Source organism: Periplaneta americana, chromosome 3 (genome assembly GCF_040183065.1).
Source record: "Periplaneta americana isolate PAMFEO1 chromosome 3, P.americana_PAMFEO1_priV1, whole genome shotgun sequence".
NCBI classification, from domain to species: domain Eukaryota; kingdom Metazoa; phylum Arthropoda; class Insecta; order Blattodea; family Blattidae; genus Periplaneta; species Periplaneta americana.
The window spans coordinates 68406342-68547501 of record NC_091119.1 but is presented as its reverse complement, the minus strand read 5'-3'; the positions used below and the strand labels follow the sequence as shown (position 1 = coordinate 68547501).

Sequence of the window (141160 nt, the reverse complement as noted above, 5' to 3'; positions counted from 1 at the left end):
GTTCTGAGTGTTGGTTGCAAAATATAATAAATTATGGTGATTTTTTTAAATTAAGAACAATTTCTAATTAATAAAAATTCTAAATTTCCCTTCTATCGGCAGTTTGAAAGTTTCTCTACTCATTGTCAGGTCGGGGTATTCGTGACGAATTTATTTTATTACACATGAAGGTATGACTTTTCTGTTTCCTATTCCGAGGGGATTCCAATAATTAATCCAGTAAACAGTTTGTAAGCTACATATCGTATGTTCCTGTTATTTACCTCCCGTAAATCTTCCCTTTCAAAATTAAGACTTCGTCCTCACCATCATAACATGCCTAGTAGTATTCAACGTGTCTCTGTTTAGTACAACAGCGTGAAATGCATTATGAAAATTATGTACTCATAATACTCGTACACTCAACACTTTCCTTTACATACCTTACCATTGCACTTCCACAGCAACAGAAACACTCTCGATGAGTTGCTGAAGAAACACCAGTCCGCTCCATATTCTCACTGCTTTCTTTCCATATTCTTACAATTTTATATTTCCTGGGCTCAAATTGATATGGCCTGATTCCAGCCGTGATTCATGGAAATAACTATTTCATGTAAGACATGACACCAGACACCAGAAATTTACACTAATAATAGGAAGAGACTGATGCGGGAAGAAGCTTACAATTACCGTTTGCTGCTACTCAGGGCCTGGCATACTCGGCATAGTGGAGTTGTGACGTCACTTCTGTAACTCCGGGGTTTTAACTGTGGATTGTCGCTGTACTATTAATAGTACGACGCTCGGGTTTTCACAGAAACTAATCTCTACACCTACTCTGTTAGAATAATTTTCTACCTAAAAGTGCATTTTTTTTAAGTTGACAAGGCCTTTAAGAGTAACTATTTTAATACTTTCATTAATAATAATTCAGTTTAAGTAATGAACAGTTTGCAACGCTGTTACAAGATGCGTACTTCACCCTAAGCCAGAGTACCGCGGGGACAGAGTGTAATGGCAGTCTCCTCATCACTGCCATCAATGCTGCAGGGAAGATTGTTTCCGTCTAGTGGCAAGTGCTACTGAATTCACTGCCATGTAGCAGTTTTTTCTATAAACCAGTGGCTGCTGATTAACTGAGGCAAGTGAGGCCAGGCCTCAGTCAATTGGCTTAACTGAAATGAAATTTTGTGTTTTTATATAATATTCTGTATTAGTCATTTGAATGAAGCATATATTGCTGCAGAAGTATTTGAAAACTTTGTGATGTATATAGACCTGTTTTGCAGTAAAAATTTGTTCCTGCGGCCAGAATCGCTCGTGTCGACTCTGACTTCTGCATTTCATAAGTTTTCGCGGGCTTTGTGGTTGAAATTGAAACGTTGTATCTGAGAAACAATTCGTCTGGCCTCGTGGCCTGGTCAGCTTTCCCTCCTCCCATCCATGGACTGTCTCAAGGGTGGAATGGATTGGGTATAGCAGTGACGACTTGTCTTCCTAAATAGGCCATAAAGAACATAAAAATTTCCGCTTTTTAGCAGGCAGAGACCCACATTGTTCTCACCCGTTATGTCTTAGTTTATGACTTAAGCGAGAGTGTTGTACTATTGTATTTCATAGTACAGTAGTGAGGTGGTTCAATGTTGTTATGTGTTTCGGAAAATATAAACAGAAATAGACGCTAGGAATAATGATGATGTATTTAATCCATTGTTAGAGTGTCCTTTTTCGATAAGAAATTATATTGAAAGAAAGGAAGTTTTAAATAAAGATATAGCTTACCGAGATACCTACAGCATCGCTGACAATTTTCTTGACAGATAATCTTAAAATGCGAGTTTCTATTGCATCCTGATATGTGCAACATAAATGCTTAAGTAGTAATGTGGTGCAAAACAAATTTAAATAAAAATAAACCTTGTTTGTTGTTGTTGAAGGAAAAAGATAAAAAGGAAAGAAAGGAAGAATACTGCTAGAAACAAAATCGATTTCGTAGTAAATAAAAAAAGAACACATATTGGCGAAGGAAGATCCTATTCCTCTTATCTTAAGGAATTACTGTGAGAAGTTACTGTTATTGAACACCTTCCACTCTGCATGAATTTTCGTACCACCATTCACAGAAGAGATGCAGCTCTTTGCTTGTTTCATTCTCTTGAACTGAAACAACCCAGAACTCACCACGTGGAGGTGGCTGCATGTCGAGTCCCGCCCTGCCCATCCCAACCTCCCTACCATGTGGGCAAGTGCACTCCATCATTCCTTCTTTGTCATTTTCAATTAATGTTCGACTTGAATCAGTATTTAGGTTTCCATTTCATATCTTTTTTGTTTCAATTTATAAAAGTCACATGATTAAGGTACTATAATCAAGCACTGCATGTCAGTACAACGAAAAATATGAAGAAATGCTTGATGTCATGCTTTTAGTCTGTCATATATTTGTTTCCCTTCTGTAGGACCGTGCATATAAATGTATACACCATAATTAAATGTAAGGTAACTTTCGGTACGATGGACAATATTTTTTACATGAATTTAGGTAAGTTTAATTCCTTTTATTACTGATCCAGGTTGTCGTACTGTACAAGATGGTCCTAATCACAATACCATCAGGAGTTACTTTCAGAGTATGTTATATTGAGACGATGAAGATGTTTTCCATGTAGTTCACACTATATTTTGTCATTATGAATAAAACGACGAAGTCTCTCCTTGTTTTACAACAATCTTTCATCCAGAGTTCATTTGTTCTCTTTCGTAAGTCACATTTCCGTTGAACATTATAGCAGTTCAGTCCAAATTCAGAATTAGTTACACGTTTAATAAATTCTTGTGATTTTTCTGTTTCAGCAGAAGAATCGTAATTTTCGATTGCAAGTATAAAATTTCGAACAAATCTTCAATGTTAGATATTCTAACTTTCTTGATGATGCAAATGATACTGATTAAAAAAATTAATATTCTTAAATCCATAGGCATTTTACATAATCATTTATATAATATTTAATTTTTAAACTTTCTAAATTGCATATTGTGGGCTACTATGATAACCACCTATTGTACTGATATATCCCTTATTTGTCTCCATTCCATATATGTATTTTTCTGGCATTGTTTTCCGGACCTATATGGTCATCTATCATGGTAGACGGATGTATTAATAATAATTATTTGTATCTAAAATTTCTGCATTCTTGTAGCATAAAAGATTATTGATTATTGCAGACAATAGTAAAATTTATTGTAATTTTAGAAATTACGATTATGTCCTTTATTATGGTGTTGCAATATCAAAGTTTAAAGTTTGCATTGCGATGGTGTAGGTCGATAAATGATCAACTGTTTAATATTTCAAGTTGTATACACTGTGAATTGTATGTCTCTGTTGGGTACAATTTTAGTTCTGTTTCTTATTCCAATTTCCGTTATTACGTCCATATATTTCTTCAGTAAAATAAGTGTTCTCGAATACAAGATTAATACATTTGTATAACATGTAATGAGATTTCTTGAAGTCATTCCTCAAAATTTAGGTAAACAAATTTTTTTGTTACAAAATTGCAGTGACAGTGACTATTCAGTGAATACTCGATGAAATAATTTAGAGAGCGGAATTGTAAACCATTATCTGAAGTTAACTCTGCAGTTTACTATTACTCGTCCATGTGAAAACAAAAGCATTACACTCTTTCCTTTATCGATCGTACAGTCGTATCCAAAGAAACTAGACACTATAAAAGAGTCAGTTTAATTTATTAACAGCTTACCATCAAGTACATATTGTAAACTTAAATAGTACATACTTCAACTGAAGTATTGTAGCTAATGTAGATGTAAATGTAACGCATTCGCAGTAGGTACCAACCACTTTCACTATAACGATCGCTATCGATCAACATATTTGAAGAGAATTATACCAGGTGTCCCATCTGCGCCGTTTTGAAAACGGTTATAGAAAACCTATCAACAAGAGAGCACAAAGGATTTTCTAAATTTCAGGGACAATGCTTTCATTAAATCAATGTGATAGCGATTGTTGCTGGTTTAGATCCATGGCTAAATATACCGAAAAAGAATTGTAGTTTGTAATTATTATTATTATTATTATTATTATTATTAATATTATTATTATGTTTATTATTATAATCATTATTATTATTGTTATTATTATCACTATTATTATTATTATTATTATTATTATTATTATTATTATTATTATTATTTATTAACATCACTTTCAAGCTACTGCCGGTAAAGCCTTCGAGTTGCAGTTGCATTTTGCTTTGTTTCACCGTAGAGCAGAACAAAGTCAGTGTCCTCATCATTCGTAAACGCACCAGGATCTTCGTTTTTATCATTTATTAGTAACAAAACAGGAACAAAGTAAATGGACCGGGCTCATAATCCTGTTACTAGTTGTACTTGACATTTCAACCAGTAGGACAGTCGAGTCAATCCGTTCCCTAAGCCTCAGAACTAGGCAGCTATTTAGCGTTTTATGTACGAAAGGAAGTCACGTTCAACAAAAGAGGACGCAGATGGGCCACCTGGTAGCTATGCTCTACATTAGGGTTGCAGTAAACAATGGTGTCTGTACAAATGAAAATAGCCGAAATTTAAATGAAGTGATCACTTAAATAGTGCTTACACTGCAAGGAACTTCTTTGAATGTCGAAAAATGTGGTAGATGCGTAAGAATAACATGAAATATCACTGATTATTTTTCATGACGAAATCATCGTGTCACAAAGTGGATGGCCATTGTATGTTTTAATTTCAAATAAGAATTGATTTATTCTTGATAAAAATTGTGTCGTGTGTATCATTTTGGGGTAAATTGACTGGGCAACAAAATATTCAGCTGACGCTTCATAAACCGAAGATTCCTTACAATAATTATTTTTAAGGAGCTATTACTATTAAACTGTTACAGAAAATAAACGACACATTTTTTTTAAGAATTTGAAATATAATTTATTTCACTTCAATGTAATTAGTGTCAGCGAGATGATATTTGGCGAAGTTGATTCTGAGATTTGTCATTTTATTACCTGACAATCGTTTTATAGTTAGTATAAACCTCTGGAAAATAGTAAACAGATAATCAACTCAAGTGGTAATCGAACCCACGCCTGAGCACACCTCCGATTTTCAAATTTAGTTTATCAAAACATTCAATTAATATGATGTAATTTTTGTTACTTACATAATCTTACTTCATGAGCTGCGTAATATTAATATGAATTGGCGATATCTGATTATCACAGTTACACGTCCAGTAAAAGCTCTCTGCACTTTTGTCCACTCAGTAATCACTGTAGTAAAGTCAACTTCAACTTGAAGAACTTAGAACAGATGCAGCCCAGTACCTTTGCTGCCACAACTTGAAATGTTTACAATTTTATTAAAGGAAACGTGCAGTGGAATAAAAATATCTCATAAAGATCCAGTTATTGAAAAGACTACAATTTATTTTTAAATCGACAAAACTGATTGTGTAATGATACATTACTGGATTGTAGAAATTTAAAATTAATATAGGGCAGATCAGATCAGATCAGATCAGACACTAAGGTTTTGGTGCAAAAATAAGGTTCAGATTAAAATAAAGGGTGTATTTAATGTACGTAAATTATTAGATATCACGAAGTTACATGTCAGCATTTTTACCACAAATAAATTTATACAGAAGTTACAAACAAGCAATACATAAAAACAAACAAATAGAAAAAAAGACAGATATAGAAATGAAGCTCAGATTAAGAGTAGGGGAAGGCCAGAAATCTGCGATAACTAAGGATTTGGATATTAAAATTGCAAAGGATGCGATAAAAGAAATGTAGGGATGTGATCAAGAAATGCAACTAAAGTGGAACTGTATAAAGATCGATAAGTTTGAGAGAGAGAGAGAGAGAGAGAGAGAGAGAGGAAGTGTAGAATCAAATGAATAGAGAAAAAATATAAGTAGGCCTATTTATTGGAAGTGAGAATAATGAGAAAGAAAACTTATGTGTAGGTGGAGTAGTGAAAAACTGAAAATGAGCGCAAATAGCAAGAGTGAATAATAATAGCGAAAAAGTGTTAAGAGAATTGAATAAGTGACAACAAGAAAGTGGTGCTAAAATTTGAACTTTGTAACAGTAAAATAATATAAAAGAAAAATAGGAGAAAAGGTCAATGAAAAAAATAGGGTAAATGACACAATATGATAATGTATAGACAAAGTGAAATTAAGATTTTAGTGAATATTAGAGAAAAAGGGGGGTTGAAAGAAGTAGCCTATGTATTATCTCTGGTCCTGGTCCTGGTCCTTGTCCGGGTCCGGGTCCTGGTCCTGGTCCTGGTCCGGGTCCTGGTCCTGGTCCGAGTCCTGGTCCTGGTCCTGGTCCTGGTCCGGGTCCTGGTCCTGGTCCCGGTCCGGGTCCTGGTCCTGGTCCTGGTCCGGGTCCGGATCCTGGTTCTGGCCCTGGTCCTGGCCCTGGTCCTGGTCCTGGTCCTGGTCCTGGTCCTGGTCCTGGTCCGGGTCCGGGTCCTGGTCCTGATCCTGGTCCGAGTCCTGGTCCTGGTCCCGGTCCGGGTCCTGGTCCTGGTCCTGGTCCTGGTCCGGGTCCGGGTCCTAGTCCGGGTCCTGGTCCTGGTTCTGGTCCTGCTTCTGGTCCTGGTCCTGGTCCGGGTCCTGGTCCGGATCCTGGTCCTGGTCCTGGTCCTGGTCCTGGTCCTGGTCCGGGTCCGGATCCTGGTTCTGGTCCTGGTCCGGGTCCTGGTCCTGGTCCTGGTCCGGGTCCTGGTCCTGGTCCTGGTCCGGGTCCGGGTCCTGGTCCTGGTCCGGCGGGCCCGGGTCCTGGTCCTGGTCCTGATCCGGGTCCTGGTCCTGGTCCTGGTCCGGGTCCTGGTCCTGGTCCTGGTTCTGGTCCTGGTCCTGGTCCTGGTCCTGGTCCTGGTCCTGGATACAGCAGTTTTCCTTTGTTCAAACATATTAAATTGCCCTTTCATATCATTTTTGTTGTATTTCTTTCTACGTTTTACCCTGATTACCTGTAATTTGTAAGTACGTTTCATGCAGTTTTTATTTCTTCCACCAGACAGTATTGTTATACCATAAAGAAATTTAAAGAAAAAAAATGGTCTTGTGGAATGAGAAAAACGCTAAGAAAATAACATCCCAAGATAATACTGCTACATAATCAGTGCATTGATAAGCATATATTTTTCACGAAGAAGTATACAATGGTAATACTTATCATTTAAAATTATTTGGACCACAAAAAGCAGCAAATATTCTTCATTTAACAAAGGAAATCGGATGTTGTATTCACTCACAAATTCAAAGCTACAAATCTCTTGAAGTAATTTCCAAAAGAACCGCTCATGTTATTGCAAGAGCGCAGTGAACAAAATCTATTTTATAGTACAACTTCTGTCACTTATATATGTCACCAAAGTTACACTTATTTCTAGTTTAATTTCATGGTAAATTTAAAAATAAATACCAGGAAATTATCCGTGTATCGAAATTAGCCGAGTTTTCCCTATTGATTAGGAATTATATAGCAATAAGTTTTTCGAGAAATAATACTAAGAGATTAATTATCAAGGAAGTACAGTAATTTAGAGTAAGGTAAATAAAAATTACAAATTTTACTGAATAGAAGCTTGTGTGGAATTGAGGGCAATTTTAGCTACAGAACTACGACGGCACGAGAAGGCAATAGCAGAATGCAGTTAATTCTCAGTTAGCAAGATGCAGTGTTCACAACAGTAATTCAGAAAACGGGAAACTTCTATAACACTATGATATGCCAAAGCATTTAATATTATCTGGAAAATGAAATTATGATTTAACAACATTCAAACATTATACTAATTTTATAATATTATAAAACTAGTTTATCTTCCTGTATTTAAGGTGCGATTACAATTGTAGCTGTAGATTTAATTTTTCTAGAATTTGTCTTTATTAAATTGGTCTTTTCAAAATTATTTCACACATATGTACAATACATATGCACTCATGTAGGCCTAATGGATACGAATAGGAAACTACATTGTGTAGCTGATAATAATTTATTTAACTGTTCTAATGTTGTTATGTTAATGCCGATTATTGTATATTATTTCAGGCACTACCATCTGCCCAAAGCCATTTCGTATGTTTTTTTTTAAATTGCAAGAAAACTCAATATTTTGTGTACAATGTAAATTTAATATCGGTAACATTAAGTAACATCCAGTGTTATACTTAAAATATTGGTACAGTAACCATTTAGATTATATAAACGCAAATAATTTAATTTTATTAGCGTTTCTCGAAAGGATACATGCTTCAGTTGCCTTTGATATAACATTGTTAGTCCGAAATTACATTTATGACTATTAATCGCTCTTTAATTGTTCCCTTTAATTTACATTTCCAAAAAAAAAAAAAAAAAAAAAAAAAAAAGAACATGACAAAGAGATTTATCAACTTACTTTAAATGATTTTTAATCCAAATAGGCCTAATATTCAAAGAAAATTCTGGACGCTGTTTTCTTCTCATAATTATGTAAATAATTTATATTTAACTATATATCTAATTGTTTTTGTAACGGCTGCTCAGAGTTCGCTGTGGTGCTCCATGGATGGGTAATTTTTTAAAACATTGATCTGCGAGTATTGCATGATATTTCGTAAATTATAAAATATTACGGAACTCATGTTCAATAAAAATGATTTGTAAGTTTTCTGAAACTAGTTATGATAGTAAAGGGAAGTTGACAGAGTCCCTTTTCTTTATTCTTTGTAACTTATTTAATTTGCAAAAATAAACTGTACGAACTGTATGCTTTCAACGGTTTCACTACATCTAATACAGTTACTTAACCTTTATTTTAAAAAACATCTTTGTAGAGTGGAATGGATTGTACAACTAATTTCATCTTCGGAATATGTATGATAAGAACTTCCTTGTGTTAAATATTAACGTACCTTGTTAACATGTTTCGACCTATTTTCAGTAATCTTCGGAACTGGTCGTTGTTGGTCTTGGCGCCTCTTGTTTCCTGTGTTGGTGCGTTCGTAGTGTAGAGTCAAAGAGTGTATGTGTTTTGAAATTGAGTTGTGTGTTGACTCTACACTACGAACGCACCAACACAGGAAACAAGAGGCGCCAAGACCAACAACGACCAGTTCCGAAGATTGCTGAAAATAGGTCGAAACATGTTAACAAGGTACGTTAATATTTAACACAAAGTTCTTATCATACATATTCCGAAGTGATACAGTGTTAAAAGTTGTGTAATCAAGATGTACAACTAATTTCAGTTGGCTCTAAATACATTGATACAAATGGTGCGAACTTGAGAAAGAGCCTAAACTATGTTTTTCCTTGGTATCACTAAATTTAAATGTACTTATTATCTGTTTCTATGTAGAACGGGAACATTGGGATATTTTCTTAGAAATCGTCCTTTTACTTTTCAAAAATCCCTGTTTTTCAGATGTCATTCATTAAAATCCTTTGCTCTAATATAAATTTCAGTGGTGTAATTTGAGCGAGCTAATCTAGAGAACTGAAATGTGAGGATTCGATCGTTAAGTGTAACTGAAGTGGAGCTGAGGAAAAGATCTAGGAATAATTAGTTAAGTGTTAAGGAGAAGACGCATAGAATAAACCAGTGAAAGGGAAATTAGTAAAGAGAGTTAAAATAAGTCATAAATGGTAAATAACCAACACTGAGTGTTTTATGTAGTCCAGAGAGGAAGAATCTGGGAAGTGCAGTAGACAATAAATGAAAGTGAGTGCAAGTAGGGAGAAGATATACCAATGAAACAGAAAGAGATATAAGTGAATTGAAGAAGACTACTAAGGAAGTTACTACAAACATTCGAATTTTGTAACATTGAATGAATGCAAGAGTAAAATTCTGAGAAAATGTCAGTGAAAAATAGGGAAAATAATGTAGTACAGTAAAACGTAGAATATAGATACGTAAAAATTAGTGAATTTTAGTCAGAGATAAATATGCTTGAAGATAAAAAATTAGGGATAATAGTAATAGAAGATAGCAATGACAGTAGAAGAGGATTAGTTGGATTGTAGCCGAGAGTGTTTCTAAACAAGAATAATGTACACAAGTATTGCATAGTTATCAGGAATAGGATAGACAGAAGATAAAGAGTATTACAACTACTACTACTACTACTGCTGCTGCTGCTGCTGCTGCTACTACTACTACTATTGCAACTACTACTGCTATTGCTGCTAATATAAATTGTTGTTTTCTATTTGTTTTTACAATGAAACGACTTAAGAGCCATAATCAGATAGTTCACCCTTTTCAATGTACCAAAATAAAAAGAAAATAATTGTTATTAAAAATGAATTTTGCTGCACTCATCTCAAAGTTTAAGTGTGCTGTGATTTCCGAAAACGGTTAACAGCTACTCACTAACGTGTGCTTAATAGTAATATATTTTTTAATTTCTGTAGTGACTCTTGTCTTCGTCTCCCTCTGGAACTGAATTGATATTCTCACTGAATCAGTTATACTGGTTTAAATATTTAATACTGGGTTGCAAGGGACAGTGAAGTGCATTCCATAACCTCTCCTATCCAAAACCCAACCTCAACCTGCTCGTGGTGCAACCTGCTTTTACAGATGAGGCTCTGGGGACCGAGTATTGGCGGTATAACCACACCATCAGGAATAGAGGAAATGCTATTTCATCTCTTACGCTGGCCTGCCACTGCGTAGAAATGTTCCACAAGTGGTACTTGTGAGAAAGGTCGGTGGACTCTAAAACTCCTCCCGGCCAGGTCCGATGGACCCATTAACCAACGACAGGTGTGGCCTTCCAGTCATACTGGGGGTTTACGTGAGTGGGTGATGTAACCACCATTACAAACAAAAAATTGGTGCCCACTTAAAAAACGGTTACACTTATGCTAATCTGTGAAGTTCTACCTGATGGATCCACCACAGAGAAATATTGGAGAGCAAGAACGCTAATGGCTTCGTTGCCAAAGCCCGGCATTAGATAACAACAACAACAACAACATATTTAATACTTTAATTTAGACGTGTAGTTGCAAAATCAGATACATCACTTTTTTTCCGAAATGAGTTAATGTTGTATTTCATATCTTCATATGATTCTACAACTGTTATAGCACTGTTATGCTCCAAAGCCAGATACATAACATGGATTTGTATAATGAAAAAGAGAATTGGTTGCAAATCCTTAGTTCCTTGCAAACGTTTTTCCTTCGTACTGAAAAATTATGTTTTGATTTTGCAACTATACGCCTCAATTCACTAATGGAACGGGTTTTATAATCTTCACATAACCGATACACACTCTTACCCACCCATGCACACGACAGACACAAGCTGTCACTGGCCTTCATAGATAATTTCCGATACATGTAAATCTTATTTTTAAGGGGAGATGTTGTATAAATTGAATTCTTACCTATTTTATGATAATTTCTTCATTTTTGTATATATAAATATCATTGCTGCAACAATTTAAATTTGAGATTACTTACTTACTTATGACTTTTAAGGAACCCAGAGATTCATGGCCGCCGTCACATACGCTCATCATCGGCCTCTATCCTCATCAAGATAATCCAATTTCTACCATCATATCCCACATCACTCAAGTCCATTTTAATATTATCCTCTAATCTATGTCTCGGCCTTCCCAAAGGTCTATTTCTCTCAAGCCTCTCAACTAACAATCTATATTCATTTTGGAGTCGCCCATTTGAGTTTAGTAAAAATAATTGGGGCAGAAATGTTGGGGGGGGGGAGTATCAAGGCACTGTAGGTCACGATAGTGAATATATCTGAGCCATTTTTAAGATAAGTTCAAAACCTCTTTGTCATTTTACTCCTAAAAGAACATTCTTTAAAATGGTTGTATCATAAATTTGATATTCGTTTTCAAAATGTGAAAATAAAGAATACATCTTAAGAATCAATTTTGGAGATACCATTAGAGAAACATGTGAGGATATTATTTTATCAAATGCAACAAAATAACAAATCTCTGTTACACAGAAAGTTTCCTAATTATCTAAGAATGTGTGTTTCAAATAAAATCCATGTATTAATAGTTCGAAGATATAAAAATATTCACTCTTTGTATGAGAATGAAGCAAAAAATTAAAGTTACCAGAAATTGCAATTAAAATTTAGTGTAATTTAAAAACTCTGTGCTTTAAAAATGACAGCCTAAAGGGTTATATAAATGTGCATTAAATTTTGTGCGATGAAATTTTGAAATTTCAAAGATTATTTTAAACAAAGAATTTTTCTTTTTAAAAATTCACTCGTTTTCCACCACATTTTAACCATTCTTGTTCTTTGAAAACCCTATGCATCATAGTTTTAAAGATAGCGCTGCAGTAGTTGACAAGGGCATATATCCTCATTAAATTTCATGCCATATATATTTCTCACATATTAAAGTGTATTTTACAGCAAAAACATTATTTTTCATTCAATGGTTTTCCACCATATTAAAGCCATCCTCCTTCCTCAACATCGCAAGTAGCATTTGCAATGAATTTTCATATTGCTTTTCTTTTTGTATTAAAGTTTTATTTTCTCATTGCTTATCTATTTTTATTTAATTAACATTAAGCAGGAATCTGAATGTTTATAGAATAATCCATTAACTGTACGTAAAAAAAAGAAAATATGACGCCCGAAGTTAATTTCACCTCTGTCCATTTCAAGTGGTGGATAGTGGTGAGAGTTGCTGGGAAATATACCAATATATTCCCGCATTATTGGCAATTAGTTCGGTTTGGTTAAGTGGTCATAATTTTACCTTAAAACATTGGCGATGAAAGAGTAATGGAACAGAGGAAAAATTCTCTCCGGCGCCGGGTTTTCAGCTCTTGTGGATAAAGCATCAGCACGTAGAGCTGAAAACCCGGGTTTAAATCCAGGCGCCGGAGAGAATTTTTCTCCATTCCCTTACTCTTTCATCGTATTATGATGCAGAATATCTGCATGGAAATATCATATGTACTTCGGTACATTAGAATAATATATATGATATGCGTAAATCACTTCGTGATTTAAGACGGCGATTATTCCGTCGGATCCCTACCAACTAGTCACTCATAACGAGTGCACCTCAGCATATGTGTGGACTTCAGTCCTACGTTCAGAGACGTCTATGACGTAGTGCAGAGGGCGGCCACTAGAGGGAACCCAAGAGTTGGAACTTAAACTGAGACGATTCTGTCCAACGCCGGGTTGGGTATCCGGTGTGGCTTAGCGGATAAAGCATCAGCACGTAGAGCTGAAAACCCGGGTTCAAATCCCGGCGCTAGAGAGAATCTTTCTCCATTCCATTACTCTTTCATCGTATGATGACGCAGAATATCTGCATGGAAATATCATATGTACTTCGGTACATTAAAATAATATATATTAAAACATTGAGTTTAGAAAAAAATATTTCAAAATTTTTACCATGTTTCCTTATTAAACTGAAAGCTAGGATGGAGTTTTTAATGTTGCTGTTGTTTTCTAATACCAGGCGTTTGACAATAAAATCACTTGACCTCCTGCACTCCAATATTTTTCAAAGATATTGTCATGGTCAGCCACTGAAGCACAGATTTTGAGGGAGTTGTTAATGTAGTTTCAGACAAAATATCACATAATTTTAAAAACTGCTAGCCATTCATAATTACTAACTACATTCAAGAAAACAAAGCAAATGTATGAACTTACCTTACAGTAAGTCCATTGCCATCCAAACATTAATTTCAGTGCACTCTAGTGACAGCAAGAGAAAAAAGGATTTCTTAGGACTGAGGTTAAAAAAAAAGAACTAAGAAAAAACGTAAATCTCTTTCCTATTGTATGGCCATAAAGATATAATTAATTCATAATGTACAGGTCCAAACGTTTCTAAGCGTGAAGTGCCTATCGGGAAACAAAATATTTAAATGGAAAATGCGACCACAAGTGTCTATTTATCGCTATATTGAGTGGAACCAAGGGACGGAGCGTGATATTCAGACATATTGTTAGAACATAAAGAAACAGGTCGCCAAATAAAATGAAAGGTTTGATGATAGGTAACATTAAGGAGTGTATATAAATTACTATTACTCTAACAGAAGCGTTACTATGAACAAGTGGGGAGAGAAACATGGGAACACTCAGAGGGCAATCTATCTGAAAATGGCTCTTAGAAGTACAATATTTATACTACTTACGCCTCAAACAACAACAAAGCAAACAAAATATATACCTTAAACAAGACCAACACGTCGTTGTTGTTTCCTCATCTTCATCTTCCGTTGCTAAGTGCTCCAATGATGGTCCAGGCATGGAACCTGGCAAGGATTCAGGCATGGGATCTTCCATCGATGATGCAAGCAGAGGAGTTATCAAGGGATCTCGCATAGGCGCTGGTAAAGGATTTTGGATGGGATCTAGCATGGGCGTTAACAAGGCATTTGACATGGGATCTAGCTTGGTTTCTGGCATGGGAACTGGCAAGGAATCTTGTATCGGAGTTGGCATGGGTGTTACCATTGGAGCTAATATTGGTAATGGCAAGGAATCTGACATGGAAGCAGGCATGGAATCTAATATGGATGCTGGTATGGGATGTTGCTTGGTTGGTGACATGGGAGCCGGCACGGGATATGGCCTGGGTGATGGCAAGGCATCTGACATGGGTGATGACAAGGAATCTTGCATGAAAGTAAGCATGGAAAATGATGTGGATGTTGGTATGCGATCTGGCTTAGTTGGTGGTATAGGAGATGGCATGGGTTCTAGCAAAGAATCTCGCATGAGTGATGACAAGGAATCCGGCATGGAAGCAGGCATGGGATCTGGTATGGGGTCTGGCTTGGTTGGTGGCATGGAATCTGACAAGGCATCTAGCATGGGTGATGGCAAGGAATCCGGCATGGGATCTGGTATGGGGTCTGGCTTGGTTGGTGGCATGGAATCTGACAAGGCACATAGCATGGGTGATGGCAAGGAATCCGGCATGGAAGTAGGCATGGGATCTGGTATGGGGTCTGGCTTGGTTGGTGGCATGGAATCTGACAAGGCATCTAGCATGGGTGATTCCAAGGAATCCGGCATGGAAGCAGGCATGGGATCCGGTATGGTGTCTGGCTTAGTTGGTGGCATGGAATCTGACAAGGCATCTAGCATGGGTGATGGCAAGGAATCCGGCATGGAAGTAGGCATGGAATCTGGTATGGGGTCTGGCTTGGTTGGCGAGATGGAATCTGACAAGGCATCTATCATGGGTGATGGCAAGGAATCCGACATGGGAGCCGGCATGGCATCAGACACTGGAGCTAGCATGCGTTCTCGCAAGGAATCTGGAATGGGTGATGGCATGGAAGCTTGTATAGGATCTGGCAGGAGTGCTGTTATTGAACCTGATATAGGTGTTGCCATTGGAGCTAGAATGGGGTATGGCAAGGAATCTGACATGGGATCTAATATAGGTGCTTGTATGGGGTCTGGCTTGGTTGGTGGCATGGAAGCTGGCATAGGGACTTCTATGGGTACTGGCATGGGATCTGAATAGGTTGCTGACAAGGAATTCGCCATGGAATCAGACATGGGAACCAGCATGGGGTCTAGCATGGATCCTGGCATAGGCGTTGACATGGAATCTTGCACTGGTAGTGGTATTGGATCTGGCATGGGAGCTGTCATGGGTCCTGACATATCATCTGGAATGGCTGCTGGTCTGGGTACTGGCACGGGATCTGGCAAGGATGATGTCACAGAAGTTGGCATAGGTGCCGGCGTGTAATATGTCTCGTCATCTAGTACGGGACGTGGCCCAAAAAATATATATCTTAAACAAGACCACCAGGCATTCCTTCTTCGGTGCCTACCTTCTGCTGGCATGGAAGCTGGCATCGGTAGTGGCATAGGACCTGGCATAGGCACTGATATGGAATCTTGCACTGGTAGTGGTATTGGATCTGGCATGGGAGCTGTCATGGGTCCTGGCACATCATCTGGAATTGGTGCTGGTCTGGGTACTGTCATGGGATCTGGCAAGGATGCTGTCACAGAAGTTGGTATAGGTGCCGGCGTGTAATATGTCTCGTCATCTAGTACGGGACGTGGCCCAAAAAATATATATCTTAAACAAGACCACCAAGCATTCCTTATTCGGTGCCTACCTTCTGCTGGCATGGAAGCTGGCATGGGTAATGGCATAGGACCTGGCATAGGCGCTGACATGGAATCTTGCACTGGTAGTGGTATTGGATCTGGCATGGGAGCTGTCATGGGTCCTGGCATATCATATGGAATTGGTGCTGGTCTGGGTACTGGCATGGGATCTGGCAAGGATGCTGTCACAGAAGTTGGCATAGGTGCCGGCGTGTAATATGTCTCGTCATCTAGTACGGGACGTGGCCCAAAAAATATATATCTGAAACAAGACCACCAGGCATTCCTTCTTCGGTGCCTACTTTCTGCTGGCATGGGTAATGGCATAGGACCTGGCATAGGCGCTGATATGGAATCTTGCTCTGGTAGTGGTATTGGATCTGGCATGGGAGCTGTCATGGGTCCTGGCATATCATATGGAATTGGTGCTGGTCTGGGTACTGGCATGGGATCTGGCAAGGATGCTGTCACAGAAGTTGGCATAGGTGCCGGCGTGTAATATGTCTCGTCATCTAGTACGGGACGTGGCCCAAAAAATATATATCTTAAACAAGACCACCAGGCATTCCTTATTCGGTGCCTACCTTCTGCTGGCATGGAAGCTGGCATGGAAGCTGGCATGGGTAATGGCATAGGACCTGGCATAGGCGCTGACATGGAATCTTGCTCTGGTAGTGGTATTGGATCTGGCATGGGAGCTGTCATGGGTCCTGGCATATCATATGGAATTGGTCCTGGTCTGGGTACTGGTATGGGATCTGGCAAGGATGCTGTCACAGTTGGCATAGGTGCCGGCGTGTAATATGTCTCGTCATCTAGTACGGGACGTGGCCCAAAAAATATATATCTTAAACAAGACCACCAGGCTTTCCCTCTTCGGTGCCTATCTTCTGCTGGCATTGAAGCTGGCATGGGTAATGGCATAGGACCTGGCATAGGCGCTGACATGGAATCTTGCACTGGTAGTGGTATTGGATCTGGCATGGGAGCTGTCATGGGTCCTGGCACATCATCTGGAATTGGTGCTGGTCTGGGTACTGTCATGGGATCTGGCAAGGATGCTGTCACAGAAGTTGGCATAGGTGCCGGCGTGTAATATGTCTCGTCATCTAGTACGGGACGTGGCCCAAAAAATATATATCTTAAACAAGACCACCAGGCATTCCTTCTTCGGTGCCCATCTTCTGCTGGCATGGAAGCTGGCATGGGTAATGGCATAGGACCTGGCATAGGCACTGATATGGAATCTTGCTCTGGTAGTGGTATTGGATCTGGCATGGGAGCTGTCATGGATCCTGGCATATCATATGGAATTGGTGCTGGTCTGGGTACTGGCATGGGATCTGGCAAGGATGCTGTCACAGAAGTTGGCATAGGTGCCGGCGTGTAATATGTCTCGTCATCTAGTACGGGACGTGGCCCAAAAAATATATATCTTAAACAAGACCACCAGGCATTCCTTCTTCGGTGCCTATCTTCTGCTGGCATGGAAGCTGGCATGGGTAATGGCATAGGACCTGGCATAGGCACTGATATGGAATCTTGCACTGGTAGTGGTATTGGATCTGGCATGGGAGCTGACATGGTTTCTGGAATAGGTACTGATATGGTATCTTGCATGGGAGCTGGCATTGAATCTATCATGGGAGATGACATAGGCGCTGGCATGGATGCTGGCCTGCGATTCGACATGGGAAGTAGCCCACAAAATAAATACCTTAAACAACGCCAGCAGCAACTCTTCGTTCTATTGTCATCTTCTTCTTCTGGTGGGTTCTGTAATGATGGTGCTGGCACGGGTGATGGCACGTGTGGTGGCACGGGAGGAGGCACGGGTGGTGGCACGGAATGTGGCACGGGTGGTGGCATGGGATCTAACATGTGAGCTGGGATTGGTTCTGCCATGGTAGCTGGCGTGGTTTGGGGTATTGTACCTGGCTTGTCTTCCATGTATCCTGGTAAGTCTGCAAGAAGCAAAATAAACTTGATTGTTATGCATGTGTCACTGCATTCACTTGCTTTCAGTGAATGACATAGACCTAGTAGTAAGGCGAGGATACGTATTCAACTGCATAATTTACTCTCCATTTTCAAGTCATACAAAATCATTTTGTACATGTTTTGAACGACAGTAGTAACGAATATACAAAATTAACTGTACCTTTTTTTTTCATATTTCAGGCGTTCCTGTGTATATTAACTATTGAGCATGCTATGCAGCATATTTTCAGGACTTCATGGCATAAAGCTCCAAATTAGCATACTTGGTAAAAACAATAATAATCTTAATTGTCAGCACATAATATTTTTCTCTTAACTGTACTCGATGGCGGAAATTCCTTGCATATGCAATGTGGATTGGCAAAACCAAAACAATCACACTATGCATTTGTTCCATTGCACTACTGCGCAACAAGAACCATTTCCAAAGACATCTATCTACCTGACTTCATCATCATCCATACAAGTTTTAGGTCATGTGGTCTATTAGATCTCATAATAAAGAGTAATTTTCTCTCAAACTCTTTATGGGGCTTCCCAGAAATCTTTTCCCCTAAGATAGATAGTGAAGCATAGCTTTTGGGATTCTGTGGGATCTCATACATCGCAAACGTCTCATGCAATTGTTCTCATATTTTGTATGAAATTGAGTATTGATTACAGGCGGAGTTCTTCCATTACTTCATCGCTGCGCTTATGGTCTCATTTTTATATAATACTGTTCTTCGCATAAATCTTATTTCATTAGCTGTTCTTTCCCCTTAATATATTTGCCTCACTACCATAAGTCCATTCCTGTGGAGTAACGGTCACCTCGTTTGGTCGCGAAACCAAGTGGTCCGAGTTCGAATCCCGATCGGGGCAAGTTACCTGGTTGAGGTATTTCCGGAGTTTTCCCTTAAGGGAATAAGAGCAAATGCTGGGTAACTTTCGGTGCTGGACCCCGGACTCATTTCACCTGGATTATCACCTCCATTTCATTCAGACGCTAAGTAACGTGAGATGTTGATACAACGTCGTAAAATAACTCAATAAAATAAAAAGAACTGCCATAACAGAGTACAGGGTTTGTTGAAGTCGTATTCTAGTGCTTTTCTGTACCAGGGAAGGTTTCATTACTCTATTGATCATTTACATAGTCTTGGAGTGTTTTACAGTTTTGCTCATTATTCTAAATAATTATCAAATGTTAATTTGTAGCCAATATATGTAATATCATTTGCTCTTTCTAAAATTTTGTCTTCCAAACATATTTTACTAGGGACAAGCTATTTTCGCCAGAAGGTGAAACTTTCTTTTTCTGTATTATTTCCATGTTATATTTTGCAATGATATTTTACTAATGTACTGAGTATTGTAGATCATTTTCTGTAGGTGCTATTAAAACTAGGTTATCCACAAATATTAATTAACATATTTTTAAATATCTGTTTATCTCCAACTCTTTATATCGCATGGCTCTCCATTCCTGAATAATTTTTTTCGTGTGCATTATAAACAGAAAAAGAGAAACACCGCAAATCCGTTTCACTCCTATGTTAATTTCGAGCCATTCTGAGGTCGTGTTATTCATTTTGTCTAAAATTAAATTTATCCTACCTGACTTAAAAATCCCATAACCACCTTCTCCTGTTTCACTTATTCTCAGTTGGCATCTCTTTTGATAAGTTTATTCATACACACTAACATCTATGATCGTATCACGTGTGTAGGATCTTTGGGTAGGCTATATCTGTAGGCCATGGACTTTTGTTCTGACTCTGTTTTTATTGTCGTGTGTTATAAATGGCTTGTGTTCATGTAATTGATTTAGATTTTATTTTAATGTTCATGATATTGGTGATTAAGGGTGTTATGAATCATGATACGCAAATTTCCAATCCAGTATATGCCTTCGTGACTGAGGGAAACCATGAAAAACATGAGTCAAATTGGCTGGGCACGGAGTTTTAACCCAGAATTTTTCGAATATGGGCCTAAAACATTACCAGTTTTCTTTATTGCTTATCCATTTTTGTAATTTTATTGTTAGTTACAATTATAACAATAAACGTTACATTACAATAGACTATTAGGTCATGCTGTGTTGTGCAATACTGTCCAGTTGTGCAATTAAACGGTCTTCGGAGTAAACTTTGTTACTTAATCTTTCATCCAGTGTTCGCACTATGTAAGTTTTCGGGGCACTGTACTGGAATGTGGCGCTTTTTAGATTGTAATAATGGTGAGGGTATACCTTGCACCAAAATATATGACGGTCTTTCTTCCTGGAATTGTAAACCCTCGTAAATCCCTATCTTCTTAACCCTTAGGCGCGTGGCATAAATACAATGTGATAATGACTTCAGGAATTGGCAACTCAGCTAAATTTTATATAAGTGTCTATCTGTAGCATACAAGAGACGTCTAATTTGGGTCGGATGAGATCGGTCGAGATCGGTCGCGTTGTGAGGAGTAGAAATTTTCAGGTGTAGCTAGCTATATTGTATGTCGAGTTCTTATTGGCTACCATCGACTAATGTGTGATTCGGAGACAAATAGAAATGTCGCTCTCAAACATTCCATGTGACGTCATAGAGAGGTCGGGCTTCGCGATCAGCTGTATGCTCTGTGCTATTGAAGAGAGATAAACGTTTCAATTTCGATTATAAAGTAATTCATTTCACTTATAGAATTAGTTACAAAACACTTTGACATTTCGACGGCTTAGTGTCAAAGGACACTATCGCCAAAAATCGACTTTCTGAATTATTTGTAGTATCATGTTGTACAAAGTAGCCTTTATAATAGTGTGAAAGTAATATGTCTCTACAAGTAATAGTTTTTTTTTTGTTTTTTTTAAGATAGTGTTGTGTTAATTTAGACAGATGCTGAATGTCAAACAACACTATCTAGACTTAGTTTTCTTTGACAATAATAAAATATAAACTAGAAGAACACTGAGTTGAGATAGTGTTCTTTGTCTCTAAATTATTTAACATTTCTAAGATTTATTGGTGACACTTCCTCAGAACATACAACCAAGAATGTAATACAATCACCATACTGTTTATTGTTAAAGATTTGATAATTTTTTTATTAATAGAACACGCATTCTTAAATCAATCCAGTTTGTAAGAAGTTTACAGTTTGTAATAAACGTTCTATATCTGGACTGTACACCTTAATCAAGGTAACAGGGTTGATGAATTGGTATTAAATGATAAAACATAGGTAGCACAGTAAGCCTAAGGTTGCGGTGCATCCGGATCAATGATGAGCCCAAATGTTGGGGGGAGGGAAATTCAGGAATGCTAATGTTCAGACAGAAAACCTTTCATATTAACGTCATATTTTCAAAAATAATTTTAATATAGCTTTTCATAATCCCAGAAAGCATCAATGCAATAAATGTTATAAATATGATCACATGTCTGAACTTAAGAAGATAGAAACGGAGGCAGTTCGTCAGTCCCACATTGAAAGAAAGGAAGCAGCTCAAGTAAAAGAAAATTACAAAATTATGGCATCAGTGAACGTTCTTTACTTTTTTTAATTTTATTTCGAAGCTGTGCGCTACAATCCAAGTTTTAAAATGGAATGAGTGTTTTATAAACGTAGATTAGCTGTAGGCCTATATAATTTGACCGTGTATGCTGTAGCCAACAGAACAGCACAAAATTTTATATGAAACGAGATAATTGCAGAAAGGGAAGCTGCAGTAGTACCATCACGTCTCTTTGCTCAAATGAAAAAACTGCAGAATGGTAAAAGGTTCTATTTCATGTTCGATACTTGTGGAGGAATGTGCTTATATCAACCATGCTCCTCTACGCTGCGAATGTTTTTGACATACCTCAAATTGAACATATTTTTTTTAACCAGGACATTCACAAATGGACACAGTCCACGCGAACATTGAAAAAAAAACAACCAAACATACAGAAATATTTGATCCATCAGGGTGATACACTATACTTTAAGCTGTATCAAAAATAGAAGTGAAACAGAGTGATTTAATTATGTAAGAGAAATTCAGCAGACATTAATAAAGAACAAGAAAGTTGACACTAACGGAAACATTGTAAGATGGCTGGATATAGTGTGGTTCCAGTATCGGAAAAGTAACAGTGAACACTTATTATTTAAATACAAGTATGATGAAGAATTCCAAAAATTCAATGTACAAAGCAAGATTACACTTGGATTTAGGCTGGATAATCGTCAGCTTAAACCAAAGCATCAAGGAGCACTAAAAATATACAAGATTAGAAAATTAAAAATCTATTGCAACTGTGTAAACAGAATATTTTACCAGGAAATTACCAATTCTTTTACAATAGTTTAAAAATGGAGAACAGGAAATCGTAATATAAGATACAGTACTCAAAATGAAGAGCAATGAGTGATTATAAAATTAAGAGGAAATTTCAAATTTTTATATGAGAGGTGTAGATATTGATACTATTCAAAACATAAAATACTGAATCAAATATAATATAATATATTCATATTATAATTTTATTCAATGTCATTTAGGGCACAAATTCTGAGTTAAGTGTGTGTTTTCTTTTCATTACGTGCAGACAGACTTTTAAATGAACTGAATTTGTAGAATTCATTATTTTTTAAATAAATTGATCATTAATTGAATAACTTTTTCGTCCAAACCCTCATCAGCTGTGGTATATTAAAGTAACATTAGCAATATTTAAAAACACTGATGTTCTAAAATGCAATGTAAAAATGAAGATAACTTTGCTCTTTTATTATTTTATAAATGCACTGTAAAAATTAATATTTCAGATAATAGTATAAATTGATCTAATAATGATAATATTATGCTTTTATGCTGCGTAAATAATATTAACTGGTATTTTTATAATCTTACTGATATGTTCTAAGTTTAGATAATATTCCTTTATGAAGAAGAAGAAATTGATATTTGCTGCTCACCACAATAATTAAATTTATTAATTTGCATTGTCAAATAGCTATAATTTTTTATTAAAATGTTTAAATTCAATATTTTGGCATTTATTTTTAACACTGTCTACTAAATTGAAAGCTTCGTTAGTAACAAAGAACACTATCTCCAAAATGTGTTAATTTTTAAGACAATACTAAAATATTTCTAGAAAATATGTACTGTATTGTATTGTCTTTAGGTTTATATTTGATATATATACAGTATATATGATTTAAATTTTATCAACATATCTCTTAAATTAAAGCAGTAACAATAAAATGTACACAATTAAACTGTTTTTTGCCTCCCCTGTAAAGTTGTGATTTTGGAGTTAGTGTCCTTTGACATTAGGCGTCGATTTATTCTAAGTCTCAGATATTGTGTTTCTCTTGAAATGAATAGGTGTAGTGGTCTAATAAGTGTTACATACATTTGTACGCCAATTGCTTTTAGACCTACACTTCTAAAGTGTATCTTATTTATAATTAATAAGTAACGATTGCACAATAAAACATTAACGATTGTACTGTTGGGTCGAGTGAAATCAGTCGCGCATGTGTGATTTTGGTTCGATGCTTGTTTCCTGCATGTAAGGTTCCTATATTGTACTAACATAATATGAATATCCCCACAAAAAATTGATTAAATCCAACATAAATAATTAATATAAGAACATCATTAATAGTATGTTATGAAATACCATATAGGTCACTCACCATTTAAATCCAATCTACAAATGAATGTGTAGATACCAGTTTTTCACTTTACACTGCTGAACTGTACATCACTGTATATAAATCTTGCCACCCATAGATAATGTCAGGATAAAATGAATAAACTGTCTTATGAAGAAACGAACTTAACAAATACAATATTACTAAATAACAAACAAACAACAACACTAAAGAAACATGAACTGTACATATATTTTATTGATCTGTTTCATTTCTTTGCAAAAGTGACAGAGAAATATTTAGAACTTCTTTGCGGATTGGCTTGCTCATATCAGATTTGTTTTTGTATTTCTCTTTTGTTCAAAACGGTCAGTCTGTCGAATAGTCTATCTCTGGTTAATTTCATGAGAGTTGATATGTCTTTGTCTAGTCTTCTTGTTTTTTTTTACAGTGTAGGTATATGTGCTTTAGAGCACTACGTTGCATCCGTTCTATGTGCATATTAATATCTATACCACAATTATTTCCTACGGCAGCAGGCCCAACACACTACGTTCTTCATGCAGTAGTAGTAAAATATTAAAAAAATAATGATAATTCAGTATCACCTGTTAAATACTGAAGGATTCCTACCAAAAGTTTAGCATAAGTGTTCTCGTCATTTTCTGTGTGAAGAACTCGTAAATACTTGTATGTTACTGCCTGCTAGGTTAAATCGTTTATTTTATTCCTAATGTTCTTACTCCATACTTTTTCGATGTGCCAGGTGTAAAACAAGCGTTTATCGGGAGGGCCCATCGCAGTTACCCAAGCTTTATACAGTGCGATCCAAAAGTCCCTCCGCAGCTCCATTAGTTGTAGCAATCCTGTAGACAGCTGGTAATTAATCTTGTAGAAAGTTGACATTTTCCCATTAATTCCGGTTTGACAACCTCACATCCCCAGTCAATCATATGCTTAGCGGCCAGTGCTGCCACTTGAATTCTCTGCCTGGTGGATTCTCGGCTGCACAGTGGCTACAGAAGCACTGCGGAGAAACTTCTCGCTCGCACTGTAGTAATATCTATTGCCCAGGCACTTGGAAGTTCTTCATTCGCCTTCTAGCTTCCCGGTATAATTTAGAGTCCTAATCCAAAAAATTTGATGCCAAAGCTGGACATTTTCGTAAACCTTTATAAAATTCTTCTTTCATGTCACTCATGAAGATTTTGTGGCCAGGATACCAATTTCTTGTTTAACACAATTAAAAAACAAAAGATAGCACATTTTCATCTGTCCTATTAGATATTAAGAAAGTCCCTGGAAATCCCTGATTCATTTCATCAACTGTCATTATTGCGATAAGTTGAAATCCATAATCACCCATACCATGGGTAGGCCCTACCATCAATAATTGAGGGGTTTGCCGGAAAAAGGGCGTATACGTCAATATGGCTAAATGAGATACATGCAATCTAAGATTTTAAAACGCACCTGAATAAAATGTTATACACGCATGCAGCCCTGTCCTGCAGGTATGTACAGTACAATCAAAACAAAATTCCGCTATTATAATTAGCGAATTATTCACTACATTTTAAACCGTTTTTCCGGAGAAGGGCATATAGGTCTATCCGCCTTTCTTCCGGCAAAGCCCTCAATTATTACTTTCTCTGAGCCATATGTTTTTAAAATTTCTCCCTGGGCTTTGTATTATAAGAACAAAATCTTCTTCTTTCAAAAAATGTGCTGTCATGTCAGGAGCAGTTCCTTGTGGCTTATAATCAGGGAAAGGAAGTTCATGCCCTAAAAATGTGAAGAATATGTATGCATTTATGCCGTAAAAATTGTTGATAAATATGCTACAAAGTATTCATTATCAGTCTGAGATTATTTTAACAGAATAATAAGGTATAGGTAACTTACGTTCAGTCTATGGATTTTGAAATGCTAGCCTCATTGCTGAATGTTCCATTTATGCTGTTACAGTTCACAACTAAGCAGTGTCGTATGTTTTCTGTTGTCATTCTTTGCCTGTTGTCTCTCAGCATAGCTTTGTAGCGCGATAAATTTCGTTCTACGTCACAAGAAGTAAGAAGGGCTTGCACAAAAGCTGTGAGCTGTTCTACAGAACATTTTGTTGGTTTTTGGGGTGTTTTTCCTTCGAGAATATCTTGAATTTCTTTAAGTTGATAATATCCAGGGTTTTTGGAAAGAATATTTGCTGTTTTCTCATTCACTTTATCTCCTACATTTTTTTGGAACTGATGTTAAACTGGATATTGTTCTATCGAAATCTGCTCAAGACTGCAGTAAAGGAATACTAATTGCTAACTCAAGAGGCTCCCTATGGGGGCGCCATCGTTATGTTCAAAATTCATAAACATAAATTAGTCGTGTTTACAAGGTTACATACTTTTAAAAATGAGGGAAAGACAAATAAACATACATAATAAGCAGGTTCCCTGCATAAATGTTAAAATATGATGCTTTTATAAATAGAGGCAAAATATGCACATTAATGCACAATAAAAGTAATATAATTGTATTCAGAAATGTGTGATTCATGTAGATAATCTTTCAGCATATTCAAACAATGATAGAGAATAAATATGCAAATACATGAACTTCCTTTCCCTACTTATAATACAGAATACACTGATCACTGCTTTCTGTAACTTCCTGTATCCAGCATTACGCATCCCCTCTTCCGAAAGATTGAAGGCTTTCTCAGTATTATACAGTCCTTTTTAGTTAAGAGATGTACTGTTTCTAAACTGGATTCTGTGACAGAGTCTCGTATCTCATTCAATATGGTGTCAAATGGTATCTTGTTAGCTATCTTACTGGCTGTTTCTAGGGGCTGAGAAGAAGAGAGAAACAAATGGCCAAGGTCACTTCCATGCCCAACATGTGTGTCCGTAAATTATAACTTCCAACTCTCTTATTTTCATACTGGCCGGACAAAAAGCATTAATTTTTGCTGCCCTGTATTTGTATATATGCCTTTGTCTGTTTCACGTAGGCATGTAATACTCAACTGTGGTAACAGGAAAAATAGTGATGCTTAATGTTACTTGCTGTTTTCTGACACGCTCTAACTTACTGTATATAAAGTTTTCTCTGGTCTCCACTTCTGTGTTTTTCTTCCATTTATGAACTTCTTCTAAATTTAGAAATGTTTCCGATTTAGTTGTGATATATTATGAATTTCATTATAATGTTTGAATCATTCATATTTGGTTGTTTCATATGAACAAAGAGAGCAATGATGTTTTGATACATTCTTACGCGTCACTGCTTCTAACTGATGCACCTGACTTTCGTGTTATTTCAGAGTTTGTTTTCTTGATTACTGAGCATCACACATTTCACATTTAAAGATTTTGTCACTTTTAAACCTATTATATACATTATTATGTTTTTTTTTTGTTTTGTTTTGTTTTTTTTTTTAATTTCATGCCTTTTAAGATTCTTCACATGATTGAACTGCGCGTCATAATAATCGCACTTGAAGGACTTGCTTACTTTCACAACATGCTTTACTTTCTTATGAGTTTGTACATTACGTTTATAAGAAAACTGAGGAACCACAAAACTTACATAAAAAGTATGGTTATTACTAGTTACATTATATCAATACACATCTAAATAGCACAAATAAATAGAGAAACAAATTTAACAAATTACAGAAAAAACACAGACAATTCTATGAGATTTCGAAGGCTGCCGCCAGGATGATGGCATTGGCCTACACGATATAGACCACAGTCTAATACGCGTATATATACACATACACGAGATGGCTCTTACAACGGCAGACGACCGATCTCGACCAATCTCTCCCGACCCATCAGACACGCAGAAATTGAGACTCCTGTTTGCTACAGCTAGACGCTTGTAAATTTTACCCCTTGCTCGTTTCTACAGTTAAGTGGTGAAAGGTGTGAAGGAAGGGCGTCATGTTTTGGAGCAAAGTATAAATGTAAAGGTGTCGGCTTTATATGCAATGGAGTCATTCCACGTCAGACCGGACAAATTTTTGATCTCATATTTTTAGAATTGTTTGAAACTTCTTGTATGCTTTCTAAGGGTAAAAATAAGAGACCCATATTATTTTTCTTGGCCCCAGTTCTGGTTATTTTGAGATCTATACAGCATCAAAATTATTGAAAAATTGTACACATTGGCATATACAAACATTCGTTTCTCCCATTATGTGTATCGTATGAAATCGAGGTTAGTTTCATTTGGAAGGTTAAATATCAGGCTTTTAGCCTGTGTATAATCACTTTCCATTTTTATGTATTCACAGTACTTTATGCCATAATTATTATATAGGTTAATTTTGTTGTTCATAATGTTAGCAAACTTAGAATACCATTAAATTATCAGCATGTTCTCCATTTAATTATGTGTAAGTAGACCAAAATTTCATAGTGGAAAAGCAATAAATGACAGAGTAAAAAAATACTAAATAAATACGCGCATAGAGCTCTGTTGCGCTCTTAATCCCTTGTAGCGGCACACTGTTAACTGTTGGCTGAAGTCTGGCATGCGACATCACACTGGCGAATGTCAGTCCTCTTTGTTTATGTCTGGAGAAGATTGGCTGGGATATACAATACCATACCTAATCCAGGTCCAAGGCGGAATGAATTCTCTTCAGTTTGTTCCGAGATTTTCAAACGTTAGGGCATTAATAACACTGTACTATAGTATTACCGCGAGTGTGTGTGGCGTAGTTTCTGTTATTGTTTTTAGTTGGTGCAATTAGTGTGTAGGCTAATCACAATGAGTAATAACAGAACCTAGACATGATCAGTGTTTTAATCCTTTCAAAATAAGCAATCATAGTCGTAGGTTTAAGAAAGGGAAATTAAGGTGCGTGACTTCCAACATGCTTAAAAATTGAAAATGCAACACATTAAGTTGTCGTACAATCTTAGGATTTGTGAAAATTGTCGTAAGAAAATTTTGTTAATGTCAAATATTAGTGAATCAAGTGCTGTTCAAACCAGCAGTGTTGATATCTTAGGCGGTTCTAGTGTCCAGAACATTGAAGAAGAAACAACAGGCAATTCGGAAATTGATAAATAATTCAGAGGTGTCAGAGGTGTCAGTGACGGACATTGATAATTTTAATGAAAGTTTGATGTCAAGGGTGAGACATCAATTAAGAAGAAGAAATTATCACAGAAGAATTATCCCTAACAGAAATATCAGAAAATAAAACAGACACATAAGGAAAAGATTTTTCGCGTTGAGAAAAGAGGAAGTAGAAACAACACCAGATGAGAAGAGTAGCGGTGACATAATTAATAAGCTACCAGAGTGTTTCGGAAACACTATTGACTTCTGTCAATACTATATATTTGAAGAGTGGTCATACAGTAAAATTAGGGAACACTGTGATGCATCTAATCACATGATCAGTGTTGCAAAAAACTTAGCTGCAGAGAGGGGAATTCTCTCAAATCCAGAATCTAGAATTGGATAAACTTTAGACACATCCATAGTGGAAAAAGTACTTAATTGACCATTACACTAATAATGATATAAGTCGCATCATGGCGAGAAAGTAAAACTTCGTTTCTGTAAAAGAAGACGGCCACAAAGTACAGAAACAGAAAAGATTATTGTTATCAGATTTAAAAGAAACATTTTGAGCTTTTAAGGTTAAATATTCAGACATACAAATTAGTTTTTAAAAATTTGCGGAACTAAGACCAAAACAATGTGTGCTTCCTGGAGCGAGTAGTACTCATTCAGTCTGTATGTGTGTGGTCATCATGAGAATATAAAGTTGTTAATTGATGGTGGAAACATTGCGAAATTAACAGCCAATCTACGACTGAGAAATTACAAAGATATGATTTCACAGATTGTATGTAACCCTGTATCCCTTAAATTTTATTTTTGTTCCTTCAATCGAACAAAAAATTTGACAGAAATAAAAAACATCAAGGTTAAATTTCCTTTATATTTGTCCTGTTTGAAGTGGAATGACTCAATGAAGATATTTGGTGGCCAAGGAGGTGGAACTCCATGCCGAAGATAACTCCCAGATCCTGTGAGAAGAAAGTAATTATAGAGGATTTCACGTTAAGAAAAAAGCATTGATTATAGGCCTATGGGTCTTGCCTAATACGAGCGCTCCAAAAGTCGCTCACATTAAAATTATGGTGTCTATATTGAGTAATTCAGTTGGAAAGTGCTATCGGCTACCGCATCATGGGTATTAACAGCAACAAACCTTGTCGTCATTGTGATGTGTATGTATACACTGACGCTTGCAATAGTTCTTTGTTTATTGCTCGGCAAACATGTCGTTTTCCAAAGAGCAACGATGTTTCGTTGTTGAACATTATTTTTCCAGTCGTCCTTGTACACGTGTTGTAGACGAATTATCCGGATGTGGTAGTGCCCAACAATTCGACCATAACGAGAGTAATCGTCAGTTGCAGACAAGAAGAGAACCGGGAGACCGGCCATTTTAACTCCTGCTAAACTGGCTGAGGTGAGAAATGTGATGGAGCGTTCGCCTTCAAAACGTTCGCGGAGACTCTGAGCTCCACTCTTAGAGTTCATGTGGAAGTGCTCAGAGAGCGATGAAGCGGTTACATTTTCGTGCTTATCATGTACGCAGTGTTCAAGAATTCAAGGAGCCTAATAAACAAAATCGCGTAGTGTACTGTAGCTTACATGGTTGCGGTCATTAGTTGACAACCATGGAATTGCAGAGCTTGACCGTGTGTTCTTCACAGGTGAGGCGTGGTTTCACCTTAGTGGTTACATGAACAGTCAAAACTCTCGAATTTGGTCCACCGAAAATCCACATGTGTTCCATGAAACCCCCTTACACTCTAAAGAAATTGGAGTGTAGTGTGCCGTTTCACGTCGTCGTATAGTGGGCTCCACTTTCTTTGAAACTACAGTGCCCAGTGTTGTGTACATAGATATCATTATACAGTTTATTGCGCTTCTTGACAGTGATGAATGTGATTGTTGGTTCCAGCAGGACAGTGCCATATGTCACACATCTAATGAAACCATGCAGTTTTTGCGCGAGCTTTTGGGTGAGCGTATCATTTTTCGAGGATTGTAGCGTCCATGACCTCCTATTTGACGTCCCCAGATTTCTTTATGTGGGGTTATCTTAAAGGAAGGGTATACAAAAACAGACCGCACACTCTGGAGGAACTAAAGAGTACCATAACAACGGAGATTAACAACATCAGTGTGCGCGTGCTCAAAAAAGTGGCCGCAAACATGGTAAAAATAGTTCGTACATGCCACTGTAAGTATAACACGGTACATGTCATGAACTGGATGCGCGGTAGCAAACTCTGTCTCTGGCGTCAGCCGTTGTACAGACCGCTTATTTAGTCCTGACAGCTCAGCGACGCGAAAGAGGGGAAAAGTTCCGGAGTAGAGATAAGGGCGAGCGGTCGGTAAAGGAATGCAGTACAGCTTAATTGTACTGGAAACATGCCGCTCCACCGCACGCATGACATCCCGATCGCTTCGAAGGCAAGCGAATGAATAACCCATACACCCCTTGGCGTAACTAAATGGATTCGCCTGATCTAGGCGCACATCTCCGGCGACTGTCAGGACTAAATAATCGTACTGTACACTCCAAGTGGCGGGGATTACCAGTCTTACAGTAGTTTGAGGGTTTGAGTGAAAATTGTTTGTTTTTTGTGTTTGTAAATAGTGATTGTACATATTTTTGTGTTAGGTTTAATAGAGCTACTTCATTCTGTACATACAAGTAAGTTTCATCATAAGGTCATTTGTTTTAATAATAATTTCTGGAAAATGTTAATATAAATAATGTTTATGCTATCTTTCTCAGTCAAAATATGTCCTAAGACCGTATATTGCATAACTGAAATATAAATTTAATTGGTCTAGTTCTAAGGACTAACATTATGACGTACTATTGAAAGTAGCTATTGCGAAAACAAAACAAGAAAAAAAGCCTTTTGTATGCGCTATTGCTACCTGCTCAAACAGCCTACAACAAGGATTTCTGCCCGCGCGAGTATCACTTTCCACAGATTCCCTAAATAAGATGTGCGTAGGAAAAGATGGGCATATTTGTGTAAAAGGGAAGATTCTTTCAATGAAGAAAACGCAACAGTCTGATCTTATCATTTTGGTGAAAATTATTATGAAAGGGATCTTAAAACGGAGCTTCCAACTTTGAAACATAAATGGATATTACGTGAATGAGCTGAACCCCATCTAAATAGGCCTATACCGAATTCTAATCCCGAATCAAATAATGATCCTTCAGAACGCCGGACCCAACGCATGGAGAGGAGAAATAACAAAAAGATCCTAGAAAATGTGTTGGATTCCAGCGTCTCGAACACGGGAGAAAATTATTGTCCTGCAATTAATAATGGAAATGAACAAGTGTTCACTAATCCTAGTATCTCTGACACGAAAAAATTGATATTTTGAAAAAAAAAATGTTGAAATCCGAAAATGAGATGCTTTCGGACCAAATTACAGAGCTAGAAGAAACTTTGAAGGAATTAAAACATGAAAATATGCACTTAGAAGCCCGTATTAAGACTTTTGAAAATGAAAGTATTAAATTATCCTCCATTTTCAGTCCTCAAAAAAATCCGTGTTAATAACTAGAAGAGCAGTAACTTGAAGGGGGAAAAATTCGAAGATGTTGCTGTAGCAGTCACGTTACGAGCTCTGTCTAAAACGCCGATGATTTTAAAAGACAACTTAAATATCCATTACCTTCTCCTCGAACATTACAAAGGCATCTCTTCACCATAAAATGCATGTAGGTTTGATCTCTTTTAGTTTTGAGATCTTAAAATATAATATAAATAATACGATTGACATGGAAAAAGACATAATAATAATAATAATAATAATAATAATAATAATAATAATAATAATAATAATAATAATAATAATAATAATAAATGCAAGTGCAGCATAGCATTTCTTACGACAATACATTTGACTGTTTAGCAGGCTTGTGTACCCACGGGGCGTGAAACGCTCGCGTCAATTTAAAAATATCGTGATTGCTCCACGCCAGTTCCTTCTTGCTGGAAAGCGTGGTCCGTTCACACGGAAGGACAAAGTAGTCAGTCGAGACGTAGCCATGGTTAGTTGCTGAAGAATGTATGGCAGGGATCGGAGAAAATGTCATCGTGATCATTAGCAATAGTGCTGTCGAAGGGGCAGCGCAGTAAACTGTCTTTGCTTCACTCTCTCCCTTCCAATCAACTCCCCTACAACTCCAGTACACAGACATCTATCAGTGGATACCTGATTATATTAGATTGTTTCTTTCTCAAAACCTTCAACGTCTGTTCGGAAACGTGTGTTTAAGGAAGAATGGGAGGAACAGTAGGTGTGCATATGGTGACAATGTAGACGCCTCTTCTGTTCTAAAATTATAATAGACACTTAAAAATCAAACATCTAGCGACATTACGACACGTCATAAGATTATCACGAAATCATAGGTAAGCATGAACATATCCAATGTAATTGTAAACGGAAATGTATGCAGTAGAAAATAAGTATAAAAATAATTTTCTTTTCGTAGGGCTAGACGGAGTCAAGCAATTAAAATATAGAAGAACGAAATTCAAATAACAGTTCCAGTATTAAATTATGATGGAACAAACTGAGTCAAAGGGAACTCCATGCAAGTTATATTATTGCTTTGGAAATCGCAAAATAAGGAAGGGGGGCTATCAATTAATTTCAAGAAAATAAAATACATGGTTGTGGGTAGTCGCAGCAAGGTAAATTTAGATACTGGGGATACACAAATAGAAAATTCTGAATCATTCAAATATTTGGGTGTTACCCTCAACAGTCAGGCCAAAAGTGATGAAGATAATAATAAGATTGGCCAAGGAAAGCGGGCCATAAGACAATTAAATACACTCCTGTGGAATGACAAGGTAACAAGGAAAACTAAGACAAGTATATATAAAACTATAATAGAAAGTATATGTACCTATGGATCTGAAACTTGGGAAATGAGAGACAGGATGAAGAAGAAATTGTTGGCTCTAAAAATGGATTACTGGCGCCGTAGTTGTCAAGTTTCGAGGATGGACCACATTAGGAATCAGGATGTCCGAAATATAATGCAGGTATCAGGAGATATCTTACAATCAGTGGAAACTAAACGCCTGATATGGTATGGGCATCTCCAGAGAATGTCAGCCGACCGCTGGCCTAATAAGGTCTTCAACTGGACTCCCCCGGAAAAAAAGAGAAGAGGAAGGCCAATGAAGAAATGGAGCGAGGAGGTTCAGGAGGATATGGTCTGCAGGGGTCTACAAATGGGCGATTGTCAAAACCGGAGTACCTGGAAGTTGAGAAGCGGGAGACGGCGACAGCCGTAAAATTACTCGCAATACATACATACAAATCGCAAAATCATTGAAGTGCTAAAATAAAAGACAATTCATTAAAACATGTCAGAATAAAGTTGCTAACATTATTTGTCCCGAATAATCTGATGTTTTTAACAGTATGAAATTATCCACACAGACATTACAAAGGAGGATAAGGGATATTGAAACACTAGCTGAACGAGAAATAAAATCAAAGATGCATGAACAGTGGTCTAATCTCTCGTTTCAGGTGAAAACACAGATATTGATGCAGTATAAATGGTAATGTTCATCCGCGGAGTTACGAATTATCTCTCTGTATAAGAATATTTGCTCGATGTCATTACACTCGAAGGAAATACAATAAGAGAAAAGTTATGCCAAGCATGAAGAAAATATATAGAAGAAACGAATCTGAACAGAAAGTAATTAGTATCTATAGTAACATACGGGACTCGAAATACGACTTTAAAAAAGTCTACTAGGTGGACTAACGTGATATTAAGAGAGCTGGAAATAAGTGAGGACATTAAACGTTGTCATTGTATAACACACCAGACTGGCTTAGAATTATTTAAAATGCTATCCATAGAAAATATCTATAGTATTATCATAGGTCGCCTGCCGCGACCCTACATAGCCGCTATGTTTGTCTCTACATTCGATATATTTCCGAACAATTTTTTTCTGAACGAAAACTTGTAAAATCTAAACAAAGATCGTGACTAGCAGACGAAAATTTACGAGTTGTATTAAGAGTGGCAATTTGTGAAGTATTTTCCTAGGTTGTTGTAGCACAGCAAACATAAAGGTGAAATACAATACAATCTGTTCATCTATAAAACAATATTGTGTAGTCTACGTCAGATGATTGAGTTGAGAGTCCGCCACTGGGATCCGAACGGAGTGCTCTATACTCCTCGACTAATATTACATCTTACGTACTGCGGCTTGCGTCCAGTAATGTCATCGCGAGTACAAAATTGCCGACGGCTGGGTTATATGTTCAGTTTCAGCGAATGAAATCGTTTCTTGCAAAGAAGAAAACACAAGAGAAGGAGATGGTGGGTTAGGCAGTGGACACTACAACGCAAAGCTTTGGGAGCTTGAAGATTTATTGAAGGAGAACTTAAAAATCATCCTGAGGATTTCAAAAATTCGTTAAGAATGACAGAGGTACAATTTGAAGATTTGTTTGAGCGAGTTCGACTTCTTATAACAAAATATGACACAAAAACTGTATGAAACAAACAATAACTGCCAAAACAGAACTAGAATGTCACTTGAAATAGTTTATTTTTATTAACCAGGCAGCTTTAGGTTTGTAGATCTCATCGGTAGACTTTTCTGATCTCTCACTCTCAGAAATTTTCCTCATTTCCTGGCAAAATTCATTATAAATTCCTTTGGTCCAAATGTTGGTATATTTAGGGTAGCAGACATTCGTTTATCCCCTGCTGCTTGTTTATCACGATCCCGATACTCGCCCAATGTTGGATTGTACAGAACATGTTTTATTTGATACCTATAGTTCCAAAAATTGTATTGTATCACTCTTACTAAATCTAAAAACAAAGCTAACAAGACATCTTGCTTCACTAAAGCCAGGCGGCTTACGACTGAAAATCAAACATGTTTGATCCCGTCACGACCGAATCGTGAGCTTTTGACGTCACCGGCAAGCTTACTACACCGCGTTCACATGGATAGTGGCTTACGAAAGCGTACTTGACAGAAGCGTTTCACGCCCCGTGGGAAATGATGATACGCATTCTTATAGATAATATTTTACGATCCGACAGCGCAGTAACCCCTGCCATTCTTCATACTGCTGTATATGAATTGAAGAATATAGGCCTAAGGATGAGAGGATTCGTAAATGACATGGGGCCGCGTAATATGTGGATTCTGTTAAAGTTGGGTCGTGTCCAAAATAAAACCCAATTTCAGAATACTAACGTTCCTGAAATAAGTATATGGGCTTTTTGTGATGTGCCACATGCGCTGAAATTCTTAAGAAACGATCTTCTTGATAGTGGTTTTGAAATTTGTGAATGAGAATACATTTTTAAAACTTCTGAATTACAACAAAAGAGATCTGAAATACACATACAAGATACAAAATGATCATTTAACTCTGTGTGGAATGGAGAAGCAAAATGTAAGAAAGGTCGCAGAAGTTCTTTCTAATACAATATCCAAAACCATTTTGCACCTTATTCCCGAAGAAAAGCATGTATCAGAATTCATAAAATGTGTTAATGATGGATTCGATGTGTTGAACTCTAGCCAGCCACTAAATATAATTTAAAGATCATCTACGGCATAGAAACTGAAAAACAGGATCAAGTTTAAGATTAATTATTTCAATTGTTCAACTTAATGCGTGTAGTGGTAAGAAAGTTATTTTGCCATTTCAGAAAGGATTTTTTATTTTTATAAAGAGTGTTCGAGGTCTGTTTGAGGAACTGAAGAGAGACAACTACAAGTATCTTATGACATCTAGATTAAATCATTTCCGTCAGTAGCTAGCTGTTTCCAGCAAGATAGACCTATTCTTATATAACAGCTTCATGTCAGAGTTTTTAATTTATAGATCCTAAAGCACAGTTTAGGAATCACAACACAACTTTTCTGCTCCATTTTATAGTTTTTCTCAGAATTGAATAGTAGAACAGATATTGACTTACTCTGTGTACATATTTGTTCTATTGAATGATGCAAGAGAGCTTTCACACAGCCTCCTCTAGCATTTTCCTTTCTTCCTAGTGTCACCAAGTACAAAGTGCTGGCCATCCTAACTCCTCTCTTCTTTCGTATTTCGAAATCTAAAGAAGACGCCATCCTCCCTATATAATACGCTCTCTTCTACTGTTAAATTATTTTCATCTTCAACGAAAGACTTCGGAAGCTCTCTGTTGCTTCTTATTGTACCGTAAACCCTTGTCTTTCTTTCAAGAAAATGCCGTAGATAGAAGTTCGGTTCCAGAAAGTGTATATCGTGTCTATTTCTAATCTCTTTCCTTCAGTAGCATATGAGTATATTTCCATGTTACATATACGTTGTTATGACCTCACTTACCATTCTCACGAGAATGCCGTGTTTTACTAATTTTCCAGAATTGCATGTCCATACTCTTAGACGGCTTCTCTAAAGAATAATTTCCTCATTCAGGGACAGTTTCAACTGAAATTTTATTGACGGTTTGTGAATGTGTCTGTACGCTATAAATTTTTAGGGGAAGGAGGGGAGAAGGATCCAAAGGTAATAAGAAACTTCCTATTCAATAATATGTTACGACAATTAAAAGCCTGTGACTTAATCTACAAAAGTTGACATATGACAAAACAAACCCTTACGTAAAACCAGAAATCTCCGTGGCCCCGACACCTACAGCTGGCCACCTAACTATGGAGATTTCCGTAGCCAGACGCCAATGTTTTAAGTAATAGTGCTCATTGTATTTTGCTGCGTGTATGCATATATTATAGTGTTACTGTTTTCCTCCGTTTTTAATGCATGTCTGTGGCGCGTAAGCTTTCACACTTTGTACAACGGATGACGTAGAGAAGGGCGGGGCTTGCCTCGTAGTCTGCGCGTGGCGAGTACCGTGATATAGCCTACCTACCGTGGTATAGGTCTCGCAAGTAGAGAATACCGAAGGAAGGAATGCGAATGAAACAATGCGATAAGGAAGAGCGGCGAACAGGAAAGGTCATGAGATAGATTAAATGATATTCAAGAGTACAGTCGGAAGAGAAATGACATCGATAGAATCAGTCTTGCGTTGTGATAGTTACATCACGACTTTAGTTTGTTCCGTTGCATGTGAATACGTGACTTGTATCGCACGGTATTATTATTTCATTCATAAACATATGTTACGCGTTTAATTAGCTTCAAATTTTTCTCTTGCTACGTTCTTCATTTCCACAACTGTGTCCTCATATGTTCATCTTGTTGGAAGAGACAGTACTTCAATCGGCCAGCATTTCTCGCCCCCTCGGCGTGCCTACATACACACGTCAAAACAGACAGCAACGCCACCATTGCTTTTCGGTAATCGTTCCTTGCGCGAGCTATACATGCGTTACTGAACGGGGCTGCAATTTTCAGCATATGTTGTGAAAAATGATGTAACTTAAGTTAAACCTGATGTAAGTAAATGTAACAAATTCATCTTTATAAATATATGTGAACGTATTAGGACATAAATACAGACGGTATACCAAAAAAATTGTTATAATAAGGTCTACCCATTTATTCATCCATAGAAACCTATTAAGATGTGCGCTACTTTTGGATCGCTCTGTACATTGTACAAGCTATGTGATATGTAGACGTTTCTATGACAACTGGTCATTTGATGGAATAGCCCCATATGTTCAATGCTTTTTTCTTAAAGTGAAATCTTCTATAGGGGATTCTAAATAGACAGAGTAATTAAATAACATTATTTCATGATATGAATACTAAGCTTTAGGTTGTTCCATGTTAATTTATCTACGTAGGCCTATTTCCATGATTTCAATTTGGATTAAGTTCAACAATCCTTTGATGATTTTTCACAATAACATGAAGCTTCAAAATTCAGGTTTCTCAAAACTTTAAATTTTGAGTTGTTTTCTTTTCTAAATGGGCCGTCGATATTGTATTCCTCCTCTGACTGTCTGCACACTTGGTTAAGAAACAACGATTTAAAAATATGATACGATTATATTTACTGTCATATTAAAAAGCTAGAGAATTTCATGTTAAAATGTTTAATGTTCTTGCTTTCTCTCAAGAACCTAATGTATTTTAAACTTCAAACATTTAAGAATAGATTCTACGAATTGTGACTAATTCAACAAGTGAATCGGGCGACTAGTGAGAACTGGTTACATGACATCTCTGGATAAATGCCATATTCGCTACTAATAAGAATTCAAGTCTCCTGAACTTGTGCACAGAGTCCGTAGATATCCAGAGTACCACAATCCTTTGCGCCGGAAAACCGACAAATCAGTCATTGCAATTCCAGCGCAGCGCTCGCTATTTGTCGCATATGCTACAGTTGTATAGGAATGAAATAATATAGTCTAAGTCAGAATCAAATAACCTACTCTTAATTTTAAGGGCCACGGACACTGCCTAAATTGAGCTTTACTTTAAATATTCCTATCCCAAGAGTGTTGAAATGGAATAACAATGGCGGCCGATCAGCTGATTGCGCTACTCTGGGTATCCACGAGCTGCTTGTGCATAGCTGAAAGCAATTGTATACTTCGGGATGTAAACAGTTACTGTACCTTCCCGGCTATCGAATTGGAAATAATGAAGTCCAGCCTCCAAATTCTTCAGATTCTGCGGGTCCCCCTGCCTGACTCTCTTCTCCCACTCCGCATTCCAGTTGTTAAATGCCCGCTGTTGGTCGCTGCTCGAAGCCTCCACCATCATCGGCGTTTCCATCTTGTCATTCTCTTCTTGTCGATCTAAAAGGAAGTGTAATTCTTGGTTAAAATCTTCGTAATACACTGATTGGTAACTACGAAGAGGATAAATGGGTAGCTACTGTCCAGCCGAATGCTTATGTCGCATCCCGGTTTGCCCCAAACGTTTCTCCTGTCCTCTCTGTAAGAACTAGTGGATACTCTTCTCTGCAAATATTTGCTGTACAGAATTGGAAATTTACGTAGTATTATACAACTGTTTAAAATAATTTAAAAGAAAGGGCACGGTTAAGTAAGTAGGCCTAACTGCTATGTGATTTCCCCTGTTTGGACGACCCTGCGAAATAACCACTCGGACGGACAGTAGTATGGTAACTTGTACGTCTCCAAACTATTAAAAATAAGTGAATCATAAAAGTGAAGTCTGAAAAGGAATCAAAAGATGAATCGCATAGTAACGGTTACTTCTAGTATAGGTACAGTATAACCTAAAAGAAAAATACATTCAGGGAACTGAAATGATGGAAGTTTAGACTTTCATTTAAAATGAAATTAATTTATCCATATTCTTTTATTCACAGATGGCTCCTAAATGTTGTGTGATTGTGTACCAGCAATTACCAGAGTGCTATAAGTGAGAGTGTTATGTTACAGTTCTCAAATTTCCAAATGAAAAGGATAAGTTATGTGGCTAGAAGCTACTCGTATATCTCGAAGTGTCTTCACGTCAACAAAGCATTCAATTGTTTATATTAAACACTTTGAAATATAAGAATTAGACACGGATTATCATTTAGTTGTATCCCCTATTAGAGTACCATAACCATGGAATAAAAGAAAGAATAAAAATTTCAAGCAAGAAAATAATAGGCTTAGGTCTATATTTAAAATAGATTTATTGAGAGATAGTAGTATTCAATGGCTTTATGAATGTAGAATAAAGGAACACCTTCAACAAATCAAAATTTCAGGAAACATAGAAGAAGAATGAAATAACTTTACATATATTTAAAAAAGGCTGCATTTGAATTTAGTGCCCTAAAAATTATAGGTAAAAGAGAAAAAAAGGCATACCAAAATCGAATGAAGATATCAAAAATGGTAAAGGGGAAGCATATCTCCGATTTTTACAATAAAAAAACTTGAAGATGAAATAGTACAGTAGAAAGTGGGCAATTGCATTGATTAATGCACAAAATTGCTTTATCCTCGTCAGATATGCAATAGCTTCCTCTACATAATCTGCGGTCTTTAACCGTAACAAAAAATACATTCAGTCATTCAGTCATTCATTCATTCATTCATTCATTGTTCTCCCAAGTCCAGGTTTTCCACTGCAAACCCAGCGTTCTCCAATCTTTCCTATTTTCTGCCTGCCTGTTTGTTTCCTCATATGATCCATATATCTTATTCTCGTCTATCATCTCAGATCTTTTTCTGCCCCCAACTCTTCTCCCTTTCTCCTTTCCTTCCATTGCATCCTTCAGTAGGCAGTGTCTTCTCAGCCAATGACCCAACCAATTCCTTTTCCCCTTCCTGATCATTTTCAACATCATTCTTTCTTCACCCTCTCTTTCCAACACAGCTTCATTTCTTATTCTGTCTGTCCAATTCTCATGTTCCATTCTTCTCCATATCTACATTTCAAATCCTTTTATTCTCTTCTCTTCACTTCGTCGTAATGTCCATATTTCTGCTCTACAAAATGCTAAACTCCATACGAAGCACTTTACTATCTTTCTTAGTTCTTTTCCCAAAGGTCCGCAGAAGATGTTCCTTTTTCTATTAAAAACTTCCTTCGCTATTGCTAGCCTCCTTTTGCAACTCCCCACTATTTTCCCACCTCCCTCCTGATATTCCCATCACATCCACTCTGTTTGTTCTTATTGCTTTCTTCAAATTTTCCAACTTACCTGGCTGCAGAGTAGCTCCAGTTCCAGTTGCAGTCGTCAGTCTTCTTTCTTCTTTTTCGTGTTCTGGCATGAATCGTCCTTCTCCTGTATCCCCCACCCGGACATCCGATTGGGGGGATAGTTTACGTCCGGAATTTTTTACGGGAGAAAAACTCATCATGCAGTTATTTGTAATACTATTCTTCTTGGGATAAATAAATGCGGAAGCTTCCCATTGCTTTCCGCACACCACTCTCTCTTTCGCATCTTAAAAGATCCCAGGGGGCCCCAGCGTGGAGGTGAGGAGAGTGGATTTGACTAATTAGGCCCTCCGGACTTCACCGAAATTCACCACAAGGGTTAAATATCAGTTCCATCAGGGTTTTTGACCCGATCAGAGACCGGGAAATCCCAATTAGTCTTTGCCCCCCTTATTGAGTCTAAAGCATTATGAAGGTCATCGATGTGAAAAGGCCAACTAAGATCCTTATCGAACATGATACCAAGAAAGTTAGGCTTCCAGGATGATTTATGATTAAAGTTATGTCATTGAAATACTAGATATGTGAAATTAACATTATTACCTACTAAGAAATAAACATGATGTTCTGGCTACATTAAGAATAAAATAATTAGAACGACACCATTTTTAAATTCACAAATACCATTAATTATTAATTTTCAGTTTGCGCAATACCTAGATGTGAAACAGGAACAAGATGAAGTTAAACTTATGTGAAGATTAAAGAAACTAGCACTTCAATATTATTAATTTATGCAGTGATAAGAGAGATTTTGAAACAAATGCTGTGTGGATTGGGGGCACACAGGTAGGCTTGGGATAATTTGTATTGTTCTATGAAAGCCCCTTGAATCTTGGTGTCCCTGAGTGAAAATATGTCTAGCAGAGCTCATATTTGAGTGGATGAGAAATTGCATGTGAAAATTATTTTATGTGCTGTGCACTTGTCTTTGGACTGACACTAAAGACAGGTAGGTCCAAACATTGCAAGTCATCATGATGATCAGCACAAACACAACTACCGCTCAGACAACACTTTCTATAGGTTATGTTTTGCAGAATTCCCCAGTCTTAGTATTAAGTATTCATGTTGTAAATTCGTGTACGTTACACTATTTAATATGAATACTGGAATAATCTTACTCTCGCTGTTTGTGTTTGTTGTGTACATCATAAAAAGCATACTTAAAATTACAGCACTTTTCATTTCCACGACTGATCCATTAAAGTTACACTAAAATGTTAACCAGATTGAACAGGCGTTACAAAGAGCGAACAGCCCGTCTCAACAAAATCGTAATAAAAAAGAAATATTACGCATTCTCATACGCACTAAGTACTTATTCTACTCAAAATTCTTTCATGGAGTGAGTCTTCATGGGAGTCCACCTGTATCTAGGCAACAATGTCACACGACTGTCCACAAATAGCATATAGGGGTTCTTGTTTACTGCGCATGCGCAGTGTGTTGTAGGCGAAACTTATACAATAAGGAAACTCCAGATTTTTTCCGTATCTGTACATACTCGTAGATCTGTGTTTGTAACAACTGGTGTTGCCTAAACTCCAAAAGACACATACTATTTTGTAGTCGTTAAAATCTACATATTTCCACACATTCGAATATACAAGCTATAAAAAAATCGGTATAAATTAATTTTAAGAATTAAGAGAATTGCCCATTCAAGACGTTATGGACAAGCAATAACTTAACTTGAATATTTCTCAAATCAAAAGCCTTGTATTCCTAGAGGTAAATAATCTTAAACCCTCACTTCCCTGCTACTGCACTGTGGACCAGGAATATTGCTGGAGTAATAGTTCATGTTATTTCAATTATTTTACCTAGACTGCACTCCATTTCTGAAATCTGTGGAGTAAATCGACGCATTTGGGAGGAGCCTACGACAAACAAATGGGCGGAGTCTATCAGTGCGGGAGTATATTGCGAGCTGCATCGGCTCACAGTCGCTATGGGGTAAGATGCGCATGACAGAAGGTGATAGGTAGAGGTGGCATTTTAGACTCTCGTCTTCAATCAATGTTTTCCCCCAGAGCGGTCATTGGACTGGCCCCCTCCACTCACCACTTGCGCAAAGGACTTGTTTCGGTTCCTATACTCTACAGATTCCAGAAACGGAGTATAGTACAGAAGATGAAAGCCACAAGGTCTAAACCTGTTGGTGAAACGTTTATTCCATTAATTCCGTTGAGTATCCCATCTTTGTCTGGTATTCTGATGTAACCTGATGCTCGAATGGGTTAGTTATAGGGTCCCACTCCATGGGCTGCATGTCATTCTCTGCGTCGATGTCTTCCAAATGCATGGGCTCCTGTTATTCCTACAAAATTTCGAAAATGTGGAATAATAGATGGTAAAATTATAATCGACGATGGAGTAGTTTTAATGGCAATAAATTTCGTAATTTTGGCTCTCTTTAGAACAAAAATAAAGTGGAGTGTCCCATGTTGTACACTGACGCAATTAAATTAGTCTTATTCCTGAATGGGTGGATTCTAGCTATTAAAGATTTAAAGTTCACTTTCTATGAAAATTATCTCTGTCGCAAGGTAGATGTCTCTGTAGACCTACAATACTTACTTACTTACTGGTTTTTAAGGAACCCGGAGGTTCAATTCCGCCCTCACATAAGCCCGCCATTGGTCCCTATCCTGAGCAAGATTAATCCAGCCTCTATCATCACATCCCACCTGCCTCAAATCCATTTTAATATTATCCTCCCATCTACATCTCGGGCTCCCCAGAGGTCTTTTTCCCTCTGGCCTCCCAACTAACACTCTATATGCATTTCTGAATTCGCCCATACGTGCTACATGCCCTGCCCATCTTAAACGTCTGGATTTAATGTTCCTAATTATATCAGGTGAAGAATGCAATGCGTGCAGTTCTGTGTTGTGTAACTTTCTCCATTCTCCTGTAACTTCATCCCTCTTAGCCCTAGATATTTTCCTAAGCACCTTATTCTCAAACATCCTTAACCTATGTTCCTCTCTCAAAGTGAGAGTCCAAGTTTCACAACCATACAGAACAACCGGTAATATAACTGTTTTATAAATCCTAACTTTAAGATTCTTTCACAACAGACTGGATGATAAAAGCTTTTCAACCGAATAGGCCTAATAACAGGCATTTCCCATATTTATTCTGTGTTCAATTTCCTCCCGAGTATCATTTATATTTGTTACTGTTGCTCCCAGGTATTTGAATTTTTCCACCTCTTCAAAGGATAAATTTCCAATTTGTATATTTCCATTTCGTACAATATTCTCGTCACGAGATATAATCATATAACTTACTTTGTCTTTTCGGGATTTACGTCCAAACCTATCTCTTTACTTGCTTCAAGTAAAATTCCCGTGTTTTCCCTAATCGTTTGTGGATTTTCTCCTAACATATTCACGTCATCCGCATAGACAAGCAGCTGATGTAATCCGTTCAATTCCAAACCCTCTCTGTTATCCTGGACTTTCCTATTGGCATACTCTATAGCAAAGTTAAAAAGTAAAGGTGATAGTGCATATCCTTGCTTCAGCCCATAGTGAATTGGAAACGCATCTGACAGAATCTGACCTATACGGACTCTGCTGTACGTTTCACTGAGACATATTTTAATTAATCGAACTAGTTTCTTGGGAATACCGAATTCAATAAGAATATCATATAAAACTTCTCTCTTAACCGAGTCATATGCCTTTTTGAAATCTATGAACAACTGATGCACTGTACCCTTATACTCCCATTTTTCTCCATTATCTGTCGAATACAAAATATCTGATCAATAGTTGATCTATTACGCCTAAAACCACACTGATGATCCCCAATAATTTCATCTACATATGGAGTTAATCTTCTCAAAAGAATATTGGACAAAATTTTGTACGACGTCAACAAAAGTGATATTCCTCGAAAGTTATTACAGCTAGTCTTGTCCCCCTGATAGGTACGATTATGGACTCCTTCCATTGTTCTGGCACAATTTCCTTTTCCCAAATAGCAAGTACAAGCTTATAAATTTCGTTACATAATGCGCCTCCACCCTCTTGTATTAATTCTGCTGGAATTTTATCGATACCTGGAGACTTATAATTTTTCAGATTTTTTATCGAAATTTCGACTTCAGAAAGTGTGGGTTCGGGTATAAATGGCTCAGCAGTTTGTATTTCAATTTCGTCCTGATCATTTGTACTTTGCCTATGTATATTTCGTAGTTGCCCAAAATAGTTTTTCTATCTGTTCAGGACTGAATGAGAGTTTCATCCTTGATCACGTTTATCCTTGCCAGTACCAAATCTCAAAACCTTAGTCCTTTGCTGTGGTCGTGCCAGAGAATCAGTCCCATTCCGAGGCTTATTTGAAGGTTTCGTAACAAGCTGCTTTTTACGGTGATGGGTTGTTAGCCCTTCGCCCAACCCCCCCGCCGGAGGACCACCCCTCATCGGCTGTCCGCTTATTCAATATATTCACAACTAACCTCCATATCTGGAGGCCGTCTCCTCGATCCACAACCTGAGAACGCGCCATGCCGGTAGACCTACAATACTGCAAGAAACTTGGATGATCTAATCAGTGAATTACATGTAGATCCCTGGAATTGTTTCGAAAATTCTGAAAGACTTGTAAATGCCGCCTAAAAATTTTCGGAATGCTTGGAATGTAATTTAACACAGCTAGTGATAACCGGCGTAGATGGAGTAGGGAAAGGGACACAAGTGTTGGGGATGTGAGTTTGATTATACTTCGGTTAATTGATTATATGTGCATATATTTTTTCTTTCCATGCTCTGGGGGACAGTGCCGAAAATGCAGTACACAGTGCAGCTTTCCACATTCGACCGTGGAAACACAAAATGTATGAACTTTTTTTTTTCCGGCAGCTTATAAGTCTGTTATATAAAGAGGTCACTCAGCGTCGAATGAATTGGTGGAATGGAGATGATATTGTTATGCGACCGTCAACTTAGGTCGGATGACTTGCTGAACGGATGATTACTGCGTTCGACTGCCGCTCACACTTAGGCTTATCAGGATTTCTGACATCACCATTACACGTATAATGTAAAAGAAACTATTTTACTGAAAGAGCTGGGACTCTCAGGATATCATAGGAAAACTACATGATTACTGAACTCAGGTTCTAGACTGAATTAGTTATGAATGAAACTATGCTCGATTTATTAAATATATACAAATATACATAACAAGTTACTTACAATAGTATATCTCTTGTCTCTGCCGACGCCATTACGACTTGGTCCTCGATCCCTGCCCGACCGTGTCACCATCCGACTGTATCCTCTCACCATCACTTTTTATGTTCTCTTATCGGTCTCCCGAACGGGGTACCACCCACGCTATCGGACAGGTGAGATAGGCTTTAACCCCTTTTGATTATTCGTGCTTGAAGATGTCGTCTTAATCAAACCTCTGTTACAAATAATTCGATTGATTGCAATACAGTGATAAGTCGCTTTAATGAGATTACGCGTAAGAAAAGAAATCGAACAATGCGTGATTTAATTTAACCAATTAAAATGCATGCTTTGTTCCACTGGACCATTGCGAATAGTCCAGCAGTAATTCGTGGCGTAAGAATACATTTATCGTAGGCAGTGATTTACCGCTCGCGCGACAAAACTCTTTAACGCTGGCTAAGCATCTATTTACTTCACAAGCTGGAATTGTATTACATTTCTGCTAAAGACCATGTATTCCGCTGACACTGTTCCTGGACTGTTTCAGATTTGACACCCCACAGGAAATCATGCTACAGGGCGTTCTTATGCCCTGAGGCATAACAATGCCCAGGGACGTATTTTGCGGGCTACCGGCGGTAGCCCAAGGAAATTACAAAAGAAAAAGTTTATAATATAACATAATGTAATAATTTTGTATTATTAGTTTTACCATAGTAATTAAAATTAAAGTAATTGTTAGATATATTTTGTGTAATAATAGGGTCAGCGGTAGCCCAAACCCTTTAACCAGTATACGCCACTGAATGCCCCTTCATTTCAAAAAGACGATGCCTCAATGGCACGTGCTTTTTCATTGAACTTGTTGTCTGGCCTAGTGATTGTGGATTAGATTCTGGAATACATTCACACACACAAGCAACAGAGAGAGTTTACAGAGAGTTAATCTCGTGTCAGGGACTCTTTCTGCTCAGAAAGGCTTAAGGGGTATTTATTCCTTCGCCATTGGCTTTCACATGCACATCATGTATACTATGAATCTGGTGGTCGCTGAATTACATAGGCAGAGCGGAATCATTAATAACGTTCATTTAATGTATTCTAATTGGTTTTGGATTTTCCGTGTTAAACTTTGAGATACTGTATTCTATGATTTTGTGTTGGTTCGGTTCGTTGCATGGCGCCAGCTATAACACTTATCAACTCTAGGTACAATAATAGATTTTGGATACTTCTTTTTCGTTACAATAAAATTTCACAATATGGGATATTATTAAGATAACATTATTTCTCTCTCTCTCACACTCATTCACTTTTATTTTTTCTGGCCCCGATATATATTCTTTTCTTCTCATGCATACCTCACACACACACACACACACACACAAACACACACACACACATTTTTTCAATGTAATTCACTCCATTCTTAAGCTAAAATGTTTATCCTAAAAGCATTCAAGTATTAACTCTGTTTTTTGTGTTGGATCCCTTTTCGTACATACAATATTCTCCTTCTGCTGACACATGCGGTTGAATCCCATGCTAGGCGCTGATAGTGTTCCAGCTGGCGAGTGACGTCACCTATCCTTCGTGGCTCCCGTTGCTTACGCTGCCGTTCATGTCATGGTGGAAACATAGTAAAGGTGTGGGACTGCGCATGCTGTTGCGATAGCGACCGAGGCGTGTGACGTCATCTTTATTGCAGACAGCGATCGCAGCTCATTGCGTTGAGTACATTTTCTTTAATAAACCTAACTAGACATTAATTACAATACATAATTTGAACTGATTGTTGCCAATGTTATTCATATCCTTTTCATTGTGCGTTTAAGTTCATGTACTCTTTAAAGAGTTATGAATAAAATTTAAAAAACATATAAAAAATTAACAGTAATAGCTTAAAAGTCGCACCCTCAAATCTGCCGTCCTAGGCAGCTGCTTAGTGTGCTGAGGCCTAAATACGCCCCTGATTGCATGTAGGCTACTGTACCTGTTAACTTTCAGCGCAACAGGAGCATCCAGCACTAATGTAACAATGGAAAATCGCGGAGCCACTGAGTCTACTGTCACAGAGGAATGCCAAATACTAATACAAAGAATTCAAGAATTAGAAGAGAAGAATTACTCTCTAGAAACGAGGATTAAGGAATTGACAGCTTCCAACAGGAAACATGAAGAAGGCAAAAGAAAATTACATGAGAATGTAATTTCATTGAAAAACATTAGACAAACAGAAGTTAAATCTAAAGTGGCTGAAATTTTGAAACCATTTTTCACTATTGGGCAAATTGATGCTCTTTTGAATAAAAAACGTAGGGTGAAATGGTCTGTAGAAGATTACGGTACTGCAATAACACTTCGAAACCTAAGTCCAAAAACATACCGATACTTAAGAACAAAATTAAATTACCCGTTACCTGATTTGTCAACTCTGAGAAAATGGGCAGTAAAACAATTATCGCTTGAGGAAGGGGTACTTCATGATGTCTTAAAATTGATGAAGGCGAGAGCTACAAATATGTCGGAGTTAGATCGTGTAACAGTATTAGCATTTGATGAAATGTATTTAAATGAGGAGGTTTCTTTTGACAGTAGGGAAGAACAAATAATTGGACCTCATAAGGCAGTGCAGGTTGTTTTTGCACGTGGTTTGTTTGCAAGGTGGAAGCAGCCCGTATACTATAAATATGATCAGACAATGACAAAAGAAATCCTAACAGACATAATTTGCCAGTTAGAAGGCAGTGGTTTTCAAGTTATGGCCACAGTTAGCGATTTAGGTGGAAGTAACAGAAAATTGTGGCATGATTTGAAAATTTCTACCAAACTAAATTGCAGTTTTCCTAATCCAAATGATTCAACTCGAGAAATATTTTTTTTCAGACGCTCCACATTTATTGAAATTACACAGGAATCACTTTCTAGATCATGGTTTCAACTTGAACGGATTGAACATTTCATCAGAACCAATTCATGAACTTTTACGTGCATCCTCGTCCTCTGATACAAAATTAGCTTACAAGTTAACTCCGTTACACTTAAGTGTCCGTGGTACCCAAAGACAAAAAGTTAGTTTGGCAGCACAATTATTTTCCAACAGAGTTGCAAAGGCTTCGAAATGATGTGGTGAAAACGAGCTGTTGAGATCAAATGAATGGAAAGAAACTTCAAAGGCAATACAATTAACTAATGGTTGGTTTGATTTATTTAATACCGTTTCTAAATTCGGTACCCACAGTGGGCTGCATAGTTACGGAATAAACCTTCAAGATCAGAATATTATACTCTCATACCACAGTTAAAGTAGGAGAAGCAAACAGGAAATTACCTTATCAAGAGGGGATTCTAATAAATAATAAATCATTAACATTGTTGTATGAGGCAATGAGGTACAAGTACAAAATTGAATATATCATCACAAGAAAACTTAACCAAGATCTGGTAGAAAACTTTTTTTTTTTTTTCGGAAATTAGAAGCATGGTAGAACAAACGTTCATCCCTCTGCTTTAGATTTTAAACATTCTACTGAAGTGGTATGTACTAGGTCGAAATCCATTATCTCAGTTTTGTAAGAACAAAAACACCTCCGATTTGCTTTCGGAAGAAGAGGCATTAATAGTGGGTCCTAGTACAAGCCAATCAGAAGTCAATGATAATCTGCAGAAAGAACTATGTGCAACGGCAGAATTTCTTAAAGGCATTCTGAAACCGGTTAAATTTACCAACGATCGAGATCCTGAAGAAAATATAGGCCTCCCAGAAAAAATATGTGAAATCTCTGCAAGACAGCGGATATCCCAGGAAGGATTAAAATATATTGCAGGATATGCTACATCAAAACATATGGACCAATACCCGAATCTTGGAATTCCCACAAAATTGTCAACTTCTGCTAATCAAAAAGACTGGATTACTACAGTGTCCCGTGGAAACTTAATTCTCCCTTCTAAGGATCTGCAATTGGTTGCCATGCTTGTTGAAGTATATTCTCAGATGTGCACGAAGATTCTGTTTCTCATGAGAAATTTATAATAAAAAAGACTGTAAATTTGGTTAATTCTGCCATGAAAAACGAAGCAGAAATCAATTCTCCTCTTCCGCCAGAAGTAATTACGACATTGGTTAGAACAAGAACATTTATTAGAATTAAAGAAATTAATAAAATAATAAAAATGTCTGGAATTTCAAAGAGAAATATTATAAAGAAAATGAAAAAGATTGCATAAGAATAAGTATTTACTTAACAGAGTGGGATTTATAATGGTGAAATTATGTTATGTCGTGTGTGGAATAATAAGGTAAATAATGTAGTAGACTATATTATGTCTCCAATAGCCTGAATATATAAAAATATTTGTTTACTATAATGACAAATTATTCCAAGAAATTCATATACATATGTTAATGAAGGTTCAAAAGTATTTGAATTCATGTACAAAATAATGTATGTTATAAACAACTGTATAGATCTAAGTATGTATATATTTATTACACATTGTATTGTAATAATTATTATAAAACCACGTGTATATTACAGAAGGCAATATTATTAATGACACACTGCCATATCACATTGTTTCTTGAAACTTGAGTTTAATATGTAATAGATCATAATTTTATTACGTTATCATTTCAAGGTAGTTCCTATTGTACTTGAATTCATGTGTAATATAATTTGTGTGATATATGGGCCTAATTTTGTGCATATTTGTAGCATAATGTATTATAATTATTATAAAAGTACGTGTATATTACAGAAGACAATTATTAACGTTGCACTACCATATAACATTATTTGTTTACTCTTGAATTTAATTTATTGTTCACTATTTTATAATGTTATCACTTCAAGATAGACCCTATTATAGCCTATACTGTCAATATTTACTGAATACACAAACCATGAGTTTTATTTATTCATTTAAATCTATGGACGCAGATCTAACCATCAACAATCTGTTATGTTGACTGTGTCATTCGAGTGCGGCCTGCAGTAAAGGTGACGTCATGCGCAGACTGAACGAAAACACGCACAGCTTGTCCCACACCTCTACTATGTTTCCACCATGGTTCATGTTACACCACCGGCGTCCGGCAGTACGTCTTGCATTCTCGAAGCCTAGAGTACATACAGTACATAAGTTCGAGTAGCACAATGATTAAATTAAGATAAGCATTTACTCAACCACGAAAGAGTTTTAGTTATGAATGTCTAACTTCAATTTTCACATCAACTGTCTTTTCTTTAAATCATCACTTGAGATACGTTTGGATTTGAATATTTACACATATATATTAACCTTCAAGACAATAATATCCTTATGTTAAATTGATCCTAAGCTTAGAAACATATTATGTCATTGTTCAAAATGTTTCGAAATCTATATACATATTACATAACAGTTAACTCGATGAACATAATTATTTATGATACAGTTATTTTAAGTTACAAAAGTAGAAGTAAATTTTACAAGTCCCATTTTGAACTTTGGCATCTCCAGGTGAGCTTCATGCCCAACTTAACATTATACAATATACTTAGGGTTTTTCTTGGAATGGACGATATCACGTCGAAGGTCGTTCAGATCCGATGACACAGGCTTCCTCAGTTTACTCTGGCTAGAATTGCGGCTGAGTAGCTGAAAATATTGTTACATCCGGGGAACAGAGAGTATAATTCTCGTCCCCATATTTTATTAGATCACTTTTTTTTGCGACAACAATTAGATAATCTGTAATCCAATAGGTTAGTAAATATTTCTAGTTCGCAATCCGTAGCGAGGTGAAGTTGGTTGGCTCCTCTGTTCGGCTGTTTCATTACTCACACTGGGAGCATTAAATGAATTATGAGGAGAGTCGAACTCATGGTCTGGTTCAGCAGAATTGTGTGCCTGGGGAGGATCATCTGATCTCACTTTCCACGAGGCGAGAGGGATTTCGTCCTCGGACTCAAAATCTTCATCTCTTCCTACTCTTTCTCTTAATTCGCTTAGCGGTATCTCATTTTCCGATGCCCACGCGTTTTCTTTCGCCGTTCTGACATTTCACTGATTATTCCTTCACCTTGGGGTTCTCTGTTCGATTCCATTCCCAGGGGTCCTTCATCATTCTCCCAATAGTGCGTATACATACTTTCCGTATTATTTTTGGTAGGATGAATGTCGTCAACCTGACATCGGCACAACTTTAATCTATTTACACGAACTACTTGTGTTCTACCGTCTCCGTAGCGAATGCGGTAATTGACTTCATTTAGTATTTCTACTGTCTCAACTGGGCTTGTCCATGGTTTAGCTAATTTCTTCGTTACTTCCTTTTTCAACACTGTGCTTTGTATGAATACTTTGTCTCCTAGCTCAGATGTTTGAAGTTTCACATTTCGCCTCATGTTGTACTGTCTCGCTTGCGTTGTCTTACTCTGCTTTAACCGTTCTCTAACCACTTTGTAGGCCGTCTCTAGTTTCCTGGCTTGGCCAACTATAGGGTCGGATTCTATATTTTCTCTTGGAAATTTCGGACTCATATCAACTGGAAATGGCAGAGGCATTTCCTTGCCATACAAGAGAAAGAATGGGGAGTACCCGGTCACCGAGTGGGGTGTAATTCTGTACGCCTTCTGTACTATAGCTATCCACTTATTCCAATCTCTTTGGTCTTAACGCACAAAGTGAAACATCATTGCCGTGAACGTTTGATGACTGCGTTCAACTAGTCCATTCGCCATAGGATGATACGGATTTGTCTGTATTTTCTTTATGTGTAGCAATTTGCAAACTTCCTTGAACAATGTAGATACAAAATTTCTGCCTTGATCAGTTAATACTTGTTTAGGGGTTCCATGACTAGCAACTATTTTTGTGACAAATTCCCTAGCTACAGTTTCCGCAGATTGGTCAGGTATCGGAATAGCTTCACTCCACTTCGTGAAGGCAACCATGAAAATCAATAGATAGACGTTTCCGGAAGTGGTCTTTGGAAATGGACCAAGGATGTTCATGCTAACTAATTCAAAGGTTTCACCACTTCACCGAACTCCTGAAGAGGGCTACAGGATGTTTTCCTGTTTTTCTTTCCCAACATGACATGCAATTTGCAACATAATTTTCCACGTCTGATCTCATATCTAGCCAATAGAAACTTCGACTTAATAAGTCATAGGTCCACCTTTGACCTTGGTGTGCACCGATTGGTGAATCATGATATATTTTTAGTATAGTCAATCTCAATGGTATAGGTACTACCAAACAAGGTTCACGGTCATTTTGAATTCGAAACAAAATCCCATTGTCATCTAATTTAAACTGATTTGCGTCATTCAACCATTGTGCATATTGCGGTTCGGCAATTGTAGATTTCGAACGGATTGAGATTCCATCTTGTCGATCGTAACAAAGGGCACTTTATGAATTCTAGATAGAGCATCTGCGTTCTGATGTTTTTTTCCTGGTTTGTACTGAATCTGAAAATTAAATTCAGAGAATCTGAGCGTCCATCGGAGCAGTCTCGAACTCGTCCATTCTGATGCCCAGAAACTTGCTGAGATGGTAACATTTACTTCAACTCTGGCAGAGAATGTTAGTGCTAAAGTGCGTCGGCTAGATATTGCCAGGGTGAGTGATGATTTTAAGCAGAATACATTTTCTTTTTGAGAAATCAGAGAGATTAAAGTTATAAGTGATTTAAAATTTGAATTTCTTAGATGTATAAAGGATGGATAAGGGATGACTATGGTATGAAAGGTGGATAAGAGCTGATTATCGAACAGTTTAAATATGGATGAGGGAGAAGAAATGAAGACAATACTGAAGGAGCTGGAGAGGTCCCATCTGTAGGAGAGTGCTGAAAGATCTATGGACAAAGAGAGAATAGTGTATATTGGAAGTCAATGAATGTGGAGTGTTTTAAAACCCTTTTATTACATATCTGTGCATGCGTGCATGTGTGATGTAGCCAATTTCTCTTTAATTTCCTGTCCAGTTTCAACATTATTGTTTCTTCACCTACTCTTTCTAGCACTGCTTCATTTCTTATTTTGTCTGCTGTCTCATACAAAGTCACATTCCACACAAAACTCTTCACTGGTCTCATAGTTCTTCTTTCAAAGTTTCGTAGAAAATGCTCCTTTTTCTATTAGAAACTTCCTTTGTCATTGCTATTCTCCTTTTGACTTCCTGGCAACAGCTCATGTTCCTATACCAAGTATCTGAAGCTGTCTACGTGTTACTGACTCATTTCGAATTCGCACATTTATCACCTTTATTTTTCTACCAGTAACCATGGTCTTCGTTAACTTCATCCCATACTGCTCTCAGCTCTCATTTAGCTCCATTAGCATATTCCTTATTATCATCTTCTTTTTCTACTAACAACGCCATGTCGTCAGCAAATCTTATGCACTTTATTCTTCCTCCTACTATCACCCCTTCTGAAAATAATTCTTCTCTAAATCCTCCAAGTAGATGTTAAACAGGAAGGTGATGAAGAGCTTTCTTGTCCTTACTGCACTTCCCTATGACATTTCTTGACCTATTCTAACTTTGACTCGCTGTTTCATATAAGGATCACTTAATAGCCTCCTCTCTTTCCTAATCACACCACTTTTCATCACGATTTGCATAAATTTATTCTAGTGCACTTTATTAAAAGCCACAGATATTACATACGTTTCTTTACTTTTTTTTCCAGATATATCTTGCTGATTGCAGTCCAGTTACATCTCTCGTACCTTTTCCTTTCCTGAAGCCAAATTTTTCCTCTTTCAACTTTCCTTCCTCTTAGAATATAAACATCGATTTAGTATTCGCAGGAGAATCTTTGCCAAGTGCGATATCAAGTTGATAGTCCTGAACTCATTACATTTTTGGGCATTATTTTTCTTTGGTACTGGCAGCATCACTGTCTCCGTGAAATCTTGAGGCCATTTGCCTTTCTCATATATTTCGTTACACAGTGATAGAAATTCTGAAAGTTGTCTATGATAAAAATTCTGAAAGTTGTCATCTCTCTTTTTTATGAATGGGGATAATAATATATGATAATTTCCTTTCATAAGGTTTATTGTTTTAAATTTTTAACAGATTTATATCCCTCAAGTCTGGGCCTTCAGTATCTTGGTCGTTGTTTTGTGCTTGATATTTAATAAACTTGTTTGGGGGTGAACAATTTAACATTTCGCTAAAGTGCTCCCTCCATCTTGAAATTTCATTTATGCAGGTCAGCATATTTCCTTTCTTATCTTCAGTAGTTGGATATTATGGCTAATGATCTTTTTTCATTTTGAAATAATAGTGATAACGGGCTATTTTTGTAATAATCACAGATCGAAGTTTTCTATATATTGGCAGTAATATTTAATGTACATTTTGTTCATTATTTCTTGAATTACTTTGAGTGGTTAAAATCAAATGTAACCATCAAGGTTAGGTTGGAATATGGAATGGTTGGAAGAGAAAGAAAATTTAAAAAGGGAAGGAAAAATTTTGTGTAGTTTTTAATGCGACTTCTATCTCACTATACTGTTATATTACTGTAAAATCTTATGATTATTTTTCATTGTGTAGTTTTTAATGGTTTTCACAATATCCTGTTGCATTACTGTATGCTATAAAGCATTATTGTTTTAATTACATGTGTTCTATAGAGCAGGGTGTCAGAGTTCAGATCTTCAGCTGTGTAGTGGCGGAGTGCAGACTGCTCTTCGAAATGAAGATTATGAGGAAGCAGCAGCCCATGTACATCGCTTTCTTTCAGTGGATCAACATCTTCTGAAACAGACTGTAGCTGAAGGTATGAATTTTTAACGTCGTAATGAACAGAAATTTAATGTAAAATGAAACAGTTGCTGATTCAAGAGATAGTTATTGTAACTGCTGGTAATCAAAAGTGCCAAAACCTACTGCACATATGAAGATATAACTGCTAGTGTTAGTGTATACAGTAGCTTAGATTTTTTATGTACTCTGTAGTCTATTGTTGCCACGTTATCAGAGAAGCTCTTTATATGCCATATGTTGAAAGATTACCTTGATGGTGAAATGATAGCTAAGGATGATGAATAGAAGTGAATTTTAATATAGACGACGACAAGCAACGGGTAAATTTTGCCTGGAGATCTCTCATTCAGGGACAGGCTTCTTTCACTTGTTAAACTCTGACGTATGACCTGATTTTACTTTTCTTTCAAAGAAAGTTTTGATAAGAGTTTTCATCATTCTTAAAAATACCATTGTGTTCAGGTAGGTCCAAAAATAACAGGCCATCTACTGCTAACAAAAGTAACTAAAAATAACTATTTAAGCAATTGGTAACGAAAGTAACGAATTTAAAAGACTTGAATAGTCGTGAATAACGAAATTACGCATATTATTATTCTGCTTCACTTATTTAATGTTGTCACAACTGCCTCTGTTACAGTGGTCGATAGTTAGTGATTACATACGTAAGTCTGATATAGTCTGGAAGGCTGGGAGAAAAGTTGGCTGCTCGTCCATTGAACTGAAGATCAGATGACTTGTGGAACAAGTCTGATGTTACCGAACGAGTTGGCTCAGGTAGTAGCATTTGAGACTCGCATTCAGGAGATCCCAGGTTCAAACCCCATGGCCGACCAATCTGACTGGTGTTTTTCATGGTTTCACTTAGTCACAAAGGCCGGATTGAAAATTTGCATACCATGATTCATCATCACCTCAATCACCAATATCATAAACATTAATCGAAAATTTGAGTCGGTTACCTACACACAAACTATCTACAACACAACAATAGAAACAGGAATAGTAAAAGCGGCTTACTTATATACCCACAGGTACTAAAACACGCGAGATGACCGTGAATGTTAAAGCGTGTATAAATAAACTTAACAAAAAAAAAAAGTCTGATGACAAATCATTAGTTAAATAAAATGTGTTTAATGTTTTTTCATTGTGCTTATGAATAATTCATAAGTTGTAGTATGCAGTGGCGTAGCCTGCTTTTCAGACTGGGGTATGTAACCCAGTTAATATAGTTTGAAAATGGAATTTCTCATATCTGTATCCAGCATAGCATATATACCGAATACAATTGAAGGGCTCGGTGCAATAAGGTGTTGACCCACACGTAGTTACTTCACAGTGCCTGGGGGTATTTCTACTGCCAACGTTACTCGTCGCCGTATGATCTTTGCTTTCTCCCTCATAAGAGCGAAAAGCGAGCCAACCTGCTTTGTTAGAGAGAGAAAACAGAGACTGTCGTTTGCGCGGGTAGGTTTGAACCATTTAAAGTAGGACGCACAGGCATCGAAAATTGAGGTACACAACACCACATTGACAAGAAAATGTCGCCAGTTATTGTTAGGTACTGCAAAACTCCAAACTTTTATATTAAAAATGAAATATTAGAATTCACCAATATAATTTACACAGAGAGACTTCAGATATTCTGGTTTAGCACATTATGGAAATTGTTGAAATGAGTAACATTTCAGACAAAATATTAGGAATATCAGGAGACAATAGAAACAGCAATTTTGGTGATTTAAAAAGAAAAACAATTTATTTTAGAAATGAAAAAGAACTGGATGGGCAAATATAAATGGAGTAGTAGTATAATACACAATGCTGTACAGAACTGGTGTACATACTCGTATTTTGGCAGTTGGCATTCAGACTGTTATAGGAAAAATTTTCCAATTCTTTCGTTCGTTTACTGTCAAAGTGGAAAATTTAAAATCAGTCTGTGAAATTTTTACAAGAGAATATAAAATTATGTTAGGCCAGGGTTTAAGTGACAGTCGCATTTTGCTACTTCTAAAAACGCAACAAGCTTTGAATGTCTATGTGCAAAAAATGCAACAATCACATTGGACTTCAGAAACGAGGATGGTAATGGAGAAAATGAAATCAGAAATGTGTTTGAACTTATCTGAATTTAAATGAAATGCTAATGGCATGGGTAATATTCAAAAAAGGATTGAGCAATAGATGTTCAGGAATTGATTTCAAAGAGTTGGTGCAATTAATGTAAGTCAAGTGAACAATTTTTTCTAATTGATTTATATAATTCCATGGCATACCGAAAATTGTGAGCAAGGATTTAGTTGCATGAATCTTGTCAAAACTGGAATTAGAAACAGTCTTTCAGTAAAAAGAGTTAGCACTCTGCTAACAATAAATCTTGAAGGGCCTACCAGTAAAGAATTTCAATGTTTAGAGTGCCCATAAAATAACGTATTTTAATGTGATATAAATTCAGCAGTAATTGATTCTAAACATACGAATGTCTAATGATTTACTTGCATAAGTGTATCTAGACTGTGATAAGATGGATTGAAAGTAATAAAACTCCAATAAACAAATTAACGTAACTTTTTGTTTCTGCATACTTAATTAATTTTATCTTTCTGCACAATTATTCATAATATTGCACAAGCATTTCGCAATTTGCACAAATATAATTTTTCATTTGTGGATTTTTGCAAAAATTATTTATTTTCTAGCTTAAACCCTGTGTTAGGCCACAGCAAAACCAGAAGACTTTCTTTGAAGACTGCTTTAAATCGTTTCAATGACATGTATAAACGCTTCAGGTCTTGCTTCTTAAGCTTGGATACATGACATTGTCCATGCATGCTTTGTGATTTCCTTCAACAAAAGAGAGAACTTTTCCTACCTCATTTTCTTAAAAAGTAAAAAAAGAATAATTTCTAAAGCTGTATACTGATGATTGAGCGTAAGGATGCCTCAGCTATTGAAACGAAAAAAATAAACAGACAATCTTTTCAAGCTTAGGACAAGACAAGATGAGGTCTTTATAAATAGTAAAGTACTTGTCAAAGTAGTCTACAAGAAGGTCTGATATCAGAAAGCCCTTTCAGAAAAATTGTACATTTTTACTCAATAACAGTAGACTACATTGATGAATGGGTGCAACAGACAACAAGCACGTGATTCACTGCTTGGTGCCATCCTATCAATTCAGCCACAGCATTCAGGTCTGATGGAGTCCATGTGAGCAGGAGTCCCCCTCCACCTCCCTGTGATGTTCCTCTGCAGCCTCTTCAGATCAATAGCATCTGTTTACAATTCACGTGCATGAATCTGCTGCATCCTTAACCAGAAGGACACATTCATTCCGCGATTAGCCACAGCGCTATCTATCCAAGGGAGCTATACTCCCTCTGTCTACTGCAGTCTGCTGATTGAAACCCATGTGGCATCTCTGGGATATGTGCAGCTCCTGCAGACAGATGCCATCTGCAAGCGAATCCTGGAACCATGTCCTCCTGGTCAACCTGTAGCTATTAAATGTGATTAATGAAATTTTGCTAATGAAGGCGAAATGAGTCCGAGGTCCAACACCGAAAATTACTCAGCAATTCTGCTTCAAGTGGTTGAAGGAAAACATGGAAAAACTCCAACCAGGTAACTTGTCCCAACCAAATTTGAACCCAGGCCTGCTCGTTTCATGGTCAGGCAGGCTAATCGTTACTGCATAGCGGTGGACATAATTACTGATTACTCTACACTGAACAAAATATAATCATGTCATTTAAACATTATTACCGCAAGAATCTTGTGAGAAAACCAATGTGTGCAACTAACAAGTCGATTCATGATTAAGGTAAATGTTCTGGATGTTCTGCATTTCATTGCAGAGGCTTGGAAAGCAATCACAGATTCAATAATGTCTAACTGTTCTCATAAGTAGAGTGGTTATCTGTGGATGGAAGTGGATCTCTCGGGATTGAAAGTGTAACAGAATTAACACGACAGAAGACAAATGTTATCAATTAGAAGCTAGTGTGTCATATGAAAAATATGTAACATGTGAAGTTCAAATCATGGAACAATTAATGTTAGAAAGAAATCTAGCATTTGATGCATCTGAAAAAGAAGAAAAGGACGAGGGAAATAAAGCAAACAATGAGTCCCCAACAACTTTTCTGTTAGCTCTGGAAGACATCAGTAATACTACTAAATACCTAATGAGATTTGACTGTGACGATAATGTAATGCCTGCCCCCAGCAGTGTTGAAAATGTAGTATATTGGGTTTATAAGAAAAGAAAGAACAACAACTTGCCTTAATGGATAGGTGGAAGAAGTAAATCAGATTGTAGGTAATATTATTGACCGTAATGATTTTATAATTAGTCTTTGTAACTTTAAGTAAATATACTTTTTCCCCCCTTTTACCTACCTACAGCTATTAGTAAACCAGTATTCTGTTATGTTAAAATGTTTACATTTCTCTGTTGTGTTAATATAATAGTTGAATATGTGTAGAACAACACTTGCTGCTGTAACTACGTTCTTCCATGTTTGCACCACAACCTAACTGATAGAATGCTGGTAGGTTCCAGGTTACATACTCTGATGCAGGTTTAAAAAGTTTATGCGGTAAACACATTGCATAACTTTGTCCTCTTTTAACCTTGGTATGCAATGTAGTTACAGAATGGGATTTGGCTCACATGTTCACACACAACATTTACAGAAATGTCAGAAAAAAAAGGTTAAAAGTGTGTATTTTACAATAGTAATAATTCATATTCCGAAGCTTATTGTATGGTTTCGTAACAAGCTGTTTTTTATGGTAATGGGTTGTAGCCCTTCGCCCCACTCCTAGCTGGAGGACCACTCCTTATCGGCTGTCCACGACTGCTTATTCAATATATTCGCAGCTACCCTCCACATCTGGAGGCCACATAATAACTCGAGTGGGCTGACAAGACGCCAGAAACTCTCACAAACTCTGTGCGACTTGAAATTGTGGTTTTCTCTTAATGTACCTACAGTAATGTACTAGATTTGCAGAGGTTAAAGGTGTTTGAGAATAAGGTGCTTAGGAAAACATTTGGGCTAAGACGAATGAAGTTACAGGAGAATGGAGAAACTTATACAACGCACCTGACATAATTAGGAACGTTAAATCCAGACGTTTCACATGGACAGGGCATGTAGCATGTATGGGCGAATTCAGAAATTCATATAGAGTGTTAATTGGAAGGCCGGAGGGAAAAAGACCTTTGGGGAGGCTGAGACATAGATGAGAGGATAATATTAAAATGGATTTGAGGGAGGTGGGATATGATGGTAGAGACTGAATTAATCTTGCTCAGGATAGGGACTGATGGCGGGCTTATGTGAGGTTGGCAATGAACCTCCGGGTTCCTTAAAAGCCATAAGTAAGTAAGTAATAATTCATATTAGCCATTAACAATGAAATCACCATTGAGTTCTCTAAGTGAAATAACATACCACTTCCTAATGAATACTGAAGTCCTTCAAATTAAATTCAACAAGTGGAACCAGTGTCATCAGTTTAAATTTATGATATGTTATGTGATGTATTCTAATGCCACTTTGTTTCTATTTCGCTCGTATTTCATTTTCATATATTTCTGTTCGTTTTCTTTCTTTTACATAGATGGCAGTCCTAGTGGCTTATCATCTTTGCTTTTGATTATATCAATCGGCACCTCAAATGAGGGTAGTAATTCGCGGGTGCTTGTGTAAAGGGGATTAAGTATGAATTGGCTAAAATGGGATAAGTAAAGATTTGAACCCTCCATGATTACTTCTGTTAAATCATGCTTCCATCCAAGATGCAGTTACAGTGCTCTGTATTTTGTGACAAAGGGGTTTTGTTCAGTACCAAAGGAGAGAAGTTTACATATCTTATAATTTGACTTAACCCCCTTTACAAGAGTACCCGCGAATTTTGCATGTTGGATAGCCAGTGTCTTGTGTGATTTTTCTACTATGGGTGCTTTTTCAAATTTGTCAGTTAAAATCCCTATCCTGTTTTTCGGACATCATCCATTGGAAGTGACTGTCGGGCAGCATTCGACTGGAGTGGTGGTGCATCATGGGAGAGTGATCTGAGATGTGCAGCCAAGTCCACATCAGAATTTGGTGTCTGACAACAGTGGTGGTTGTTTGTCCACCAAGTGAGGGGTCAGTCGACGAGATGTGTAGCTGTACAGCACTATAGTTTCGCCTGTGTTACACGGGTTTTCAGTCTGCTGGAGCTGCCTTGGTGACTCTTCCTTGGACTCGTGGATATTATTCAGTGGCTGGTGTGGTCCGCAAGTAATGCTTGACAGTGCAAGTTATAAGTCTGACTGTGTTTGATTATATGCTGACTTAATTCGTATTGGTTGTTTGAAATTTCTTCATCGCTGTCCAGTGAGCGCACTGTCGTTTGTTGACATCTGTATGTAGGCACTGCAGGGACTGTGCGGAGCAAGAGGGAGGGCATGTACATTCCACTTCAAAGCTTTATTAGCACGAATGTTGTATCAGCACATATAATCACATGCTCTCCTGCACTTGGTACCAATATAACAATAAAATTAATATATTGATACCAGAGCCACTTGTAATGTCAATTATTACTTTCACTAGAGCCCGGATATTTAGGAATTTATAACAGTTAAAATAGGCAGGCAAAAAAGGCAATAAAACGTAAAAAGATGCACAATAATCTTTGAAAAAGGCATTATGAATTTTAAAAAGGCATAATATATTTTAGCAATAAATTTAAATTATATCAACATAACTCGCATATTTACTTCGTAGGTGACACATGTTGACTTATAAAAGACTTTTTTCCATGATTAACTGTCTTTTTACAAACCTTACACAACAAAACTGTTCCATTAGTTGAAAACACATGGGCACCAAATTCACTAACGTAAGCAAGAAGTTTGCTTTTCAATGGTTTACTGATTTTAGGCATTCTTGCTAACAGATCTTATACCTTCTGTCACCTGACAATAACTGACTGTTCCTCACTCAAATTTCCTTTTCCTACAATAATAAACACGTGTAGCACAAAATTGTAACAGTAAGATTTGAAAATATGAAAGCAAACAATTGGAAATGCTACGTGACAGCTTCTATGAGAACGAGCTTAATATTTAAAATTATAAAGCTGATTGTGGGTATCGTGAAGACATGACTATATTATATTTGTAAATGTGGATTGTCGATCATTATTCACATTAGACCAACATTATTAAAGCACGATTATTAGCAGATTAAGCACCAAAATAAATTACTTTTATTTACTATTGTTAGTAAAGTTAGTCATTGTTTCAAATGCTTAAATTTCATACCCATTACAATTAATTAGAAAATTGCAAATAAACAAGAAATATTGCTTTAAAATGACAAAAAAAAAGGCATCTGTTAGCAAGAATCACTTTAAAAAGGCAAAATAAAAATTGACTATCACTTTGATTTACTCCAAATCACATTTATATCTATGGAAATAATGATTTACTTCCACCCAGTAAAAAAGGCATTTTGCCAAACATCAGGGCTCTATACTTGTTTTTTTGAGAGATGGGATATGACAGTTAAGCGGCCGAGCTTGGAACTACAGTGCTATGTTGCCAATATGGACTACCATGCTGCCAGCTGTTGGAAGCTAGCAATTGATGTTAAGATAACTGACGTTAAAACATTCATTGACAATTGACGCGAAGGTAAGAAAACAATACAAAAAGCGACAGAGAATCAAACACGAAATGTACCAATGCTAGCATTGTGTGCACAATAAATGTCGCCAAGAGAGCTATTAAGCACTCGCCATGTGAGAATGGTAAGTTTGGCAACTCAACCGTTGTTACCATAGCAACAGGCCTACCACGCTACGTGACATTCAGTTGTTTTTCCAATCGCAACGCTCCTGTCATGTCCCATCTTTCAAAAAAACAAGTATAGTTATAATATTTCAGTTTATTTATATCATTAATGTAATGTGTTCCGATAGCTAATAAATTAGTTCGTATCCAGGGGCGGCCCGTCCTTATATGCTACAGTACAATGATAATTTTTGCTTAAATAATGTATTTGCAATGCCATAGTGTGTAATCTGCCATTTGACAATTTCCCATGGTTATGTTCATGACGCGTTATAGAGTGTTTAGTCTTCGCTCTTCGTTCTTTGGTGCCTCAGGCGGTACGTTGTGCTACTCAGAACTTACATGAGAATGTAGATAATTATTGCGCATGTGCGAAGCTGAATTCACTGCTCTGATTGGCTATTTTTACGCGGGTAAGTGCTGTAGTCAGCTTCAGCACAACACAGCTTGGAGATTGCAAAAGTAAAGCATAACGAAAGAATGCTTGTTTGTGGAAGAACTCGGAACTATGTACAATGTATTTGGTAATCAAGTGTCCGACTGCTGCTGCCATCTACCAGTTTTTTGAGTTTCCTCCTGAATCAGTCAGCAAGCGACGGAAAATGGAATCCGAAAATTGAAGCCAAGGAAGTATGTGACCATATAATTCAGGAAACTACTCATCGTTTCCAGTCTTTAAGCTACCTAGACTCAACAAAATTGTTAAACAGCAAATTTTTTGCATAATTTTCCTGAACGCGAACTTGAAGTTGCTGTCAACAGCTATACTGTACTGAACAAAAGATTATTAAAGACACAACTTGGGGTTCTATATGGAAGACTCGACTTCCGAAATATAGATGGAGCTGTTCAATTGTTACAATACATAGCCTCCAACAATTCACAGGATCCATTCTGTGAAGTAACGAAGTTGTTAAATATTTTTGGTACAACACCAATGACCACTGCTGAGCCAGAAAGATGATTTTTAAGGAACACTATGTCCCAGGATCGCTCACTGTTCTTACAATACTGTCAATAGAAAAGAGTATAATGTCCAAGATGGAGGGTTTAACGTTTAACACTAGGGTAATTCGTCACTAGGCGAGTCTCAAATTAAGATAAATACATGTAAGTGTATACAGTAGGCCGATATAGAGATTGTAGCACACTCATTATTTTGACCACCAGCTGCTACTGTTCGTATCTATTGCTATATAGTTCTGCATTCAAACTTAAATAAATCATGTGTTTACAATATTCAAAATTTGAACTGTCGAGTGATTAAGCCGATTAAGGTGAATGTTGTTGATACAATGTTGATAACAAGAAATTGCATCACAGCCTCTGTCTCCACTTATTATTGTTTCAGAGAAGGAATTTGTATTTTAGTATGAGTCACGAATTGCAGTATTTAGTAGTAGTTGGTGTAATGTTAACAGGCAGATTATTTCTCGTTTTCGAGAATAGCAGTGCCACTAATACAATTCTAGTAAATAGTGTTATCTGTGCACTACTCTCGCCACTTATATCGATCAGTACTGAGAGGGTGCATATTCACTGTTCTTGAGCAATAGCTGAACTTAATACTGTCACAATGATACATTACATTGATGTGAAAATTAGACTGCTACACCTGAGATAAGAGATTGCGTCAAATGATTCATTTCGAGCAGTTGTCTTTGCTGCCACAGGTAATCATCCGTGAGACAAGTTTAGTAATATAAGGGGCATTTCAGGATATTATTTATCTCACTATTATGTATCTTTATTTCTAGGCCACGTTAGTTATTGTGCAGTCACCCTTGTTCTTTTATTGGTTTTACCTCATCGCCAGGAGGAACTGTTTTATGTTTAGCTTTACTAGTAAGTTGTTATTATCCCCTTGGTCGGTGGAGGATAGATGTACCTTGCCTAATTGTTACACAAATTAAGGACTGCTTTCTATATTCTTAAGATTGACTTCTATGTTATTAAAGTAGCCATTATTAGTACAAGTTCGTTAGCGTTTTATTTGCTATTGTTAAATCCCGAGACAGTTCAGAGCTTACTTATTATGTCATCATGTTCTGTATCCTGTCATGTCCTCGGGAGGGAGAAGGACACTATGCCACAGTTACAAAGACATATGTGTGCTTTAGAAGCATAAAAAGTCAAGTAATATGTTAAACTCTTCCGAAATGTTATTTTTACATGGAAGCTAAGATGTCTATTCTTCTCTCATATCTTTTACCCTTCTATAAAGAAATTCATGTAAAGTTTGTGACCATGGAGCTCAGTGAAAAGTATTTTAAATGCTACCATACCATAAAATATATTTTATAACAATACAGGTAATGAGCATCATTATATTTAAAAAACAGTAGTGGAGCACCACAAGTGATTACAAATATTCACTTCAATTCTTAATTTTTTTCAATGTTAATGCTTGAACTAATACAAAACATATATTACAAATATTCTAACAAGTCTGTACTTTTATCCATTTTCAATTTATCACGGAACACCTCAGTTCCTGCAGCTTGGAAAAAAGCAATCATTGTACCAATTCACAAAAAAGGTAAACCTGCTCATGATGTTAATAGTTTGTTATAGTTTGACAATAAAGTCATTTGACCTCTTGCACTCCAATATTTTTCAAAGATATTATCATGACTAGCCACTGAAGCACAGATTCTGAGGTGTTCCGAATCCATTTCTTGGTTTGAGTTGCACAATGGGCAATATGTTTAATTTAACTTAAGCTTATAAAAATATGACATGTTACAGAAATCCAATCCCTATTCAAAAATACTAAGCACCAAGTTACACCTATAGCTTGGAATTATTATGGCTGAAAGGTACAACATTTCAGAATCTTCTTTTCAGGAGATGAGATGAATCTGATGTTTCATTCCCAAACAACTAGAGCACAGACTTTCCAATACAGGCAAGTCTGAGTAAAATTTATAAGGACCATGATGATGTCGGATTAAGTTTTACCAGAATATTCTCTTTTCCTGTGCTGTCATTTCACAATTGTTTCATAATTGACACAATAATCCTTATGGCTATTGCACAAATCAATGGAAATCTATTACATTGTACCTATCATTTTCCAGAAGACCACTGCCATGGGATTTCTGTGGTAAATGGTCTATAGAACAAATAACTGAGAAATCCCTGGTAGCTAACACTACTTGAGTTGTCAGTTAGGGTACATTGAGAAACACAAAGTGAACCTACTTTACATTACATAGATTAAAGCCTCTTTTACACAGTGATAGTTCTCTCATGAGAGTTGCTATAGTTCACTCCCATGATGGGAAGTGTTTACATGAGATTCAGAATGAGACCATACTGTCATAAAAAACGTTAGAAGTGGGAATGGTTGAAGCCATGGGCAGAATTATTAAATTAAGGAGAAAAAAAATTAACATTTTAACGCATTGTATTCTTCACCTGACATAATTAGGAACATTAAATCCAGACGTTTGAGATGGGCAGGGGATGTAGTACATATGGGCAAATCCAGAAATGCATATAGAGTGTTAGTTGGGAGGCCGGAGGGAAAAAGACCTTTGGGAAGCCCGAGACGTAGATGGGAAGATATTAAAATGGATTTGAGGGAGGAGGGATATGATGATAAAGACTGGATTAATCTTGCTCAGGATAAGGACCAATGGCGGGCTTATGTGAGGGCGGCAATGAACCTTCGGGTTCCTTAAAAGCCAGTAAGTAAGTATGATTCATTCTGCTTAATTTGGTGTTCGGTTTATTAAAATATTCTAATATTTACTATTTTAAACATATTTTTTAAAAATATTAGTGTATTTGTGTTTTAGAGAAAAAATTTACCACTTTTCACAAAAAAAAATTATTATCTCAGGAAGTAATTGTCTTAGAAGGCTGTGGTTTGGCTTGTTTTATAGTAAAATTAATGCTTCATAAAGCCTGTGTTTCAAAATTTTGCCCATTCTGATGAAGAACTCATAATACTAATGAATAATTTAATAATGTTGTTTGGCACTGAGTTCCAAAAATGTGTCTGTTGGTATGTCAACGTTGGAACTTAGTATACTAGATGCTGTACTCACATTTAATGATGGATACATTGCAAGAATACAGGCGTTGAAGGATCTAGGTATTCAAATAGGATATAACATCGAAAAACATGGAGAACTTGGACACATTGCGAATGAGATAATGGTAACAAACACAACCAAAGAGGCAAGATCCAAGAGAAGGAGGGCAATATTAGGTGAGCAGGATAGAGAAGAACACAAGGACCACCAACCAGAAGGGTTGTAAAACATTTTTTTCTGTAATAGGTAAATTTTTATAGAAATTTTTACTTTAAGCATGATTTACTTAAAACTACATTTTTCAACATAAATGACCCGTTTTCTCAGAATCTATTAGATCTGTCTGCATGAAATTTTTACAGGTAACAGTGTGATGATATGGAATTCCTTTGATTGAGTTTGCTGTAATAGTTTATTAAGAATAAATAAAATGTCTAATTGAGGACTGTTTTTGCAAAACTTGCTAACTGCAAAATTGAGATTTTGATGGCAGGCCTCTACATGATGTTAAAGGCTTCTTAGTAAAATTTGATTATTTCTCTTCATTGTAATGTGTCAAAGTGTGATCGTTTTTCCAAAACTTGCTTTCTTCTGTAAAATTTAGTTTTTTCAGTTAGCAAGTTTTGCAGAAACGGTCCTTAATTCTTGTTTTTAATTTTAGAAGTTGGTAAAAAATTTTGTTTTTCTATTAGATATTTTATCATCAAAACGAATCAGTGTACTCAGAAGGAATGCATAAACATCCTGTAAAATTGACACATTTCTATACCTAGTATGTTCTGAGATAACTGGTTATTAATATTGCTGTTTTAACATTAGTGAATCTGATGTTTCATTCCCAAACAATTAGAGCAACAACTAGGTTGCAAGGGACAGTGAAGTGCATTCCATAAACCTCTCCTATCCAAAACCCAACCTCAACCTGCTCGTGGTGCAACCTGCTTTTACAGATGAGGCTCTGGGGACCGAGTATTGGCGGTATAACCACAACATCAGAAATAGAGGAAATGCTATTTCATCTCTTACGCTGGCCTGCCACGGCGTAGAAATGTTCCACAAGTGGTGCTTGTGAGAAAGGTCGGTGGACTCTAAAACTCCTCCCGGCCAGGTCCGATGGACCCATTAACCAACGACAGGTGTGGCCCTCCAGTCATACTGGGGGTTTACGTGAGTGGGTGATGTAACCACCATTACAAACAAAAAATTGGTGCCCACTTAAGGGGATAGGCTGGTCAATTTTTGATGAATTTTCATGAAAAATACAATTATTTTTTTGTATTTTATCTGGATACCCTAATTCTTTCTGTAAATTTTGATGTAACACTCAATTGTGTGCAATGACTTTTTACCCGCCAAATCAGCTGCTATATAAATGTCTGCACTGTGAACCGTGTTGCCAAAAGATTAGGTACTGGATTGAAGAAAGTAGTAAGATGGGTATAACACTTGGTGGGGTGACAAAAGGTAGTCTGAAATCCAAAACTATAGAAATGTTACAGCGTTACTATAGAAGTAGTATAGTCCAAAATCTAGGCAATGTGCAGGCTATGAAGTCTAATATATATGCTACATTATACCACTGCTCCTCTACAGATGATGAACCCCGGCATATAAAGTGTCCAACAGGTGAAGAAAGTTGGTGTTTTTACAATAGGGTGATTGCAAAGGATGAGAACCCTGGAAAACATGGTGACTGTATACATACACCAATCAATAAAAATGTACTAAAAGCAGTTATTCCTCTCTATAGTAGACTAGCACATGAATCTCTTCTTGGAAGATGTGTGGAAGGAAGAACTCAAAATTCAAACGAGTCGATATACAACATAATTTGGTCAAAGTGTCCTAAGACTACATTTCTTCATAGACACCGAATTGAATTAGCTGTTCGAAAGGCAGTGGCAGAATATAATTCTGGATTATACTGTACGGTTGTACGACTACAGAAAGAAAGTGGCCTGTCACCAGGTAGAAACACCATAGATATAGCTAGGAGAAGAGACGAAAGAAGAACTAAGCTGTACATGACTCGCACCACTGAAAATATAAGAAGTATAGGCAGATTGTCAGATCAGCTAAACTGAGAGTTGAACAAAAGAAAACAGAAAAGGAAGGTACCACATACAGTGCTGGAGGATTTTAGGCCAACAGAAGATCGGTAAGTTTAAAAAAGAATCAGTTACTGTATAAAAAAACACTTCAGTTTTCTCAATAATCATATTTTTCTATATTTATGAACTTCACTATTGAATAATTCTGAAACTATTAGAGATAAAGAGCTGACATTTTTAGCATATGTTCATCATTATATTATCTGCATTTGGGGGGATGATGAATGTAATCTGAATGATATCAGGATGATAATCAATTATTTGTTTATAATTGTGCAACATTTTTTATTATAATTCATTTAGGCAGCATTTTGAAGTAGTAAAATGCGTCCTAGGAAAATAAAAATACCCACAAATGTAGATCATGATACCAGCTTCACTTTAAAAAAAGATTCATGAATTTATCTAGAATACTTCCAGAGTTATTAAAAAAATTAATATATCCTCATAATGTTATTTTTCTTTCTTTGCAACAATTATTAAATGTTAATAACAATTTATTAGTATATTGTGGGTATTGTGTGAATATGAAGTACATGCTGTGAAAGTTTCACAATTCTAAATGTAAAAATGTGGAAATTACAAAATTGACCAGCCTATCCCCTTAAAAAAAGGTTACACTTATGCTAATTAACCTAATGGCAAATGCTTCAGATAAGTTTTCCGGAGGTAAAATAGTCCCCCATTCGGATCTCCGGGCGGGGACATCTGCAGGACGTCATTTACAGAACATCCTTAAAATTCTCCAATGGAACGCAGGAGGACTTACACAGAGCAAAAAAGCCGAACTACAAACAATCATAGAAGAAAAAGGGATAGATGTATTTATTATACAAGAAGCAAATGTATCAAGAGATCAACTGAAATACTTTCAAATTTCTGGATTCAATATATATATATATATATATATATATATATATATATATATATATATATATATATATATATATATTCTCCTCAATGCAACTCAAACCAAGAAATGGATTCGGAACACCTCAAAATCTGTGCTTCATTGACTGGTCATGATAATATCTTTGAAAAATATTGGAGTGCAAGAGGTCAAATGACTTTATTGTCAAATGCCTGGCATTAGAAAACAACAACATATTCTCCCCAAATCACGTCAATTAGCTAGTGGAATTCTTGCAGGTGTTAGAATAAACATTTTATCAAAATTTAAAGTTATAAAGGAAATGCAATAAGAAGACAAAGTAGAAATTATCCAAATTGAAATCTGGAAAGGAAATTCACATTACACCATATATGGAATATACAATCCACCTAATAACAACCCTTGTCTGGATATAATAAATATACACCGAAAAACGATTTTGATTGGCGATTTTAATGGTCATTCACCTAAATGGGGATACAAAGACTATAATGCTAGTGGCAAAACTATTGAAGATCCATTAAATTCAAGCACTTTAGAACTTATTTACAGGAACGACGATTGTCCTACATACTTACATTATAATGGTCAGTGTACAAACCCAGACCTCCTGTTAGTATCATCAAATTTGCAAGATAAGACTACACGTGAAATCAGTGAAGACCTAGGATCAGATCATAGAGCAGTTATTGCATCCATAATACATTAGAACAAACAAAATAATAACAAACCAAAACCAAAATACTCTTGGAATTTTAGAAAAGCTAATTGGGCAAAATTTACAGAAGAGACCGAACAAAAATTATACTCCATTGAATACGAAGTATGTACAGATAAACTCAACAATACAATCTCAAACATAATTCTCGAAGCAGCAAAAAATTGGATTCCAAGAGGACAAATTAAAAACTATAAACCCTTTTGGAATGCAGATCTATCAAAGTTAAAAAAAGAAAGGGACATAGCAAGGAAAAAAACAGAATTGTCCAACAACCCAATAGATACACAAGAATGGCAAAGAAAGGCAGCAAAGTTTAAAAAAGAAATCTATGTAGCCAAGAAAAATGCATAAAACATCCAAACAATTTCAACTGTAAAGAAGAGGGTCTGAAACTTAACAACTGCTGGCATCCTGTCCTGAAACGGACTCGTACAAAACCTGTGCACAGCGACGGTACGACGGATGGAAACCGAAATCCTGCGAGTGCTGTCCGCCACGATATTGGAACACAACAACCAGCCCAAGGCCACCGCACTCTAGCGAGCGCGGACCGCCGCAACAACTGTGCGCCACGACCAGCCCAAGGCCACCGGGACCGAGCAGGTGCGAGCCGCCGCGACCAATCAACGCCACGGCCAGTCCAAGGTCACGATCTGACGGACGCGGACCGCCGCGACAACGGAACACCAAGTCTCGGCGCTATAAATAAGGACGAGCAACCAGTCATGTCATCAGTTGCTACAGGTATCCCGAGCAGAAGACTTCGACCGAGGATACCTAACCACTGAAGATGTCTGCCGTAGAAGTAGACAAAACGTCTGGTAACGTCAGCACCAGTAGACCACGGCATCTTAGCCCGGAAGCTGTTTCAACAAGAAAAATATATATTTTCGCTGCCAAACACTTCACCATTTTATTTCATCACATACTTCTTAAGACATTCAACTTCTTATGTAGGGTTCCGAAACACTTAACAAGTATGAAAAATACGTTCGTTTGTATCCTGGCAGTAATATTAATGCAATTTTAACACACCAAAAAATGTTGTAAAGTGAGTTTTCAGTACATATCATCACAGCTTTAAAGAAACTATTGAAATAATGTCTATAAACTACAAACAAATATTATATGTAGGCTTCAGATAAACTAGGTTTGAAGATTATGGCTATAGAAACAATTGAGACAAGATACACACGTATGGAGTGTTGACAAATTTATACGGATGAATCTCTTATATCATATTCAAAGGTGCAGAAACTGGGATGAATATGTCCTGCCTTTTCATTTTACTATTCTGTCAGAGAATATACAACAAATTTTTAAGTTACTGCTATTTACATATTACTTACAAATGGCTTTTAGAGAACCTGGAGGTTCATTGCCGCCCTCACATAAGCATGACATCAATCTCTATCCTGAGCAAGATTAATCCAGTCTCTACCATCATATCTCACCTCCTTCAAATCCATTTTAATGTTATCCCCCCATCTATGTCTCGGCCTCACCAAAGGTTTTTTCCCTCTGGTCTCACAACTAACACTCTATATGGATTTCTGTCTATTTACATATATGTTTGCAAAATCTCTTATATAGATTAAATAAATACAGTAACAAATATAAATGGCACTGGGGAGGAAATTAAACGCAGAATAAATATGGGAAATGCCTGTTAATATATTCGGTTGAGAAGCTTTTGTCATATAGTCTGCTGTCAAAAAATCTGAAAGTTAGAATTTATGAAGAGTTATATTACCGGTTGTTCTGTATGGCTGTGAAACTTGGACTCTCATTTTGAGAGAGGAACACAGATTAAGGGTGTTTGAGAATAAGGTTCTTAGGAAAATATTTGGGGTGAAGAGGGATGAAGTTACAGGAGAATGGAGAAAGTTACACAACACAGAGCTGCACGCATTGTATTCTTCACCTGACATAATCAGCAACATTAAATCCAGACGTTTGAGATGGGCAGGGCATGTATCACATATGGGCGAATCAGAAATGCATATAGAGTGTTAGTTGGGAGACCGGAGGGAAAAAGACCTTTGGGTAGGCCGAGACGTATATGGGAAGATAATATTAAAATGGATTTGAGGGAGGTGGGATATGATGATAGAGACTGGATTAATCTTGCTCAGGATAGGGACCAATGGCGGGCTTATGTGAGGGTGGCAATGAACCTCCAGGTTCCTTAAAAGCCAGTAAGTAAGTAAGAAAGAGTAAATAAATTCTAATTATCAGATTGAAGGGCAGCCATACAGACTATAATCTTACAACAGATCACGAAAAAGGCTAAAATAGCCTACAAGATTTAAAAAAGATGCGTTATCTAACTAAACTACAGAAAAAAAATAGTTGTTTCCTTCCCATTGTGACATGAAAGAAATGAAACAGTAGACTTTTGGCTAAAAAGAAAACTGAAATTTTACAACAATTCAATAACAATTATTCTGTAAAACAACTAATCAGAAGTAAATTCAGATCTGCCCAAAACAATAAAATTTGGATGGAGCAAATGATACTACCTGGAAATTTTGAATGGTTAACCCCAAGATAATCCCTCAAGGGCCTCATAAATCAGGTTGATAACAAGTCATGTCACGATTGTTTGACAAGCCACCTGCACAGGATAGGAATTTCTTATACATCAGCCCGTGTATTGTGTGATGCAAATGAAGAAATGAACGTGAAACATGTCCAGGGATGCAAAGCATTGCTAGAACAAGATAACATCATAGAAAAATATTGGAGTGCAAGACAGCGATTGACTTATTGTCAAGTGCCTAGACACTGGACCAACAACAATATATCACCTGTACAATATAAGTACAACATTCGTATTTGAAAATATGTAACATTCAGAAAAGTAAACATTACACTACAACCAGATGAAGCTCATGCTGTAAACCTGCTGCATTCCTATGTGGGCTGTACTTTATAATTTGGGTGCGCAACTTGAATAAAATCGATTAGGCACGTTACACATCGGGTGATGCAAGAAACATGATGCATGGCACATGGAGCGTGACACATAACGCCATGTTATTTGATGTAATGAGTCGTTCAGTATGGAGTCATCGGATGATGAAGATCTCCTGCTATAGGCAATAATAAGAATGCGAAGATAAAGGTGTAGGTTTTGGATTCATTGGTTGAAAATCGTGGTGCTTGTAATGTTTTATTGGTAGAGTTAGCACAGCATCCAGATAAATTCACAGAATATTACAGAATGTCGAAAGAATTATTTGAAGATGTGACAAATTGTGAATATTCCTAATAGATGGAAAACATGTATGAGCATTACACAAGCACATGGAATTTTCACTCTGATTTCTGTTGAAGACTTGGGTAGAAATAGTATTGGTGCTATGGTTGCCAACTGTTTTTGAAGAAAATATGGGAGACTAAGTGGTCTACAATATTTCACCTAAAAAATTGAAAAATTATTCAATTCAGTTAGCTGCACTAAAAACAATTTTATTCTACATTTTGGCAGTTAGGCTTAAATTAAAGTATTTTGAGATATTTTACCTAGCGTAATAGTTTCAAACAAATTGTAAAAATTTCCTACATGAGTAATTGAAGTTGACTGTGATTTACAGTTCTGATTTGATTAAAGTGTCGCGCTCCTTTTTCGGACATCTGAGGATTGCGAGACTTCATATGTGAGTATAGGTATATATCAATGTTAACAAGCTTGTTAAAATTGGCCATAAAGTCATTTAAATATGTGCTCCTGCATATATGACTTACCAGTGTATGTCTAAAATGCAGGTAGCAGGCCATTAATGATATAATGAGGAGAGTTTGGCTGGCACCGTGGATTGTGTCCCGGCATAGCTCAGTTGGAAAGAGCGCTCAGCACGCAGAGTTGAGAGGTCCTGGGTTCGATTCCCGGTGCTGGAACGAATTTTTCTCAAAATTAATAGGTATCTACATGTTGACTACTAACAAAAAATAGTAGTCTCGATTATTTAATGAGGTTGGCGAGACCTCATATATGAATGTATGTATATATATGTTCACTTACTGTTCATAAAAGAAAACACTCTTTGTATAAGCTTAGCTGCAAATTTCAGTCCATCTCTGGAACAACAGAATCCATCATATAAATCACCTTCAACTATGTGAAAATTAAATGTTTCAATTAATTTTTACATTATGTAAAAATAAGGTAGAAAAAGGCTCAAAGAGAAGAGAAATGCGGAAGTCGGGAGACTGTTAAAAATTGGATGGTGCTGTATGTTCAAAAATGGGCAAACCAATGTCCATGATGAAGAGAGAAGTGGTCGACCGAGTATCGTGAATGCAGATCTGATTCGTTTGGTTGACGAAAAGGTTAGAGCAAACCGCAGATTTCCCATGTCAGAGCTGAGTGGGGATTTTCCACAGTTTAGTCGTACTCTTCTGTACAAAATGATTACCAAAGATTTGGGCTACTGGAAACTTTCTGCCAGATAAGTGCCTAAACTTCTTTCTGAGGAACAAAAGGCTCAGCGAATGGGAGCAGCACTGTCCTTTCTTGAGCGTTACAAAAGAGAAGGCGATGCTTTTCTCGATCAGATTGTGACAGGAGATGAGACTTGGGTGCGTATGTGAATGCAGAAACAAAGCTTCAATCAATGCAGTGGGACCATACTCACTCCCCGAAAAAACCCACAAAGTGTCGTCAAACACTTTCCACGAGGAAACCTATGGCAACTGTGTTCTGGGACAGAAAAGGAATTTTGCTAGTGGAGTTCTTGGAGAGGAATGCCACAATTAACGCTGAGTGTTACTGTAACACACTAACAAACTTGAAAAGGGCCATTCAAAACAAACGTCGTGGCATGTTGAGCTCTGGGGTGATTTTCCTGCATGGCAACGCCCGGCTGCATACAGTGCGTCGTAATGCGACCAAACTGCAAGAGTTCAACTGGGAAGTATTGGATCATCCTCCCTATAGCCCAGATTTGGTGCCTAGCGATTACCATCTCTTCATGCATATGAAGACGTGGCTTGGCTCGAAGTGCTTTGACGATGACGAAGAGTTGAAAACCAGCGTCGTAAGTTGGCCGAATTCTACGATTGCAGAATTTCAAAGCTCGTCAAACGCTATGACAAGTGTCTCAATGTGACTGGGAACTGTGTGGAAAAATAAATTAGAGTGTACAATTTCAAACGTATTGTAACCCAATTCTGTAACGTCATTCACAGGTTTGTAAGAAATAAACGGTTACTTTATGAATAGCCCTCGTAGAACAAAGATACATATTGTTTGCGTAGGCTTCCACGGCTGGTGTACATGGTGTGTGGATAAGCTTCAGGGCTTCTACCGCGTTGTCTTGGTGTTATTGGCTGACGTTTCGACTGCTGTGTTGTGGTCATCTTCAGAGCAGTTGTTGGATGCTCTGCTCTGAAGATGACCACAACACAGCGGTCGAAACGTCAGCCAATAACACCAAGACAACGCGGTAGAAGCCCTAAAGCTTATCCACACACCAAAGATACATATTGCTTTTTATATAAAAACATTCTAGCATCCCCAGAAAGAGTAAGTTACATACTCGTGCTCAGAGGGCATTCCACATAACGTTAAGATATTTTATTAAATACTATAACAGAGTAAAAAATAAAAAAATAATAAAAAAGAGCAAGAAAAAACATATCACAATAATTTAACTTTAAATTTTCTCTCTACACAGCAATTTTTAATTTAATTTTTTAAATAAGGAGCATTAGTAAATTGTATATTTGGGAATTTAGCTATTAAGGTATGTTATAAAGCCTTGGACCGAAGTTGCTACTGTGATTATATGCTGCAGCTGTGATACATTTAGGTTCTGTTAAGCATAATATATGTTTTCTGATCTTTTGGTTTTATATTTGTCAGTGATGTCAAAGCAAGCGCATTTTTCTGACCTTGACGTCATGCACAGGCATCAAGCGCTAAGTATGGAAAGAGGAAGGATTGTGTACATAAGTAAGCAGCCTGTAGGATTAAGAAAACAGTGGTGCACAAACTTCAAACAGAACGTGACATTTTATGTCGTTATTTTTATATGGCTTCTTTCTGTTTGATATTATCTACATTGTCTGTAAAACAAAAGTACTAATACCAATTTCTTAATATTGCAGTTGTGTTTTAAATGTTAATAACATAATAAAGAGATAAGAAGGAATATTCACATAAATTCCATAGTAGTACAACTATCCTGTACTAAATGGATGAAACACATCATTCATAAAGAAAGTGATATCCCAAAAAAAGAGATTGGGTATGACATGACAAGTGTAATTGATTAAGTGTAACTAATATTCCGTAACAAAACTCTTATCGCATTATGCTTTTAAGGTGCTATTGGTGAGCAACTTCCTATCATCAGAATATTAAATTATTTTCTCGAAATGTGCTGAAGCTATAGAGCTGACATTTTTACAATACATGGGGACGCATCTTTTGCTTATGATGTAACAGTAGTTGCTCTGTTAATAATTCATTTCCATGCGAATATTTTCTAAACTTTCAATACACTATCTTCAGTAATATGCATTTACGGTATATTAAATTAACGAAAACATTCTGTAAGGCTACTAAATAAATAGGCCTATATCTGAAAATTTCAGTTTTCTATAAAGAAAGTTGAGAAAATATTTCTTTTGAACAATCAAACTTGTGAAAAGTGAACATTGAAATTAAAACTTACATTCTTATAATGCACTTATACTTCCAGACAAATCTAAAAATTAACATGGATACAGTTTTAATAAGTTCTCTTCCCTTTATCTATTGAATCAGTGCTGGCCATCCCTGAACATAGCTCGACCAAGCGGCATATACGACCTCTTTCTTCTGTCTCTTTCCTTTCAGCTGTAAAGTGCTCAGGGTCTCCTGAGCTCTAAAGCGCGCGCTTGCTCCTGTGGGCATCAATTGAAATCACTGATTTATGTGAATATAAATTAAATATATTTCGGTTTTTATGTACGAAATTCAATAATACATTGTTATAAATTTAATGGAAGTCAAATATTTTAAATCCTGAATACAACAGTTCTGAAGGGTAATCAAGAGTTTATTAAGGCATAATTGTATTATTCTTTTTCGTAGCAGAGTTATTGGCATGAGGGAGGTAATATTAGCATTGTATTAACTTCGTACTTTCTTAAACATCAACCATAGTACACCAACTATTTACTTTTCTTACACATACTGCTACCACCACCATCATTAAAAATTTTCATCAACACTTCAACCATTAATGCTTCATTATACTACTCAGATTGCTCTCTGCAATTTGTTTAGTTGGTTATTTAACGACCCTGTATTAACTACTAGGATATTTGGCATTGATTGTATTGGTAATAGCGTGATGGTATTTGGCAAGATGAGGCCGAGAGTTCACCATAGATTACCTGACATTCGCATTCGTCTTATGGTTGGAGAAAACCTCGGAAAAAACTACCAGTAATGAGCACAAGCTGGAATCTAACCCATGCCCAAGTGCAACTTTGGATCAGCAGGATCCTTGTCCTTGTAAGCTTTTTATTTGTTATACACATTAATGATAACATTTTCACAATTCACTTTTTTGCTTTAAAAAGCTAACAATTATTGTGTCTACTTACTGATTGATGTCCACGTTTTTCTTCAGTGATACCGTACAACGCAGCATAGAATAATGAATCCACAGAGAACTTGATTTCTTCTTTTCACTTTTCATTGAAAAATATTCCAGCATAAACTTTTCAGAAATATTCTCTACTTTTTTTTTTACACCACTCTTCAAACTTCTTATATTCCTCTTCATACCTCTGTCACGATTTTGTTGGAATTAATAAATCAGTACAGCTGTTAATGCAATACCATTGACACTTATATTTATAAATAGTCATGGTGACAGTACCGACAATAATAACATTCTTCAAATGTTTCTTGTACATGGCCCTCTATATGAATCGATCACCTACAAAGCAAATGTATATAGCTTCAAATGTTTCTCGTACAAGGCCCTCTATATGAATCGATCACCTACAAAGCAAATGTATATAGCTGGCAATAAAAATTTTACATTTAGACAATATTCAATTTTACATTATTTTTTTTATCAAAGCAGATGAAACTTTGTACGGTACACATGTCGTAACTTCATATTACAATAGTAGACTGGTTATCAAACTCGGCCTGCAGCCTTGTTTGGTGTGTTTTGTGCATTTATAATCGTTAGTTGAGTGTTTAGTTTTGTGTTGTGGGTTTATATTCGTTTGCTGAGTGTCTCATTTACACAGAAACATTTACATAGACCTAAAAATAGTGAAATAAGTATAGTTGTAGTGTTCAGTTTATTTATCGTTGTTATATTTAGTTGGATAAGTTGTAAATTATGCCTAAGAAGAAAAGTATTAGATCTGTACTTAGTTCTGCTCTGAATGAAAGAAGATGGGGTCCTAAAACAGTGAAACAAATTGAGAAAAAATTCTCGTTTTTCATGAAATTGTAGCTTAATGTAGGTGTTCGAAGTGACCACCATCAGCATCCAAACACTATTGATGCCGCTGAACTGCTCCACGAACTAAGTTCCGTAATGTGTCCAGTGTCATAGCTGCACATGACGTTAAATTTTGATTTGTTCTCGTAGCACATCCAGTGTAGCTGGCGTTTCCCAATAAACAACATCCTTTAGGGTCCCCCATATGTAGAAATTGGTGTTAGGTCTGGGGACTGTGCTGCGTACTCGACAGCACCTCTTCGACCTATCCATTAAGCTACAATTTCCCCGAAAATGAGAATTTTATCTGAATTTGTTCTTAAGTTATTTATAAACAAACAGTGTATACTTTTTTTGGGCTAATCTGTATTTTAAGTCATGTTATGTTACATTAAAATTAAATTTCAAATCAAAATTCTGAAGAAATTTTAAGAAAACAGTAATAATAAATCTTGGTCAGTATTACTTACTGAAAAAGAATATATAAGGTATCTGATTCTTTTCGACATGATTCAGTAGCAAAATTTCGGATGCTAACTGGTCATGACTGTTTGCAGCACCCTGTTTAAAATTGAAATTTTTTGTTCACCAAAATGCATCCTGTGTAATCTAGAAGACTCTTTGATGAATCAAGAACATTTACGAAAATGTCCAGCTTTGGCATCAGATTTTTTGGATTCGGACTCTAAATTATACTGCAAAGTTAGAAGGTGAATGGAGAACTTCCAAGTGTCTGGGCAATAGATACTGCTGCTGCTACTATGTTACATTAAACCAAGTTTTATTTAATTTCCATTTCGACATGTACAAAACACAGTTCTGAATTCATTTATACTTTAGATTGCATTAATGCAATTTCTCCAAAGTATCATTTGTCTCTACTTGGCAATGCATAAACAATGTCACATTACAAAAATTCTGCTAACAAGTTTGGAGTTAGACCTTCTATATAACCTTAAATTATATGTGTTTTTTAGGTTTTCATGGTGAATGTGATTTGGATATTGCACTATGTCCTGGAGCTAACATTTCTAACGTTTCGAAACTACATACAGGTTCCATGATCAGGGCAGAGAGCCTAGGCAAGACCAGACAGTTCGCCTACTCTGCTGGGCATGTAGCGCCTGGCCGTTCCACGTGCTGAGCTCAAATGACAAATTCTGAGGGGAATATCTGTCAGTGACTAAGCTCTTAAGAGGCTTTTGAGGCTCATATAGCCTACCGGTACATATATATTCTTATATGAGGTATCGCCCTCCTCATTGAATAATCAATGAATCGATTCCAGGTGAAGGAACGAATTTTTCTCAAATTAATAGATATTTACAGTATGGCTACTTATAGTCATTGATTATTCAATGAGGATGGCAAGACCTCATATAAGAATATATATGTATATATCAATGTTAACAGTAACTCATGAACTGTTGTTGAAAATGACCATGCAGTCATTTAAATATGCGCTCCTGCATACATGACTTGAATGTCTTAAATGCAGGTAGTAGGCTATTGATAATACAATGAGAGGAGTTCGGCCAGCACCATGAATCGTGTCCCAGTGTGGCTTCATTCCAGGTGTCGGAACGAATTTTTCTCAAACTAAAAGGTTTTGAGGCTTAGCAGACCCAAAAAATTTGAGTTATAATAAAGTAGAATTGCACACAAAATGTGCATTGAGAGTCTATAAATGGTGTTTCTTGCTGTAAGCTTTTAACCTTTTCGTCCTTTTTGGGCAGTATTCTAGATGGTATTGTTTGCATTTGCATCCGCACAGGGAACACACACAGTCTTCGTCCGGTTGGTGGAAACCTGGTTTCTTGCAGATCTTGTGATGGAAGCCGTGAATGGAGAATCGAGTTAGCACATGACGCTGTGGTTGGTCTGGGTTCGCCCATGCTCGATTTATCATTGCTTCTGTGGCGTAGAAGTCCATATCGATCTCGCTTCGCTTCCTTATTCTCTCTGCTAGGAGATCGTCATATTGTTCTGTTGCCAGCAGATGGTGCGATAGCCTCAGCTCTTCTATCAGAAATGGTTCCCGTGCCAGTTAGTATACAAGTCTACCCAGAGGGGGCCATTTTTGACACCCCAAGTACTCTTTTTAGGAACGTGGCTTTTACTTTCTCCAGTTTTTCTAGATCTTTCTTCTTCAGATATATCCATACTATTTGCAGGCCATAGGCGAATATTCGAAAAATTTTTGTGGTGAATAGCTGTTTTGCTGCGTCCAGAGATAGTCTATTTATGAGTTTGATGTCATTGATGGCTCTTATGGCTGCGACTGATTTTTCTGCGATATGTTTGCTGAAGCATGTGCCCGTTGTTTGGAATTTTACTCCGAGGTATTTGTAGTGGCTTGATTGTTTCAGTGGTTCTTGTCCATAATACACCAGTTCATGTGTTGCCACTCTTCCTCCTTTTCTGAAGACCATCTGCAAAGTCTTGCTTTTGTTTATGCGTAGTGCGTTTTCTTCTGTCCATGCTATGAGGGTGTTGAAACTTTCTTGTAGATCTCTATGTTCCGTCACGCATAGGACCATATCATCTGAGTACAAGTATATGGTAGCTTTACAGTTTGCTATTTTTAGTGCTTGGACGACATCTGCCGTGGTGATATTGAATAGCAGAGGGCTTATTGGATCACCTTGGAGGACTCCATTCGTTTGAACTATAGGTGTCGATGTCGTTACGTTGTCGTCTATGGTCACCCTGTTGACTGTCATAATACACCTGATGATGTGGGTCAGGTAGTTGTCTCCAATTATCGTTTCGAGCTTCTTCATTATGATCTGTCTGTCGAGCAGATCGAAGGCTTTTTTGAAATCGATAAATATTGTATATAGTTTCCCTTTGGGATGTCTGAGTGCCACTTGGATGTCGGACAACAGGTTGTTTATGGCATGCAAGGTGGCTCTCCCCTTCCTGGGATCCTTTTGTCTGTCAGGTCGTATAGCCTCTCTGTCAGAACTTTTGAGAAGACTTTGAATAGTGGATTCTCCAGCGCTATGCCTCTGTAAGCATCTGGCAAGGATGTAGCACCTTTGCCTTTATAAAGAACTTTGATGGTGGAGTGTCTCCACTTTTCCAGAATGGTGCCGTATTCCAGGCACTTGTTGAATAGCTGAGTCCATGTCTGGATTAGGTGCGGTGCTGCCAGTTTAAGGTGCTCGTTTGCAATGCCGTCCGACCCTGCTGCTTTTCTAGTTTTTGTTCCCATTATAGCAGCTAATATCTCTTGCTCCGTTATTTTTGGGAATATTGGGTGGTGATTGCTTTGTACCGGCAGCGCTGCATCGCTTCTACTCTGGTTCAGAATCTCACGAAAGTGGTCTACCCAAATCTGCATTTGTATCATGTTTGGAAAGGAGGGTCTTGTTGTCTTGAGGGCCGTAAAAGGACCGTCCATTGCAAATTTGATCAGTTGTTGCGCTTCCTTTTCAAGATGGCTCGCCCTTTTTTCTCTCAGTAGTTTCTTGTAATGTCTTCTTTTTTCGTTATATTGCTTCAAGATTTCTGTATTTGATGAGTTCCTTGCTCTGTGTAGGAGTTTAAGGACTTTCTGCCTTTCTTCATAGCACACTCTGTCAAACCAGGCTTGAGATTTCCTCTTCGGGAGTTATTGAGTTATTATACCTAGTAACAATAGGTCTATAAGTTTGCAATAATGATGTATCGTAACACTTGGTTTTCACTCACATCCTTGTTGGCAGTCATTCCAGGATGCAGAGTTTGGTGTGAGATTTGTGGCAGAAGTCTCTAAACCTCTAAAGGCATGGCTACGACCTTGACTCGGAAGCTTGAGGGGGACTAGAGAGGAGATATCAATTCACTAAATCTCAGTATGAAACAAGGCTAGACTTCCGCCACAACAATATGTTGCGCTATATTGGTGTTCTGGGGGTGATGATGGTCGCCTTCTCGTGGTGCCCCCTGAACTATGTTTAATGAACATAGAAAAAAACGACCATCCAACATGCTCAAATGACAAATACAATCCGAAGTAAAATATTCCGGAGGTGAAAAAGTCCCCTCATTTGGATCTCCGGATGGGGATTATTTTAGCATCACATAACAAGACAAAACACAATATAATTCTACCTCAGCTGAAGGTCTTACAGTGGAATGCTGGAGGCCTTAATCAAACCAAGAAAACTGAAATACATAAAATTCTAATAGATAAAGACATTGATATGTTTGCAATAATGGAAGCCAATGTTACAGCTCAAAAATTACAGTTCTTTGTTTTCAAGAACTACAATACATTTCTACAACCTAAAGCAAGACAAAGAACTAGTGGCATACTAGTTGGCATCAAAAGAGGAATAACTTCAACCTTTAACATTGTTAAACAAATGACTAAGGAAGACAAATCTGAAGTAACGAATATATTATGCAAATCTGTCTTTCAGGTAGAAGCTCCCTGTGAAGCAGGCTTGAATAATATATTTGTTGCTCTCAGGGGCGTATTTTGTGGACTACCGGGGCTACCGGCGGTAGCCCAAGGAAATTACAAAAGAAAAAGTTTATAATATAGCATAATGTAATAATTTTGTATTATTAGTTTTACCACAGTAATTAAAATTAAAGCAATTGTTAGATTTATATGCACTCTCTGCTCTCGAAAAGAAACAAGTTGTCAAGGCGGCATCACTGCAGAAACCGCTGCTACGAGGGGTAGCCTGTGACCGTTCCGCTCACGCAGTCCTGTCGCACAACTGCCTGTCCCCCGCTACCTGTTTCTATCGTGCAGTGTAGGCCGGGTGAGTTGCTGCTCTCGTGATCGGTTTCTTCGAAGGTGCGAAGCAACAATAGGCTTAGTACGCTAGCTCATGAATGTGATTGTGTTCTTGCAGTTCAGTATTTTAAATTTGTGATTTGTTCGAGTGTCTAAGAGTTATATTAATTGTGAATTATGAAGTTTTTAATTTCCCAATTAAGTGATATTGTGAAAAATATGACAGAACAAGTTTCTGGAGAGGTTTGTGTTGAAAATGACTGTGTAATAGAAGGTTTAATAAAAGTGCCTTTTAACCGTCGTACATACAACGAGAAAGTTGAAATTGTGAAAATGGAAAGACCCAACTCCTGAGTTAAATTTGTCCATGAACGTAAAAGAAAAACAGCGTGAGTACACACGCCATTTCACTTCAACATCATATGGTAAGTGGAATTGGTTGTGTGGTAGCTCTAAACTGTCTAAACTATTTTGCTGGCCATGTTTGTTATTTAGCCGCGAAACTAATGTGTGGTCAAAAGAGGAGTTTTCTAACATGAACTCCCTTCGAACGGCAGTCCTAAAACACGACAAATCAAAAGCTCATATTTGTAGTAGCATGAACTTTGCAAACTTTGGGAAGACAAGAATTGATTTACAGCTAGATAAGCAAAAAGCTCTACACATCAACCACACAATGCTCTTGTGAAAAGAAATCGGGAGATTTTACTGCGTCTTATTAACGCAGTCTACTTCCTAGGAAAACAAGAATTGGCTTTTTGGGATCATAATGAGAGTGTGGAATCAGACAATAGAAGAAATTATATTGAATATTCAAGTTCCTTAAGTGAATTTGACCATTTACTGGCCAATCATCTTGAGAGTTCAACAGTATTTCGTGGTACTTCTCCCGCAATTCAGAATTACTTAATATTTGCTATAAGTGGGGTTATGATAAAGAACATAAAATCTGAAATAGAGGAAGCACCTTTTGTGGCCATTGTTGTTGATGACAAGTGATCAGAGTCAATTGTCCACTGTTTTAAGATACGTCGACAGTACTGCCAATGTTCAAGAACGGTTTATAGGATTCACAAATGTCAGTTCGGACAAAACTGCTGCTGCTTTGTTTCAGCATGTGGAAGGTGTTATAGCAGAATAGCTACAATGTCGGCAATAAGTTAATTGCACAGACATACGATGGTGCTTCAGTTATGGCGGGAAATATTAATGGCTTAAAAACGAAAGTTCAAGAAAAGTATCCTCAAGCACTATTTGTCCATTGTTACAGCCATGTTCTCAATTTAGTTTTGCAACAAACTATTTCATCCATCCCAGAATGCCGCATTTTTTTCAAAACACAGTCGGGTTTAGCTGCATTTTTCTCATCATCTCCTAAAAGATCAGGAAAACTCAAGGAATTTATGAAAAAGAAACTCCCAAAAATAGCACCAACTAGATGGAATTTTACATCTCGGCTTGTAAATACAGTAAAGGAATACAGAGAACAACTGACTGCTTTCTTTGAAAATATCATTTGTAATGACTCTGAAGAAAACTGGGATGATGATGATGTAATTGTGCAGGCTCAAGGATATTTGTATTTTTTCACACAGTTTCAGAATATATTTCTTCTTGAAGTCTATGCTAGAGTGTTTGCACATACAGATGTGCTCTACAATATTCTTCAGACAAAAAGTCTAGACATAGCATACTGCTTGCAAGAGGTATCAAAGTTAAAAAATACTATATCCGAGTTCAGACGTAGTGGGTTTCCGTCCATATGGAGTAATATGGAAAATGAAAATTCTTCAGCCAATACAATGGAACCACCATTAAAGCGAAGAAAAGGAGATGATGAATTGAAATACAGGCAGCTGTACTACAGCATACTAGATCGTATGCACATGGAAATTACTGACAGATTTTCTGATTATGGAAAGCTTATAGATTCTCAAAAATTTTTTGCTTATAGAGAAAACTTCCCGAATGAGGCACTAAACAAATTATTTCAGTCCTATAACAGTCACTTTGATCAAGTACGTTTGAAAAATAAATTAAGCGTAATATATTCAGCAGAAGTCTTTGATTTTTCGAACAAACCTATCCACGAAATATTATCTGCCATATATGAAAACCAGCTGAACCAAGTTATTCCTGAAGTCCTTAAATTGGCAACATTAATTGTGACAATACCAGCTACGTCAGCATTGGTAGAAAGAACATTTTCTGTGTTGAAGAGAATAAAATCCTACTGTAGATCAACTCATACACAAGAACGTTTATCCGGCTTGGCACTGATGTCCATTGAAAAGTCATTTCTACAGAAACTTCGCAAGTGGCCCAACTGTAATTTCAATGACGAAGTCATCAAAGTATTTTCGTCCCAATCAAGACGTCTGGAATTCACATATAAATAGGTAAGGAATTTTATTATAGGGATTTTAAAATATATTTTGTGTAATAATAGGGTCAGTGGTAGCCCAGACCCTTAAACCAGTATATGCCACTGGTTGCTGTAGGTACGTTAACAGAAAGCCACAATTTAAGTCACACAGAATTGTGTGCACTCAAAGTTGGGTTTCTGGCGTCTTGTCAAACCATTTGAGTTGTGTGGACTTAAAGGGAAGAATTGTGACGGTGTCTTGTATAGTTCCTGGAGTAGCTCAATCGGTAGAGCATTCATGCGCTAAGCGAAGGGTCCCAGGATCGATACCTGGCCCAGGAACAATTTTTCCTTTGAAATTATTCACAAATCTGAAATTTGTAAAATAGAACTTCGGATAAATAACACTTCAAAATGTATAGCATATATAACCCCCTAATAACAAACCCAATTTGGACAATATAGTAGTTACACCAAAGACTCTCATAATTGGAGACTTCAGTGGTCATTCTAAAGAATGGGGATATTTAGGCATCAATTCTGTTGGCCATTCAATAGAAGATTTTCTTAACACCCAATCAATCCAATTATTATTCAACCCAGAAGACCCTCCAACATATCTTCATTCCCATGGAACATCTAATCCAGATTTAACTCTAATATCTTCAGACATATATAACAAGGCAAGCAGGAAAGTTCTGGAAGACCCTGGACTTGGCCACAAAATCATTGCTACTTCTATTTTACTACATCAGAAACCTACAAACAAATCTTATAACAGATGTTCTTGGAATTTTAAAAAATCCAATTGGACTAAATTTAGAGAAGATCTAGAAAATAACCTCTCCATTAATATGAACGAATCCCCAGACAAATGTAACGACATAATTTGTGCAACTATGCTAAAAGCAGCAAAGAAATGGGTGCCCCGAGGAAAGATCCCAAACTACAAACCTTTCTGGACAAAAGATTTAGAAACATTAAAGAAAGATTATTACAAAACAAAATTATTTCACACATAACAATAAATATTATACACAAACTGAAGGATTACCAATGGGTTCACCTATATCAAGTATATTAGCTGAAATCTTCATTCATAATATAGAACAAACACACATACTAAACACTGACAACAACAAACACGCAGAGAGAATAATGTACTGGCATCGATATGTAGATGACATAATAGTCCTATATAATGGAAACAAAAGACAAATAGAAAACCTACATCAACAACTCAACAAAATACATCTCAAATTAAAGTATACAATAGAAACAGAACATAACCAAGCTATAAATTTCTTAGACATCACCATAACCAAAACAAATAATAGACATGAATTCAAAATATACAGGAAACCACAACTACAACACACATACAGAATTCATCGAACTATCCTATACAACATAAACATGCAGCTTTCCATACAATGACATACAGATTAATATTTAACATACCTATGAACAATGACAACTATACTGAAGAACTAAACACAATAAAATATATAGCACAAGACAATGGATATAATCCTAACATGATAGATACACTAATAAAAAAGACAAAACAAAAACAGAACAAACCAACACAAACACCGCGTGAGAATAAATACATAACATTAACATATCACAATATCAATACTTACAAAATTGCAACTTCATTCAGAAAACTAAAACACAAGATAGCATAGGTACAAAACAAAAACACAACACAGAAATATCTAAATAATCACATCAAACATTCAAATAAATATAATTCAACTGGGGCTTACAAACTAAAATGCAATAGTTGTCCACATTTTTACATAGGACAGACAGGAAGAAAGTGCATATGTAGTAGAAAGTCATAACTTATTATTTTCACAATTTTCACAAGAGCTCAGCACTTTTAAGATAACAAAGAATCAGTTTAAAATATTCACAGACATATCTGTAACACATTCTGTGATAAGGGTACTTAAAGATGGTGAATTTAACACTGGTAATACAAGGTCTCTAATCTTACCTTAATGGATAGATAAATAAGTGAACTAACAAAGTAAAGAACAGAGGAAGGACTGAAGGAACTAATTAATATATAAACAAGTAGCTTGATGATCAGTCAGTTGGTAACAAATTTGGTTATGGTCATTCCAACCATCATGGATTCTATGAGTCTGGCAGTTAAAAGAATTCTGTGTATGAGACAGAAGTATCTCTTAACACCGAATTCATTACCTACCATGATGCGTTCATGGTTGAAAATGATGACTGATAGAGCTACATTTGACGTGGGCAAGAAATGAGACCAGTAAATTTTTCGTGGAACTCTAGTAGTCAATAAAGAAATTAATGTAAAAATATATGAAGGGTTCACAACCAGAGTGGACCAAGTCCTTCTGGAATAATTTTGAGAAATTGAGTCTTAAAAGTACCTGACTCATGCTTAGCAACCTTCACTTTCCATAGGAAATGCTGCCCTCTCTGGAGTAACAAATGAGTTATTGACTTAGTTTGTTAAGGCAATGAATAAATCTAAGTTTTCGTCATCTGAGATTGCATTAATCCACAAACTGACCACTGGTAGACTTGATCCACTCTGGTTGTGAGCTCCTCATATATGACAGAAAGAATTGAATGAGGAATTTGAAAAAGGGACCAAGTCCATATTTTTTGTAAATTGAGTTTATGCCCATTTCTGGGTCTCCATACACTCTTCTTGGATTTCAGCATTAAAAGGAACGAAGTCCTTTAGAATGTACACATTTAAATTGTGTATCAACATGTTTGGACTGTTATATATCCAGATCCATACAAAAGGTTTTTTGTCGTTTTCTTCAAATTTACTTTTCCAGACTTAGTCCCTTTTGAAAATTCCTGATTCAATTATAAAATAGAATTCGAAGGCACAATTAGCTCACCGGATTGTATCGCCACAGCTGATTTCCCTGCATGCCATGACAGGGGAATAAGTTCACTGCAGCCTTGTTCTGTACATCTGACACGTCCCAACACATGGTGCGGCCCTTGGGACGTATGTCTTTGTGCCATGTCAGTATGAAATTCTGTGCAAAACAACCACATCACATTTTCAATGCTCTATTATCATTTACCACTCTGTCATCACCTCAATGTCTCTGAATATTGTCAGTCTTTTAAATGAGACATTACACAACAATTACAATTACTGAAATTTGATTGTTTTAGTCCTTGGCCCACAGTTTTTAAGTTTCAACAAAATTTCTTTCACGATTATGAAGGGGTTTTCCAAGAAACCGTGTCTCAAGTAGGTGAGCCTCTGAAGAGAAAAAATATCAACTATAAACGCATCTATTGCGAAGTGTTTGATAATATTGATAACCACTTGGATGTAAGATTTCAAGATTATTCTAAACTGAAATTTTTAAATTTATTGTCGCCTCAAAACTATGAAAAATATACTAACCAATTCCCAGAAAGTTGCTTTCAAAATCTCATAGATACATATGGAAAATTTTTCGACATCATTCGATTGAAAAATGAGCTGATTGTAGTGTACAGCAGTAAAGAGTTTAGAAATAAAACCATGAGTGAACTTGCAAAACTATTGAGTACTAATTCAATGCTGAAAAAAAGTTTTCAGCAGTTTAATGTGTTAGTGACATTACTGTGTACAGTCACAGAAGAAAAATCTGGCCGATGAGCAGCAAAACTCGTAATGTTACTTACGCCGGTTTTTTTTGTAATTATCACAGTACAGAGTATCTAAGAGGGATACTGTTTACTCCCCCCAACGTTGCTGGTCTCGGAAGGAGAGGATTTCGGACTGTTTCTGTTCATATTCCATAAGGTTGAAACTCTTGTGTTCTTGTCGACATAGGCCTACAAAAATTTTCTTAGTAAGCATTGTAGTAGTAATTTTCAGATAAGTCAATATACAATACAATATAACATAAATATTTATTTGTTATTCAGTCTAAATGACTTATCAGTGTTTTAAAAAAAGATCAATAAAATGTATAAATATAAATATTCATTGAAGTTAAAGGTTAAAATAATGCTAACGTTTTCGCCTATTACCACCTTTAGGCATTTGAGCAATATCTTATATTAGTTACTTACGATACGTATATATTATAGAACGAATTGCATCATGAACAGCTCAACTTCCTGTTGAAAGTCATACCTGCATTCTACGTTTCAACCATCTGAAATTATTTCGACGTCCACTCAATATGAAGTTTAATATTGGAATCAATAAGAACCATAAGATTATATCATTATAATACATATAATTACATCAATAACGGCACATACCAGTAATTGGTAAAATTATACGATCAAATGTAAGCATTAATAAGACATTATAGAAGTAGGCCTAATCAATTTTTATTACAAGGTAATATTTTATTTTATTTGAATCCATTTTAAATCTACAATTTAATCTTTGTGTCCTATAGTTGTTTTAATTATTGTCGTAAATTTAAGTAGAGATGAGGATAATTAATTCAACTATCATACATATCAAAACAATAATTAACTCAACTATAGTTTATCATTTAATTTGCACAAATGATTTTAATCTGTTAGTTTTAAGATTGATTAATGTATATATTCAACAGCCATGCCTTTTACTGTAAATTAATGTATCACATGATATTGTTGGCTCAAGTGCCTGAAGATGCCAATAGGCGCAAAACGTTAGCATTATTTTAACCTCAACTTCAATGAATATATATTTTATAAATTTTATTGATCTTCTTTAAAACACTGATAAGTCATTTAGTCTGAATAAAAAATAAATATTTATGTTATATTATATTCTACAGAAATTTGTTATTTCATTGTTTTTACCATTGCGGGTATGAGGAATGTTACTGATTTCATTATCATCTCCTCTGTTCGTCTCTCTTTAGTCTATAGACCAGGGATGCTCAACCTTATGAATACTGCGGGCCAATATTAAAAAAAATATATTATTGGAGGGCCACAGACATCGTCCAATAATAAATTATTTACATAAATGTCTTGCTAATTAGTGATTATTGTAATTTATATTAATTAATAATACAGGTCTGTTCAAATATTTTTTTTTAATTTTAAGTTTGAAACTTTAGTATTGGGCACAGCTGCTATAGACATACTACATTTATGCAAATCTAGTCTTTCAGGTGAAGCTCCCTATAAAGCAGAATTGAAATTATTCAAATCTGCTTTACAGGGAGCTTCACCTGAAAGACTAGATTTGCATAATATATACGTTACTGTGTACGTTAACAGAAAACCACAATTCCAAGTCACACAGAGCTTGTGTGCACTCGTTGTGGGTCTCTGGCATTTCGTCAGCCCATGCGAGTTGTGTGGATATAAAGGGAAAGGTTGAGACGGTGTCGAATGGAGTTCCCGGGTAGCTCAGTGGTAGAGCGCTGGTACGTTCAACCAGAGGTCCTGGGATCGATACCCGGCCCCGGAACAATTTCCCCTTGAAATTATTCATACTACATTTATTTATGGTTTATTCTTATTTTAATATCTTCCTGGCAAAACAGACTGCCAATATGACGAAGAGTAAACAAAATTGAGAAAGATACAATACATAGGAACTTCGTTCTAAGACGATATAGAAGTCAACAGTCAGATAAAGTAGAATAAATATAAATTGATTGAAGTAATCCAATACAAACGGTATAAGTGAACATTAAAATAAATTGAAATAAATATATATAAATTAATTTAGGTAAACAATTAATAATAGTGACGAAAGAGGAACATAAATAGATTTGTTAATTAGAAATAATTTTTGTGCGATTTAAGGAAACGTTTGATTATATAAGCGGTTTACTATAACTCATTTATTTATTCTATTTTTAAACCTACAGTATTTACTTTAGTTCTGAAAATAAGGGAAAATATACATTCCTAAAGTAAAATAATTAATATTGAATGTTCTTTTTATCACAAATTAAAATGTTCTTCTTTCTATGTAGCTCTAGTGATATACAATAGTTTCCTTCTGGACTTAATAATCTGTCCAGAAACCATTGGCATTGTTCACTGTATGCATTCTTCTATGTACAGAATTAACAAGGTTGTGGATATATCTATCTGACAATGCAACATCATCCCAAGCATCTGAAACGAGATCCCACAATTCGTCCGTATACCTAGGACGCCGACCCTGTAGTTGTTCATTAACACCGCGTTACACTTCCGCCCCACATTTTCTATGGGATTTAAGTCAGGACTTTTTGGCACCCATGGAACCTCTACGACATCATCCCTGTGAATGTTGAACCACCGCTACACGGCAACACATGTGTGTACGGAAGAAAAGTCGTGTTGGAATTTTATTTTGTTTTCGGGCTGAAACACACGCACACTAGGTAGCATCACATTTTCCAGTATATTGGTGTACTGATGCCCATTCATATGCCCATGAATCCTCCATAGCGCGCCGCCACCATAACCAGAAATCCATCCCCACATCGACATGGACAAACGACCAATGCGTTGCCTCTGGACCACATATTCAGGGTCAAATCTCTTGGATTGTTTCGGTCGATATACTTGCACTGGCCCTGTGCTGTGGTTCATAAACACTTTCTCATTCGAAAAGATGACCTCTTGCCATGGATAGTTGTAATGCATTTGGCAAAATGCGACACGATCAATTCGATGGTCTTCAGTCAGAACTTTACCGCCACTCTTCTCGGCGCAATATTGGCACCATTGAGCCTTTTAGAAGCCGTTCTGTTGGAAGCAGGAAATCCCGTGTCGGCAACAAGCATTTTAGAAGTGTGAAATGGAAAGTGCCTCGAACGTTCTATTAACATAAGATCTTGTTGTGGTGTTGATGCCTTGGGTCTTCCGCTAAAAGGTTTACGAGTTACGTATCTTTGCTCTTGATACTGCGCTCACCATCTGGACGCTATTCTAGTCGCAACTCCATAGCGTTCTCCAGCTTGCGCCGCACTAAATCCGCCTTCCTCGATCAGTGCAATTACTTTGGCTTTGACGTCCATAGCTATCGAACTGAAAAACTAATGATGATTTTCGAAGTGGTTGTGGCTATTTATAGACAAAATCTGTTGGTAAAGATGGACAGGGTCACGTGTCTAGGACTCTAGAAAAAACACGAAGTAGGCTATACAGTGGTCATAAATCATAAACGTAGTATGCCTGTAGAGTGAAGACAGACGAACATAGGGGATGAAAATTACATTAACAACATTCTTCATATCCGCAATGGCAAAACCAATGGCAAAACAACTTTCTATATGTCGACTAAAACACAACAAACATTGCAATTATACAAATACAGTATATTATAGACTTTAAACAAAACCATTCCAAACGTCAGTCTCTCGAAGCGTAGCAGCTATGAGGGGAAGTCAATAGTGTCCCTATTAGACATTCTGAACAGAAAGAGTCCGAAAGCCTCTCCTTCCTAGCCCAGGAACTTCGAAGGGAGGTAAACACTATCCCTCTTAGACACTCTGTACTGTGATAATCACAACAAAACCGGCATAAGTAACATTATGAGTTTTGCTGCTCATCGGCCAGATTTTTCTTCCGTGACTGTACAATTCCTGTGAGTACGTCTTTAGTAGAAAGGTCGTTTTCAATGCTGAAGAGAATCAAAAGCTACTCTCGAAATTCTACTGGAGAAGAGAGACTATCTCATGTTAGAATTATTCCAATTGAAGCATGCCTACTAGGAGAACTCAGGAAGAAAAAAAAGAGTTCTTTGATGAGGTGGTTACCAAATTTGCTTCCCAGGAGAGAAGGATTGAATTTCAGTTCCGTTGATCTTACTGTGAGAAGTGCCAAGGGTGAGTTTAAAGCCAGAAGCTTGTTATTTTATATCAAATGTTGTATAATGGTAGCTTTAAGAAATTTAAATTGATATTAGGTCTACTTATTTTAATATATGTTCTTTTAAATTATTATCAGTTGTGATTTTATCAAGGCAAGCCCCTTGATTTACTATTATTTATCTAACAATTATAATATTCAGTGCTTCGGCTGTCTGAATGGTCACCGCACGCCACTGTCCAAGTGTACAGTTTCATCACTTGGACAAAGACAAGCCCCTCCAACATACTTACAAATTGATCTAAGGGAGCATGCAAGGATTCCAACTCTGTGAATAGATTTGTGTGTTAAGAAACTTCCCAAACTATGATAAATATCTGGATCTAAAAAAAGAGCTAGACAGCAAGGAAGTAATATAATGAAACAAAACACATTAAAGAGATCTGGGCAAGTTGTTTGACACATGCAATGAAAGAGATTGGAAATGAGGAGGACCAGATGTTTCTTGAAAAGCAAAGAGAAAAGTATTTTGAAGTAGCATGGAAGGTAGTGATGTCAAACAGCTGCAAAAGAAACCAAGAATGAATGAAGAGAGCTCGGTACGAAGAAGTGAAATCTGTGTGTGTCTAAGCCTACCCACTTCACTTGCGTGATTTTGCATACCGCGGATAGATGACAGGACTGTGATCCATTTTCAAGTTGCACACCACTTCGACAGACCACAATATGCATAATGTGTATCTGTTAAGAGTTACGTCGTGTATTAGAGTGAGTATATGTGTAAGTGTAGTGTAGGAAATGATGAGGACGATGACAAAGGTGAGGAAGAAAGAAAGGGGGAAACCCGGTGCTGACACGTAGCCTACTCCTGTTGATAGCACCCAGGGGACCACCAGTCTTAATGTCCCCATCCGATGGGTGAATCTCTATCAACAGTGACATATGCCTTCTTTTCATATGCACGTGGACAGATTTGGGATTTAATTCAGGCATACTGCTGCACAATTTATTGAGTAAAAGTTGTGCACCACCATCTCTCCTAGTCCCGAGGTAGAAATCTTACATGAAAATTTCTGAACCTGCTGAGAATCGAACCTGAGCCGGCTAGTTTGAAGGCAGTCGCATTACCACAGCACTAACTTGGTGGACATGAAGAAGTGAATTTATATCCATGAAAGGAAGAGCAACCGACCCTCTTCATCATGTTAATCACCTAGTACATCTGATAGCAAGAATGCATATCGACTGTCTGAACCATTATCTTGATTTTCAACATTATTACTTGCTTCAAAGGTTCCCTCCTCACACCTAGCGTCCCTAACAACATATTCCAGTCACCTAAAGTAGTCAGTGCCTTGGATAGAGTCAGTCTTCCAGATTGTGCAACAGTATTTGTAGCTGGAGCCATTGCTGAGACACTAGATAACATTAGAGAGTGGAACAAAGCATCTATTGGTATCAAATACTCTCTAACATTAATACTGGACAGTTCACGATAAGAGAGGCGAATGACTCATCAGTGCTATCTAGCAGCAGGGAATGTTGACAGTGAGGATAACGTGGCACATAGCGTGGTAAACTGCATCTAACAAGAGTTTTGTACTTCAACACGTGGTGTAAGTCGTAAGGATTATTCTCATGGCTGTTCCACAACATGTCAGGGAAAGTGGAATTGTTTGTTCTGTGTTCTTCTGTAAAAACTACGCTTGGCAAAAAGATGCTAGATCGTTCTTCAGATTTCCGAAGTGAGTAGGTGAGTGAGTAGTCATGTAAATACAAGTAGTCTATTACTTTTCTGCCACAGGATGATGATGATGATTATTACAGTAGAGTCAGTAGATAACTTGTTCTGTGACCTTATCATGTGTTGTGGCTCTCACCAATGGGTATGGAGAAGGAAGATAATTAGTCTGAGATGAACTTTCGTGTCAGTAGATTCGTATAATTTTAATCATGGAACAAACTCTCTTTCTGCTAGCTCATTCTTTTCCCACTTGCACGATTCACATGACAGGTCTCGTGTCCTCACCATCATCATCATCATATTATTATTATTATTATTATTATTATTATTATTATTATTATTATTATTACTGTTATTTGTTTTTGTCTTATAGATGTGCCATATGGGTAAATAAATGTAAAAGACAGGACCTAGACGAAACGTTTAAAACTAGAGGAACAGAGTATCTGTACAAAAATCACAGAATATGTTCAGATCACTTTAGATTATTGGACTTCAATAACCCTAATTTGAAAAGTCAGGAGTAAGTAAAAATAAGGTGTAATTGGAAAAGTACCGAAGTTTCAAATGAGTCATAGACCTGTTAATTTTTAATATATTTTTTTAATAACAGACTGAAGAGAACAGCTATTCCTTCACTGAATTTAACAGCGCCTTCTTCCGAAAATATGGGTCAAAGTACAATGAAAGAACCACGAAGGTCCCCAAAGAAACGCATTAGACCTTCCATTGAGGAGGCGACAGGTTCTCCGATTCCAGACAGAAACGACGATAGTCCTCTACCAGGTACCTCATAACCAGATAGTACATTAGCAATAACATGTTCTCTGTGCTAAGTGAATCAGTTATTAAACTGCATAAAACTACTTTACTTCCATCATACCAAACACAATTTCTTTATAGTTTCTCCATACAAAATACTGAAAGTCATGACTTTTTCAAACTAAATAGACGCATATTGTGATACGCAACATAAAAATACGAATTATTGATTTTCTGAAGAAAGTGTGTGAACTCATGTTTTCTCATAAAAACTGATTCAGTTAGTTATTCAGAAAATATTATTTACCTAGCCCTAGACTTTCAAGACGTTATTAATATTTCACTAAATTAAGTCCCTGTTTATTTTTTAAGATGCAAGAAATCCTAAAAGATCAAAGATGGCTCAAGATCTTCAGATAAAGACACTTTCTAAGAAATTGATTCCAGCTCAAAAGTTGGTATCTAAACACAAAAAAATTATTTCATCTCTTCGGGCGGAAGTGAGAGCTCTGAAGACAACCAGTTCAAATACTGATTTAATCAAAATTGTTTCTAATGATGAATTCATTATGTCGCAAGTGCGTTTAAAAAGAAAGAAAAAAATGGGAAGGCGGTATTCCAGTTACGATAAAAGTTTTGCATTGCAGTCCATTATTGCTCACCTCAGGGCTACAGATTTTTAAGGAGAAAATTGTGTTTGCCAACAGTCAGATCTCTCCGAAATTGGCTTCATGGATTTGGTATAGGCCCCGGTATAAATCCCACCATTTTACAATTATTAAAAGTAAAGTCTGGAATGCTGCCACTAAATGAAAAGGTAGTAACAATTATTGTAGATGAAATGTATTTGAAGGAAAATATAACGTACAATGCTAAAGTGGACATTTTTTAGGGATTCATTGAATTGGGTATACACAGCCCTAACCAACAATCTCAAACTAATGTAAAAGATTCAGAGGTACCACTTGCAAACCAAGCAATGGTTTTTATGATTCGAGGAATGTGTAAAAATTTTAAGCAAACCATTGGTTATTTTCTATCGAAAGATGCCATGCCTGCAGAGATTTTAAAATCACATCTGCTTGATGTAATAAATAAAATAAAAGATACGGGATTTATCCCTAAAGTGATTGTTTCAGACCAAGGATCGAACAACACTAAATCGAGAAGACTGCTTGGATGTAATGAAGTACAGCCCTATTTTGAACACGATGGTGAAAAAATTTATTTGTTTCATGATACACCACATTTGATTAAGAGCGTAAGGAATAATTTAAAACATTATAATTTTAAGCTATTTGATAAATTAATTAGGTGGGAATACCTAGAAAAACTTTATTTTATAGATAAAGATATGAATCCCCGACTTTGTCCTAAAGTAAAACTTAATCACTTGAATCTACCACCATTCACACCGATGCGAGTGTGCCTTGCTACACAGTTATTAAGTCATTCTGTAGGAAAAGCTATGGCATCACTCATAAAATTCAGTTACCAGAGGAGGCTCAACCTACTGCAGACTTCATCCTGTTTATGGATAAAGCTTTTGATTGTTTTAACTCTTCTAGTTTCCAAACTAGTAAAGCCTTAAATAGGCCACTAAGTGAAAATTCCACACACTGGAATTTTTTTAATGAAATAGAAAAAAACATTTGGAAATATTCAGGTAATAAACAATAGGAAAATGAACCCAAGATGTATAAATGGCTGGCTAGAAAATTTACAATCTTTAAAACTGCTATGGAAAGAATTGCATTATAATTATGGATTTAAATTTTTAATAACAAGAAGATTAACACAAGGCTGCATAGAAAATCTCTCTTCTATTATTCGATCTAAAGGTGGAAACAACGTAACTCCAGACTAATCGAAGTTTAGAGCTACAATTCGGGCAACCATGACGAAACAATTCCTAAGTCCTCCTGAAACAAGCAACTGTGAAGCTGACGTTTCTTCTTTCTTACTCAAGAAAGAAGATATCGAGGCAGCTAAATTGAATTTTTGCAGTCCAGGCATTACAGATGTCTCTGATTTAGATGTAACTGTTGATGACAAAAATGTACAGCATACAAATGAAGAAACCGTGTTGCAAGAAAATGCAAGGGCTTATGTTGCAGGTTGGGTGTGTAGCAGAATAAATCACGAAATTTGTCGGAGAAATTTATCTTGTAAAGAAAACCCCAACAATGACGTAACAACGCACATCGCAAATAAAAAATACTGTAAAGATTCAAAAATTGTTTTTCCTAATGATGTTTCTCTAATGCTCAGCCAATTGTGTTCTGATGTTTTTAAAGAAATTGATCATGTTATTTATAAAACTAGAATTGGTGTAAAAAAAGAACTAGTTAAAATGGTAGTGCTCCCTGTTAACATGTCCATTTGCAGTGACTGTGCCAATGTCTTCATTGATAAATATTTCAATGTGTTAATAAATTGTTACAGCAAAAATAAAATGGACAACCATACAGCTAAAAAACAAAACAAGCGATGTATGAAAGCTGCTAAAGTCATACACAACTAAATTTCATCAAATTTGAAAATATGAGAATTTATCAATTCATTTCTATTCTAATAACTTTGTAATTTGTTATTAATTAAAAATGTTATGAACAAAGTGACTCTAAAGTACACTATTTATTGCTTTGCAGCTTCTTATTGAAATCAAATGCACACCTCTCCTCTTTTCCTCACGTAATCCAGCACGGCGCACAGAGTGTGTGAACGTTTCAAGCCACTAGATGGCAGCATTGTTACTTTTCGCCGCCGCTTGCAATGCTAAACAGGGAAGCTTTCCAGTATTAATGTTAGAGAGTATTTGTTGGTATTCAAAGTCCACAAGCTTCTTACTCTCCATAAGAAATATCCCAACCAAACTGTAGATAAGAAAGAACAATTATAGGCTATTATGGCATTTTGCCAACATCTTTGGTTTCTCTCTGAGCATCTAGTTGCTTTTTTGATGACCAAGTGACCACAGAGAAAAAGAAAAATCATCATCATCAACATCATCATCATTTATTAAACAGGCTTTAGATAATGTGGTCTGTTGTGGACTCAATTCGTTAAACCAGCAAAAAAGGAAAATATAGTAACAAACTTGCAGCCTCCACAGAAACCTGATACTCCTCAATGACTACAGACCATGGCTAAATTGGAAATCCTGAAATTGGAGAATCCTGTAACATTAAGAACCGGTTATTTATTTGAAGATTGAAATAGGAAGAGACAAATCTCAATCTTTCCTGCACAGACTTCCTACAGAGTGGTTTTCAAGGAACTTCGTGATTGCTCCTCTTAGACGAAAGTAGTAAATGACACAACAGAACGCACTATCAACCTGTTCCAAAAGTGCAATGAGACATTGACGAAGATGAATAGAAACAGTTTCTTCTATAACTTTTATCCAAACACTGATAAGAGTTTTCTACTCCTTCAAAAGCTGCTCTGACTTTTTTCTTTCACTATGTTACACATTATAAACTTCTCACCTCTGGAGCAACTTGTAAATGGTAATATTTTAATGAAATTTTTTGTGCTTGTTTTACACATTAATGCATAATATTAGCCTTGTGGGAATTTGAATTTTTGAAAGTTCGGTTTTTTGCACCACACTACCATGTCAAGACACTGGAGGAATTTCTGTTAGCTACTAGCAAACACATGTAATTTTTAAGTGAAGAGTTGTCTTTTAGATCTCTTATGTCAGATTCTAGAATATTGACATAACTAAGTACTTGACTGAGGGTATCGAATGTATTTTGCATGTTTAATCTTACTGTTTCTATTTGGACTGTAAGAGATTCGGTATCATGTACGTATCTCTGGCAGACTTAGTGTTCTCTCAGAAGATAAACTTTTCTTGGTAGGCGATCTATTGCAGACTCCATCCTGTTGTTCTCTCACCAGTGATAGCTTGGTTGAAACATGATGTGAACTGACATGAACTTTTGTACTGTCACCCCTTGACAATCTTTCTGATGATAAACATTTCTTACCTGGAAAGATGAAGGACCCACCTCATGTAAAAGCCTCATACTCAGGATTGCCGAATTTGAGACAATCAAGGTGGAACGCACTTCTGACTGCGCACCTCTTAACTTTACAAACCACTCACTATTGCTCGTATAGTGTGGTCTCTCACCTCGCATGCATCGGATCTTAAAAAACAAGCCTTTTGAAGACTTGATTGCTGTGTGGATTTAGATTCAAACATGAGCACAGCTTAAATGTTATTGACTACTAACGACCCAGCAACCATAAAGCATTCTGAATCGTTAGAGACTGGAATTTTTTGTTGAGTTCAAAGTGCAAAATGTGGGATTTTCAAATGGGAAAATCGGTGCTTTCAATTGAATTTTTCAGTATTTTCACATTGTTCGTTTTCGAGCTTGGAAATTGGTATGTTCATTTTTATAAAGTCTTTCCAACACTTTTTCCCAGATATTCGCAAGTTTTCTTTTTGTTTTGCACACTGCAAAAACAAGTGGCAATAGAAGTCAGCACAAGAGATTGTTCGTCTTCCTTGCGAAAATTAATTGCCGATGCATGTTTTACCAACTTCGAATCTTTCTCAACAGTATCTCTTCTTTCCCACGAGACCTCACAATTACAAAATTTACACATGACTGTACTTTTGTCTGTGCAATAAAACCTATGCCTTATATACTGGAAAGCTCTATTGGAGCTATTTTATTATTAAGCATTCTTGTAGCCTCACTTGCACGGGAACACAATAATGTTATTTCGCCTATGTGTGACACTATAAATAAATAAAACAAACACACTCAACACGCTCCAAAGTAATATGCATTCAGCAGGCTCACAACGCTCACAATACGATTCTCGCACATCGCTACATATATCAGATATGATGTCAGGAGTGTGTTTAGACCAGGTATTTGAATTAAAACCTTCTAGCTCGTTGACCGTTGACTAAAACAGATTCAGAATCGAATGTGCAATACTAGTGACCATAAATATCGACCTTATCTGTGCGACAGCTATCGACTATCGATTGCAGTAAAAAAAATTAAAAATTGAAAATTCGCGCACATAATTCGCTAATTGCTTAAAAAACCCCATTCCCGACTTGATACGGATTTCGCGATGTTTCACGAATTCAAATCAGGCATAAATGAATTGAAGAATGTATATTTACTGTAATTAGATGTTGAGAAATATTTTTTTTCCAAAATTCGAGAAATATTCCATTCCCTATGAATTGTCAATACTTTAAAAGAAGGAAATAATATATTTCATTCAAATGGAATAACAAATTGTAGGAGAGAGGAAAACGAAGTAGGGTAAATCTTGTTAATATTGTGATAAGAGTAATATCGTGATACTGTGTTTGATAGCTTCTTATCATGCTTTTACAGAGTGAAAGAAAGACCGATTTCATGCAGCAACTTGTCCACGAACTTGTCCTTAATACATTGTCACAAAAAACAGATTTTTGTCTCGATAAGTAAAATTGTAATAAATTCTCATACCAACTATCACGATATTACTCATATCACGATATTACCAACCTTTACCCTATCTTATTAATGTGCTTAATAATGTACACATTTTTGTAACTGTTAGTTGCCGCATGCTTTAAAATATATTTTTGAGAAATAAATTAAATAAAATTTTAATTCAACTTTTATAATAAGACAAGAACAAGCTGCCTTGTTTTGTGATTGTAATTTAGGTCTACCTTCGTTATTAGTGAGACATATGCAAGAGATTTTTTACATTGACTGAACATTTTTTTACTTTCATATATTGTCTCTTCTTTACAGTCGAAACTAAAGCTTTTGCCCCCAAAATGTATTTAAGATTTTTATTGAGAACTGTCTAGACAGCGGTAATCTGTTTGGTTAAAGATTTTAGGCTAAATCATATACTAATTAATAGGCCTACAATATTTTAAAGGGAGGGGCTACTCATCAATTAGCACTGGTCAGCTTGATGAGTTAATGACTGAATTTGGTATAATTTTCCTCTATTCAATACCTAATTCCCTCTTTACCCTTTCCTATCCAGTCCTCTGATTGAACTCTTACTTTCTTCGACCCCAACGGTATCAGAGCATTCGAGGCCTTGGGGTTCATTTCCCTTTCCTTCCTCCTCTTTCTACTAAAATTGTCCTCCAGTGGCTTAAGGAGGGAAAGCTGGTGATCAATAAGATCTCCCAGCTAGGTCCAATGGACCCGTCGACCAACAGCAGGTGTGGCCTCCAGACATTCTGGGGGTTGTGTGTGAATGAAGTAGTCACCAAAACGTTAAAATATGGTGTTCACTTAAATCGGCTACAACTTGCCATTTAACTCCAATATGAAATGAGTACCATTAAGGTAAAATTATCCGGAGGTAAAATAGTCCCCCAATCGGATCTCTGGGGGGGGGGGGGGACTACTTTAATCGTACAGAATCAACTAAATATCCTACAATGGAATGCTGGTGGTATAATATCAGCTAAGAAGACTGAACTAGCCAATATACTCTCAGAAAATCAGGAAATGGATTATGAACACCTAAAAATGTGTGCTTCACTGGCTGACCATGATAATATCTTTGAAAAATATTGGAGTGCAAGAGGTCAAATGACTTTATTGTCAAACGCCTGGCATTAGAAAACAACAACAACATAATGTATTTTGTAGTTGAAAATCTATTTATTTATTTAAATTATGTTTTTGAATAATGAATAGACATCGGATTTTTAGGCACTAAAAATTGCAGTTTTAGGCGCCTAAAATAAGCTCAAAATTTGTAAAATTAGGCTCTATTTTAATGAAAATAGGCATTTTAGGCACATCAACGTATCATACTTATTTCTTTCACTGAAATTTTTAGTTATACACAAAAATACGCACAAAAAAGTATGTTTAAACATTAAAAAAGAATACTATGTTATATTTATAAACAGAGCTGCACAAATTTAATATATTGAAACTAATGAAATAATGATTATTGATATCAAGATTACTCATTTTAAGTTATTGAAATTCAGTTCCATGCTCAGACTTTATTATAATTATCTGCACTGTACACCACCAGAATTTTTTCTAAATTCTCCACAATTTCAAGAATTGAAACAGAAAATCAATATCCCAAATTTAAAAGAAAACTTACAAATTAAACCAAACCCCTTAATTCTATTAAATATAGAATATAATCTAAATTTAACAGAAGAAATACTGAAATCAGAAGTAAACACTGAAATAATGGAACAATTGTCTTTAGAGACAATTAATATTAGGTACCCTCCACAAAACTGGCTTCATTTATACACCGACGGATCCTTGATCTCCAGAGAACAAGGTGCCAGTGCAGGTGTTACGTGCTGTCTCTTCTCACTTTATAGATCTCTTGGATATGGAACAACAAGTTTTGATGGAGAAATCATTGCAATAAGTGAAAGTCTCAGGAATCTTCTATGCCACATCAATAAATTTAAAAATGCAGTTATATTGTCAGACTCCAAAGCAGCTATTCTATCAATCGTCTCTAAACACACACCTTCATCTCAAACAGCAGAAATAACTAAAATGCTCTCCCAATTAATATCACTCAATAAAAGAATTGTATCCCAATGGATACCATCCCATTGTGGAATCCTGGGAAACGAGAATGCGGATGATTTAGCAAAGAAGAGCAGCACTGCTACTTACAGATCTGTTACTAAATCTACGTATTACTCTGTTAAAAGATTTATTAAATCTACATACTTAGACTTCAACAAACAAAATTTGATAACACAATCCCAAGGGAAAAAAAATGGAACTCTCTGCATCAAAATCCACAGTTAATTCCCGATTTACCACGAAAATAGTCTGTAGCTGCATTTAGATTGGCAACAGGCCATGATTGTTTGGCCAAACACCTGCATAGAATTGGAATATATCAGTCCCCTAACTGCCCATTGTGCAACTCAAACCAAGAAATGGATTCGGAACACCTCAAAATCTGTGCTTCAGTGGCTGGCCATGATAATATCTTTGAAAAATATTGGAGTGGGAGAGGTCAAATGACTTTACTGTCAAACGCCTGGCATTAGAAAACAACAACAACAACATTATCTGGTATAGCAGAGGAGGCAAGATCTGCCCTGCGACCTTATCATGTGCAGTCACCAATGGGTATAAAGGGTCAAGACAGGTTTTAGTCTGAGATGAAATTCCATGTTGGTAGATTTGTACAGTGGCGGCTGATTGGCTGAGGCAAGTGATGCTGGGCCTCAGTCACTTTGTTTTCTTAAACTCAAAATTTTAGTGGTTTTTAGTCGTATATATCATAGCTATTATATTAGTTCTTTCAATGAAGCATATAGAGTTGTAGAAGTAGAAAACCTTGTGATGTATATAGACCTGTCTTGCAGTAAAATTTGTTCCTGAAGCCAGGATCACTCATGCCGTGTCTGGCTTCTGCATTTCCCCGGGTTTTATGGTTGCACTGGGAAAGCTGAAACTGAGATACATTTCTTGTGGCCTCGTGGCCTAGCAGGTATTCCCCCACCCATCAGCCTTCACTTCTCCCATTCAGAACTCGGTTCTTGTCAATGCCTGTCTCAAGTGTCGGTTGGGATGAGAATAACAGTGGTGAATCGTCATATGGTCCACTGTGGTTATGTGTTTCGGGAAAATAGTAAATAGAAGTCTTATGGCCATGCCGTAATAGTTTTGAATTTTGTCTATAACTGAGACAGTTAGCCTCCCCTTTCCTAATAAACCCTTACCATCCGATAATTTTTGTCCCTTCACACTGGTTTTCAGTCTCCTCAAAATCCCCATTCTTTTCTGTATGTGGCCTATGCACTCTAATTTTCTAATTTGTACGTCATTCCCATGTGGTTTCAATTCCTCAACAGCAATGAATGACTTAGAGTCCCATCTCCTAAATATTTCACATATCTCACATTATATGAACTGAGTGACCGATTGAAAATGTTCGTCACACCTGCAACCTCCACTCCACCACTTGACCCACTGTAATTACATTCACAATCGGTTTCATGTTTATTTGTTGTTCTACCTTCACACCTACAATGTTTTGATAATATAGCAACATCAATTACCTTGCCAGTGTCCACACTAGTTGCCGTCACAACGCCATTTAGTGAAATGTGACCCCTTTTCTGCCACGTCCCATCAAAGGCAGCTGATATGCCTCTGACATTATCATTTTCTGCAACTGCTTCTTCCACAGCAACCTTCATGTTATGTAATGCAACATTTTCAATCGCAGATCCAATTATTATGTTATATCTAGTAGACCTGGTTGGAGGAGGTGGCAAATTCAAAATGCCACATAAAGTCTCTCCACCTGTCTTACCTTTTCCTATAGCCCTAAGGCCATACATAGTCTAACATTTATTGTGTAGAGTTTACATGTTATTGGGTTTATCTTTGAAATATCAATAGATGAAGAGTTGTAAAAATTTACACCATACGCACAGTATTTACATTTTAAAACTAATTCTGCAGCAAGACCAATGTGCTTTTTTACCTCAAGAAATATCCCACCTTTGCCACAGCCTTTACAGAATACATTATTTTGCAGTACACTAGATAATATGCCAACATCTATAACCCCATTGGTATCACTAACACTGTGTTCTTGTTTGAGGGTTTCATATCTGATTTTAGAATCTTCAAGTTTCTTTCCTGATGCACAGCCACTATTTACAGATTCACACTGACCACGTGTGCTAGAGGGTTGTAGGTTAGAATTCACCTTAAAGTATTTAAGAAGAGAGTTCTTACGTTTACCAACATTTCTTCTCTTCTTAAATACTTTCAAGCTACTTTTGTAACCCATATTGTAAGAAAATATCACAAAATGCACCTCTATAATGCAACTGAACTGTATCGTAACACAATTAATAATAGAACTCCGTACAGCACGTGTATAACATCACAACACTGTAAACAAATCCGTTGCTACGAAACAAAGCTCAGACGGTAAACCAGGTGTACCAATACACATAAATTCCCTACAATGAAAAAATTTCGCACATAAGGCGCAAAATTTGAAACTAACATAGTAGTATCACAGTCTAGTATATACAGTCGCGAAGCTCAATACGTAGTAAATATGCAAACATTAGATAGTTGCTCACCACTAGGATCGCTAATATCGCCTCATTACAGGCAATACAAAATAGTACAGTCACAGTCTATTGTTTCTAGCACCCTCAAAACTCAAGCTTCGTGACTGTATATAGTAGACTGTGGTAGTGTGCTAGATGAACAGGAGACAAGCCCATAGGCGGAGTAATGGGGGCCAACTTGTCTGATCTCTTTTTTTTTTTTCTATTATTCTATTGAATTCAAAAGATCTTTTTTTTTTTTGTTTTTGTGCTTAAATTGATGAATTAATGTCTTCTGATCATGTGCCTGGACTATAATACTGTATTTATTTTAAATTTCTGAATGTATAAGAATTCCTATACTACCTCATTTGAGGAATGGAAGCACTGTAATGTTTCTTTCGTAACAGCCTGTACTATTGTCTTTGAAGTCTGCAGTTGTTGAGGCCACCACTTCGAAATGTATGAATAACATACTGCACGACAATGCAGGAAAAAGAAAAGTGATCCCAGTATAATGTGTAAACTTAAAAAATGAGATTAAATAAAATAATTATTAGAAATTACATTTCATATATCTTCGGAAGGTAAGCTTCATATAAAAATATTTCTGTTAGCACTGTTACGTAGTTTTATTGATGTATGCATGTGTTTCTGCACGAGAGAGAAAAAGAGGGAGATTGTTTTAAGTTATGCCCTATTATAATTTGTAGCAGACCTACAGTTCAAGCCCTATACAACTCGGTTTGAAACATCGCCGATATGGATGTAACACTGTAAAAAACATGCCCCTCCCCCCGAAAATACCTTTATTAACTGATCATATTCCAATATACTGTACCACAGTCAAGCTATAACGGAGGAGGAGGTAATTAATTATGTCTTCCTTTGCCTCCCCAAGGAAATGGTTCTCTCTCCGCCTATGGACACGCCCACTTAAATGTCACTGTTCATTTAAACCGAAAAAAAAAATACTTAGGAATAAGATACAAACTTAAATCATGGCTCATCTGAAAGATAAATGAAAAATGAAAAATTCAAGATTTTTTGGCTTACCAGGTCCCCTTAAATTTCAGTGTTTTTTAAAATGAACTAATCGCTGTTAGTCTTTTTTTTTTTTTTTTTCCAGTTCACTTTATGTTAAATGAAAGTCCTCTGAAAATGCTATAGACGGAGCCAATAAACCAATTTTTCGTAAAATTGCAATGAGCCCCATCTGCATGTATACCCTTCTTATAATAAACATTGTAACCTGGACTGTTAAAATGTGACGTCTGCTTGAAAATTTCTAACATCTTAACTCTAGATATATCCAGTTGTGTCATTCTAATTTTTTAACAACTGATTCTCTCCCCTAATGACCGAAAATTTGAAAATATTAAGTGACGTAATAATACACATAATGAAAAAATGCAATCCAACATGTTCTTGCATAACAAAATTATTTTCATAATTTAAAATTTTGACTCGCGTCACGAAGAAGGGGAGTAAACTTCTGACACTTCATGTATGCGCTCAGCGGCGGAGGATTGCCTCACTAGAGAAACATCATATCATATAAATTATCATACCTACTATACTATTATATGTACAAATAGCATTATACTATATACAGAAATTAATTAATAAAAACAACAAAAGCAAGAAATACACGTGTTTATAAGCACAAGGTAGACACACGCGTTTCTTACTCAAAAACAAATGATGTTTCCTGGAAGTGCGGCAGCGTGGGTGGAGTGCTATTCTGACATGCGCAGAGTCTTTTTTCCTTTCTCCCAACATTGCTATCTTCAATACAATAACGGCAGATATTATAAAGTGTGAGAAGTCCACACAACAGCACCAGCTAACTAGCTTTGAATATCTGTCCACACCGATATATTATTTGAATTATCTCAAGGTGCTCCCAGCCAGGAATAGGATAAAGTGGCGCTTGTTTGTTGCTGCCCTATGCTCCACATAAGTAGTTAAAGGAAATACTATACTATCTGAAGATGTATCTGCACACATACTTTTGTTACATCACGTTAATTTAACAACTACAATGAGGCATTGACGAAGATGAAGAATAGAAACAGTTTCTTCTTCATCTTTAACACAAATACCAACAAGAGTTCCCAACTCCTTCAAAAGTTGCTCCGACTTTTTTTCTTTTACTGTGTTACAAATTATAAACCTCTCAGCCCTGGTACTTTTAGTGAAATTTTTGTTCTTGTTTTATACATTTATGCATGATATTAGACTTGTGGGAATTTTACTTTTTGAATTTCCATTGCAATAAGGGAAAGTCTCAGGAATCTCCTATGCCACATAAATAAATTTAGGAATGCAGTTATATTGTCAGACTCCAAATCAGCTATTCTATCAATAGTCTCTAAACACACACCTTCATCTCAAACAGCAGAAATAACTAAAATGCTCTCTCAATTAATATCACTCAATAAAAGAATTGTATTCCAATGGATACCATCCCATTGTGGAATCCTGGGAAACGAAAATGCGGATGCTTTAGCAAAGAAGGGCAGCACTGCTACTTACAGACCTGTTACTAAATCTACGTATTACTCTGTGAAAAGATTTATTAAATCTACATACTTAGACTTCAACAAACAAAATTTGATAACACAATCCCAAGGGAAAAAATGGAACTCTCTGCATCAAAATCCACAGTTAATTCCCGATTTACCACGAAAATCGTCTGTAGCTGCATTTAGATTGGCAACAGGCCATGATTGTTTGGCCAAACACCTGCATAGAATTGGAATATATCGGTCCCCTAACTGTCCATTGTGCAACTCAAACCAAGAAATGGATTCAGAACACCTCAAAATCTGTGCTTCAGTGGCTAGTCATGATAATATCTTTGAAAAATATTGGAGTGCAAGAGGTCAAATGACTTTATTGCCAAACGCCTGACATTAGAAAACAACAATAACAACTTTTTGAAATTTGAGTTTTTTGGCCCTCAATGCCATGTCAAGGCATTGGAAGAACCTTGTCACCTACTAGCAAACACATTTTATTTTTAATTGAAGAATTCTCTATTTTAGATCTTTTGTGTGAGATTCTAGATCTAGAATCTTGATGTAACTAAGTACTTTATTGAGTTTCGAAAGTATTTTGCGTGTTTAATCTTACTGTTTCTAGTTGGACTGCGAGAGATTTGTTATCATGTAGGCTATGTCTGGCAGATTTCGTATTCTCTCAGGAGATAAAAGTTTCTTGGTAGGCGATCTGTTGCAGACTGGATCCTGTTGTTCTCTCACCAGGGATAGCTCGGTTGAAACATGACCATCAACAGTCTTCCTGATGATAAACATTTCTTGAATGGCAAGATGGAGGATTCACCTGAGCATTGCCGAATTTGAGACAGTCAAAGTGAAAACGTCCCAATTCACTTCAGACCGCGCACCTCTTAGCTTTACAAACCACTCACAATTGCTCGTGTAGTGTGGATTTGTACGAAACTGGCCTCGCACCTCGCATGAGTCGGTTCTTGAACAGCCAGCCTTTAGAAGACTTGATGGAACGCTTTCATGTTTCATTGTACTACCCTGATTACTGTGTGGGATTTAGATTCAAACATAAGCGCAACTTAAATGATACTGACTACTGCCGACCCGGCGACCTTGAAGCATTCTGAATTCTCCATACTTTTAATGAAAAAAATCTATTCCATTAAAAATGGAGTAAAAATTGTAGGAGTATTAAAAGAGGAAAACAAAGTATATTATTAATGTGCTTAATAGTTCGGTATATTTTGTAGTTGAAAGTCTATTTATGTTTTGAATAATCAACTATGGTTCATGTTGTGTATGTCTTATTAACACTCAAAAGGAAAGGGGATCGGTATGCAACTGGCAAAGTAATTCCAGACCGCAAACGTGATATAGACGTGCCAGTTCAAAAGGGAAACAACTCAACATTTAAACTTTTGAGAAAAGTGAAGTTTAAAGCTTCATGTTGCTGTGAAACATCGAAACTCTAATTTAAAACTTAGAGCATATTATAAACATGATTTGAATTTGGATTATGTTAAACGATTCTTTGATTTTTCACAGCAACATAAAGCTTCAAAATGCAGATTTCCCAAACTTTAATTCTGTGGTGCCCAGGTAAAGGAGTATAAGTCTTAAAATTAACTTTTGAGAAAATGCAAAAACAAAGTTTGCAACAAATCTGTAAATCCCAGTGTGTTTCTTTTTACAATGTACTCTGGTCATTTTGTCCTTCGCTTAATGCTTTTCATGTTCTATTACAAACATTTACTTATTTTCAATATTTTCATAATATTTTTTATATTATAGTAAGTTTGGACAACTTATCCCCCTTTACACAAACTTACATACAACTTATCTCCTTTTACCCCGAAATATTTCTTACAGAATAAACATGCAAAGCTCATATTATGAAACATAATGACTATTAAAAATTACACAAATATTCCAAGATGGCTGTACAGTTGCTTTAAAAAAAATTAAGCAAAGTTAAAGAGGAAAGTAAATTTTACTGTTCATAACACCAATAGTATTAGATGTTTCAATGTCAATAAAATGTTATTTTCAAAATATTATCTGCCTCAGTATACCTAAGGAATGATAAGATAACATTTTCAAACTATAGACAATAAGAATTAATAAGCACTTTCTTTAACATTATCAAAATCACTAATCTTCAAAGACTTCTTCAATTGTGTCACGATGGATGTCTCGTACTGTTGAGGTTGTTGGAAGTGCAGTGTAAAAGGAATGAAATATATTTGGAACAACCGGTAGCAGGTCCAATAAATCTTTCTTCTTTTGACAAGAAATTGGTACAGGATCCTGATATAAAACAGGTAACTGGAGTAGATTACGTGATTGTCCTCTTCGTCTCACATTCAATGTCTTGAAATCTTTTCATGTATCAAGTGTTTCTTTAAACAATACCATGTCAACAGCCTTTGTAAATTTGAACCACTTCATAATTTTACAGAGAGATCTTTCACATTATTCTGTGCTTTTCTTCATTTCGAGAGCATCTTTGAATAAGTCAGAATACAATGATCTACAAAAAAGACATGCAACAACCTAGATTCTGAAATTCTCTAAGCATGTTATATACTAGCTCAGCGTAATTATCAGCTCGATAATTTCCTAAAAACCTAGTTGACACCAGTACAAATGTGTCCCAAGCTTCGAGTTCAAGAACACTCAGTTTTGACCTGAGCGTAGTGTCACACATCATAATTAAAAATTTAAAATATTATTACTTTAAAATTGCGACGTGACAGACAAAACAGACTTCAGATCTGTAATCAGATTGGTACAACTTGTTTTTGTTTAGTAGCAAAATCACAATAAAATAAATGAAATGGATCTAAATGTATTAAAGTGTAAAATTAAAAATGTTACTATTTTAAACTTGTGGCGTGATACAAAAGAACAGACTTCAGATCTGTAATCAGCACACTCGATTTAGGGTTGGTATATTTGTTTTTGTTCTGTACCAAAATCACAGTAGACCAGTGATATTGAAGCAAGTGTGACTGATTCATTTCAATCACGTTGAATGGCTTCTTTTTGCCTGTAAGTCGTACAAGCTGCATTCAGTCATGAAGAATGTGGATTTTTATGTCACAAGTTTTCCTTCTTTCCCTCAATTTAGGCATGGTCGGAGTCGCACTCCATATGAGTGTGGCTTTTTATAAAAAATTTGCGACTCAGTGTTTCAAAGTGTGGATGATTTTTCAGAACAGATACATAGTCAGCGTGTGAAAGTTTTTTTGCCCCCCCCCCCCTCATGTGTCTGAATACACTATTACATGTTTCACATAGAAAGGCAGATTATAGAGAAATTTTGAAATGCAAGATGCAATTTGATTAGCTCCCCCGGTCACCATAAACTTCACTCCACATAAAACATGTGACTTGTCTGTCTTTACAGTTATGTACGGTCAAATTAAAAGTCCAAATTTGACGCTTGTAGAAAGCAACAGAAGTGTTCAACATTGGTGTCTGTAAACATTGATGTAAGTCAAATGTTATAACATAACATGTGACTTTGTCAATACGTTTGTTACAAATTGAATCGTAATAATTATTGTGCCTATTATAATATCATGAAGTGTTTTATGTGCAGGTTGTATCCCTGATCATAGGAAAAGATAACTGCCTCTTTGCTCATTGCAGCTGATTGTTAAAAGACTCAGTTCGAGGTATAATAATTCAAGATAAAAGAGGATTTCACTCTCCTCCAAACAAGAGTTCACTATGAGAAAATGATGGGTAACTATCAGTGTTGAACTCTGGACTCAATTCACCGGCATTATCACCTTCATTCCATTCAGATGTGAAATAACCTGAGATATTGATACAGCATCGTATAATAACCCACTGATTGCATATTCTTTGCCTTGAGATGTTGCAAGATATGCTTTATCAGCCAGATCTTGATATTGCAATAGGGACGCTTGTACTGCTGTCTTTCCATCTCCGGATAAACAATTCAGTTTCACCTTCAGGGTATCACATGTGTGATATGTATCTACGAGTATTTTGGGATGCTTGATTTTTAGATTCAGTTCATGAAATAATTGTTCATAGACTGTGCGACTTACTGGCTTCGAATTTCCACAGTATCGATTTAGAACGAAGAGATAGTCTCATCAAACATTTCCAAGAAACACTTTTTGCATACAGGAACCATTTGTCCATCAATTCTCAATGGATACTTCGATATTAAAAAATGTAGCTGTTATGCCATATTCTTGCATAATGTTGGTACCACACATGAATTATTCGAATGATATATGCAGACATCAGATATGCAAAAATGTTGTTATTTTTGCTATGTGATACAATATATTTGCCAAACTGCCAGTAAATGTTAAGTACGGTCAAATACTGTAGATACTAATACCGGAAAGCTGGCTCTCATATGTGCGACACCGACTAACAGCGCTCCAAGCGGAAGGGTTTGAATAAGTTGACGAGAGGATCGGCCGTGTGGGAGGAGATCGAAACATTTCTTGTGTTTCCTGCAGCGGGCTAGAAGTAAGAATAGTTGCCTGTCTAAGAAGCTGTTATGGAGTGTAAAGCAGGCGTTGTTTGTGCAGTGTTTCATTGTAAGAATTATACTTGGCAACGAGGAGTGGTGTCTTTTTTCAGATTCCCTCGCGACAGAAATATGTAAGTTTAATCCTTTTGTATACGTACTGTACGGTATTTAATGTTTGGTAGTCTTTCTTGTATTCTCTAATATTTAATTTAAATTACAAAAGGCAGGCAGTAGCCATACAAAAAAGCTGTGAAAAACAATTGATGTTATTTCTAACTTGTGATTGTTGTAAGTTAGGCTCTACATGTTTCTACCAGGGTTGTTAACTTCATAAATTTGTCACCAAGTTACTGGTAATACAGTTAATACAAAGCTCATAATTATGTCAAAAATTAATTATAGTGTATATTCCCTCACAGTTGTGCTCAGTGGGTTCAAAAATGCAGTAGGTCAGATCTAGATGAGGTGTTTAAGAAAGGAGGATCTGAACGCTTATACAAGTCTCATCGTATCTGCGCCAAACACTTTCAGCAGTCAGACTTCCGAAACCCGAATCTACATAGTCAAGGGTAAGCGGTCTGTTGTAAAAATAAAAACAAAATAAAAATCATTATAAACTCTTACTTTATATATTATATTCACATACACAGGCCTATATGTAATATAATTCTTTAGGTTGAAGAAAAATGCTGTTCCTTCCCTTTGTCTATCTGTGCCAGGAGAAATAGACAAAACAAAGAGGCGCAGCCCGAAGAAACGGTTCACAGAAAGTGTATCGTTACCAGAGGACACACCGCTTTGTCTGGAACTACCTGAAATAGATTCTAACAAAAGTAAGATACAGTACTACCTGTTCTAATATAACTTATGCATTCTACAAAGTCACAAATATTTAAGTAAGCCCTGATTGTTGTATTTTTATTTTCCTGGCCCTAATATCGTAATTGTTATTTGCTAGCAAATATGATTACAATATAAAATGTTTCGAAATATAATATTGTAAGCCTTATAAAGCACAAGATTTATCTTGTTACAGATAACTTGGACAATGCTAGAACTCCTAAAAGAGAAAAAATTTCGTCTGAGAAAAAAATACAATTTCTTACTAACAAACTAAGGAATGCGCAGAAAATTATGTCAAAACAAAGGAAACTCATTCAAACCCTAAGAGCTGACGTACAAAAATTGAAAAAATCTTATTCATCTTTAGAATGTGTTCAATCGCTGGTAGAAGATTCATTTCTTAAATCTCAGTTGAAGCTAAGAAAAAGAAAACCTATGGGAAGGCGATATACAGAGTACGACAAAAATTTCGCACTGGCATTGCATTATGCTTCACCGAATGCATATCGATACTTGAGGAAGACTTTCTGTCTGCCGACTATTCGCTCCTTACGTAATTGGCTGCAACAATTGGGTGTTGGTCCAGGTTTCAATGAAACAATAATGCAACTTCTTAAGGTAAAATCGAGAAGTCTTACACCAGCTCAGAGAGTTGTTTCCATTGTACTTGACGAGATATCTTTGAAACAAAGTTTCTCGTATGATGCAAAATCCGATTTATTCGATGGCTTTGTAGAATTTGGACCGTACGAGAGTCAAAATCAAACAAAAAGTGAAGAATTGAAACCCGCAAATCAGGCTTTAGTATTTATGATTAGGGGCTTGCAAACCAACTACAAGCAGATAATAGGATATTTCCTATCTAATAATTCCACGTCCGGTGATGTTCTAAAGGATCTTCTTTCCGAAGCGATCCGCGAGGTTAGGAAATGTGGCTATTTTCCTAAAGTAGTCGTTAGTGACCAGGCAGCCAGTAATATTAGAATGAGGAATTTATTGGGATGCGAGGTTGATAAACCATTTATTGAAATAGATGGAGAAATTGTGTACTTCTTCCATGACACACCACATCTCCTAAAGTCAGTACGAAACAACTTTAAGCGGCACGACCTTTCGTACAAAGATGAAGTATACAAGTGGCAACATGTTATTGAACTGTATAATAAGGATAAAGATATGAATCCTCGATTATGCCCAAAATTGAGACAAAAACATATAGAACTTCCACCTTTCTCGCCCATGAGGGTTTGTCTGGCTGCACAGGTCCTAAGTCATTCAGTCAGCAAGGCCATAAAAACTCATGTGTCATTTCAGTCACTACCTGAAGAAGCTCTTCAAACAGCTGAGTTTATAGAGCTAGTGGATCGTGGATTTGACTGTTTTAATTCATCGACCATGAACGATGCTAAATCCTCACGCAGGGCTTTACAAACTACTTCTTGTCATTGGACGACTCTACAAGAACTGGAAAGTCTGTTCTCAAAACTGAAAATTCTGAGCGAAAAAAAGACAAACCCTCCTTGCTTTAAGGGTTGGATACAAAATATAACAGCGCTACGTCACTTGTGGAAAGATCTGGAACAAAATTTTAACTTTTGGTTCCTGCTTACAAGACGTATAACACAAGACTGTATTGAAAATATTTTCTCTGTCGTGCGTTCTAAGGGTGGTAATAACATTACCCCTGACAGCTGTAAATTCAAGTCCGCCGTCAGAGGAATTATGAGCTGCCAGCTCTTAACACCTTCAGAGAAAGGCAACTGTGAAATTGAAGTCAGTGATTTTTTAGTTACGAAGAAGGAGATTGAAGAAAGTTTATTTAGAATCTGCAGTGATTATCTAGCAACAGAAAACAGTTTTGTAGAAACCGCTGAACTTGAAGAGGACAATCTTGATCAGTGTATGATTCCAGATAATGCACTAACATATGTGACAGGGTGGGCTTGTAGCAGAATACCACATGAGACATGCAAACTGGAACTAGCTAGTTTCAAATCTCAAAACTTGACAGGCATTTATCAGCATATTGCAAATAAAAAGTATGACAGTGCTAATTTTCTAATTCCCACAAGTTATTCAGTTTCTTTATCTAAAATTATTCGATCAACATTTCACACGCACTTCAGAAAAATTCTTTTATCAAGCAGACAAGGTGTAAAAACCAAGTTAATGGCCCTTATTTTTGAACAAATAGATCAAACTGATTCAGTATGTAAAGATTGTAAACATGTTTTCGTTAATAAGTTCCTTAACGTCATGATCAATTGTTTTGTAAAAAATGAATGTGACAGAAAAAGTTGTACAACAGTGACTGGAAAAAAGAACAGAAAGGCTAAAAAAGTAATGCATCAGTAACCTGGAGAATAGAGAGCTAATGGGACAATTAAGCAGTATGTACTGTAGCTATAATGTTGTTTTTCACCAATGTGATATCTCTTTTAAAACATCTTATACTATTATTATTAGTATCATAATGTTCGTTCAATAGTTATGACAATTAAATTAACGAGAATGTAAATCTGACCGTTCTGTAATGATTTCTTTAGCTCTCATGTTATACTATATAGGCCTACCACAATTCCTCCCAACCCCTCCTAGATATATACGCAATGAAATACTGTAGAGACCTTCGTACGGTGTTTGAAGCAATACATATTGGAAGCATTGTTCAAACCAAGCCGCTAGACAGCGCTAGTGTTCTCGTGTCGCCGCCCGACACCATGTTAATCGCGTTGCTTTCCGGTATTAGCTCTCTACAGTATTTGGTACGGTGTTATAGGTCTACACGTGTCTCCATCTAGAAGTTGTGCAAAAGGGTATAAGTTCAGTACCAAACATGTATGTACAATTCCAGATCGTGTAAATGGATATAAGTATACTTATCTCCCTTTACCCAAACAAACATGAGCTTTTTGAGATTAATACCCTTTTTCACATCTCTATATATACTTTTCTGAGCTGGATGGACTTATGTCTCTTTACCCAATTATAGAATATGGCTTTCTGAACATCATGGCATACGTAACTCATTTTTCGATTTTTTGGACTTATACCCCTTTACCCGGGCACCACAGAATTTTGAGTCTTTTCCCTTTCAAGCTGGGCCGGCGATATTGTATTCCTGTTCTGACTGGCTGCACACTTGGATAAGAAACAACGATTTAATAATATGATATGATTATATGTGCTGTCATATTGAAAATCTAGAGAATTTCATGTTAAAATGTTAAATTAATGTTCTTCCTTTCTGTCAAGAACTTAATTTGTTTTAACTTCAAACATTCCAGGACAGGTTCTAGGAATTGCGACAAATTCAACAAGTGAATCTGGCGACTGGTGTGAACTGGCTGAATGACACCACTGGATAACTGCCCTATTCGCTACCAATAAGAATTCAAGTCTCCTGAACTTGTGCACAGAGTGCGTCGATATCCAGAGTACCGCAATTCTTTGCGCTGGAAATGCCGACAATTCAGCTATTTTTATTACAGCGCACGCTATTTGCCACATGCATTTGTATGGGGAATGAATATAGCCTAAATCAGAATCAAATATTTTTAATTTTAAGGACAGTTGACACTGACCTAAATTGAGTTTTACTTTAAATACTACTATCCCAAGCGTTTTGATATAGAATAACAATGGCGACCGACTAGCTGGTAGTGCTACTCTGGGTATCCACGGATTCTGCTTATGCATAGCTGAAAGAGCCACTAGTTTAGAATTTGAACAGTTACTTACATTCGTATTGGTATACGAAGTTAAAAAGATGAGACTCTAACTTCACCAGCTTCCTCCGCCCCTGCTCCATGACGTTCTCCTCCCACTCGGCATACTGGCTGCTGGGTTCAAACAAGTGGTCGCTGCTCGAGGTCGGTGTGGCAGCGTGTACCATCATGGGCTTTGGCCCCTTGCGTGCAGTTGATTTATGTTGACCTAAAAGGCATTGTAATTCTGAGTTGAAATCTTCATAATACACTGATTGCTAACTATGAAGAGGATAAATAGGTAGGCTACTGTCCAGCCGAATGGTTATGTCGCATCCCGGTTTGCCCCCCTCGTTTCTCCTGTCCCCTCTGCAAGAGCTAATTGCTAAGCTGTGAGGCTCTTCTCTGCAAATATTTGCTGTACGGAATTGGACGTTTATGTAGTATTATACAATTATTTAAAATAATTTAAAGAAAAGGGTCCTGTTAAGTAAGTGTCATGTGATTTCCCCCATTTTGACGACCGTGTGATATAACCACTCGGACGGACAGTAGCAAGACAGCATGTACGTCACCAAACTGTTAACAATAAGTGAATCATAAAAGTAAAGTCTGTAAAGGAATCAGAAAAGATGAAACACTAAGTAACGGTTAGACCTACTTCTAATATAGGTATAACCTCAAACAAAAATTAATTCAGGGAACTGAAATAAAGGACTTTTATTAAACATGACATTAATTTATTGATATTCTTTTATTTACAAATGGCTTCTAAATGTTGTGTGCCCGTGTGTACCAGCAATTACCAGAGTGCTATAAGTGAGTGTTATGTTACTGTTTCCAAATTTCCAATTGAAAATGATAAGTTCTGTGGCTAGAATCTACTCGTCTACCACAAAAGTCTTCATGCCAAGAAGCATTCAGTTGTCTGTATTAAACACTTTGAAGTAAACGATTTTTACCTAGTAGGCCTACATGTTTCTAGAGACAGAAGGAAATGTGCAAGAATACCTTCGAAATAGATGGATATTTAAAGAAACAAGGATATTTCCAGGTTTGCCGGAATGATTAGATACTGGTAATCTTATTCCTCAACAAGAATGAACCCTGCTAATAGATGACAGAAATACGTTCAATGATTTGAGCAACAACAAATTAAGTAGTTGCAAATGGACAAAATTAATTCGTTTGGTGAACTGTGTGACAAAGATACTTTAAAGAAGATAGCAGGTCGATCATTAAGGTTATGCAATGTCTGTGTACTTCTTGTTGATTAATTTTGAAGGTATATTAAAATATACGACAATTTATCTGTGTAATTGTGTGTAAGTAATCAAAATGATGTTCACTGCATCACAGAGACGGTAAGTGCAAACATGAAATACTGCGGCTACAGTATCTATACTGTTGCGTTGAATGGGGGCAAGCTTGTGATTATGAATTAAGCAACCATAAGGCAAATTCCTGCATGACGCAATCTGCAGTAGATTCTGTAATGTAGACTGCGATTACATAGTAAAAAATATTCGTTTAAAAGAAGAGAAGAGGAATAATGCAACGAAAAGTAAAACATTTCCTAAAAAAATGACCAGTAAACAATAGAAGACCAAAAAATGCAAATAAATGCAAAATAAAAGTAAGCTGTATTGGTTCGTGTTGAAGTGAAACCAGTTTATATTGTATCCTGCTTTGTCTGTGTAATATCAATGAAAAAATATGATATTTCATCAACTTCCGAACCCCATCATCACTCATCAACTCACCACTATTTTCCCACCTCACTTCTGATATTCCTATCACATCCACTCTGTTTCTTCTTATTGCTTCCTTCAAGTTTTCCAACTTACCTAATAGAAGTGGAGTCTTCACGTAACACGTTGCAGTTGGTCTTCTTGTAGATCTTCTTTTCTTCCGTCTGTTGGATTTCGTCATGACATGTCCTTCCCCAGTATCCCCCACCCGGACATCCGATTGGGGGGATAGTTTATGTCCGGAATTTTTTACCAGGGAAAGACTCATCATGGCATTTTTTATCGTATCCTTTGGGATGCAGGAAAATGCGGAAGCTTCCCACTGCTTTCCGCACACCACTCTCTCTTTCGCATCTTAAAAGATCCCAGGGGGCCCCAGCGTGGAGGTGAGGAGAGTGGATTTGACTAATTAGGCCCTCCGGACTTCACCGAAATTCACCGCAAGGGTTAAATATCAGTTCCATCAGGGTTTTTGACTTGATCAGAGACCACGAAATCCTAATTAGCCTTTGCCCCCCTTATTGAGTCTCAAGCATTATAAATATCATCAATGTGAAAAGATCAACTAAGATCCGTCGGCCTGGGTAGTGTAGTCGATATTAGCGCTGACCTTCTGTGCTCGAGGTTGTGGGTTCGATCCCGGTCCAGGTCGATGGCATTTAAGTGTGTTTAAATGCGACAGACTCATGTTAGTAGAGTTACTGGCATGTAAAAGAACTCCTGCGGGACAAAATTCCGGCACACTGCTGACGCTGATGTAACCTCGGCAGTTGCGAACGTCGTTAAATAAACCATAATTTTAAATTTTTCAACTAAGATCTTTGTCGAACATAACACCAAGAAATTAGTCCTCAAGGATGATTTAAGATTGAAGTAATGTGACTGAAATACTAGTGATGTAAAATTAACATTATTACTAAAAAATAAAATGGTGTTCTATCTGCATTAATAATAAGATTGCTAGAACGACATCATTTTTAAATTCACAAATACCATTAATTAATTTTCAGTTTGCGCAATACCTAGATGCAAAAAAAGGACAAGATGAATTCAGTTTCTATGAAGATTAAGCAAACTAACACTTCAATATTACTAATTCATGTAGTGATAAGAGAAGTTGTGAAACAAATGTTAAGTAAAAGTCGTGAACTGAATATAATTTATTTAAGTAATAATTATAGGATTAATAGAATTTTGAAAAAAAAAAATTGTAACTTCAATTTTTATATTCGTGTGGAGTGGAGGGCACACAGGTAGACATGGGGTAATTTTGATTAGTGCTACGAAAGCCCCATGATTCTTGGTTCCCTGAGTGAAAATCTGTCTAGCAGAGCTCACATTTGACGTGGACGAGAAATTGTGTGTGAAGATTATTTTATGTGCTGTGCACTTATCTTTGGATTGACACTAAAGACGGGTAGGCCTACACATTGCGAAACTTATAGCCCTGCAATAGGTGATCTCCAATTTTTTTTTCCTATCTGTACATACTCGTAGATCTATGGTTGATACTTTTACGCAGTTTGTAACAGCTGGTACTGCCTAAGTCCCAAAAGATATAAAACTTTATATGGAAGAACATACTGTTTTATTGTCATTAAAATTTACATATTTCCACATATTGCATGATGCAAGTTATCAAAAAACCTCTACAAACTACTTTCAAGAATTAAGGAGAATTGTCCGTTCAAGATGTTATGAAAATGCAATAATTTAACATGAGTGTTTCTCAGAACAATAGCTTTATATTTCTAGAGATAAATAATCTTAAACCCTCAGTTTCCAGCTACTGCAATGTGGACCAGGAATACTGCTGGAGTAATAGATCGTGCTATTTCAATTATTTTTCCTAGACTACACTCCGTTTCTGGTATCTGTGGAGTAAGTCGACGCATTTGGATGGAGCCTATGACAACCAAGTGGGCGGAGCCTATCAGTGCGGGAGTGTATTGCGGGCTGCATCAGCTCACAGCTAAGGGATAAGATGCACGTGACAGAAGGTGATAGGTAGGGGTGGCATTTTAGGCGCTAGTCTTCAATCAATGCTTTCCCTCAGAGCGGTCATTGGACTGGGCCCTCCACTCGGTTCCTATACTCCACAGATTCCAGAAACGGAGTATAGTATAAAAGATGAAAGCCGCAAGGTCTTAACTTGTTGGCGAAATGTTTATTCCATCACCATTAATACCGGTGAGTATTCCATTTCTTAGTCTGGTATCCTGATGTAACCTGATGTTCGACTGGGTTAGTTACAGCATCCCACTCCATGGGCTGCATGTCATTCTCGGCGGTGATGCCTTCCAAATGCATGGGCTCCTGTTGTTCCTACAAAATTTCGGAAATGTGGAATAATAAATGGTAAAATTTTAATCGACGGTGGAGAAGTTTTAAGGGCAATAAATTCCGTAATTTGGTTCACTTTAGAACAAAAATAAAGTGGGGTGCCCCATGATGTAGATTGACGCAATTAAATTAGTCTTATTTCTGAATGAGTGGATTCTATTAAAGAGATAGCATAGCATTTATTTTAAGTACCAGGTCAAAAGGACCCTTGCTTTTTTACAATGAGAATAACAGAAGAAGAAAGCAAATGGTACAAATATATAACAAAAGTGAGAAATTAAGACAAGAACTCCATCAGAGACAGAGATTACCAACTTGAACAAAATAAAGAAAGCATTAGACAAAATAGGCTAAATGAAATAAAAATCAAGTATTAGGAAAGAGTTCTTTTATCAATGGATTGATATGAGAGCTTGAGGAATGGAGAAAGACTGATCTCTTTAACTTTATAAAGTCACTAAACAAGCTGATGTTCAAATCTTCATAAAGTTGTGTTTCTGATAAGGTAGTCCGCTCCTGTGATGGTTCGACAAACTGATCGTTGAATTCCATCTAGTTTCTTCAGATAACATATGTGACTTTGTGCCCAAATTTCACAGTAATTTTATGTTCATTGGCAAACTGTTTTTGATAAATTGAAAAAGCGCCATAAACCGTTGAAAATACTTATCCCTCACAGCTTGAATATGATGTCTGAAGGTGAGACGATTGTCTAATATGACCCCAAGATGTTTAGTTGATGTATTGAATGGAATAGTCTGATTCTGAATACTGAGGTTTGTTAAAGCATGGGGAAAGCGTTTAGTGAAGACAACAAAATGTGATTTTTCACCGTTTATTTTTATTTTCCATTTAGTGGACCACTGAGTGAGATCATGTAAATTTCTCTGGATTCGTTGATAGGCAGTATTAATATTTGTGACCTGTATAAATGACAGTGCCATCAGCATATAAACCAATTGATGTTCTTGAGGTCTTTGGAATATCTTGAATGTATAACGAATATAGAATTGGAGCTATGACGGAACCTTGAGACACTCCTGTTATGGGATTAAAGAGCGAAGTTGTGTTGTTGCCTTTAACACAGGAAGTACGATCTTGTAGATAATATTATGAATGAAGTGTAGAAACTGTAGAGCAGCGGTAACCAAACTGGGTATCGTGATTACATCGTGTAATCAAAGACATTCATACTGGTAAGGGGAGTTTCCTGTACATTGCTCTCTGTCTCATTCACGTACTAAAGGTAAGCAGTATCGGTACCATGTCGCTCTACAAACCCTCTGTCTCTAGCAGGAACAGAAGGCTTCGTACAGAATGGGAAGAGGAATTTATTCGCTGTTCTGTCGGAGAAAATGTAATATGTTGCTTTGCTCAACGGTTCAATTAGTAGTAGTATATAGAAACGACATTACAGGGCATTACGCCGAATACACAGGCATAACAGGTATTGTTGTTATTATTATTATTATTATCATTATTATTATTATTATTATTATTTTTATCAGCAAGTTTTACCATAATTCTTATATACCTGCCTGAATATTATATAGGCCTACATCTTCCCTTGAAGGATAAAATAATTATTACACTACGCTATATCTCCATTTCAATTTTTTTTAATCTTTTGATGACTGTTATCAGTTATTAACTAGTTATTGGTTTAATAATAATAATAATAATAATAATAATAATAATAATAAGAAGAAGAAGAAGAAGAAGAAGAAGAAGAAGAAAAAGAAGAAGAAGAAAAATGATTTAGAGAAACTCATTGAATATTAGTGCTAGTGTAGTAATGAAACGAGCTATTAAACTCCAAGAACTGAAATCAGCCATAAATCATCGTCATGAGCAGAAAAATGACATAAATAAAATGTAAGGAAGCCAGCTATCTAGTGGCGAACGAAATAGCTCGTTCTCTTAAGCCTTCCAACGGAGGAGAGTTTTTTAAAAGCGTAATGATCAAGGTATTTGGGGCTAAGAGGGATGAAATTACAGGAGAATGGCAAAAGTTACACAACGCAGAACTGCATGCATTGTATTCTTCACTTGACATAATTAAGAACATTAAATCTAGACGTTTGAGATGGGTAGGGCATGTGGCACATATGGTGAATTCAGAAATGCATATAGAGTGTTAGTTGGGAGACCGGAGGGAAAAAAACCTTTGTGGAGGCCGAGACGTAGATGGGAGGGTATTATTAAAATGGATTTAAGGGAGGTGGGATATGATGATAGAGGCTGGATTAATCTTGCACAGGATAGGGACCGATGGTGGGCTTATGTACGGGTGGCAATGAACCTCTGGGTTCCTTAAAAATCATTTGTAAGTAAGTAGACTAAGTAAATTAATTCAAGGTGGCTGAAATAATTTGACCAATGAAAGTTGTTAATTAATTTTGAAGAAACTGCGCTTTCTCGACTAAATATCCAGAAGAGAATTCAGGAAATTTCTGATTGTGTTCACTGAGGAAAATTTAAAAACAGCAAGAAAATTTGTATATATTTTTATTGGCTCTTGATGACAGTAGTGATATTACTGATACAGCAAAGCTTGCGATTTTTATAGCGGGTTGATGAAGAACTCAATGTTAGTGCACGAACCACCACTGGTTGTAGTTTTCATCCCAAGTACCTCTCCCTCGTCTCTTTACTTCATCAACCGTCTCTCGCGTGTAATCACTGCCGTTCGAGATTTGGTCACCGCTGCTGTAGAGGTCTTCAAAGTATAGAGTTTCAAAATTACACCTTCATGCCAAACGGTATCAAATGCTTATTCAATGTCCAAAAAAGAAGCAACAGTGTGTTTTTTTATTAATGAAGCCAGACTGGATAAAGGAAGTGAGCCGAAAGAGAGCCTCCTTGGTACTATGATGAGATTTGAACCCGAATTGTTCATGATGGATCCGATCAGGTGAATTTATTATTGGTTGTATTTGAGTGAGAAAGAGCTTTTCTAAGATTTTTCCTAAGAAGTTCAATAAGCTTATTGGTCGATAACTATTTGCAAAAATTGAATGTTTTCGTGGTTTTAGGATTAAGACCATATTTGCAACTTTCCAAGCGGTGGGGAAGTAGGAGTGTGCAAGACATGCATTATAAATTTTTGTTAGGTGTGTGACGACTATTCTAGGCAACCTTTTCAGTGCTAATGGAGTAATTTTATCAGGTCCTGGTGCTTTGTTGGCTGGACGATTTTTAATTGTAAGAAGTATCTCTTTTGGAGTGACAAAGGTTATTGATTCAAAAGAAGGCAATGCAAGAATGTTTCTCTTGTAAAAACTGGATCCAATGGTTCAAGATGTGGCTGGAATCTCGCCTGTAAAGATTCAGCTAAAATTTCAACTTTCTTCTGTCAATCGTATATCATCTCTCCATTGAAGTCTTGGATATGAGATTTTTGTTGGTGGAATTTTTGTGTAATAAACGTTTTGTAAGAGACCAGAAATCTTTACTATTTGAACTCGCATTATGAATTTTATCTTCAAATGATTTTGTAATATATGTTTGACGTCTTCTTCGAATAGCTCTTTGATATCTATAAAAGGCACTCTTTGCTTGAGTGTCCCCAAAGTGCTGCCACCTCTTTCGTGTTCTAGATTTAGCTAGTAAAATAAATTTCAAATCAGTATCATCTTCAAAGTCCAGTGACTTTGAAATAGAGTGTGTGGTATCGTCAATGGTTGTACTGATGGTATCAGTGAATAACTGCACTGCCATATAGATATCATTTACATTACAAATGATAGGATTACCTAGGTTTCAAAAAGGCATATGCCTCAGTTAAGAGAGAAATTTATATAACATTCTTATTTGATTTGGTATTCCCAAGAAACTAGTTCCATTAATTAAAATTTGTCTCAGTGAAACTTACAGCAGAGTCCGTATAGGCCAGCTTCTGTCTTATGCTTTTCCAATTCACTGCGGGCTGAAGCAAGGAGATGCACTATCACCTTTACTTTTTAACTTCACTCTAGAATATACCATTAGGAAAGTTCAGAATAACAGACAGGGTTTGGAATTGAACGAGTTACATCAGCTGCTTGTCTATGCAGATGACGTGAATATGTTAGGAGAAAATCTACAAACGATTAGGGAAAACACGGTAATTTTATTTGAAGCAAGTAAAGAGATAGGTTAGGAAATAAATCCCGAAAAGACAAAGTAAATGATTATGTCTCGTGACCAGAATATTGTACTAAATGAAAATGTAAAAATTGGAGATCTATCCTTCGAAGAGGTGGAAAAATTCAAATATCTTGGAGCAACAGTAAAAATATAAATGACACTCGGGAGGAAATTAAACGCAGAATAAATATGGGAAATGCTGTTATTCGGTTGAGAAACTTTTGTCATCTAGTCTGCTGTTAATAAATCTTAAAGTTATGATTTATAAAACAGTTATATTACCTGTTGTGCTATATGATTGTGAAACTTGGACACTCACTTTGAGAGAGGAACAGAGATTAAGGGTATTTGAGAATAAGTTATTTAGAAAAGTATTTTAGACTAAGAGGGATGAAGTTACAGGAGAATGAAGGAAGTTACACAATGCAGAACTGCACGCCTTGTATTCTTCACCTGACATAATTAGGAACATTAAATCCAGACGTTTGAAATGGTCAGGGCATGTAGCACGTATGAGCGAATCCAGAAATGCATATAGAGTGTTAGGTGGGAGGCTGGAGGGAAAAAGACCTTTGGGGAGACCGAGATGTAGATGGGAGGATAATATTAAAATGGATTTGAGGGAGGTGGGATATGATGATAGAGACTGAATTGATCTTGCAGAGGATAGGGACCGATGTGGGGGCTTATGTAAGGGTGGCAATGAACCTCCGGGTTCCTTAAAAGCCTTTTGTAAGTAATTAAGTTATGTCATTGAATATGTAAAGTTAACATTATTACTGAAAAATAAACATGATGTTCTGTCTACATTAGTAATAAGATTTATTAGAGCGACACCATTTTTAAATTAACAAATATGGGAAAGTGCCCAAAACTGGTCCCCCATTTTGTTTTTGATTTAAAAAATATATAAAATGGTAAAGAATTATGTTTTAAAAGCATGTAATATTTACTTGATAATGTTATACACCATTTACATTTTGGTTTTAGAAAATATAATTAAAAATTAGTATGAAAAAAATTATTTTCACTAACCTTACACTTTGGCGATTAGAAAAATAGTTGCCGAAATCGGACCCCTTGTAAAAATAATCAAAATAAAACTAAAAAAAATTGGAAAAAGGTATTAAATGAGATAAAACATAATCTAGTTACAAAGTATAAGTATAATGTTACAATTGCAGGTTTTAATTTAAAAAAAAAAGATAGAGGATGTTTTCAAAAAAGATACATAAAACGTACAACAGAATTAAATCGTTTAGCGGCAAAAATTGCAGATGTTCATGTCCTTTTCAGTCCCAGTACATAGCGCACATGACCCAACGTTCCCCTTTAGAATCTTCCGAAAATTTGCCATGAAAGTTTTGTCCACAGGTTGTAGTTTGTGTAAAGAGTGAGGTGGCAGCGACAATGGTAACGTGATTTGTTTTTGCCAAGTTGATCGGATCAATATTCTGTGTGTGGCTAAAGTGGCCATCCAAGAGCAACAGCACAGGTTTTTCCTTTCTAGGATTGGCAAACTCGATGAAGTGTCGAAACCACTGAGTGAAGTAGTTCATTTGGATCCACCCTGAATGGTACGCTGCAAAGATTGTTCCTTCCTTCCCCATTATCCTCCTGAAATTTGGAACAGAATTCCAAGAGAATAAGAGTGTGTACAAATACAGGTAGACTTTAAACATGAAAAAATAAGGGGTCCAGTTTAGGCAACTGAAGGGGGTCCGATTTACGCCACTATAGCCAACATTTTGTTAACTCAATAGATTTTTAACCAAACATCTAAATTAAACGGTTTAATGACAAGCAATAACCTTAAACCTTACCATTTAAGAATATATATAGGTCGAATGGCTTACCTCCCAATATCTAGGAGAAAAAAACGAAAAATATAGCACAATGTAAAAACTTTTTCCACTGTCAAAACACGTAATTGCAGACTGATAAGCAACAAGTGAAGCAGGCAACGTGTGTGCTCCGCTGCAGAGTGGTAGAAGCCTAAACTACTATTTACACTTAGCCCTGCTAGAGTTTAGGAGAATGCAGAGCCAGGAGACCGGGGGTCCGCTTTAGGGGGAGGAGTCCGGTTTAGGGCACTTTCCTCTAGTATTAAGTAATTTTCAGTTTATGTAATACCTATATGCGAAACAGGAACAAGATGAAGTTAAACTTTTATCAAGATTAACCACACTAACACTCATATAGTATTAATTTAAGCAGTGATAGGAGAAGTTGTGAAACAATATAAAGGAAAATTCGTGAAATGAATATAATTTGTTAAAGTAATAATTATAGGATTGATAGAATTGTGAAAAAAAAGTTTTAACTTCAATTTTTTATATTCACGTGGAGTAGGGGGCACACAGATAGGCATGGAGTAATTTTGATTTTTCTACGAAAGCCCTTTGAGTCTTGGTGTCCCTGAGTGAAAATATGTCTAGCAGAGCTCACATTTGACGTAAACGAGAAATTGTGTGTGAAGATTCTTTTATGTGTTGTGCACTTATCTTTGGACTGACACTAAAGACAGGTAAGCCTACACGTTGCAAGTCTCGTGATGGTCAGCATAACACACAACTACTGTTCAGACACTTTCTATGGGCTATGCTTTGCAGAGTTGCCCAGTATTAGTATTAATTATTCATATTGTAAATTTGTGTATGTTACACTGTGTAACATGAATACTGGAATGATCTTACTCTCGACTTTCTATATTTGTTGAGCACACCATGTAGGTAACAGTTTCGCACGGCTGTACACAAGTAGCATATATATAGGGGCTCATATTTACTTCACATGCGTAGTGTGCTGTAAGCGAATCTTATACAATAAAGGAGCTCCAATTTTTTTTCCGTTTCTATACATACTAGTAGACCTGTGGTTAATACTTTTGTATATGGTTTGTAACAGTTGGTGTTGCCTAAACTGCAAGACACAAAACCTTATACGGAAGAACGTAGTGTTTTATCGTCGTTAAAATGAAAGTGGCCAGCCTCTTGAGCAGTGAAAATTTTCTAAGTCCCTTCGGGTAAGCGTGCAGTTCACTACCGTAAACCTCCGTGCGCCGCTTTAGTTAACTCCATAATTCAAGGCGCTGATTTGGGCTACCTCCACAGCATGATTAGAATCTCTGTAGAGAATTTTTTGTTTTGTCCTTTCTTTTATTTCTTACAACTCGTTTTAGTGTAATATAATCAAATAATTTTTCTTATGTTACTTCATTTTACTTACAGATAATTACAAAATTGGTGAATATTTCTTGTTATAATTCTAGGAAATCAGGATATATTCTGTCATCAGAATTATGGTTTTTCTTCTTGTTCACAATTACTATGTTTAGGCCCTGATGATTACGGATTTAGATTAGTATAATAATAATAATAATAATAATAATAATAATATTCCCTGTAACTTGCAAATTAGTTATTGCCAATTATTTAACCGTCAACATATTTACTGAATGTTCCTTAGGTAATAGAGTACAAAGCAGCAGGGATTAATAAAATAATTAACACAGCATTTTAATATGAAAGCCCCTAATTGTCGTCTTTAGTGTTGCTTTTATCTAGCGTCAAAAGTTTCTATTTACACGACAAAAATAATAAAGCGAAAAGTATTCAAAGTATAAAAAAGTGACGAAAACCTGTTATATTTTCACTGATGCATTTAAAAGGCAAAATAAAAAAAGTTCAGTAGCTCCACGAAGATCTGAACTCGCAACTGTCACGCCAGGAGCAGTCGCCAGAAGTACTTAAATGGGGCGGAAGGAAAACAGTCGCGCATGCGTACCGCGCTGTTCACTGCAATATTCCTGTTTCACAAACATCTACTACACTACAAGAGTCTTTGCGACTTTGTGAAATAATAGTGACTTTTTATTGTAGTGTTTTATTAGTTTCAACAGGACGATTGTTTTCAATATACCCCAAGTCTTTGTATTAGTTTAGTTATCGTTTGCTTTTAGTGTTAATAGTGCTCATAATAATATAGTTAATAGAATTTGTTATTGTATACTGCTAGTTTAGGTTTATAGCAGTTTTTCGTTTATTTTAACGATGACTTCGACCGGAGATTGACAAAAAAGATATACAGTAGAACCCTGATTATCCGTCACCCTATTAACCGACTGGCGGATTATCCGACTGTCTTTCTCTCGCTCCTTTTCCTTTTGCTACAGAAACATAATATGAAATAGATACTATTGTACGTTACCGTATATTAATATGTGTATTTTTTCTACAGAGTGTTATTACAAGCATTTACACTTACACAGTTTGGTCTACTGTTCGAGTCACCGTACTCTACAACTTCTATATAAAATGAATTCCATGAGTGTCAAAAGAAAACGTGTTGTGCTAAGTATCGAACAAAATGCAAATAATTAAGTGGTTTGGGGAAAGAGAAATTGTGGGTCCTCTCGAATCAGAATACGAGACTGATGTTACAACTGTGCGCGATTTAATAAAAGTCAAGGATAAAGTGTATACAGTATGTAAATCTACAACATGAGACCTTTAATACAGTATTCCTATCTTTCCGCTGACAACCATTAAAAGAAGTTTTTCTTACCCCTTAAAGCACGTCGTTGACAACCGAATTTAAATTAGCGAACTTCTGATTCACTACCAAGCTTATTAAACACAAGACCACGGAGAAAATGACGAAAGTTCAGTGTTATTCACTTAATTTGGAAAAATATTGCATGGTACGGATTATCTTATTTTTTCGATTAACCGTTCAGTCAATCCCCTTCATTGCCACGGATAATAGAGGTTCTACTGTAATTGAGAGTTTTTATTTGAAAAAGAAAGAGAGCCACTGGCGTAGCTCATGAGGTAGCGCGTTTTCCTGCTGATCTGCAGTTGTGGTCAGGCGTGAGTTCGATTCCCGGTTGAGCTGACTACCTGGTTGAGTTTTTTCCGAGGTTTTCCCAAGCGGAAGGCGAATGTCAGGTAATCTATGGTTTCATTTCACAAAATACTATCTCTCCATCATCAATTCAATTGACACTGAAGAAGCTAATAGTTATTACAGTGTCGTTAAATAAGCAAGTAAAAAAAAAAGTAGTACCAAACTGCAACAAACTTTTACCCCTGCTACAAGAGAGAATTGATTTGAAATGAAAGACAACATTAAGACGAATACTTAAAGAAAAGGATTTCAGGTGGAAAAAGTGTGCATCGAGAAAAAAAGTAATTGAAGAGGGAAACACTGTAAATTAGAATATATGAAGATATCTACAGAAAATAAGAAAGCTTAGGGAAGTGGAAAAACCGATTTTATACCAGGACGAGATGCGGATAGATAGGCCTACCATTTTAACTTTTCCCAGGTGCTGGCAGGATAAAAATGTTACGGGAGTTTTGATTACCATAAATGTATCCAGAAGACTCATGGTTGTCCATCAGGGTAGGGGAGTGGGGCTAATGACTTTGTTCAGGGTAGGGGAGTGGGGCTAATGGCTTTGTTGAGAGATTCGAGTTAATATACACGGCTGGAACATAAATAGACGATTGTCATGGACAGATCATATTCCAACAATTTTTAAAAATGTGATAATGATTGTCATAGTGGCAACACCGAAGATGCGGAATCTTTTATGTCTGACTTCGTTCCCTTGGTCGGCCTGGTTGGCACAGTTGGTATAGCGCTGGCCTTCTATGCCCAAGGTTGCGGATTCCATCCCAGGCCAGGTCGATGGTATTTAAGTATGCTTAAATGTGACAGGCTCATGTCAGTAGATTTACTGGAATGTAAAAGAACTCCTGCGGGACAAAATTCTGGCACACCAGCGATGCTGATATAACCTCGGCAGTTGCGAGCATCGTTAAATAAAACATAATATTTATTTATTTTCGTTCCCTTGTAGCCAAGTAAGTGGACTGAAGTTTTCAGGTCAGAGTGTAGCGTAAAGTTCCCCAATCCCACCTATCTACTCCCAGTGCCAACTCGTAGCGCGAAGACACCTTACGCTCTATCACTATGCTAAGAGTTTTATTGCAGTAAGAGCGGCAATGGTCATACTCCACTTGCGAACCTGTTATATAGTACATAGTGTTCGTGTTACAAAATTCACTGTTTAAACCAAAGACCTTATGGGTGCTATTCATAGACATTTCGCTAGCCCGCGCTACGAGCGTGCTAAACAGGATTCATATCATATCATATCGCTAACACTGGTTTATGAATACGAAAAACGTTAGTTCGCTGATCATCCACCGAAAGCCCGCGCTAAGAATGTCTATGAATAGGGCCCTATATGTTTAAGTACTCTGAACGATCTGCCTGTTTTAAATCTCGTATATAAATTATTTTCTCGGAAGATTTTAGTAATTAATAGTTCTGTTCCCCATTATAACTACTAGAAGAATATACGCAATCTTTTCAACAAAGCCTGGCTGTCCCGAGCGCTCACGGAAATACCCGATTCGAACTTAGTCTCTCAGACGCCGGACACTTTCATTTTGACCAAGTGTACATTATTTCCACACATTCGAACATTCAAGCTATCAAAACCTCTGTACAAACTAATTTCAAGTGTTAAGGAGAATTTCCCGTTCAAGACGTTATGAAAATTCAATAATTTAACATGAATATTTCTCAAAGCAAAAGCCCTGTATTTCTAGAGATAAATAATCTTAAATTCTCAGTTTCATGCTACTGCAGTGCGGACCAGGAATACTGCTGGAGTACTAATAGTTCATGCTAATTGAATTACTTGACCTAATAAAGAAGATGAAAGCCGCTAGGTCTTATCTTGTTGGGGAAACGTTTAGTCCATCATCATTAATTCCGTTAGGTATCCCAATCCATTGGCTGGTATCCTGATGTAGCCAGATGTTCTGCTGGGTTAGTTGCAGGGTTCTACTCCATGGGCTGCATGTCGATGTCTTCCCACTGCATAGGCTTCTGTTGTTCCTACAAAATTGCGGAAATGTGCAATAATAAATGGTAAAATTTTAATCGACGAGGGTGACGTTTTAAGGCCCATAAATCCCGTAATTTGGCTCACTTTAGAACAAAAATAATGTAGGATGTCCCATGATGTAGGTTGACGCAGTTAAATTACTCTTATTCCTGAATAAGTGGATTCTATGAAACATTTATAGTTTATTTACTTACTTACTGACTTACTTACTTAATCTGTCGGAGTTACGGTCATCAGGCCTTCTCTACCACACCACCAGAATACAAAATATAGACATATACAAGAAATAAATGCTGAGAGAAGAAGGAAATAAGAAATAGAAGTAAAATTACAGATAGCCTACAAATACAAAACACACAAATGCAAGAATGGGAGAAATATATATACTAGCAGGAAGATAAGATCACAATGGGTACAAAAGCTACTAATACAGTATATTATTTACCTAATATATTAGTGATTAAGAAAAATGATTAAATATCTAGAAGTAAGTAGGTAACTGTACAAATGTAAAGCGGAACAAAACAGTAACAATTTCGAAACATTTGCAATGAGTTAGTATACTCAGTTTACTGCATTGCACTCTACGCACTAAAAAAATGCTTAATGAGATTGTTTTTGAACACAAATTCCGACAGTCTGTGATGTCACTGGGTAGGGTATTCCACAAGAGTCATTCCATGCCAAATCTCTCAGCCCACAAACTTACATCCTCTGATCTTCATGAAATGTTGCATATTTGCAGACCTTGTTAAAGTAAATATTTATACATACTTTTAGTTCCATATGTTACATATTTTAAGGAATGCAGGACTTCAATTAATTTAAAAAGTAATGGATTTTCTAGCATTCCATGAGTAAATGAGTCTGTGTGTAAAATTTTGAAGCTGGAAAATTACTGCTATATACAACTTCAGTGCCTTAATAAAGTATTAAAATTTCACAAAGAGCAAAAAATATATTTTTTAGATTCGTATTTTTGCTATTTTTCGTCATCATCTTAATGCAGTTTCTCTTTGTATGCACAAGTAAATTTTTTATTGTTGGGTTGCCCATGATTATTTCATAATTACTAAGGAATTACCTGACTGGAGCCCTTAATTATTGAAGGACAGTGTCTTCATAAGATCTCTAAAAATCTGAAAACACGTGCGCATTTCTTAGATACTTTAAATTAGATTCTTGTTTGGCTGTCTCAGCTGTCACGTCCATCACTAAAAATCATGCGTTAGGTTTGTTTATGTGCATTATTTTGAAGATAATAAAATAATACTTCAGATTTTCGTATTTTAATTGACATTGTTTATATTCCGAAAAACAATGTGACACATATGATTTTTTTTTTTTGTGATGGACGTGACACTACATACAGCAAGCCCAGGATCACTGAAGAAATAAAACAAATACTCTATGACTTTTATCTGAGAAGCATCAGTGTTCTATCAGCAAGCAAACAAGATGTTTTAAGTCATTAAGTCCATAAAGATGTAACAGGGAAATGTAACTAAGAAAAGTCCTATTTTAATCAACTTCGTCCAAAATATGTGCTGCATGTTTCACAATGTAGGAGGGATAAGAATAAAATGCACAAGATTTGCTGATAATATGGCGTTGTTAGCAGAAGAAGAGATGATACTAATGGATATGCTGTTGAAGCTAAATGACTGCTGTGAGCAGAATGGATGAAGATAAATGTGAACAAGACAAACACCACAGTTATCGGAAGAAACATCAAGAAGGTAAACGTGCGAATTCTAAATGAGGCAGTGTAGCAAGTGGACAGCTTCAAATACTGTACTTAAGGTGTACTATAAGCAGTAACATGAGCTGCTACCAGGAAGTAAAAAGAAGTAAAAAATGAAGTTTTTAATAGGAAAGGGACCCCTGGAAAAATAACTAAGGAAAAGTCTAGTGAAGTGCTTTGTGTGGAATGTTAATCAGCACTTGGCAGCATATCCAGCCCCGAGAAAAAGAGGCAAAAATACGACAAGAAGATTTTCTTTCACTTCCTGGAACTTCGTTTTTGGAACTCTTACATTCTGTACACTAAAATGGCAGGTCGTGATTCTCTTCTGGAATACAGATTTCAGTCATTAGGAAAAGGTTTGAAAAGTATTGCAACACACTGATGAAGGATAAAATTGTAATTTATAAAATAACAATAAATCCTATATATTGTCTGCAGTATTCAATGACATTTCATGCTACAACAATGTAGACATTTTAGATAAAGAATAGACTTCAGAATATTAGTTTTTGAAAATGTTCGTCATTCCCATTATTTTAGAAAGTTGCAACACCTAACACTTACGAATCGTTCGAATTTTTATGCGTGCAATCGAAAATTACGAGTCTTATGCTGTAACTGAAGACTCACAAGGCTTCATTAAATGTGTAACAAGACCGAAACGAGACTAAACTGCAATGATGTGCAACGAAACTATGACTTGAATAGAGGGCAAGTGAACTCTGGATGGAAGATAGTACATTTAAGTGTTTCACCGTTTTTAATGATTTTAATATTGACATCAACTATCTATAATTTGATATTATGTTAACATATTCACAACAATTTTAATGCAATGTATATTTTTTCACAAGATATTTCTAATTATCAATGTCTTAAGATGCCATACGGAATGGCGAAAACGTTAGGAAACATTTTTTTTAAATATAATGTAAATTTATAATTCTATAATTTACATTAAAGTAAGTCATATGACTAAATAGCATTCTGTTTTAATTTGTACTTGACTTATTGGAACCTTTCAAAATGAACTCTAAATGTGCGAATACTAATTTAGGCAGTAGAGCAGGTGGACAGCTTAAAATACTTGAGATGTACAAAATGCAGTAACATGAGCTGCTACCAGGAATTCAAAAGGATGATCGTTATTTCAAAGGAAGCTTTTAATAGAAAAAGGAGCTTCTTCTGCGGACCTCTGGAAAAAGAAATAAGGAAGAGACTAATGAAATGCTTTGTGTGGTATTATATGGAGCAGAAACATGGACATTACGCAGAGTGAAGAGAAGCGAATAGAAGCATTTGAAACGTGGATATGGAGAATATCTGTACAATGGTTTACGTGTTTAAGCATTGTAGGAGCCATGAGGACTTCACCGATATTAGTGCTCGAGGTCCTGCTGGTTTGCCTCCTCTCGATCTCGCAATCTAAACCCAGTCATACAAGCTGGCTCTCAACTCCATGGGCTTGACCAATGGATAGCTATTCATGTATTTGGAAAATGGCAACTGATATCAATCCCGTTATTGTTATGAGGCAGGATAGTATGAGTCCTGTTCAACATGTAAATCCTCCTGTTTGTATTATTCCTGAAAGGGAAGAATGGGAGGGAGGTCACCTTAAGTAATGAATTCCCACTCGCAGTTTGGTGTGGTTCACGGAATTGACAGCTGTACTGGAGCAGGGATTTATGAATATCTATCCCTGCTGGTCAATATACTACGGTTTTGCAAGTTGAAGTGTTTGTGATATCAGCTTGCGCTCAATAAAATCTTAATAGATCATCCCAAGGCATGAATATCTTTATTTTTCTCTTAGCTAGGCTACACAGGGTGTGCTAAGTGCGCACAGAATCGACTCCAGTCTGGTTGAAGAAGACACGACTACCCTGAAAACCATATCCAAGTGTCCCAGGACACAGTGTAATGTATGACAAAGTCAAGTCGGCCTATTGACCAAGCAAAGAACTTCCATCCAATGCTACGACCCAGAGCCCAGTGCATCTCTAAGTGTATAATAAAGGAGAACCTGGTGAAAGATTTACTACGAGCTTGGAGATCTACAATAACCATATAACAGACTAAACTCCTTATTGATAATCTAAACCTGAATCAACTGGACAACTTCTGGCATTGGATAGGAGAATTTTTAAGATGGTTAACTGGAATTTTGATCGGACACTGCCATCTACTCCTTAATGATGACTCAACTTGTAGGATATGTAGGATGGAGACCGAGTTATCACTTGACATTCTGCTGGATTGCCCAGATCTATGCCAATCAGGTACCGTTATGTCGGGAAACAAGAATTGTCTTCTGAGGAAATTAATTCCACTAGTATAACAAAACTGCTGATGCATTACGGACTCCTGGGCTGATCTCCATTGTATGGAGTGCACAAGGGGCCATTTGCGAACAAGTGTTACAGCAGTAATCTACTGTACACCCTTAATTTAGAACAAAAGAAGGAGGAGATCATATCCCGTTCAGTTATTGCGCAAACCATTTCCAATTTCACATTTCCTGCTAGTTTTTGAGTCAATTATTTCCTCGGTATAATTGTTTGGACCATATGAATTCTGAAGATTTGCCAAAATATATTTTTCCCTTAACAGGCTGGCAGTTATTACATTTATATAATAAATCACAGCAGGTACATATTTTTCCGTCTGCCCTAGAGGTGTACATTTTATTGACAATTTTTGTTACATTTCAAACATGATATTTTCGTTTCCTTGAAAGTAAGCTATACGACATTTAATGTTCTCTGACATTGTCTTAATATTTTCTATTGTCCCTTTCACATCACCATTGTTCTTATTACGATCCATGTCCTCACCATAATATCAGGAGTTATTTTCAGAGTTCGTTACATTGAGGCGATGAAGATGTCTTTCCACGCAGTCTGTTCTCACTATTTGCCAATATGAATAAGGCGACTGCGTCTCTTCTTGTCTTATGACTGTCTTCCATCCAGAGATCACTTGCCCTCTATGTTAAATCACATTTTCGTTGCACATTATTGCAGTTTAGTTCTACTTCGGTTCTGTTACACATTTAATAAAGTTTTGTGAGTTTTCTGTTACAACAGGAGGTTGTGGCGGCATCCCTGATACTTTCCATTAATAGCTGCCTGAATGTGAAAATAATTTGAGATAAGTGTATCTATTAGACAAATAATTATTTCTTAGACTTTATAAAGTCAATTGTTAGGGAAGGGACAAGTGTTAGGGAAGGAACAATTGAGGCAGGTTCCGGAATAAGGGCACATATGTCCTTTTTCCAAAGATTGCATTAATTGACCGTCGAGTTCATAGGAACATACCTACCACTTTTCGTTTCTTGACTATGCTTCAACGAGGCAGGAGAGCTGTTTATGCAACGATGCTAGGGGTCAGGATCAAGCATCCCATATGCATTTGCAGTTCACTGCTCACAGGTATACCATTCTGTCCGTACGCCGTTGTGCAGTTGATTCGACCGTTTACAGATTGAGGTCTATAGAGTATGTGCTTATTGGTGATAGTGTTTTATGTGTAACAATTTAAAAACATATCTTGTAATTATTATTAAATAATGGAAGATACTTGGAGTAATTTTGTTCTATTTTTGCTTCAGGGAAACTCCTACTTCTATTGTTTCATGGAAACTCAAGCAAAAAAGAATGCTAATTCAGTGGCATCGTTTTTGTATGACTGCCTTCAAATAAATCTTTAAAAAATGTCCTAACCTGGAAACTGTCATAACGATGTCTGATGCCACAGGAGGACAAAATAGAAATTCGACGCTTCTGAAGTTTTCTGCTTGGTTTGCCAAGATATATCAGGTTGAAATAATCCATGTCTCCTGTTCGTGCCCATTCATTTACACAATGTAACAGAAACTTTGGACTCGTGAGATATGCTATGAAAAGAAAGAAACCATTGAAACTGCAAAACCATGGTTGAAAGTTATAGCAACATGCAGAAAACATCCTAGTAACTTTGAGGTTGTAATGGATCATACTATTACAAAAGAATGGGATACAGCTATAACGCCCTATTTCATGAAGACTCCATCTCCTAGACCCAAATTTACGATTATTAAGTATTTTATAGTGAAATACAAAGTGGATGGTATTTTTCTGTGCTCCGAAAATTACAACCCCTTATGAATTCCCTTCAGTTATTTCATCAGACTGAATAGAGATAGGTATAATGATACCAAACCTACGATTGTTCCATTTCCAACAATCGGCCAAGCCAAGGTTGACGACATAAGATCTCTATTTAAGTCCTTAAACGAGGACGACGTGAAATGGCTAGAATTTGTCCTCGAAGAATCTCATAACGTATAGAAAATCAAAATAGTACTATGCCTATGCATAGACAATAAACTTTTGTAAAATAAGTTGGTTAATGAGCTATTATTATTATTATTATTATTATTATTATTATTATTATTATTATTATTATTATTATTATTATTGTTATACATTCATTGAAATACAATGGGATTGTGAATATTTTTATTTTATTTTTTTTTCTATTTGAAATTATTTTGTAAATAGTTTTACCCTTCTTTCGTTTTCATTACTCCTTAAGTTTATTTAAAGCAAATAAAAGTATCTTTGTAAAAAGGGCACATAGGTCG

At 36.5% G+C, this 141160-nt stretch overlaps 1 protein-coding gene and 2 long non-coding RNA genes across 8 annotated transcripts; 1 reads left to right on the top strand and 2 right to left on the bottom strand.

The window, feature by feature from the left end:
- Positions 1 to 46677: 46677 nt before the first annotated feature.
- LOC138696139 (uncharacterized) lies at positions 46678 to 48309 on the bottom strand. The gene is made up of 2 exons (XR_011331255.1): positions 48227 to 48309; positions 46678 to 46880 (listed from the first exon to the last, which is right to left on the bottom strand). It is a non-coding gene; the product is annotated as an uncharacterized lncRNA (long non-coding RNA).
- Positions 48310 to 53816: 5507 nt separating this feature from the next.
- Positions 53817 to 59176, top strand: LOC138696138 (uncharacterized). Its single transcript, XR_011331254.1, has 2 exons — positions 53817 to 54335; positions 56366 to 59176. It is a non-coding gene; the product is annotated as an uncharacterized lncRNA (long non-coding RNA).
- A 16339-nt stretch (positions 59177 to 75515) lies between these two features.
- On the bottom strand, positions 75516 to 121868 carry LOC138696137 (putative polypeptide N-acetylgalactosaminyltransferase 10). 6 transcript variants are annotated; one of them, XR_011331253.1, is made up of 4 exons: positions 121484 to 121868; positions 119671 to 119865; positions 90589 to 90732; positions 75516 to 76023 (listed from the first exon to the last, which is right to left on the bottom strand). XR_011331253.1 is itself a non-coding variant. In XM_069820693.1 (4 exons), the coding sequence occupies exons 1-3, from the start codon at positions 100716 to 100718 to the stop codon at positions 76186 to 76188; spliced, it is 243 nt and encodes an 80-aa protein (XP_069676794.1). In that variant the 5' UTR covers positions 100719 to 100991; the 3' UTR covers positions 75516 to 76023; positions 76154 to 76185. The 6 variants fall into 6 exon arrangements, 3 of the variants coding, with proteins under 3 accessions (XP_069676794.1, XP_069676791.1, XP_069676792.1); XM_069820693.1 differs by lacking the exons at positions 119671 to 119865; positions 121484 to 121868 and adding exons at positions 76154 to 76209; positions 100644 to 100991; XR_011331252.1 differs by lacking the exon at positions 121484 to 121868 and having other exon boundaries at positions 119671 to 120088.
- Positions 121869 to 141160: the final 19292 nt, after the last annotated feature.

Coding starts and splice junctions, on each gene's coding strand:
- LOC138696137 (XM_069820690.1), bottom strand. CDS start 100,718: ATGCTGCCATCTAGTGGCTTGAAACGTTCACACACTCTGTGCGCCGTG. Junction 90,733..100,643: donor ACGTGAGGAAAAGAGGAGAG/GTGTGCATTTGA, acceptor TGTTTTGCACAG/AATTTCATACTGACATGGCA. Junction 76,024..90,588: donor AGCTGTGGCGATACAATCCG/GTGAGCTAATTG, acceptor AATTCGTTCCAG/CACCGGGAATCGAACCCAGG.